The sequence below is a fragment of the Lonchura striata genome, chromosome 1 (genome assembly GCF_046129695.1).
Source record: "Lonchura striata isolate bLonStr1 chromosome 1, bLonStr1.mat, whole genome shotgun sequence".
NCBI lineage: Eukaryota > Metazoa > Chordata > Aves > Passeriformes > Estrildidae > Lonchura > Lonchura striata.
Genome location: NC_134603.1, coordinates 111,655,172 through 111,767,883, shown reverse-complemented (window position 1 = coordinate 111,767,883; position 112,712 = coordinate 111,655,172). Strand labels below are relative to the sequence as shown.

The window sequence follows — 112,712 nt, the reverse complement described above, 5'->3', positions numbered from 1 at the left end:
TAGTAACCCATTACAGCCTAAGACTAAATCAGCAAGCCAGTCTTCTCTTCTAATGAACAGTACAGGTTATTTAGTTCTTTAAGTGCTTAGAACAAAAGCCAGTGATTTAGCAACAAGTTTTCTATTTATTCTTTATATGTGCAGTTTGAGGACTCATTTTCACCTGATTGAATAAAGTTTGGGATTGACAAATTATATACCCAAAAAGTCCAGTAATACATTATATGGATTTTATCAGGTTTTATTTTTTTATGTTGCAGGAAGTTGTAACTGACTTGATGAGACAGATCCAGGAGCTGAGGTCTTCAATTAATCATAAAACTGAGTCCATAGATGGGCTGACAAGAGAGCTCGAGGATATAAATGTATGTTCTGTCATTTTGAAGGACATGGTATCGTTCTTTAGAAATGGGATGCAATGACATGTCTTATCACTGGTCTCAAACAGTATAACTTGCTGCAGTGTTTTAGAAGGAAACTTCTTTGTTTTGACATGTTGAAATCTTCTGAACATTTTATGCCTAAGGCTGTCTCAAAAAGTGAACCCTCTCCACGTGGTGGGTAAAAAGCTGTCTCTCTAAAGGGACCTATTCACATCCTGTAAACTCCACTCAGCTGACAGTCACATTTAGATTTTCTCAGAAATTGGCAATTTAAGATCTCAGCAATTGAAGCTGAATTGTAAATTCATTTTTGATGGAGTGAATTTTTATGTTGCTGGTATTATGATGTTCTACATCTAAAAACAAGTATAAAGAACTAAAACTGTGTATTTGAATAACTATGAATAAATATAATGCCTCTGCTTTATTAAAATAGGTCTGGTTTGAAAACTGATAGAGCAACCAACAGAATGGTTTACATAATATATTATGTGTAAACTATGAATGCAAAAGGTTTTATAGAAAAATGTTGATGAGACAGATTTCTAAATATGGCTATCTCTTTAATAATGGTTTTAGTAGGTAATATGTATTGTGGTGGCTAATTCACTTTAATAATCTTTTTATATCATTCTGAAAACTAATCTCTACACACAGTTTGTATAATTTAGCAAGTAAAATATATCATTCTGGTTTTAGTCATTGACACTAATTTCTAAATGTAGTTGTCATCATAAGATTTGTGATGTACATTTATTTGTCTTCTGTTTGCCAACTTTACCTGATAACATGTTCTACTAAAATATTTAAAATTTGAATGCTTTTTGTAGTACAAGTATAATATTGCTCTGAATGCAAAAGAAGAAAGCAAGGGAATCATAGAAGATCAGGAAAAGAAGATTGAAGAACTGAAAGAAGCCCTGGAAGGAAGAGAAATAGCTGACAACATTGAGGTAAACACATTAATGGTGGTGTATGATTATTTGTTCAACCAGACCAATTGGATGTGGTTTTGCTTTAAATGCTCATGTAAAACTTAACCTCATTTTAGTTCAAACTACAGCTAATTAAGCTGTTCATGAAAGAATTCTTCATGAAATACCTGATAAATTCTGTTAAATTACCATGTTACTTGACATAAATATTTTATAAGCTACTTCATAAAAGCCTATGCTAAGAGTCTGGTTTAATTTTGTTAAGGCCACTAAGGAATCATCAGCTGAATTTAATGGCAGCTTTAGATGATACAGCTGAGAAATTAAAATAGGTAGAAGAATATATTATGTTCCACAGTGTCTCTTCCCCCACTGCACTATATTCAGTAATATCTTTTCTTTACTCATAATTTTAACTAAAAGCTCCACCTGCTGGAAACAGATCTAGGGCACACTTCTGATTCAAATGTGGTTTTGTTTTTTTAATATTGTATCTTTCTTTAACTCTGTCTTTTCTATTACTGCTGTCACCATTATTTTGTTGAATATGTCAAACAGACAAAAATACTAGCACCTCCTTACATGTAATTTTTACAAGATCATCTGTGATTAGACTTGCTAGTCCAATCAGATACCAACAACAAAGCCTTCCAGGGAGGTGTGTGTTTTCTCAAAGGACATTAAACATAGTGGAAATCTGTTTTAAAATAAACAGACTGTGTTCATTAATAATCATATCTAAAAGTGACATTCTGAAGCCCAAAACCGAGTTGTCTAGGAAATGGATCGCTTCAAGGCTTTTGGCTTTTTTTAACTTAGTGCCAGTTCCTGTTTCAATGTTATCCTTGGGTGTATCTGGCTCCGGATAAAATGATAGTGTTTCTCTGTTACTTTATACTTCAGTTACTAATTTCTTCATGCTTCCTTAACTGGACAAGAAGAACTAATCTGAGGTGGCATTTAAAATACTAGATTAAGTTTCTCCTTATGTGTTAATACATCTGGTTTAGGTATGATGCCCCATCAGATAGGGTAGAATAAATACAGATCCTAGAATAAATCCAGACGTATCTGTGGAATATCAGTGCACTAAAAAATTCTGTAATCACTTCAGTGTGATTAAAATCTATGCATTCTTTTCTGGTTTCTTTTAAAGCACATATTATATTTTAAAATAGTGATTAATTCCGAAGATCTTCCACTAGAATCTTAATTGTCACTATACTGGGGAAAAGTTATCATTTTGTTCTGTAAGCAAGACCAAGGATATGAAAATATGCTAAAATAAATTTATAGATGAATGCTTGCTACAATTTATGATGAAAAAGTAGAAGGAAAAGGGAGATGCTTGAAGTTGTTAGTAATCTCTGCATCAATGACAAAACATCTTGAAACAACTGACTTAGAGCAATAATTTTAATGTTTCTTTTTTTACACATCCAACAACTTAAAACAGAGGGACCTTCTGTGTGAAGAATTGCGTCATACTGCTGATCAGCTGATAAGTCTGACAGAGGCCTCTAAGAAACACCATGCATTGCTCCAGTGTGCACAGGAAGATGTAGCAAAGAAAGAAGCTGTAATCCAGGAACTCAGGGAACAGGTAAAACAAAGAAATATTCACAGTTCATCGAGAGGGAGCTGTGGTCAATTGTAGCTTCTGAAAAAGGTTTCACTTGTCATTCTAGAGCATCTGGTGCATTTCACTTGGTGAAGAGAAATGCTCCTTGTAAAAGGAAAGTAGTAGCTCATCAATTTCTGAACAAAGATTAGGTAGCTTCTAATGTTTTGGAACTGTTGTCTAGAGATCACAAAAATGTGTACTCTGATAGCAGAATAAAATTATCAGCACCTGTAAGAGCAGAGCACCCTCAGGTTATCAGCTGTGTAACCTAGGGAATTACTTTTTCCTCTGCTTAACACTTATCCACAAACAGTATCATTATGCAATAGAGATAACTGTTGAGCTCTGTAAATTATGCAGTGGTTTGGAGCTGCTGCACACTAAATAGCTATGTTAAGCCTTTGTTCAAATTTCAGATCTAGTTGTCACAACTATCATAGTGCTAAGTAATATGTTTGTGTTCACAAAGACTTTAATTAGTTATTTTTGGAAGAGGAGTTCTTTTGTCAAGTTACCATATTCTCTTGAGGAAACTGATCAAAATCTGTATCAGTAAAATCTTTGTATCAAATCATGTTTTGACCAGTAATGTTTGCCAACCAAGTTCATAATAGCTTTTCTTCTGTGTTAGCACACCCTTTGGAAGGTAGATTGTGTTAGCAAGGCAAGAAAATCAAATACTTACAAGAACAAAATTCAGATGAACTACAAAGTAATTTGATATATAGATGCTTTCAAAAATGCTTGTTGCATGCAACTATTGAAAGTTTAACAGTGATTGATTAAATACTGAAGAGTTATGAAAGTTAAGTCTTTGTTAATCTAAAATAACTTGTGGTGTACTTAAGCTTCCTCAAAATATAGATCTGAGTGCTATTTTGTTTCTTATTTTATGTTTATTATGAGCTACTTTAATTTTCCCTGTGCTTCTGATAGTTAGACAAAATGACAGAGGAACTAGAGAACAGGAAGCATGAATATGAACTGAAAATGAAGCAAATAGATTGCTTTGTGGACTCATCTGCAGTAACATTTCCTCAGGTATGGCACTTAAGAGAAACATTTTCACATAGTTTGTAATTATTGATGATTTGTCTGCCAGAAATTTATTCATTTATGTCTTCAATGAAGTATTAAAACATGTAATCAATACATAGAGACAACAGTCCTTTACTAGTAATTTGTGTGGTTTGGTTTTTTTCACTCACCAGTGTCCTAAAACTCCTCCTAATTTTGATGTGAATTTGGCTAAGCTTTTGGAAACTCATGAGCAAGAAATAGCTGATCGAAGGGCCTCTGCAATAAATCTGGAGCACCTTGTGAATGAACTGAATGAAGAACGAAGAGCAAAAAATGATGAAATTCTAAGGCTGAAGGTATTATGAGTTAATCTTTGCTGGCAATTTGTATGGTCAAAATGAGACAGACTCTGCAGAGTTCAGGTTTTTTAATGAGCTCTGCTTAGTAGTATGTCCATTAAAGCAGGAAGACAGTTTTTGGTTTTCCCTTTACCTAGGCTGGGAGCAAGTGGTAACAACTTGCTTGCGATGTCTAGAAATCTCATTTCCCAAGGACTGTGCTGTTTTGTGTTCATGAATATCAAATGGTAACATCATTTTTGCTGCTGAAACGGTTCTCAATATTTGCTGCTGAAACTATTCTCAATAAAGTTTCTAATACAACTATAGATGGAAGCGTGATGCAGATATTTGCCAGAGAACTCTGCCTATTTTCTGAGAAATATTTTGTCTTCTATTTTACTCAAAAACACATTCAACTAGAAATGATAACAGGAATTGCAATTTGGTCTTCAAATAAAATGTTTTGAATTTCACTTGCTTAGGAACAATTAAATGAGTTGGAGAACTTGCGTCTGGAAATGCAGATATTGATGGAGAACAACAGGAGTTTACAGAGCCTTGTAGAAGCTCAGAGACCAAGCAAGAACAGGTGAAGTAAAATAAACCACAAAAATCTCTCTTAACTTGAAATAATTAAGATAAGGTTTACAGGTTTTATTTGAAGCGTAGTCGTACATTGTTCACCTATTTAGATATTGACTCAAACTTTTATATGAAGATTATTTACTGGCTTGTAAACTTTATGCCCCTTAAATCACAAGCTCTTGAATGCAACAAAGTTTTATAAAGTGAATGGAAATAATGTAAAATCATTATATGCATAGTAATTCTCGGGTATTATATATTGCCGTGTCACTTGTGTAGTTATGGATCCAGTAGATAAGGAATGTCCAAATAAATGTAACACAAGTTTCAATAGAGACATAAATGAAATTTTAAAGCCTCCAATATACAGTTAGCCTTTGTTCTATTAAAACTCCTATCAGCTAAAAGGAGCAGGGAATTCTTAGCACATATCCAAATTACATCCTGAAGTCCCAAGTCAGGATTCCAAAAACTGAGGAACATAAAAGTAATGTTTTTTTTGTGGAAAAATTTGGTCTAGAAAACTTACATGAACTGTGAAAAACAAAGCCACAGTATCCAGTGTTCCATGGCACTGTAACTGCTGTTGTTTGACTTTGATTTCCATTTCAATTCACAACACAGCTTCAAATGTCTGTTGCAAACTAAGCAGAAAGCCTTAGAAACAGCATCATTGTTCAGTAACCTACCTGATCTGTTCACAAGATTTTAAGTTACTGAAAACAGTGATTTTATTGTAATATAAAATGCAATTATAAAGCTCTTAACCAATTTTTTCCTGTATGACACACTACACGGACGAAGCTGATTTGTGAGTTACTTTAATTGTATGTGTTTTCTTATTTCCATCCAATGTCATGTTGATTAAAAACTACCAAAATAAAAATTAGTGAAGTCTTTTGAATATAAGAAGCTTTTACCTTCTTAACTTGAAGCTTTTAACTTCTTAAGATCACTGAGCAGTGATCTTGTAGGAAGTCCTTCTGCAGTCTCCATACACATGAACACTGTGTACTAATAAAATATGTACCTCAATCCCAAAGCCGCTCTTGTGGTTTAACCCCCCACACAGCCACTCACTCATTCCCCACCAATGAGATCAGGGAGAGAATCAGAAGAGCAAAACCCAGAAAACTTGTGGGTTGAGATAAAAGCAGTTTAATAGGGAAAGCGAAAGTCATGCACACACACAAGCAAAGCAAACCAAGGGATTAATTCACTGTTTCCCATGACCAGGCAGGTGTTCAGCCATCTCCAGGAGAGCAGGGCTCCATCACACACCACAGTGACTTGGGAAGACAAACACCATCACTCCAACTCTCCCTTCTTCCTCCTTTCCCCCTCACCCTTTATTATACACTGAGCATGACGCCACATGGTCTGAGATGTCCCTTTGGCCAGTTTGGGTCTCCTGTCCTGGCTGTGTCTCCTCCCAGCCTCCCACAAAACCCCAGCTTCCCAGCCAGTGTGGCAGTATGGAAGGCAGAAAAAGCCTTGGCTGTGTGCAAGCCCTGCTCAGCAATAAGAAACAGATCTCTACATTATCAACCCTGTGTTCAGCAAAAATCCAAAACACAACCTTATAATGGCTGCTGTGAAGATGATTAATTCTACCCCAGCCAAAACCAGCACAGCTCTCTAACAAATGGTTGCATATTTATTGCATTTGTAATTGTTTCCATTAAAACATTAATTTCTCTATACTCTGAAAGAAATGTGTTTAGAAGTTTAAACCCTTCCAGAGTTTTTTTATGATGTTCAGTATTTTGAGTATGAACATATGTGAAAACAACTGCACATATTTACTGGTTTAATCTGGATAACATGTTTTTACAACTGGTTTCCTCTGTTAGTGAGAAAGATTTTTTTTCTCATTCTTGAATTTCCTAGTGATCAGAAACATCCTGATGTTCAGTACCTTAAAGAGAAAGAGGAAGAGATTGCTGAAGAGCGACTTGCCAAGGTATATTGTCCTTCTCATGTCAGTTGCTGTTGACCTTCTGTGAAGTATTAATGTGATTTTTTTGTTGTTGGTTTGGTTTGCATGGCAGCAAAACAAACACCAATTTCTAGTGAATTCTAACAGGCACAGCCTGAGACTTAGCTCTTAGGATTTCTTTCTTGGCCTAACACCAGTGGCCTGGGTGTCAGATTGCACAATTAGCAAAAACAGATTCAGATTGCTAAATCTGATTCATCCCCAGAATTGGAAAGTGAAGATTGTGTCACTTGCTAATGGCAGGGCTCTGTCAAAGGGAAGTTAATGTCACAGCAAAGGTTTCCATGGATGTCCCAGACAGAAGAACTCCCTGTTAGAGCTCTGTTGTATGTGTGTGGGCAGAGAGACACTGCTGTGAGTCAGCTATGCTGGCATGATATGGGAAATAAGTGCCTACAGCAAAGAGATAAAGTGAATATTAGAGATGTAAACTACTAGGTAGTAGGATGATCTGGAATGAGATATGTAGTATCAATTAAGTGACAGATATTTTTAAACATATATATGCACATACCCACATATATATATATATATATATATGTTAAACATTAATACTGCATCTATTTTTTTTTTTTAACTTTTACAGAATAAAGCAGTGGAAGAAATGCTGAAAATCAAAGCAGAGTAAGTTTAACTATTGTTCCTTGAACTGGAAACTAGTATTAAACTAATTAATGACAGGAAAAAAAGATCCATTTTAAGCAATAAAAGTCCAAGATTGGAAATAACAAAAGGCATAATTTGGAAGTGTTTACCCTTCTGCAAGATACCTTGAATTCTTACTCTTTCTCATCAGTAGGTGGTAGTAGCACCTATTACTACATAGCATTATATCAGGACAATACTTTAATGGTAGAACCATAAAAACGTAAATTGGAAGGGATGTTTTTAATTGTTTAAAATTATTTATATGCAGTGAATTGTAATCTCATTCCTTTTAAAATTAAATTGAATATACTGTTCATTTCTTTATTAATGTTGCAAATATTTTATAATTTTAAATATAATGTAATTATTTTATTTTTATGCTATTTGTTGAAATTTCTGTGGTTCGGCTTGAAAAATGAAAAAAAAAAATTATTAGCAGATTTCTAAATTGTGTTGGCACTATTGGGCAAGCAGTCCTCAAAATTCAAGTGTTTTGTACCTCAGTTGGGTAATAGCGAAGAAAGAAAATACTGAATCAGTAGATAAAAATTATTTTGAAAATGTTTGTCCTGCTGTTCTTTTCCTAATCTGTATTGCTTCAGGATTCATTGTGGCTGAATCTCCTAATATATGAGTTATTTTCATTTGATGGAATGCTTTCTATGTAAGTTACTTCTTTTAAGGAGGAAGATAGTTCTTATGCACATGGTCATTTCAAAAGTAATTTGCATTAAATTTTCCAGAAACCCTAGTCTAGAAATGAGGGATTATTTTGCTATTTGATGCACTGATTTTGCTTTCCTGTCTGGTCTCCAAAAGACATTTCATAGCAGTGCTACAATGTGTCATACAAGCATACAATGAGGGAAAACATTCTTTTCTCATCAAGAAAATGTCTTGACAAATGCAGCAAGTGAATACTGTTCACAGAGCAGGTCTTAAACACCACGCTTCAGTAAAACAAAACTGATGACAAAAATTTCATGCACGCAATATTTGAATTTATTTGCAAAATTACTCAAGTTCGTAGAAAACAGTAGACAGGCTGCTAAGTTTGATGGTACAGTTTAATATCCTGTGACCTTATTTGCTGAAAATGTTATAATTCTATCCAAAGTGGTACTCATTCTGTTACCAGGCCAACCAAGCAGGTTCAGACCATCAGAACTGCTCAGATGTTTCTGAGCAACGAGGCTGTCAGGGGGGAAAAGCCACAGACAAACAAGCATTTTATAGAGGGAACCTGTAGAGCAGCTGAGTTTAGCTGTAAAATTGACATTCCTTAGGTGAATTAATTCAAAGTGTTCTTACAGGTGAAGCTTCTGTTTTCAATCATGAGTGGAGTTGTATATCCTGGATTGCAAACAGCACAGTTCCCAAGGAGAAGAGCAGCTCCAAAATTCTGCCTAGTTGATAGTATCAAAGAACTGTGAAGCAGAATGAATTTTTATCCTTTCTTTAGCTAAATTCTAAGGGAAATACAGTATCTCAAAATAATGCTTTTAAAGGAGCCTCCCTCCATGTCCAAGACAGGCTTAGTACTTCAATTGTATGATATTTATGTTGGTTTTTAATGTTTTATGATTTTTTTATATTGGCAGATTAGAAGAGACCAAAAATATCCTCAGAATCCAAGAGAATGCCTGTCATGAAATTACTCTGGAGATGGAACGAACAAGGACTTTGGAGCTCAGAACATTTAATGAGAAAGAAGAAATTAGATCAAAACTGGAGGAAGCATATGAAGAAAAAGACAGGGTTGAAAAGGTTACATATTTTTTTTTGTCATCTTCACAGTAGAATCTTATTTAGCAGAAGTGCAACTGGTTTGTTTTGTAGTTTAGTTTTATTTGTGATGTTTGTTGCACGAGTGAAAGTCTGGGTACAGAAATCACCTAGTAGTACAAATCAAATGGTGCTCCTTTTTTGCCCTTTAGAGGTATCTAACATAATGTCTAAGGAGACATAAGACAAATATGTATTTCCTGAGTGAAACAACTCTTGCATCATATGTTAAAACAAACTTAAATGTTAGTATGTTAACAGCTTTAAGAAGCTATTGCTTCTGAAAAGAGAAGGAGAGGCTACTGCTAAGAGGTACACAATGTATTTACTATTACAGGAAATAAAATTGCTGAGGAAGCAAGTTGCTTTGCTTGCTGAGGAGAATGGCAAATTACTTGGTCATCAAAACCTAAACCAGAAGATTCAGTATCTTGTGAAACTGAAGAAAGATTTTGCTAAACTTACAGAGGTAAGTTGCAGAGTAGGTTACAGATGGAGTAATAGCCTGACATACCAAAGAGCTAAGCTTTGAGAATGAAAACTATAATTCCTGCTCTTCTGTTGGAGAGGAACAGAGATGGCCTTTGATTTTATGCAGCTGAGTACGTCATGGCTCGTGTGCATCTCCTCAAAGCCCCAATGATCTCCTTATTTTCTCAAGTACATAGTTTATAAAACACTTGAACAGCTCTAGATACTGCTTGTGTAAAAATACCAAAACCAAAAAGTGAGGATAATTTCTTTAATATACCCATGTTTTTTCTCTGTTTTACAGGAGACTGAAAAACTACGAGTCGAAAATGCTTTTTTGAAAGAATCAAAAAAATGTAATATTTGTAGAAATTATGATCAATTGTAATGACCCAAACAAAACTGCAGAGCCATACTTTTAAAGTGTACAGAATAAGCAAAAGTCAGTTGTCAAATTTCACTTTTGCTGTGGTTCTGGAATAATTAAGTATTCTAGTTTGTAGGTTTTTTGCTGGTAATAACTCTAAGTGAAGATTGTTATTCCAGCTATGTGGGCAGCTTTCTGTGAAATTTTAACACCTTTTTGTAATTTTTTTCAATTTAAAAACCTGATTTTGTATAGATGCTGGGTAGATACTTCCTTGAAACTTCTGTAACTTGACAGGAGGAAAAGCTTTCTCCCTGGGAACACACCTGGATTTTTGTCTCCTTTTGTGCTTTTATTCAGGTTCCTACCACTTCTGAAATGCTACATTTTCCATCAGAGCCAAAATTCAAGAAGCACAATGTGTTTGTTTCTTTGGTTAAACATAGAATGATTTTCATATTAAACTTTGTTCAATAAAGCATAAATGTGAATTTAGTAAGTCTTGTAAATAGTATTATAAATACATTTTTGTTTCTGTTCTTTCTTTTTTTTTTAAATAAAATGCCTTTCAAACCTTTTTTTCCTGTTAGTATAGACTTAGAGTTTTATCTTAGCAATGTAGGAAATTCCGAGGGTTTTGCAACCATTTTCTTATCAAAGAAGTGAAAAATGTTAGGAAGGAAGATTTGAAAATATGCAGAATATTTTCTAGGAGTACAGAATAAGTTCACTTAATAGCACTTAAAAGATTTATTGCAAATTACTGAAATGTTTATTATTGAAATACAAAATGTTGATTTCTATAGCAATGTCAAACTGGATTTTTTTTTACTGCCACTTATCCTATCTTTTCTCTGCCTAATTCATACGAGACTAGTTTTGACCACAAGTGCTGGCACAAAAGGGAATAAAGAGGAAGGATGTGTCTAGAAAAGGGTAGAATATACCTAATGCCTTTCTACATTATTTGGCTGAGGGAAAGAAGAATTTCCATCACCTTACCTGTTTTAAGCTGCAGATTTGTTTCCACTGGAGCTGTGAGGTGAAATAGAGAAATAAAAAGCTAACCGTAAAGGGAAGAGGTGTTGGGGTGAGAGTAGAGGTCAGAACTAGCATGGATGAGGAGCACACAGGCCAAGAGGGATTCGTCAAGGGTGCTTTTATTTGTGACTGCCATGTTCTAGGGTTACAATTATTTCTTTCCTGTCGGCAGAGGCTTCTGGCCATTTTCTGTCCGGTATGTGGCCACGCCGGCTCCGTGCTCCGTGTGTGTACAAAGCCCTCGCACACGCGCGAGCACGGCCCACGGGCCCCAGGCTCGCCGCTGCCGGGCGGGCCCGCCCGCCGCGGGGCGGTGCCGGCGCTGCGCGGGGCCGGGCCGGGCCGGGCCGGGCCGGGCCATGCGGGCCGCGGCGGCGGCGGCGGCCGCGGGGGGCCTGGGCGCGGCGGCGGCCGCCGCGGCGAAGCTGGCGCTGGGCCCGGGCGGGGAGGCGGCCGGCGGCCTGGTAAGGAAGGAGCGGGCGGGTCTGGGAGCCCCGAGCGGCCGCCCCGCAGGCGGCACTCGGCGCCGGCGCTTGCGCTGCTCATCGTGGCGGTGCAGGGGAAGGAGCGGGCTGGCTCTTCCTCGGGCGCTGCCCGGGATTTGCAGGGAAAGGGGGGCGGCCTCGGAGGGCGGAGCCGTGACTCACCCCGGGGGAGCCCGGCCTCGCCGGGCTGACTAATGCGCGGTGCCGACGCAAGCGGCGGGGAGCGCTGCGGGGCGGCCGCGTGTGAGGGGAGCGAGCGTGGCGCGGGAATGCCCCGAACCAAGCCCAGCTCTGGGAGCTCATTTCCAGTCCTTCCACGTCAGTGTTACTTTAAAGCAGAACGTTAGTATGACTGAGCATCAAATGCTTGTTCTCAGTCCACTGTTTGCTCATAGCAGTGGCCTTCTCCCTTTTGTTCTACTCTGCTGGGCCCCGAGCAGAGGTGCAGCCCTTGATTTCCTCGGTGCTTCTCTTCGGGTGTTCGTTGGCGATGATCTTTATCTCGGTCGCGTTTCACAAACCCCCACGGGCTTGAGACTGCGTGGGACTGCTGGCCCTTCACCTCAGAGGTGGTGTCCTTACCTCCAGGAGTGACCTCTGCCACCGCAGAGGGGGAGATGGGCACCAGGTTGTGGTGGAGTGGCGACAGGAGGAAGGCAGCATACCTGTAGCACTTCGAGGAGATTCATTTAGGTATAGGTTGTTACTCACACGGCAAATGTACATTTCGATTTGAAATCCAAAAGGGAACCCACAAGGGAAACTACATCTGAAACAAATCCAGCCTTCCACCAGGGGAAAAAAAAAAATAAAAAAGAAATTGACCTGTGTGATTATTACAGAGGGTTAAAAAGACAAAAACTCAGCACCTGCCAATCCTGTTGATCCTTTCTGACACCTCGGAAAGGAGAAATAAAAAAAAAATCTTGATACTCTTCGCTCTGCCCAGAAAACCCCAAACTGTGCTCTGTACTGAGAGAATGGCAGAGCATGGAATTACTGAAAATGCTGACAGATCTTTTCTGAGTATTTTTCTGTATCGAAATTTATAAAAATATTGCCCATTTCTTTGGGGACAGGGTGGGGGAGGGGTTGGGAGGTTGGTGTTTCCTTTTTTTTTTTTTTTTTTTCCCTTTTTTTTTTTTAATGTGCTGTGACAAAGTATCATGTCATTGCTGTGAAGTGTTGCCAGGTCCACAGAGATTATCCCTCCTGTCTACTCAGCCCCAGTGAGGGCACACCTGGATTTTTTGATTCAGTTCTGAGCTCTCCACTGCAAAAAAAGAGATGGAGCTGCTGGAAAGTCCAGCAAAGGCTCATAAAGGTGATGAAGGGATCAGAACATCAATTTGTGAGGAGAGGCTGAAAGAGCTGGGACTGTTTGTCTTGGAGAAGAGAAGGTTCGGGGGATCTTTTCAATGTGTAGAAATACCTGCAGTGAGGGTGCACAAAGGATGGAGCCAGGTTCATTCCAGTGGTGCCCAGTAACAGGACCAGAGGCAAAGGGATGTGCTGAAAGAGGCAGTTTCCTCTGAACATCCAGAAACACCTTTTCACTGTGAGGGTGGCCAGGCACTGGCCCATGTTGCCTGGGGATGTGGCAGATTCTACATCCTTGGAGATACTCATATACGGTCCAGATATGGACCTGGGCAATCTGCTGGAGTGATGAGGTTGGACCGGGTGAACTCCCGAGATCCCTTCTGCAGAGCAGCCATGAGATGACAGAGATTCGAGGGGTTTTGTGTTGGAGGAAGAGCTACAGAAATCCCAAAATAAATTGAATAGCAGCCATCAGTTGTGTAGCATGGAACATGCCAGCAAAAAGTGCATTGATACTTTACACCATGGCACTACAAGGATGGATTTCCTGGCCACAAGGATGTGTTGTGGTGGCCCAGCCTGAGAGCAGCCTGACCAGGATGGGTCATTGCACTTGAACAAAAGCGTTTCTTTGCTTTCTCTGCTCCCCTGCCAATCTTCATCTAAAATTACTTCTGCCACTTCAGGAGTGATTCTAGATTATCTGAAGTGTACACTGAAAGTAATCTTTGCTTAGAAATGCAATCAGAACAGTAATCCTTGACTCATTGGGGTGGCTCAGCTGAGCTCTTAGCAGGGGAGGAATTTATCTCCCTCCTTCCTTGTGGGGAACGTGTGGGGATGTTCCTGTCTCTGTCTGTGGCCATTGCAATGACCACTCTGCTGCCCTGGGTACAGAGAAACTGGACCTTTCTCTGATAAACCTTCCTTCTGGGCATGTGCCATCTGCAGCTGATTTCCCTGGCTCTGCATTAGGAGATCAGAAGAAGCCATGGGTTCTGGTCACTTTTGAAGGTGGCATAGTTGCTGTGATAGTGGGAACCAGCTTTGCTTCACCACTGTTAGTCTCAGACTAGTTCAAGTCTGCAAGATCCCTGGAGGTCTCTAATCCAACCTTTGCTTACACATGATCTTCTCCAGTTAAGTTTTAAATACTTAGAAAGTCAGAGAGCCCATGATCTCTCTTCCAGTGCTTGGTCACCTTTGCTTTTCCTCATAATGGATTTCATTTGTTCCATACTTGCCTGGTTGCCTTTTGTCATATCGTAAAGAACCTTGGAGAGGAACCTAGGCTCCATCTCTCTACACCCTTGGGTTAATGGTTGATGGCAGTAACAAGATTTCTTAAGGCTTTTTTTTTTACTGCAGCAGCATGGTCTCTTTCTGATCCAGAAATACAGTGGAGTTAGGTGAAGCACAAAGAATTGTTTTCCCCTCTCATCCCTACTCCCAAGTCTGCTTACTCACTAGAAGTATGTGGATGTACATAACTCCCTGAGGAAAGTAAAACTGCCAGATCATACAGGCAGAGAGTGAAACTGGGAAGCAAACTCCATCCTATGGTGAGCTATAACACAGCAGAAGTTTTCTTCCTCAGAGGAGCAGTAGTAGCTGGACAGTTGCCCTTCTTACCCATCCACACAGGGTTTGCCAGGGAGTCAGTGGAAAAGCAAAGCGATTCACTGGTGGGAATCATTCTGAATCTTTACTATTGCCCTGATCAATTGCATAAGTTGGAGACCTTTCACATAAGTGGAGCAAAATGAGGCCACACACCTGCACCATCCCTCACTGGAGTGGGATTAGCCTTGGAGAGCTTGTGCCAACCATCAAGCATGGATTTATGTTGCATTGTTTTCCTTTTAAACTTTGTACTTGCTGTATCACTTGCTTCAGAAAACTGTGGGCTCCCCCACTGTTTGCAGTTAGTAATTTCTTCTTCTGAATGGGATCATGACACGGTGGACACCGTTGATTTCGGTGGCTTACAGGAGGACACTGCTGGCAGGAGGACACTGGATACTGCAGCCATTCCCACAGGGCAGGTGCCACCTCTGAGCTGTACTTGCTGACTTCAAACCTGCATTTCTGTCTGCCTCAAGATGGATCCCACCATGGACTGAAAGGTGGCAGGCTGTGAATCTGTGATTGCTATGAGCTTAGACAAAGCCTTGCTTTTACTTGTCACTGTTTGTGAGAGTTGTGATCTGCCTGCCTGTGATATCCTTTGGTGTCTTCACATGAGCTGTATGGTACCCAGGGCTGGGGAGATGGCCTCAGCTGCTGAAATTAGGAAGGGGTGGGAGGCACTGTGATTGGTGCTGGCTTTTTAGGTGCAACTGTGCCCTTTTCTCAGACTGAGGCAGTTATGCATCTGGTCAGGTTGTCTAAGGAGAGAGAGATTTCTTGAGGTCCTTGAATTCAGAATTGGTTTTATTGCTACTAAATGCTAGAGCAGAGACCCTGTCAGTAAACTTCCCTACTCTTCAGTGAATGTGCAAAACAAGGCATGAGGCCACTCAGCTCTTTCTTTCACCCCAGAGATCCTGCTCTACCCTCACTGCAGCAGTAGGACGAGTGCTTTGGGACCACCCAGGTCTTGGCTTACATTCACAACAGTTGGGTTCTGGAGCACACACAATGCCAGCATGTACATGTCTGGTGTTTGTCAGACTGAATTTGACCCTGTTCCATACATCAAGTGTTAAGTGAAGGGCATTTATGGGCATTGCATGTGGCACCACATTGTGAACTGGAGAGCTCTCTGCAGGTTGGCTTCTGGCATGGCAGCTGCTGCACGTTATCCCAGCATTTCTCAGCTTGTAGTGTGAGGCTGGGCTTGCAGCAGGACATGGCAGGCTCACAGTCTGTCCAGGGCTGTTTCTTCATTTTCATTTCCTTCTGTGACTTAATATATTCATCTTCATGTAATATGAGCTGTAATTCAGTTTTAAAAGCCCACACCATTAGGTTGGGCTCCAAAGTGCCCATGAATTATAGAGGTTGAATAGTGGGGGCTGAAAATACACAGTTTTCCATTATGTCCCACAGCTGCCAGTGTTGCTTCGCCTCATCTGTGTTGGGCTGGTGTTTGTGTGCAATGCAGTGATGTGGGCAGTCTTCACAAAAGCCTTACGACTCTCCTCCTCCTCGGCTGCTGCCTCGGTGACAACGACAGCTTCCAACTTCATCTCCTCGGTGAGTAGACCCCTTCCCCAGACACTGAAGCCTGAGGAGCACAGTGACGTGGGAATGCCCATGCTTCTTGTAGTTCATCTCTCAGTGCAACCAGCATCGCTGACCACAAAGGCAGAGTTACAGGCAGATATGAAATTATTGTCAGGCCTCAGCTGCTCTGGTAGTTGTTCACGGCACGGGTGGTGGAACTTTCCTGGGTGGTGCAAGAGGAACACAGTTTACCAAAGTTTTCTAATTGTCAGTGGGAGCTGGAGCTGGGAGCTTTGCTTCATTTTGCTTTTCCTTTGCAGCACCTTAGTTGGGATAAGCCAGTCACCCTAGCTGGGTCTGAAGATGCATCACCTCTAGTGACAGCAATAGAGTCTTTGACCTACAGGTTTTTTTCAATTGCTTTTCCCTCTTGGCAGCAGTCCACCTTGTTTCTGTGCCCCAGCTGGCAGACAGCTCATGATGGTGTCCAATAATTGACAATAATAAATACCCAGTCAGTGGGAAATTTGGCTCCTGAGAAGTGCTGGGAAGGCAGCAAAGCACATATGCATCTGTCATATCCTGCTTTGGAACCACAATATGGCTGTGCTTCCAGGCTGCTGGTGGATTTGGTCATCTCCAGCACCACCTTCAGCAGCCATTCCTGTTGGTCATCCAAGAAGGAGTTTCCTCAGACAGGTTTTTTCTAGAGCTGTCTCTCCCAGAAGTCCTCACAGCTGTGGCAGCACAAGAGGCCTTGGGGCAGCTCAGCCCAGCAAAGCTTTGTGTCTCTCTTTTCCTTCAGGCTATCCTAGGAAAATTGCTCTTCGGGGAGACGTGGACGCCTCTGTGGTGGGTCGGCCTCACCATGACAGTCTGTGGGCTCATGCTGCTGCACACTGCTGCACCCCAGCTGGTGCAGGTCCCAGCGGAGAAGAAGGAGTGATGGTTCCTTCCAGATAGCCTGAAGGGGTCATGGTGCCATGCTTCCCCTCTCCAGCCTGTCTCAGGACAGTATCCCCAGTCCCCACTGGCCTCTGAACACATCAGCTACCGAACTGCTAACCCCTGCTCACTGCTCGTCTGCTGACTTCCAAAATCAAGTTGGTCACATCTTTCCTGGTGGTGGTATGTGGCAGTGGCAGCTTCGGAGGGAGCTGGTCAGCTCTGAGTCAGTATGGTGAAAATCAGGGCCAGAGGCTTATCAGCCACTCCTCCTCTTCACACTCTGTGGCTGTGGAGCTTTCTCAGTTTGGGGAATGCTGAAAGTACACAAATTAAACATAGTGGCTGTGGAAGGGGCTTGTACATCAATATTTTTCCATGAAAGGACCTATACCAAAATAGAAAAGTAATTAGAGTTAGATGCTGAAGGTTATTTCTGCTCTGTTGTTCCTGACTTCCTGTCTTTTGAAATGGTTCTGTGCCCACTGCTACCTGTAAGGCTGTGGAGATTTTCATTAATTCTTTTAGCTTCCTCTATCAGTCACATACACCTTTTAACTTGCCATTTGTATCTGACATCTAGAATTTTCACTTACCCATTCCTGACATGTTAGTCACTGTAAGGTTGTGGCGCTTTCCTTTAAACCTTTACCCAGCATAGAGTTTTGATCACAATTCCTGCTTTGTGTAGGTCAAACTAATTTTGGGACAGTTCAACAGGCAATCTGCTTTCACTTGGAGTGTTCATGTTCAACACATCTTTCATCCCCACTCAAGTTGACAATTGCTTTAATGTTTGGTAAAAGGGAGTTTCTCAAGACACATTTTTTCTACAGCTCTGGATGATGCTTATTCCCATTGATGTGATGTGATCAACCAAACCACTGGTATCTGCTAAATTTTGCATCAGTCATTACTCTGTGTTCAGGTGTCAATTTGGTGAATGTGTCACGAATCATCATTTTTAAGGCATCGGATTCATTCCCCTGCCCACTACTTTTTTTTTCCTCCTTTGAAATTCTTCGGTTGGAATCCTAATTAAGAAATATAATGATGCCTATAAACGTATGCATCATGCTGGTGATATCGCTTGCTCTGGGCTTGCCAGGTTGTCTCCGTCAGACAGAAGGTGAGTCACGGTTGTGGCATGTGCAGAAAACCTAAGGACACATTTCTGTGAGCATCTGTATCAGAATCTGTCAGGTCTGTCATGACTGGCAGATCTGTGCTGTGTCAAGTGTAAAATAGACTTGTGGATGGAAATGCCACTGGCGTTGGGTTTGTGCCTTCTTTGAATCAGAAGAGTTACTGTCTTTCAGAAGAGGCCAAGAGCCATTTGCTCTGTTCCCTGTCATTCTAGCTCACTCCATCTAGCAGCCATGTCCCAAGAGGGCTAAAGCCTTTGCCTCTCCCCTCAATGCGCTCTCAAGTCTTCCTGTAAAAGAGGGGAGCCGTATATGTTGGGGAGAGGGCAGAGTGCTCTGAGTGCCTTCCCTCCCTGCCACCATGAGTTTTGCACCTAGGGAGCTCTCTGGTGGCAGTCGTGGTAGGATGGGACAAATCCAGTTGCCTGGGAAACTGGGACCCAGCATCTGTAATAGGTCTGTAGACATGCCAGCCAGGAACCTTGCATTTCTAAGTACATCAGGTCTCCTTAGATCTTCATAGATGATGGAAAATTAATGAAGTCTGATTTATTTGCCCTGGTTATTAACCCTCAGCCAGCGGTAAGCCATGGCTGCCTTCATGCAAAAACCAGTAGAAGAGCCAGGCTCTCTGGTTAATTTGGCTGTTGTTCTATTTCCTAACAAACTATTTGGAAAGCTTTTTAACCTGGACTATCTCAAAACTGACATTTCTTTATTACAGTCATTATTGGAGGTCAAGGTTTAGGAGGTATTTCTTTGGAAGTGGAACGTGTGCAGGAGGTGTGAGCAGCACTTTACTTTGTGGTGCTCACCTTAAGGTGGATGAATATAAACCAGGGCTGTAAATTCTCTCATAAATACTTGAAGGTGGAAACGGAAGTAAGTTTTTCTCCAATTCCCATGGTAAGATAAGAGTTCATTTTTTGGCAGAATCCCACCCCTCTTGTGTACACAAGAGTTTGGCCATGTCTGCCAGCAGGGCCAGGGCTACAAGAAAAATTGTAATCACTGTGTGGCAAAGCAATGTACTTCTGGTAAACCATTCATATGGGATCATCCAAAATGTGGCTGAAGGTAATTAAAAAAATAAAAAGGAGGGGGATTTCCAAAATAAAACTGTGTCCAAAGCTCAATGGCTGATTTTTTTTTTTTTTAATTTACAGACGTTTTAGACCACACATACACACAATAGACACAATAAAACAATGTGAGACTAATGAATGTTTGACAAGTCAGTGGTTCAGATGTGGTGGACTTTGTAAGGTGGCTGAAGATTATGGCCAACTCCAGACCTTGGTTTACCAGGGCAGACGGTGGCTTACTTTTTTGTGGGAACTACAGCAGTGTGCTTGCGTGAAGCTTTTGCTCAGTTGAGGAGAGGTATTATTAGAGAAGAGTCTTGGGCACATGTTTCTACTCAAATTCCAGGAAAATGCACTTCTATGTGCACATCTCACAGAAACACAGTGCTGTATCTCTACAGCACTGGTGGATAGGGGCAAAGCTGTGGATGTTGTCTACCTGGGCTTGTGCAAAGCATTAGACACTGTCCTGCACGACATTCTTGTCTCTAAATTGGAGACCTGGGTTTGATCCCAGGCACACCTACAAGCTGGGCTGAGACATGATTGACAGCAGACTTGTGGAGAAGGACTTAAGGGTGTTGGCTGACCAGAAACTCAACATGAGCCAGTAGTGTAGGCTGGCAGCCCAGAAAGCCAAACAAATCCTGGGCTGCATTAAAGGAGCATGGCCAGCAGGTGGAGGGAGGTGATTCTGTCCCTGTATTCTGCTCTTGTGAGACCCCTGTGGGTCTGCATCCAACATTCTGTGATCCTGCATCCGACTCTGGTGCCCCTGACGCAGGAAGAACATGCAACTGTTGGGGCAAGTCCAGGAGGCCACAAATTGGTAAGAGGACTGAAGCACCTGCCCTAGGAAGACAGGCTGAGAAAGTTGGGGCTGTTGAGCCTGGAGAAGAGAAGGTTGTGTAGAGACCTCATAGCAACCTTCCAGTATCTGGAGGGGGCCTACAGGGAAACCAGAGAGGGGTTCTTCATCGGGAACTGCAGTGACAGGACAAGGAGTAATGGGGAAAAACTGTAAGAAGGGAAATTTAGGTTAGACGAAAGAAATCTTTACCAGAAGAGGTTGCCCAGAGAAGCTGTGGATGTCCCATCCCTGGCACTATTCAAGGCCAGAAGAGGTTGCCCAGAGAAGCTGTGGATGTCCCATCCCTGGCACTATTCAAGGCCAGAAGAGGTTGCCCAGAGAAGCTGTGGATGTCCCATCCCTGGCACTATTCAAGGCCAGGTTGGATGGAGCTCTGAGCAGCCTGGTCTAGTGGAAGTTGTCCCTGCTCCTGGCAGGGTGTTTGAAACTAGATGATCTTTAAGGTCCATTTCAACACAAACCATTCCATGATTCTCTCACCTCCCAAGTGCTGGTTGTAATGAGTCTTTCCTGCACCAACCTCTCATTCTCAAACAGCACTTTGTTTTTCAGCATCTTGTTCATCATCAGGCATGGCCATACTATGTCATACTTTTAAAGAGTAGGATAAGCAGGTGCATGGTTAACAGGAAGGCTCACAATGACACTTAGGAAGATTCAAATAAGAATATTTGAATTAATGGTGGGAAGCATTACAAAAATCTGTTGTATAAACCAGGTCCTGGAGTATTGTATTCTAAGGTAAACAATGTCTCATATACCTTTACAAGGAACAAAGCCAAATGAAATTACAGTTTCAGTTGAACCATAAACCATAATTTGACTGATTAGATAAGGAAATATACATGAAACTTTTAAATGTCTCTGTTGTTATTGACAAGGAGTCACTGAAAGTTTGTACAGCATCTCAGTCACAGCATATATTGAAATCACTTGAAGGATGGTATGTCTGCCTAGGTGATAATTATTTGAAGTAGATGTGATAAATAAGTCTGGTAGATTGTTCTGCTGAGTTTGGTATATTCAAAATTTTCAGGGAATTTGACTGAGTGCCCTCTGCTGACCCTTCAGAGACCTTAAATGATCACATTGCAAGAGTGTCCCCCACACACACATAATTACACGATCTTGAAAGCAGTGGGCTGTTTTCAAAGAAGGAAGTCTTGTGACACAACATACCAGAAGAGTGTCTCTGACCTTGCCTGGTACAGGAAAAAAAACAAGAAATTAGGAATAAATGGGTACTAATCTCGACATGTTTGGGGTGATCTTCTGCAGAAGAGCAGCAGCAAACCTTCATTTTGGGGAATCTGAGAAGTACAGAGGGAAGTCACACAATATGGACACTTATCACAGCAAATGGTGTGGATAAGTGTCTGCAACTCACTTGATCTTGGAGAAAAATCTGGGGTAAGCTCAGGTCAGTGGTAAAAGCCTTCCCAGGAGAACCAGGGCTTTGCCTCTAAAAATCACATGTGTGGAGTGTTGTACCACGGGACTTTTTAATGGAAAGAAAGGATTGAAGACAACATTCCTGAAATTCCACTTAGGCAGATGGTTGTTGGGCTTGGTGTTTCAGTGCCCTTTCTAAGGCAAGTCTCTTTCCAGGTATTTAACACAAAAAAAAAAAAAAAAAAAAAAATAGGTTAGCAACTTGCTTGTTAAATCTGAAATGGGGTCCTGGGCCATTGAAAGGGAGGAGGGGGAAGCCCTGTGGGCTGGGCAGGGGCAGCCAGTCCCAGTGGTGCTTTCAGAGTCCTAACATAGTCAATGGTTCTACCTGGAGTGTTTTTCTTTCCAGTGCTGGACACCCAAATTCAAGAGGGGTGTAGGAAACTAGTCTGGCTCAAGGATTCCAAGATGGCATGGGCCTGGGAGGATAGGCTGAGGGATGTGGGCTGGTTGAAGACAAGGAAGCTCAGACTGACCCAATTAGCCTTGAAAGAGAGTTCCAGAGGCAGCATAGAAATGGCCAGTACAGACACAGGTTCTCTCTTAGGACTTTCAAGCTGGCCATCAAGGGAAAAAATGTCACTAAGAGGTTAGTTGCCTACACAGGCAGCTGAGTCTCTGCCCAAGGAAGTTTTCAAGACTCAGCTAGACAAAACCTCAAGTGATTCAATTTAGTGTTGGTGACCATCCCGCCTGGGCAGACAGATGGATTTCCTGTGACCTAGGGGCCAATTTCATGATCATCACCATCTATAACTGGAAACTGGTTTGACCTCCTGCCTCCATGTTTAGCAGCTCCCATTAAATCCTGTGCCACAGAAAGGAGGTTCCTCTTTGAGGCACCCTGCAGACCTAAGCTGCCAGAGGCTTGTACTCTAACCACAGAAACCATAATGGATGCTTGCATGTGCATTCATAGCCTGAAAACAAATTTATCAAAGGAGAAGGACTCCACGATAGTGAAGTGCTTTGTGACTTTGAGCCTTTGCTGGTTGAGGGGATAGCCAGGTGGGTGCAATGTTAGTGATGGGTCCCAGGGCTGGGCAGGGCTGACCAGCAGCTACCTAGCATGGGGTGCCCAGAGGGATGACCGGGAAGCCTGACCCATGCTGTGTCAGCACCATGGTGACCCATGGCCAGCAGCAGTACTTGGCATACACGAGACTCTTTGCCCTGGGAGCAGCCAACCAGCAAGCCATGCTATTCACTCTCCAACTAAGTTTTTCAGTTTCTGTCTAATAACATTATTAGTTGTTTCAATTTTCCCTTGAGGTTTAAGGGAGGGTGTCTGTGAGTGGCTGTACTAATTGCCAAGATTTCCTGAGCAGCTCCCTTCACGCCCTTGAAGTCCTGAGGGATTGCTGGTGCTGGGTTAAAGCCTAGCGAAATCCTGGGTGGGGCCTCACACTCCCATTTTGCTAGAGGGAGATGATGTACACTCTGCTTAGCCCCTGCACAGGTTTTGCAGAACACAGAGGCCCCAGTGCACCCTGAGGGGATAAATCCATGATAATGGAAATAAGCAAGAGGGAAGGGCTGCAAGGAGTGGTAGTAGGTGGGGTGCTGCAGATGGTGCTACCACTTTTTGTACATTTTGAACCTGTTGCTCAGTCTCGTTTTGCTCAGAGGTCACTAGGAGCCTGTGAGAGTCGGGGCTGGGGCTCAGCAATTCAGGGTGAGCAATTCAGTGTGAGCAATTCAGGGCCTCCCTTGGCACAAGCAGAGCATCTCTGGTTTTGCAGCAAGAGGTGAGAGTTGGACAGATCTGCTTGGCACTGGGACCTGCAGTGTGCAATGTGTGAACAGCAGCCAGGGCTTCAACCCTAATTGCTTTCAATAAATTAAGGCAACACTTAAGGAGAAATGAACAGTGCTCCAGTGAAGGATGAGGCATTACAAATATATTTTCCAATGCCAGTTGACTGTTTCCTCATCCAGGTAAGTTAAGTGACTTTTTCCCTTCAGTAAACTCCAGTGTTAGGCAATCACAAGCATGATTCTGCTAGAAACCATGTTGCATGAAAATGCTTCCTAGAAAACCCTGGTAGTCTTGGAGTGGAGCATCATGAGCTGCTGTGGAAGAAAATAGCCTGGATGCTGTGATGAAGGGTGGATGGGAATACTCTGGCTTGGTTGCTTTTCAGGGCAAATAGCCACAGATCCCTTGTCTCAGTCAGTCCCACCATACCTGGAGAGTGTCACTTGATGGATGCATTCAGAGATGGGACAAAACCTTTGCACCTGCTGTGGTTTTGGTCTTCTCTGGTGCAGCTCATGAGCCATGTGTGAGACCATGTCCTTGCAAACCTTGGTCTAGGAAGTTTCTCCCTTCCCACCACGTGACAATTTCAGTTGCAATGCTGGCTGGCAGGAATGCGACATGGCTCAGTGTGACCTGTAGTCTGTAGACCATGTACATCTTGATGTGTATAGACACACACCCACACAGACAGGTGGGAGAAGCTGTTACACCTCCCCTGCAGAAAGAAATGTTACTCGAAGACACTGGCATGCAAGTTTCTGTTTTCTCACTTAGACATTTGCAACCAAACACATATCCTGTAGGTGGGAAGGTATTCTTTCAGTATTTTCCTTGTTCGCTGGAACTGTTTTTAATACATGGATAAACTATTTTATCCCTGATTCAATATTTGCGCTGTTGATTTCCTTGCCCTTACCATTTATATTTTGCAGCCCTCTTTAGCTTTATTTTTCCTCGTACCTTTTCATATTGTTTACTGTAGGTGTAGGCTGTGGGTATGTGTTCACACTGCAATCAGTCAGTGTGGTCATACATGCAAGCAAGTTCATGGCTCAGTGGCAGTAGGGTGGATACAGCCCTGGAATAACTACACCCACCCACTTGTTGGACCCTTTCCAAACACACACTGTAGGTTATGGGATGGCATGGCGAGGGGGGTCCTTCTCCCCACTTCAGGTCTCTGGATGGGATGAAGGTGTGAAGAAGGAATTAGAAGGCTAGGGCCATTCAGACTGCAAAAGAGACTGTGGTGCTTTGTAATAGGGGCTGAGAAGACCCTAAGTTGCACAGAGAAAGTAAGCTGGAATAATGAAGAAAGTGAACTGTCAGTTGTCTCCTCTGCCACGAGGACAAGGGCCACAAGTGAAGCCAGCAAGTGTCAAAGCCAAAGGAGCTTCCTCTTCTTGCAGTGTGTCATTTGGATGAGGAACTCCTGCCTACAGGAAGCAGCAGAGGCTAGCTGGCTCATCGGGTTCAAAAAGTGGGCAAATATTTTTAAAACAGCTGCTGTCTGGAAAAGGTGACATGGTGGAGATCTTTTTTACTATTTATTGCACAAAATTCTAAAGTATTTAGAAACAGAAGTACCTCATGTTGAGTTGTTTTAGACTAATACATAATATCTCAGCACTGGGGCATGCGTATTTCAGTGACTCCAGTCCAACAGTTGTACTGGAACTGAGGGTCAAGAAGTCTTAGTACTGAAATTCCAGGTTCAGCCTCCACACGTTGGTATTCCATATATCTAGACTGATATTGCAATTTTGCCTTTTGCACCTTAGCCAGGAAAGGGATCTTAAAAAATATTTTAACATCATAGAATTTTGGCTTGCTCTTAAAGCAGCTCTCTCTTTTGTCAGTGGCCTAAAACCTCAGTTTTTAGGCCCACAGAACATCTCTTTCAGGGCAGGTAGAGTGTTTTGCCTGAGTAGCCGTAATTCTGTGTTTGGTATATGTGGAGGTATGGTCACTGTTTGATCTCTGTCTTTGCCTTCTTCAGGAGCAGAGCCCTTGGGTGGTGCCGGGTTGGGCACAGGGTGACACAGTTTTCAGTCCTTCTGCAGGTAAATGCTGAAAAGCCAGTCACCTAAATCCCTAACTTAGGTCCAAAAATCCTCTTTCAGTGTTCAGCTGGAAGGAAGGAGATGGGCTTCCATGACTCTTGTGGAAGAGTTGTGGGTCCCTGACAACTCAGGATATTCTGTGATTGATTTCATGATTCTGTGAAACAGTGGAATTTCCATAATAATTATATTGCCATCAATCACTTCTCTGGTATTTGCCTGTGAGAAACTCATTATGAGGTACCTGGGGCCAGATGACTTGGAATCAGTTAAGATCTGGGCTTGGCCATCTTGCATCAACCCCTGACGTACGAATGCCTACCACAAGTTGGCTCATGTTGGATTAGAAGTGAATCTGCCTGCTGGATACAGGGGATGCCCTGTGGGCACAGACCACTGTCATGGTCCATGGTCGAAGTATGTGAGTGAGAAGTGATCAAATCAATGCTCCTTTCAGAGTAACAGCAGCACTGGCACGCCAGGATCATTGTGTGGATGTGATGTGTCTCAGTACTAGGACATTCCTAAAGACTGAGGTACATGTTAATGAAATTGTGAGAGCAGGACCGACGTAGCACCTCAAATCCCGCTCAAATGAGATGGACCAGATCCTCAGCTGTTCTTCTGTGCTTTTTTGTCTTTGACACCCCCAAGATTTCTTACTACTTATGATTCCCTAGGCTGTGATTCAGGCAGGACTCAACACCTATCAGGTGGTACACGTGGGAACAGTCCTGCTGTGGTCAGTGGAGGACATCTCACCGTGGTGCCCCTCAGGACCCAGACAGGGGCTGTGTCCATGTCTACCATGCCAGATGCACTGCTCACCCTCTGACACCTCAGAGCAACCCTGTGGGAAGGCTGAGAGGATGAGTTCACCATTCCAGAGTGCCGAAAAGGAAACCTTTTGATCTGTTATTTATTTTGAGTGTTACTCTGACTAGACATAGAAAAAAACCCGACAAAACAAAATCAACTTGAAGCCTCAGGTGTTTATAAAAAATGTAGCTCAGTAAATTGCTGTTGTAAAGGGCAGCTTCTCTTGGGGTTGGACATGAATGAAAATGTTAGGCTAAGGATTTGTCTTTCCTACTTGGCATCAATACCTGTGGTCATGCTCTAGAAGTTTGACTCGTTTTGTCATTATTGATACACAAAATAAACAAAACCTGAGACAAAGGGCAAGCTTGCAAATAGGGGAGCAGCCACTGGGGAATTTTATTTTATTTGTTTGCATTTTATTACCTTCTTGTGCCAGCTAGTAAGGTGACCTTGCAACAGACAGATGTAGATAAGGCTGACCACCTCTGTTGTCTTATTTTGCAAGCTGGGAAGTAAGTTGCTGAAATTAATGGGAATAGGGAGATTGCCTGTGGGGGGAAAAAATCTCCTGCCACTGTTAATTAAAAGACTACAGTTTTATGAGACATATTGAAGTAAAATCAATCACATAAATCAAGTAAAATCAATCATGTAAAAAAGATTGAGGGTAAAAAAATGAAATTAAAATAGGCCGGTATTTTTCATTGCTTCACCAAAAAGAAAAAAGCCATGGAGCTGAACCATAGGCAGCCACTTTTATCAGCAGAGACAGGAGGTTTACCTGTAAAAAGATAGAGATCACCTGCTGACAACGTGAAAAAACTTGAGACCACATCTTTTAAAAACATTCCTATAGTTTAAACTGAAATTCCTCTTCTCAGACCTTGCCAAAAACTCTTGGAGAGTATTAAAGTTCGATGGCCTTTCCTGGCAGGGCAGGCGTGTACGAGCCAGGGGTGGGAGATTGTGTTGAGAGTGTGGTAGCATGTGCCAAGTTCAGTTTTGTTGAATTGAGATACTACCAGTGTGTAGAGAAAGATAATGGGAATTGGCTAGATCAGCAGCTGCACAGAGCAAAAGGAGAACTGAAACCATGCCCCAGTGGCCAAACCCCCTCCCACAAAAAAAGGTCAGCTACCTTCCAAGATGGAGTAGGTTCAAAGGCGGCAGGGCAGAACCCATATCCATGTAATTTTTACAATCTTTCCTTGAACTCTGAGGTTTAAAGTGAGGGTCAGGACAAGCTTATTGTTGAAATCAAAGTTTTGCAAAACTCCACAGGACTGGAAGTATGACTGCCCCTGGTGAATACATGCCCTGCTTCCCTTGCTCACCCTCCAGCACACATCTAAGACATTTTTTTTCAGAAGCAAAGTGTTACCAACATAAATCTGTTCCTGTTTGCAAAAAATCTGTAATTTTGCTGTAGGATTATTGTGTCAACACAATTTAAGATGCCTCCAACCAAGTGTAGAATTATGTATAAAACAGGTTGAGACTGGATTAAGAAGCTACTGTCAGTGACTTCAGCTGATGTGGATTACTCTTGCTGCAGTTAAGTAGAAACTGGTAAGATACATCATAAATGTTCAGATTACATGCATTACTGGTTATGTTGTTGTACTGACATTCCATGTATACTTTACTTCATCCCATACTGCTTCGAAACAAAAATGTCTTTCACCCTCTAGGAGGAAGGACATGCAGAATAAAAGAAATACGGAAAGGTAAATCAGGGCTGCAGTGTTTTTGTCAATAGTGAAATCCGTTGTTGCCAGCACATTGTCTGATGCTCAATGGTGAGTGATGCTCTGTCTGCTAAGAACATTGGTGGTTCAGATGTTCATGCAGATGTCCTGTGGGATTATGGATTTGTGCTGAACCCTCAGTGCCCTGTGGTGCCCTCGTCATGCTCTCAAGCAGTGACATGCTCGGAGGGTGGGATCAGCTAACTCAGCTCCACGTTTGCACCAAAGGAAACAGTCCTCCTAAAGAAATACCTGCTTACCTAAGCCAATGGAGAAAAGTCGGTGCCTTTGAAGGTTTCCACAGGGAGATCCTCTTTAGGAAGAACCTACATTTAGATGTGACAGCCTTGCAAACAGAATTGTACGTTGCTGAACCCTGGGCTGCTGCCATTGAGGGAGGCATCAGGAGGCTGAGGCTGCTCCCACAGCTGAGCCACCTCTACCTTTCTAGGTGCCTGGGGATACTTATCTCTTTCTGGATACTGCGCCCGTGTCACTGGTGGCCTGTATACCATCAGCTCTCCTCTCTATGGTGTAGACTTGTCTCTCCATCGTTGGTCACCCTGAGGACCAGGGTGGCAGTGGGGCATATGGGGTTCGACCTGGCAGAGACCTTTGGCAGAGCTGCTAGCAAAGAGCAGCCAGCAAACAGCTCCTGATCCACCACATTTGTTTCTTCTCCTGGACATAGCCTGATTCTCCTCTTTCCTACTCAGTGCTCCCACTTGACATCCACCTAATCCTGTAAGAAAGGCACCAGTGCTAGGATCCTTCAGCTTTTCAACCCACATACATTAATGTTGGATTTTAGCCCATGGCTCCAAGTATTTCTGTCCCAAGTGTGATTACAGAAACCTCATTAACTTACAAGAATGTTAGTCTGGTTCTAATGGGGAACTCTGTTCTCCTAAAGATTAAATATTTGTGCGCTTCCTTGTAAAGTTAGCCCTGGAGTTGCAGTTCTGGTGACCTGGATATTAGGACATAGGTGAATTCTTGTTACTCACCTATCCTGTGATTTTACTGTTTGTCACTGAAGGGTCTGTCCACTTGTCATCTGATTATGCAAATTCACCTTCCATATGAGTCGGGATTTAAGTTTCGCTGTTTTTCAGGGTCTGACTATGTGCAGAGGGAGTTGTAGTCTTTTCTTTTTTTTTTTTCTACTTCCTTTCTCTAAACACCACCCCTTGGCAGTGGACCTGCTGACACCTCAGAACAAGGCACAGATAAAAAGGGCAGCTTGTCTTCCTTCTCCACATTCAGAAGCAAGTGGCAGAGACTGCTCAGGAGTTTGGAAGCTGCTGGCATTGCAAGCGTCTTGGGTAGAAACTCTGACAAGAACCATGTTCAGCAATACTGGTGAGTTTTTAATGCTTGGCATATGTTAGGTGTGAAGTTTGGCAAGTCTCCTGCAGGGAGCATGGTAGCTCCAGAGGTTCTCAGCCCTCTGACTGCTATGGGTGACACCTTGAGGAAAGAAGTTTTGGTGTCAGCACAGCTCACAGGGGATCAGTTTGCTCTGGCTGTGCAAATTCTGCTTTTGACAGATTGGAAAAGACACAGACCATTTCTCATCACTATTCTTCAACCTGTAGATATCTGGTTCTGCCAGTGATAATGGGAAAGAAATGCAGCTCTTTTAAACTTGTTCCACATCATTGTTAAAATAATTTATTTCTTTCAGGCTACTTTATCATGTAGATTATTGCTCTTTAGTGATGCCTGATAGCATCTTATGGAAGTTTCAAAATAACTGAAAGGAGGATTTTTCTGGGCTTGAGATGTGTCCCATGGCTGTCCTGCCTGCCCTGTTGTCAGAAGATCCTGCACCTACCTAGAAAGGTGCCTAGGTCACTCCTGCAGCAGCTGCTGAACCAGCACCACTGACCAGCTCAGCCCCAGAATGCCCAAAACACCTCGGGTGTGGGATGTAGCTGAGTAGATGCACGTGTGGGCTGGGTGGTGCCTGCAACAGAGTTGGGAGCAGGTCTCCATGGCTTTCAGGAGGGGAGGGGTATTTTAACACTGAGTCCCTCAGTTTCAAACCTCTGTACTCTTGAGTGTGGATGAGCTGAAATCTTCTGGGAAGTCTTGGGCTGCAGCATCTTTGGGATGTGATCTCACATCTCTGGGATGTGCATGAGTGTTTGGCTGGAGGCTGGGCAAAAATCAGGAGTAAGTGCAGGTATCCAAATTATGTTCTCTCTTGAAAAACTACAGTTTTCATCCCAGTTCCCTTCTGTCCTTCTGAGCAGCCCTTGTTCTACTGAAGCCAGACATACTATAAATACCTGCTCCATATTGATAGGTTTTTTAAACTCTATCACCTCCTTATCATAAGGGAAAAAAGGCCCCACATACTTACCAGTGACAAGGTTTCATATGCCCATCTTAGATCACTGTTCTCTTGAAGCTCTGAACATCTCCCCAGGCAGGCAGCAATGCAATGAGCCTTGTGGGTTAGCTTAGAAAGGAGCTCTATAAAGGATAAATCATGGAACTAGGCGACAAAATACTGCCTTGAATTTTTTTACTATTAAAAAAGGAAAAGAAATCTGAGAGGATTTGAGGTTTGGGTTTACTTCTGGGCTGGCCCAGAAATAAGCACAAACAGGACTGCATCTTGCAGCCTGAGCCTCTGTCCTGCGTGTTCTAGGTATACTTAGCTCTTCTATAAATAATGAATTTCCTTGTTGGCAAACCAAGGTGCCTGCAGGCAGGCAGATACAGGGTGTGTGGGGGCCCAGCTCCATGCCCAGGGCAGGAAGAGAAAAGCATCAGGTGAGGGTTGCCCAGGGAAGACAAGCTGCGGCCAAGCCCCCTCAGATGTGGTGATGGGTGTGCCACTCTGAGGCATTCCTTGGCAGAGAACACAGTGCCAGTCAGGCCACAGGGTATCACAGGTGTGTTTGCACAGGAATAAATGCAGCACAATTGATGGGCAGCGCTGAGTGGAGACAGGTCTTTGGCACACTGCTCAGCATGGTGAGGCCATATTCTAGGGCAGCTGTTGTCGGTGAATCTTCCCTGTGCATCCTCAACATCACTGGTGGTGTCCAGAAATGAGATGGATATGCAGTCCCTAAGTTAGGAAATGCTGGATGGAGGGATTTCCTTGGGCCGTTTCCCACATGTATCCTATGTGTTCAGCTCTCATATCCCTTTGTATCCCTCTCCCAGGAGCAAGGTTTTCTGGTATCTTCTCAGCCCAGCACCAGGGTTTTCTATAAAGAACAAGGTTGAGCAGCTTTAGCGTTTGAAGATTTCTTAATGCTCAGGACGTACTTCCTCTTTGTCCTCAAGAGGGTAAAGCAGCTAGCTCCAGCTGAATTTTTTTGACATAAATGCATACACACCCCATTGCGTAAAATATCAGCCCAAGATTGGCAACTGACATGCAGCAAGCAAAAAAAAAAGCACTCAAATATTAAGTTGGTTAACAAAAGATGCTGTTTTATTTTAAGTGTATTTGTTGTGCCAATTATATCTGATATGTAATTTAGATAAATATGGTTTATATATTTACTAAGAAGAAATACACAGATATATGGTAGGGATCCATGGGTGGTTGGTTCTGTTTACTCAGGGCTGCAGTCACTCAGCACAGGTTGCAGTGGTAAGCATGCTGCTGATTTCAACCTGCCCTGGGACTAGCCCTGCATGTGGCATCTCCCACGCCACACCAGCTACCAGCAGATTCCAGCCTCTTCTGTGTTAGGGATGGCTATTGTTGATACTCAAATTAACATGGTTGCCAGGTACCATGCAAATCTGTCAAGACATTTGGTGAATTAATCTCTTCAACCATTATGCTTTTGACTTGCTAATATCAAAGTTACCGTAACCCGTTTTTGCCTCTCCCATGTCTTCATCTGAATCACTCATGAGAAGAGTGCTTATGAGGCATTGTTATTCCCTGCTGTTCACACAGAATTCATCCTTTGAGGATATTTAATGGGCAGGTACAAGACATAAACGCTACCGAAGAAATACAGCTCAGCCACATTCCAGCATGCTCTGGCTTTTGCTGTCACAACTGGGCAGCCTGCCAAAGCCTGATGCAGTGACCCCCAAATCTCCATCATCATTCAAAGCTGAGGGCTTTCTTTTTGCTCAAGTGTATCACTGGGTTGTGCCTCTTGGAGCTCCACTCCTATGCCACAGCCCTGAACCACAAGCCACTGGGCACAGAGATGCTGAGGCTTTTCCTGGTCAGTCCCATTCAGAGTTGCAGGAGAGGAGGCAGTCATTTTAAATGCTGTGTCTTAAAAATCAGTTGCAGTGTTGGGAATGAATAGGAGCAAGGTACTTACATGGGATTCTTGCTGGGGAGTAAATCTCTGCTGAAGCCAAATGGAAAAAGCAGCCCTCTTGAAGGGGGGCAGTGCCCTGTGGCGAGTATTCTACAGCAATCCATCCAGAGTAGGGATAAGCTCCTGCCTTGCCCTCTGACTATCCAGCCCTGAGCTGCTGTGGCATGATTCTGCCTCCTCCTCCCTCCGTGTCTGCCCAGGGGGTCTGAGGTTCGCCGCTGGGTATCTTCTTTAGATTTTAAAAAATTTTAATTATTTTAATTTATATTGTCTTTTGCTAGATCTCTTGTTACTCTAGATTTTGATGACTCACAGGGCTGCATTAAGAAGAAGAAAACTGTCTTTACTGAGAAAATTCCCATCTCTTCTTCTTCCTTTCTCCTTTTCTCCTAATGCTTTTCCAGAGACCAGTCTGAGGGTCACTGAGATTGACTTTCTGAAGAGACAGAACACGCAGCAGCACCACACGGATGGGTACAACATCAAGAACCTGGTGGTGCGGCGAGGGAAGCCCTTCCAGGTGCAGGTCAGCCTCAGCAGGGAGCTGAGGGCTGCCGACAAGCTGTCCCTGCGCTTCAGCATCGGTAAGCAGGAGTCCCTCTGTGGCCACCAGGCAAAGCCAGAGAGCCCCGAGATCATCCAGCTGCCTCTTCCTGGCACTGCACAGGCACTGCAGACCTGTGCAACTCTCACACATGTTGTCTTGCATTTGCTTCATTTGCTTCTAGGTGAAAATCCAATGAAAAACAGGGGGAGCCTGCTGTCACTGAAACCAGAGCGGGAGGATTTAAATGGGTGGAAAGTCTCTGTTGTCAAGAAGAATGGCAATGAGGTAAAGCCTGTGGGCAAGGGGCCCAATGCCCAGTACCAAACCCATCAGAAGCTACAAAGCAAAGCATCCTCGTACCTCCTTCCTGCTTTCCCTTAGTTCTATGATTTTAGATGGGCAGCAACCTTGTCCTGCTCGGTTCATTGCTCCCCCCATGCACAGGCAGGCTTCACCCTATGCCACTGCCTTCCCCTCTTTTCCTGCAGGGATCTCCACGGCCCCTAGCTTTGCCACTCGTGCCAATTCTGTGGCACTGTGTTTATGCCATGCTTGTGGCCATGGTGGGGTGTCCTTCAAGCCTTTCCTGGGATGTCTCTCCTTGTTGTCTCCTCAGTGCCTGCTGTCTGTCACCAGCTCACCCAATGCTCCTGTGGGAAAATACAACCTGCATGTGAAGACTGGCACTAACATTTACACGCCTGAAAATGGTGTCATCTACCTTTTGTTCAATCCTTGGTGTGAAGGTGAGTGCAACTGGGAGCGATAATTACTCCTACCAGGGATTGTCCCAGATGGAATTTTGCCTCATGTTTTCCCTATTCTCTTTCTTAAATACATTGCTTTTTCCCCATAAAACACTGAAAGCATCATCCTCATGGAGACAGTGGGAAGCTGGGCAATAGCAATGAGCCAGCTCCTCATTGGATATTCTCCAGTGTCGGGACATAGAGGGACATCTATCTGTCACATCTGTTTGCACCTCTGTGTCATCCCTCTCTGTTTCCCTGAGCCAAAGATTAACTGAGAGAACTGGGTTGGCTTAAAATCCAGAAAAAAATAATCAGAATAAAAAATGGTGTGGTTGGTGGGCATCAGTTCCCCAGTTCTCTCTGCTGTATACCTAGTAGTCTACAGTGTTCAGAAATAAAATCTTTGCAATAAGAGTGGTCACATAGCAAGGGACCTACAGAAGGAAATGCAAGATTAGTGTTATAGGAAATTCTTTCATTATAGGAGCAAAAAATGGGAATGCTTCATGGTCATCTCTTGGTGTGAATGTTGCAGATCCTTGGTTACCCCACTTTAGCTTTCCATGGAAAATTTCATATAGGGTGTGCAAACCATCTGACATCCGAGGGTTGGGATTTTTTTCTGCAGATGATACTGTCTACATGGCCAATGAGGCAGAGAAGGAGGAATATGTACTCAACGACACCGGCTACATCTATGTTGGGTCTGCGTACAACATCTATGACAGGCCCTGGAATTTCGGGCAGGTAAAGCACAGCTGCCTTGTCAGCCCTGTTACCCTTCTTCATCCCTTCAGCATGAAGCCCATGAGTAGCTCAGAGTGCTGGAATGACCCTGCCAGCTCCACTGGTAGGGCTCATCTGCTCAGAGTAATCTATGTGCCTACGTATGTTCCCCACCCACAGCTGGAGAACAGGGTTTAGTGACACATTCATAGTCAGATAATGTGACCCCCTGGTAAAGGACATGGAAACTGGGGACAGGGTATTTCTGACTGAAAAAATTCCCATAAGGGAAATCCTGCTCTCGTGCAACTGTAGGTGCTGTTAGTCAGCTAATGAGACATGGAGAGGGCTGATGGGGGAAAAATCTGATTTACATATTGCATCATATTAGGGAATAAAAAGGGTAAAATTACTGGCAGAGGTTATCACCTCTCAAGTGGTGCCTTCTCTGACAGCTGTGTGCAAGACACAATCAGACACTCCCTCAGGAAGGGTTCTCCTGCACGCTGCCTCTGAGATAACTCCAGAGGAGCAGAATGTCAAGGGCTAGAGATAAGAGGTGGATGCCAGAGAAGATTTATTTGTATCCTGTAGAAAGCACACAGGCATTCAAGCAGAGTATCCTGTACCCTATCCAGACAGAAATCCCCACCAAAAAATGTTCAGATCTGGAATGTTTTTCTTTTTCTGTTTTTTTTTTTTTGTTTTTGTTTTTGTTTGTTTGTTTGTTTTTTGTTGTTGTTGTTTTTTTGTTTGGTTGGTTGGTTGGTTTGTTTTGTTTTGTTTGATAGGTCGACCATTTTTGCAGGATATCTGCAGAATATGTATTTGCAGGATACACATAGCCCAACAAAGGTGCTCACACTGATGCCTTTACACAAAAGGAGCCAAAGGGCATCAGCTGTAGGGCTGTTCCTATCCTAATATTTATCCTGCTGTTAAGCATTGAGAATTTATATTGATATTCATTAGATCATATGTTTGACATCTTTCTGAACTGGACCTCAGGGAGCTTTATCAGTAATTGCTAATTAGGAATCCTTATTGCAATAATTAGCATTTACGTACCTTTTTTTTTTGCCAAGGTTCATTTTGTACCTATGTCAGTAGACTAAATATTGGTAGAGATCTTAAATTTTCATTACTCTTGTGAGTAATTTGCAGAGTTGCAGGGAGATGACGTTGGTGACTTTTGTGCACAGAAGTAAAGATTGCTGGGTCAGGTTCCAGCTGTGTTTGCAAGACATTCGAGACAGGCTTTTTGTTTTCCAAGGCTGGGTTTCATTTTAGCCCTTGTTTGGAGAGAACAGCTTTGGGAAGGCCCACAGCCTTGGAAATTCAATATCACAAGCATCTTCTGTTTTAGAGCGGCATATAAAAATATCTCTGTTTTCTCCCCAAAACAGTTTGAGGAATACGTCTTGGATGCCTGCATGTATCTGCTGGACAAAAGCAAGCTCAGTCTGACTGAGAGAAGGGATCCTGCACATGTGTCCAGAGCCATGTCTGCTTTGGTAAGCCTCTCTCAGTGAAGTGCTTTGCCCCTTCATGTCTTCCCTCATCCTTACTTGCTCTTCTTTCCCTGGGACCATGAACACCATTTTAGGAGGTATGTCAAAGGGATTCCTTTGGGAACTGCAAGCAAAGAGACAGAGGCATTCTTGGTTGGAGGGAAGATGCAAACAAAAATATAGCATGTTCCCATCTCCAAAACTTGCAGCTGCCCCAATGGTTGTCCTTTCTCATCAGCTGTGTTGGTAGGGCCAACACGAAGGGTTGTGTTTTGGGCAGGTAGCCACTCTCTGTGGTGGGACCCTTTTGGAGCACTCTGATTTAAGACACAAGATGCAGAGTTAATTTTTACTGCCCTCAGCAGAGGTGCCACCTTCCTCTAGAAATCCAGGTGGAGTCTTTCTAACTAGAGGAGCCCCCAGCCAGGACCAGCAGCTTTGATGGCTGGGAAGCCACAGGGCAGGCAGAGACCCTGGGGTTTAAACCTCATTAAGCCTCATCCCTTTATTTTCCTCCTTTGTGTGTGTGTATGTGTGTGGCCACAGGTTAATGCCAACGATGACAGTGGAGTCCTGCTGGGGAACTGGTCAGGGAATTACATCAGTGGAAAATCCCCTATGGATTGGATTGGGAGTGTCACGATTTTGCAGCAGTACTACAAGACCAAGAAGCCGGTCCGTTATGGCCAGTGCTGGGTCTTCGCAGGAGTCCTCAATACAGGTGAATAGTGACTCGCCTCCCTTCTCTGACACTCCAATTACTGTGCTGCCAAGCCAAGTTACTGTACCTCTGAGCAACAGAGGTGGCAGGGTCTGTCTGTAAGCAGAGGCTGAGGGAGCCAGGACTGCTCAGCCAGAAGAGAAGACTCTGGGGGTCTGATCCTTGTGTGTAAATACCTGACAGGAAGGAGTGGGGCACAGACAGGCTCGTCTCATTGATGCCCAACAACAAGAGCAGAGGTGATAGGCACAGCCTGAAACATGGGGGGTTCTGTCTGAACCTGGGAAAACAGCTTTTTTCACTGTAAAGGTGGCCAAGCACTGGCACAGGGTGCCCAGGGAGGTTATGGAATCAACATCCTTGGAGATACTCAAAAGTCATCTGGACACAGTCCTGAGCACCTGCTCTAGAGGAGCCTGGGTGGGCAGAGGGGTCAGACGAGAGGGTGCCCGCCAGTCTGAGGGATTTTGTGACCCTGTGTTTTGTCTGTCTGTGCTGCAGTCATGCGCTGCCTGGGAGTGCCATGCCGCTGTGTGAGTACCTTCGACGCGGCCCACGATACGGAGGAGAACCTGACAGTTGACATTTACCTGAACGAGAAAGGAGAAAAGCTGAACTCCTTGTCCTTCGATTCTGTCTGGTACTGCCAAATGGGGCTAACGCTTCCCACACCCTATGCAGCCTTGCAGTGACCCATTTCCCAGCCCCAGCAATTCCTTTGAGAATTTCACTACTGCTTGGGGTTTGTTGACCAGGAGAGAGGGAAAGCCAGGGGTTTCACAGGGTTACCTGCAACTACCCATTAATTCTGCCCTTACTAAAGGATTAAGGGAGGAGATCCTGATTCTTCAGGCTGTAACAACTCACTCCTTTTCTTTCCAATTCAAATGCATGCAGGAACTTCCATGTGTGGAATGATGCCTGGATGAAGAGAACAGATGTGCCAAATGGGTTTAGTGGCTGGCAGGCAATTGATTCAACCCCTCAGGAACAAAGTCAAGGTAGGATTTGCTTAGAAAGGCTCTTATGCAACACCTGAGGGAGGCAGGGACATTTTGTGTGTCAACAAACCAGGTACTCCCCACACAAAACTTCATGCATGGGCGTAGTGACACTGTAAAACAGCAGGTCTCACTAATGCCACCTCAGCCCAGGATGGGAGGAACAGCATTTCCTGGCAGGCACAAAACCAACCATGTGGGAATGTGAATGTTGTTTCAGAGGTTAGAGGTCATCTAAGTCACTGGGGTCATGAGTCTGTTCGTTGGTAGATGGGAAGAATGACCACCAAAATTGGTGACTACACTCCCTGCACAGGTTCGAGGAATTTGAAGGTGGAAAAAAACCAAAAGGTTAATCCTCAGGGAAGTGTAGAAAGTGGTATATGGCCTAGAAATCAAACACAGGTGTCTGGACACAGCTGACTTCATAACCTGATACTGAAACTGGCTAAGGAAGAAACTTTCTAACACAATTTTGAAGCATTAGAAAGCAGGTATTCATTATTGCAGCACACATGGAGGGTATTTCCTCTGATTGGGTGTATCATGAAAATTTACAACAAGATATTTATTTCATCATGGTCATAGGTATTCATTAGAGTGTATTTTCTGGCTAATACATAAACATCACTTCTTCTTTTATAACTAATTTGCTTGCATCTGCCTCTTACTGGAAGGCCTTTTATGGTCCTGGGGAGTCATCTGAAAGGATCCCTGGTGGTCGTACTCACTAAGTACCCCCAGCGTTACAGATGGCCTTACCTTGAACTTCTCTTAGGGCAGGTGCTGTTCTTGCTTGGCACATAACTTTGCCACAAAAGCCACTGTATTCCTCATTATATGTTTATCCACTGGTTCCAGCTATGTTTAGCATCCTGTGTGCCTACTTTTACATTCTTTTATCTACTTCTTTAAAAGACATTGCCTGTGTGTGGACAAGGCATCGTTATGTTCCATTCCTTTTATCAAACCAAGCTGTGGCTTTCTAACCTTAAAATTATCTAAGTGAGGGAAAACTTGCAAAAGTTCCTACCAGACCCTGGTCATCTGTAAAAAACTCCCAAGCAGCTGTGGGATAAATTAGAGGTTTTGGAGTTCATTACTGAGTTGGAGAGCTGTTTACTGCAAAGTGTCAATTTGCCATGGCCACAGATTCCTGCTCGAGTGTTGTCTGAGTGTGGTGCAAAAACCGGAGTCACTGCGGGTGTTTGGAAAATCAGCTGGTATTGATTGCCCTTTCTAGGTCGTTTCCAGTGTGGCCCGTGCCCGGTGAAGGCTGTCCGGGAGGGAGATGTGTACTTGCCCTACGACACCAAGTTCGTGTACGCAGAAGTGAACGCTGACAGAGTCTACTGGGTGGTCAAGAAGGTGAACGGCAGGGACAAATACTTCAAGGTCGGCACGGAGACCCAAGCCATTGGCAAGAACATCAGCACAAAGGCCGTGGGGCAGAACAGGCGGGAAGACATCACCCGAGAGTACAAGTACCCCGAAGGTAACTGCCTCCATCCCCTAACGTAGTGCCAAAGAGGAGACCTCGGCCATGCAGGTCATCCCACAGCCCGTGTTGTTTCCAGGAGAAAACTGCAGGAGTAGCTGCAGTGGCAAACTCGGCCTAAGTCCTGGAGACCCTCGGGAGGCAGCACTGCTCCCGGGCATCTTCATGTCCGCAGTGACACCTATAGGCTGCTCTTGAGGGACACGAGCAAGCTTCCAGACAGTGAAAGAAATGAGCTGAGTGATGGACGTAGTCATCACACTGACCTTTGCTTTATTTCTTCATTTCTTCATTTTGTCTTTCCATTCCACAAACGATTTTGGGAAAAAAAAAATCCCATATTTCCTCCCCACAGTTCTCAAGATCCAGCTGTGTTGTCCTAGACTGTTAAACCCTTCTCAGTGAGGGGGGAAAAAATATCAGGCTGAAATATTTAAGAGTATCTATCCTCTAAATTGTTTCTTCCAGGAAATTCTTGCAGTCCAGAATGCTACAGTGATAGTATAAACCATAAAGTTGTCCTGAGCAGAGGATGGAGGTGCTGTGACATCCTCTCTGCTTATCAGCAAAAGCATAAATAAAGGGAAGATAGCTCTGGGTGAGGAGACTCAGATACAGCTGTCACCCATATTTCTCTTCATCCAGGCTCCAAAGAGGAAAGGATGTCTATGGAGAGAGCTTATAGCTTCATACGCCCTTTGGGATTGATGCCTCGTTCAGGTTTTGCTTCGACTGTGCAGACACTAAGCGGCAGCACCGAGCCTTTGGTCCTGAAGGAGACAGTCACCGAGACTGGGCTCCACCTCGAGATAACCAATACAGAACCCTTGCATCCTGGCAATCCCCTTGAATTGGCCATCACAGTGAAGATCTCTGCTCCTGGGAACTGGACCGTGAACCTTACTGGCTCCTGCCAGATGCAGTACTATACTGGAAAAGTTCAGGCCAATCTGGGAACTATCAAGGAGACCATCAATCTTGAAGGCCCATCTGGTAAGCACAAAAAGCTTGCTGTGTTCTGTAGACTAATTTACTGTGGCAGTCTGGTGTTTGTACTGGCTCCACTATAGACCAGTGTATGGCTCTGTAATTTGTGAACATCAGAAATTGCCTGCCTAGAACCTACCTCCCTCTTCACTGCATTTGGAAGTCTCAGTTACAGACTGGTATCCCTCTGTAGCAGGGATCAAAACATGAAGGCCCTACTGCAGCTTCAAGGAGGTGCTTAGGCATACATCAGTGTGGGCAGACAGAGGTGTGCTGAAGCATCTTCCTCCTGTCCTCACTGTCTGAACATCAAAGATGTCACCACAGGCTGTGTGTGCATCCGTGTGGATCAGATCCCTCACAGGATTTAGATGGCTGAAAATTTCAGCTTTTTTTTTTTCTTCTGTTTGCCAGTCTAATTTGGGTGGTAGGGATGCTGGTGAATGTTATTTTCTGAATTCTTTGCCCAAGCAAATTTCCACTTCATGACTGCCTGCCTGGCTGATCCCAGGAGCTATTTGCTGCTGTGCTCTGCACACCATTGAGTAACCTGGGTTGTATTTTTGATCCCAAGCAATGTAAATGAAATTTGCTAAACAGGAGATTAACGAATGATAAATAATTAACAACCCTTGCTGATTCCTAGCATGAATCACTCACAAAAAGAAAAAAAAATCTTTGCTGTTGATGAGCACTGTCTTTTCACTCATATACTGTTACTGTCAAAATGCAGCAGGGCAGGATACAAAGGTAGCCCCATGCATGCATACATACATACATACATACATACATACATACATACATACACTTAGGGAAAAGGACAAGAATTTTTTGTTTTATTCCCAGAAGCCAGGAAGCTTTGCAAGTAGAAAAATTGCTGACTTTGTGGCTTTTCTGAGCCACTGGAAGGTTGTCCAGGCAATTAAATATCAAATCTGAACTGAAAGGAAAGCCAGCAATTTTACAGCAGGCAGAGAAACCCTCATGCGTGCAGGCTTAGATGTGCTCAACTTCCTGCTCCTCTGTCTCTTCCTGAGTGCTGGGGCAGCCCAGGGATGAGGGCTGCTGAGGTGATGGATGCAAGCGTAAGCCAGTGTTTGTCTGAGCAAGGTGATGGTGGGGCTCAGCCAGCCTTCCCATGAGTTGCATGTGCCAGGTACCACCCACTCAGGCAGGGCTTCCCCCGACAGGGACTGAAGGGAAAGCAGGATGGACTCAGCAAATCTGGCTCATGCCACACCCTGGGACACCAGCCACCAGAGCTGACTTTGCCATCCAATTCCTGGGCATATTGTGAAGCATCAAGTTGTGTTTTCTTTCCTGCAGAGATGCAGATCCCCCTGAAAATAGCACCTGATGCATACATGAAGACACTGTCCTCCGTGGAAGATGAAGTGCTCATCCTTGTCACTGCCATTGCCGAGGTCAAGGAAACAAATGACAAACTCACCAAGGAGACCTCAATGAGATTCGAGTATCCCCCCATCACTGTCCAGGTGAGGCAGCTGCCAGCTGGGCTCTGGCAGGACAAGAGTTAAAGCTCTTCTCACTCCAGCACCACCGTGATGATAGCATTCCCAGGGGGATCTCCCAAACAGACACCTCTTAGGATGCTCAGTATTGGCATCTTATTTGGCTATTCAACATTCATTGGAAGGTTGAAAGCAGCCATGAAATGAAAGTTTTATTACTGCACCATCTAAAAGGGGAAGGCAGGGGATGCTGGAAGGAAGGGGATGGGAGAGGGCAGTTTGTACAGGGCCCATCTCCAAGCCCACGGCTCTTCCTCCTGTGTTGAGAAACCAGATGGGAAAACACAGTGCTTCAGTGTCCATGCTGGTGGTGAGCAAACCTTCAGCAGCTCTGGCATCTTTATTACCCCCCTAATCCCAGTCTTTGGGTATGTTTCTTTCTTTCCTCCTCCACCAGATGCCAGAAACAGCCAAACTGTACAATGACTTCAAGTGTGCATTCATCTTCAAGAACAAGCTGAATGTGACCTTGGAAAACTGCAAGCTGCTGGTGGAGGGCTTGGGCATATTTAAGATGACAACATTTGACCTGGGGTAAGGAGATGAGCCAATGAAATGACCATAGCAGGACTCTGCTCTGGTTTTTTTGGTCTTTTTTTAATACCCTTGATGAAGTAGTATGGGGAGCTGCAGTAAGAGGGACCTTTGACAGCTGTTGTAAATGTAGGCAAAACCAATGGGAAGAAATGACAATGTCTGACTCTATGAAAAATCCTGAGAGAGGGAGAAATGTTCTGCCACATTTGTCCAGAAAGACCCACACAGCAGTTGCCAGGCTCAAGGAAAGACAGGCATGGCAGGGACTCCCCCCATGCTCCTGCTGTGCTGCCCAACAAGTGTGAGGACAGCTGCTTCCTTAAAAGCTGGTGTTTCAGCAGTACGGGGAACTCCAGGGAAGGTCCCTAGGATCACTGGGAGCACCAGGCAGTACCATCATGCCAGGCTGCATTTGCTCCAAATTGGTCATGGGGGAAGGGGAATACCCACCCTAAACGCATGCAGTGATTATTCCTCTAAGAGAAATTATTCAAAATAACCCTAATTCATGCCTGAGACTATTTTGGTTTTTCCTTTGTCCTTAGGGATATAATGCCTGGCAGGATCGTGAAGTCTGAAATAATATGCACTCCGACAAGACTGGGAGACAAGAAAATTGTAGCCAAGCTGATCTCAAACCAGATCAAAGGGATCTCTACAGAGAAGGGCATCTTCATCACCGAGTAGGATCGGTGCCTTGTCAGCATGCAAATGTTGGCCTTGCTAAATGTATCGCATCACAGGGCACTTCTTGCCTTCTTGATTGCTGCACAGTACTTTTAAAGTAAAGAGGAAAAATGCCATAAAGCTAAGGGAATTAAACTGGTTTAAGGGCACAGTTGCATTGATTGCGGTTAATTGTGATTCAATAAAGATTGTGAAAATTGACCGTGTGATTTGGTTTGATGATATTGTTGCACTGGGATGGCTCTGGACCCACAAGGGGATGTTCCCATCTCAGACCAGGGATTTGAGCTCGTGTTGGTAACAGCTTCAGCCAGAGATGGTTGTGAGCCTGGGAGGGGCAGCAGTGCTGTGGTCCTACCAAGGGTTGCTCTGCAGCTCAAGGAACTTTTCAAGCAAATCCCTTCTGGGCAATTCCCTCTCCTCCCAGCTTACCATCTGGGAAATGTACCAGCACGTGCCTTTCCTTGTCTTTAGAGCTCAGAAAGAGCAAACTCAGCACAGTCTCCCCAAACACCATTCTTCATGTATCTTCCTATGCCACTTCTTTTGGGGGTTTTCAGGCATTTTTGGAAGAGGTGCCATTTCCAGCAGTATTCATTACTAGTGCTTCCCTAGAAATGCACAGCTTCTATTCTTCCCCTTCCACTCTGAACGCTGCTGGACTACAGGAAGAACCTTGATGGCAGTGTTCACCAGGAGCTCTTCCACACTGGAGAAGACAACAGCTGTGCACAGCTGGAGCCCACCGCTGCACCGCATACCCCAGCAACTCCTGAGCCCACCTTTAGCAAGGGATTTCTCTGTCCCACACCGTAGCCAGCAGCTGAGTGGCACTGGGTTTGCCAGTGTTTCCACAAATAAAGAGGAAATCAGGTCACACCGTAGTATAGGGGGTAATTTATCTGTTTATTTAAAAGGCAAATGCTCAGGCATCAAGGCAGTGGAGCAGAAGAAAGAAATGGTGACTACATCTGGTTATGTGCCAGCCCATAAAAAGGGAAGAGGGGAAAAAAAAGGACTTAAAAAGGCAAAAAGGTTTTAACCACTCTTCTGTGTTTCAGAGATTTGGGGAACTCCCAGACGAGCACGCAGGTGGCTGCCAGGCCATAGAAGGGGGTCAAGGTTGCCCTGACCCCTGCTGTCCCTCCACCCACAGTGTTGTGTTGCTCCACAGCAGCACAGAGTCCCTGAAAAGCCACCTCCTGTGGCGGTGCAGCAGGGAGTGGGAATTCCTCTCCACAGGCCAGAGCGGGTGCAGGGTCCTTGTGCATCATGTCTGCAGAGTAGAGAAGAGCAAGTGGTGCTTGGCAGATGAAATATTAGCTCTTTAGAAAGCACAACAGTGACCAAAGGCACAAAAGAAGTTACAAACAGCAAAAGATGTATTTTTAAAATAAGATGTAAATTCCCTATTTGCATAGAAACCTGCTGTAGAAGAACGGTGAGAAGTACAAGAACACTTTCCACATATGCCACAACCCTGTCCATCACTTATTAACACCTCATGTCAGAGCAGTGACAGGCTCTTCAGCAGACCATGTCCCACTGAGCAGTGCAGGGGGAGCATCCTCCCTAGCCCCATAAATTTAGGGCACTACAAGCAGGTTCTCCAGGATGTCTTTGCTGGGACCTGGTGAGTCAGCCAAGACCATGGTCTGAACATGAAGGTATGCTCTGACAAAGGGCAAGAAGTGTGTAGAGGGAAGGTAAACAGTGAGCTTCATTTCAGTTCCAAGAAAATCATGTTTGGTCTCAAGCTAACAGTCAATCATCAAAGAAGGAGGTTTATACAAAAGCTGTGCATAAAACAGATTTTTCCAATTTGTGAAGACTTGTGATTTCTGACAGTTGTCATACTACATTGAGACAGTAAGGAGATACACCAAGGAGTACTGGGAATTTGGAAGGGGACAAGGGAGACTGACAGCCAAGGAACATCAGAATAATTTGCTGGACATAGGAAGTCACCCTGCCATGTCTTGGAGGCACCACAGCTGGAGCTGGCTGTCCATGCCCTGTGTAAGGCCCAGGGACACATCCCTGTCTCATTCAGACTGTAACTGGAGGAGAGGAGATGACTGCTCTGGCTCTTACCCTCCTCTTCACACTACTTTTCTGTTTCCCCTATTAAAAAAAAAAAAAAAAACACAAAAAAACCACAAACCCCCCCCCCCCCAAAAAAAAAAGAAAAAAACCAGAAATTCCAGCACCTGAGGAACAACAGGAGAGGTGGGAAACAGAGCAAATGAAAACTGTTCTCATGATGAAGTGAACCAGGTCTGAGAGTGGAGGAGAAATTAGGCTGTCTCCATCCATGCCTATCCAAGCCTATCCAGAGTAGGGTCCCTGTCCTGAGAAGCATCCCTGGAATGCAGCACACGGGCTCTCTCCCAGGCTGACATCCCTATACACCTGCCTCAAGATGATTTTCAGCCACGGACTAGTTCCTCCCTGTAGCACCATTCCCACTGCAGACACAGCACCAGAGGCAGGGATGTTAAATGGATGAAGAGGTGGAGCAGCAGGACAAAATTAGAAAACATGAGCTAAAAAGGGCAGTCTTCCTCTTTCAACATCCCCATTGCTCCCTACAGGAAATCCTTTACACACCTGTGTATGTCCCTGATGTCCCTTTCCTGTGGGATGCTGACAGAGATGAGCATAGGCTAGTGAAGAAGGAGGAGAGCTTCCTCCTTCAACACCCTGCTGCACAGGGCAAAGACATTGAAGACCTCATGTCTAAATGAGGATATCTCCTTTCACCTCAAATGTGGGGGGTTTCCCTTTATCCCAGAGGTTATAAATATGCAATTCCTAATGATGTTCTCTTGATCTACTTTTCACTGACAAAGAGGCATCCAGAGGGAACAGGGAATGGGACAACTATTAAGAAATACCCCCAGGATTTTGGTGAAGCTGTGCTCCTAACAGCCAAAGCACTTCATTTGTTCCTATCACCTTTGCCAGAAAAAAGGACTGCTGTGGTAGAGGACGAGTACAGGAGAGAATCTTATCCCCTGAATGCCACAAAATCAATGCACACAAAGATGCTTTCTGAGGGGTTAAAAATAAACAGAAAAAAAAAAAAATCTTGCACCAATTCCACTTGCTATTACTCCTATAAATAATAAAAACTTCATATAGGTCTTTCACAATACCATACTTTCATCCCAAAACCTCCTTTCTCTTCCTTTTGAGAGGAAGCAGTTATCTTTGGTTCAGGTTACAGGGAAGAGGGAGATAAAAGCAAGCATGTTCTGTAGGGGGAAAACAGTATTTCTATTCTAGTATATTTCTAGTCTTCTGCAAATTTAATGACAATTAATGTAAGGCATATTACAGAAGAAATAAAAAACACAAATGAAGAACAGTCTAAATTAAAAGTAGCATCTGGAGGATGCCAAGTGTTTGCAGTGCATCTGAATGCAGCAGCTGGCAACACCTCTGCAGGATTTTGCTGCAACTACTGCCTCCTGCAGTGATGCCCTCCTGGAGTGACAGGTGTTCCTTCTACAGGTTCACCAGCATCCCCCAGGGATTGGCTTCAAATTAGCGTAAGGAAACCTGGAGTAATGGCATGTATTAGCAGGACAATGTTAAACCCAGTTAGATTAGGAGGCACTATTCATTCTCTACCAACTCTAGGTACCAGAAAAAGAGAAATATCTAAATTAGACAAGTCAAACAGAGAGAGGTAGTACCTTCATCACAGGATGCTCACATCGCCCTCTCTTTCACTGTAAAAATAGCCCTGGTACCTGGCCTAGACTCTTCCCTGCTCCCTGGGCTGCAGAGCTCAGCCAGGCAGCTCCCACTCCACACATCTTACATGCCAATGAACCACAGCCCCGGGGAAAAGCTTCCCCCACCAGCACCAGCAGCTCGGCATCTCAGCCAACATTTGTCGCTTCCTGGCTGCACTGGCCATGGCTCAATGCTCCTGCCAGCCTGGCACCATCACAAGCCCACCACCACCTCTGACAAGCATCACCAATCTCACAAGCACAGAGGGTAAAAAATAACCCCTGGAGATATTTCAGAGCCCAAAGGAATCACACCCAGGGTGAGCTCATCCATGTGCTGCACCCATAGCCCTGCATCCCACCTCTGCTAAGACCAGTGCACTAGCAACATTTATAACCCAGAAGCAGCACCCATGGGATGGGATGGGCTAAAGAGGATGCATTTTTCCAGAAAACCTTCAGAGCTGGCTAATCTTGCCATCACACATTTAGTCTTCCAAAGGGCTGTAAGAACAAAAGATTAGCCAGACTCCCTAGGATGGCACATTTCTGGGAACTGGAGCCAATCTATCTGACAATTATAAAATGTCCTTAAACGCCATGAAAGAAAAAACCAATAAAGCAGTTCACACAAGTCTGAAAAAGAGCTTATGAACCCCATCACTTATGAAGCTCTCTCTGGAGATTTGCGTTGCTTCTGCTAGTGCTTTAGTGTCTGTTCCAGACCAATACTCCTGAATTTTTTAATGCACCAGAAAGTATGTTAAAAAACAACCCTTAAATCTCCAGCACAATTAATTATTAAAAAAAAACACCTGAAAGCTTCTCTTGGACACTTTGCTTATTCACGCAATATTTGGATGGCAACCTCTCGAGCCAGAAACTGCTCGATTTCTTCTTGGGTCATTATTTCAGACGCAGGAGCTGCTGCCACCCCTTCAGCTGGTGCTGGGCTCTCGCAGTTCAGGTTTGAGAAAGGGTTGAACCAGCCCAGGGAGAAGGCACCTCCAAATGCCAGCTTCATTCCATCCCAGCCACTGATCTTCTCCCAGGTTGGTTTCTGGTTTTTAAGTCGCTCAATGCCCTGCAAGAAGAGAAGAGTTTATGGTAGTCTCATGCTTATAGCAGGTGTTTGGGCACCAAGCATTGTAGCACATGCAGAACTGCCTACCTATAGCCAGGCTGATGCTATTACAGTTTGAGTTAACAATGAAGACAGACACTCTGCATTACTGGGAGTTCAATCTCCAAATCTAACAGCAAAACCCTCACAACAAGATCAAGTTCATGGACAGTCTGAATATTGCTGATGTATTGTCATCAGTTGCCATTGATATTTAAGGTTGAACAGGGATGGTTCCTGAAAAGCCAGCCTTTTGGGAAACATGGACCTTTTCTCACATAGATTTTTGAATCCTTCCAAAGAGTAACAAAATACAGTTATAACTTAAAATTTCACCTTCTTTGGACATTTTCTGCAATAGTTCAGACACAGCCAAAATACTGCACCTTTTCCCAGCAATCAGGGATTTACCACTGCCACACCTAGGCTAGTCACTAGAAGTTCACTCTGTGCCAGTTAAGAGCAAATATTTAAGAACACAACTTCCATTTACCAAATTGTCAGACAAATCACAATGCAAGCCAGATAATCTGCTGGGAGGTGAGAAAATCTGTACAGGTTAAAGTGGAGGCTTCAAAATGGGACTGGAGCCTTGGTCAGTCAATATTCTGATTCATTCTCCTTCCAAAAATGTCACTTTTAGTAAAGCAAACATTTTGATTGTACTAAAAGAACAGATCCAACAAATTTGGGCATTGACCATTTTTTCCTGGTAGTCTTCTCCAAGGTAGAAATAGGGAACTAAAACTAATTTTCTTAATGATTTTTTTAAGACTACCACTGTGTGAAATACGGTAAAATTTTTTATGCCTATCTTCTGTATATGTAAGAAAGGAGTCAGATCTGCAGCTGTGTATGATCCACTTGTGATGATATACAAGTGATACACAGAAAGTCTGTTCTTAGAGAAGCAACAATACTGAATCCAAGTTTTGATGAACTCAAAGAAAAGAAAAAAAATGTGCAAACTGGGTTAAAACTGTAAGAAAGAACAGTACACTTCTCACGTTCTAATTCTACAGACTTTTCTCGACAACACACAAAACATTCAAAGCTTTGCAGCGAGGGGAAAGGAATACACACAGCAGCTCAGCAGCACCACAGCTGCACTCCCTGTCAGCCTCACAAATAAGACAACAGCAGCTCAGCAGCTCAGTTTGCAGCAACACTGAGTCAGCACGAGCAGACCCAGGAGAAAGCACATCATAAACCAAAACACTGCATGCAAAGCTTCTATGAACTTCATTCCTTCATTCATGCCCCGTTTCTCGTTTCTCCTGCTGACTTAAGAGAAACCCAGCAGTAAATGTGCAGAAAGGAATGACGCAATACCGGGTTGGAATTCCTCAGGATTGTAATTTGGGACAAATTCAAGCCTTGAAGGATTTTGAATGCTAAGCACAGGCCTGTAGCACCTCATGCTGCTCCCAAGCTTGCAAATGTACCTGCTCCAGGGAGAATCCCCTGCAGCCTCTGGCCCCTTGGGATGCCACACTTTGTGTGTCACAGCCAGGACCCGAGCTTACCTCCCTGCTGGGCAAGCTGGAGAGGAGCAGAATTTATGCACAGCAGACCCTTGGCCAAGTGTTCTAGCACTACCATGAGCTTTTCCTCCAGGATACTGCATTTTCAGCACCCAGTGGCTGTGCAACCAGGGGGCAGAAGCTTTGGCAGCTTAAAGCAGGAGACCACCTTTGGCTGTGTGCTGTTCCTTAGCGAACTGCAGAGGTTTCCGGGGTGTTAGTAACAAACTGGAACACGGCTGGAGCACTTACTGTGTGAGCATCTAGAGAGAAGGAAAACAAGTAGCACAGAGCAGGAGGAGAGACAGACAGACATCAGGCATTTAAACCTTCCCTGAGAGCACAAGCTTCAACCCTGCCCTCAGAAATTTGTGTAATCCGTTTCAATCCCTGCTGCCATCTGGGAATACAAATTTGGAACATTTCTGGGCAGCAACCCTTCATTCCCTCCCCCCAAAAAACACTGCTCACCTGCTCCTATCAGCATCTGCTAACCAAGGCAATAAGCAAGGTCAGGCTGAGGTTATGCTAATGCCAATTAGGAAGTAGTTCATCAGAACAGCCAGAGGCGTACTTTCTCTCTCCCAACCTGACCTCACTAATCCCTTCACAGTATGTATTCAAAATAAACAGAAGTTTTATAATTGTATCTTGATCTAATTTTGGCTGCTGGCTACATGGTCAGTAGGGCATGAGGTTATGCCTTAAAAAGAATCTAAGGGAGATGGAAGGAATGCACAGCTGTTGAAGACATTACAGTTTAATGAAACTTTTTTAAAATAAATATACTTACATAAATCTCTCAACATTATTTTAGAAAGTGAGAATTTTGTGTATTGAATTAAACCAATGCCTGTTTTTCTTTCCCATCATGCAGCTATTCCACTTAATAAAAAAAAAAAAAAGTGCTTAGAAAGCATCATCTTTCCCTATTTCAAATTACATAATTTTGAACCAATACTGAAAAGACATACAGAGAGAAATATAAGATACTGGACATTCCTCTTTAAGTAAGAGGCACAACATTCCAAACATGGGGACAGTTAGACAAGGTTGACCTGTGACCACTGTGATGCTGCAGGATAATACCCTGTTTCTTCAACTACTGCCCTGGGTATCTGCTCCTGCCCAGTGCCAGAGGAGGATGGTGGGCTGCATGGTCTGACCCAGAAGTAATCTGCAGGACAGCTCTTGAATGTTAGAAGAAATGCATTAATTTCTTTCAATGCACTTTTAAGATATGAAAGGAAAGAACAAACCAAAAAGACAAGCATTGAGACAAACTGATTGTTAAGGAGAAGACACAGGAAGCATTGCCACTGGAAAATCATGATTAAGGCAGAACTTCTCTTACAGCAGTTCCTTCACACATTTCTCCATGGGAACACCACCTATTTTTTAACAACAGACGTGCTCTGATTAGTTTGTCCTTCAATTTCTCTTGGCCACACTAAAACAGGACCAGCACCTGAAATCAGGTAGTCCTGACCAAGAAAATGCTTTCCATCAGCAAAGTCTGCCTTTCTGCCAGTAAGCCTGCCTTTCTCATACTAATACTGACTCACTTTAATACCATTCAAATTGCAACAAAGTTGTACAGCACAAGGAAATCTGAAGGCCCTGGTTATCACCACACACACACACAACAGGTACCAGTGGCATTTCTATGATGATGCCTCATTTAAAAGACAAAACACTCAGTCTGACTGAAAGTCTCAGTACTATATAATGCTGTTTAACAATTTGCATTTGGTTTGAAACAAGAAAAACTCAGTAGTTACATATTTTTTCCTCAATGGTCAAAAGGCCAAAACAATGTAATTAATCTTCCTCCAGAACAAATAGCTAATAAGGGTAATTAAAATAAACCCAAACTGGAATGTAGAATTTGTAATCAAAACAATTTCTGAAGCAGTGAACTACAGAGAAATGCATTCATTAGTTAATTGCCTAGGTGACTAAAGCCTCTCCCCTCAATATATCTAATTTTGCATCAAGACAGCTTTAGGGCCAAATTCTCTGCCAGTTCAAATTACCACCTGCACATGTCTCACTATCTGGACTGACCATGGTCCAATATCCAGCTTAACAATTAAGCTGGGAGCGTTGTCTGAAAAAAACCATCACATACTTAAACCAGAGCTTCAGCCTCTCCCAGCTGGTGAAATAAACCACTGATTAACAGATCAGTACACTCAGTTAACTCACTTTTCATCATATATACCAGTAAACTCACTTTTCAACTTAGAAGTTGAACACTCAAGTTAATTAACTTTTATATGCTTCTGCCTGCTTGCATACACAAGTGAGAGTTCAGAAAACTATTACAGATTTTTCCCAAGATTTGGAACAAAGAAAGAAAGAAAGAACAGCAAGCAAGTTTTTGGAAAAGTTTTATTGCATTTGTTTTCCATATGGAAGCATTAACAGATTGAAAAGATGCAGCATTCACATTACTTCCAATATGAGACATCCATTAAATTTCTCCTTCCCTGATTTCCCTCCCTTCCCCCGTGGCTTTGAAGCAGTCTAAGCAGGTCAGTTTCCAAAAAAATATTTTAAACCAAGGAAAGAAAAGATTCCTTGGAAGTCACAGATGCAGCTGATTTGTGTATTTCCTCTGTTTACAATTCATTTGATGAGCCCATGGGAGTTGTGAATCAAAAATATAATAAAATTCCTGCCTGAACACAACATCTTGTAATTAACATTAACAGCTGGAATTATGAATGGTTTAGCTCTACCCGTTTTTGGAATGCCTTCTGTCCCTCCCACTTTTCATCACCACACAGTTCATAACAGCATGCATGCTCCTTACCATAATTATTTCCCAATTTCAAACCCTTACACATATATGTGCGTGTGCTTACACACATACACATGTATGCATAAACAGGAGAAAAGATTTACAAAGCTCTAAACCAGGGCAAAGCTAACAATATAGAATCAATCACCCTGGAACACTTACACATCCCATCAATATTAGTCTTTATAGTAATCTGGGCATTCATGTCAGTTTTTCACGTTAACACTGTTTAGCAGGCATTGCTCTAACAAGTCATTTACCAAGACAAACACACATCAAAAAACATGATTCTGCTATTCTAAACACTTGAAAATTAGCTTTCTTTCTTTCCTGGAAGTGTAAGGCATGTAATAATCCAAAAAGTCTTCTAAATCTGCCACAGTTATCCTAAAGGGGCAACAATTTCCTGCACACAAGGGAGGGAACAGATAAAATAATGCCAGAAAGATGGAATCAGTTCTGTGGCTGGAAGGAAAAAGGAGGGTGGAGTGAGAATTGGTGTTGGCAACGTTTAAGTACTTTACTGTTTGTGATCACCAGATCAACTGGCTCACTTGCTGTGCTGCCTTCTGGTCTTGCACCTTTTGGAACGTGAAGTATCTGCTTCCCTGTTCAAGTTCACTTATGAAAGAGCAATGTGCTCCTTCAGGAAGTCCAAAGGTGTCTGTGTAGGGCTGTTGGCACTCACATGTCATCCACAGAGCTCATCACACTCAGGAGACAGCATGAGAATTTACTCAGAAGAGATGGGTCATAACAGAGAAGAGAGGAAGAGAGGATTCCCTTCACATTAGTTATGCCATACAGAAAGCAAAGAGAAACAAATGCCAGTAAAGTTAATGTGGTAAAAAAGAAAGGGAAAAAAAAAAGAAAGGGGAAAAAAAAAAAAAAGGCAGCATCAGTTTCAGCCAGAGATATAGAATTATCTAAAATGGTGGAACGCAGGGCTTTTTTTCCCCTCTGCAATTATCAGCCATTTAATAGACATAAAAAAGTTCATTTTGCTTTTTGTTTTGAACATTCATGGAAAATTTGTAACAGGAGTGCTGTAATATGTTTCTATTTTAGTGGAAATGCTGGTCAGGAATTCCTCAGACCACATATTGGTAGGGGTCTGCTTTTCCTTGGTCTGGTGTTGCGAATGGGCTAAGCCATGCTATAGAGAACGGATGGCCAAATACTGCTTTCATGTTCATCCATTTTGTTTTTTTAGCCCATCTTCTCTCTTCCTTTTTCAACTGTTCTATTCCCTGAAAACAGAAATATCACATTTTCAGTCAAATACTCAGGTTTTGTAGTTCTGGATTCGGGGAAAGGTCTACTCTCAGTTACCCCTTATCCAAAGGACAGAGTAAGAAAATACAAATGCATCTGTACTGCCTTTCCTTTTCTTCTCACTGTTTTATATTAAAAAATACTAAAGCTAGAAACTGTTCCTTGGAAATAAAATTGCTTTCATTTGCTTCAGACCTATATACTTCAGAAACATTTTAAGACCTGCCAACCAAATTGCCTCTGATGTCAATAAAAAAACCCCCACCACTTAAAACCAAACAAAAAGTATGAGCTTTAATGGCTGAATGCATTATATGCTAACCAGATGGAAAAGTTTTAGAAGAAACCATTACAAGCTTGCAGACAAAAAACCAAAAAAAAACAAAACAAACAAACAAACAAAAAAAAACCCCAAAAAAACAAAAGCCCCACAAACCCAAAGATAATCTCTGTAATGCTCCCAGATTCACCAAGCAAGTTCAGGAAGTGCCCATGGCTCAGTGTAGCTGAGTCTACCTCGCTCCTCTTCATGTATCATTAGAATCACTGCTAAAACATGCATGGGCTGACAGCAGAGAGAGAGGGTTAAGTAAGATACTGATTTCAAGAAATCATTGGCATTGTTTAGTAAAGGTTAGAGGCAGAACAAAAATAAGCCATCAAGCAATCAGCTGAAACATTCACTAGTTAAAACATTAAAAAGAAAATAATGTCTGAAGCTCAGGAAGTGAATTTGGTCTTTCAGGAAAGCCTGGCTGCTACAAAAGCACAATGAGTAAGAGCAGTCACTGGAGAGCATCACTCTCCCACGGGCAGCAGCAGCTGGCAGACTACCCAATTCCTTGACTCTGCATCTTTTGCAAGGTAAGGTTCCTCCTGACCTACATGTGTCTCCCATGTTACACAGTAATGCACTGCAATACATCTGTGTGCCTCAAATTACTGATGCTGGGAGCTCTGATGAGCACATGGATCAGCTGCAGGAGCTGTGCTGATCCCTGGTAATGGCACCTCCAGAGACAACAGCAGAACACCAGGGTTCTGGGTCCCTTCAGGCAGAAAAGAACCATCTTGGCAGGACAGCATACTCAAGATGAGGAATGAAGTCTCCCAGTGACTGGAATAGAAGGTGGAAAAAGGGCAACACACGGCCCTGTCTCTAAAATGCAAATTAGAACATTGCAAGAGAGCACGCCAAGAAGCCTTCACCTGGAAATATTCCTCTGCTCAAAACAGATTGCTTGCACACAGCTAGCTCAATGCTAGCAAACCAACAATGAGACATTCCAGAGAGCAGAGTCCTTACTGGAACATATTAAAAAAACACCCAAAAATAAAACTCCATAACCCAACAGGGGGAGACCATATTTCATTCCTTTATTTTAGAATGTGGCATTGTTCCTTTAACATCTACGAGTTCCCAGAACTACACTGGAAGGGAAAATCTGGGAACTTATTTGGGTGCCCAGCAGTAGGAAGCAGTTTCTAAAAATTCTTGACAGGTTCCAAAGACAGAGAAATTCAGATGATGATTTCACAGGCAGCATTGCTAATTTACATGCTTACTGCTGAACACAAGCTCAGCAGGATCTGTACCACACTGCACTTCTTTCTGGAGCTCTCCCCATTAGAAAGCACAGTGAAGTCTTTCTCTGAGCACAGACAGGTGGAACATCAGCCTCTTGCAGAAGCCAAGCACTAAGGAAAGCACTGCAAACAAAGGCTCAGAACAACGGGCTGGTAGGGCATATAATGCCAGTCACAGCCCTCTGACAGCAGCAAAAACACCTCCTCTAGCTTCAACTGGCCATGGGCAAACAAGGGGAAAGAAACCTAAAGGAGGCAGGGGAGGAAAGAAGAGTTGTCCCTCTTTTAAGACTATCACTTCTCTCCAGCCACTCCGGTTAATTCAATTACCTGAGCGTGCTTGGTGAAGAGTGCAATTATTCACAAGTGAGGGAACACTCCCAGGAGTCACCAGCTTCATCTTTGCAGAAGTGGGCAAAAAAGATTTAGGACTGTAATATTACTATAAAATCTCTACTATGCTATCTTCCAATAAGAGATGGCTTGGTGGATTTGCAGCAGACTGTATCCAGCAGTTTCCATGAGCCTACTCCACTCCGTTTTCTTTTTCCTTCTGGAAGGAGTCTTTGAACTGTTGAACAGGTAGCTAAGGCTGGAAAATCTTCTAGCCTAAAAGAAGCGTGTGTGTCTCTGTGTGTGTGTGTGTCTCTGTGTGTGTGTGTGCACACACGTGTTCCTCCCCCAACTTCTCATCTTGGATTTCCAGCCTTTCCATCACATAAACCTGTGAATAGTGACAACCAGGACACACAGCTGAATTTCAGATAATACCAATGTAAAAGCTCTTCATTAAAGGAGAAAGGTTCTCCAATCCACAGGGACAAATACTCTCTACAGAGTAACCCCAGCTACCTATGCCTACCTTATGGGAGGTACTGTCAACACAGCACCCAGCCAATATACAGGGTACCCTGTGTCCCACAGGAACCCTCAGAGAGCACCATCCAGCACTGTGCTAGCTCAGCTTTATTACACTGGATCTCTCCTCAAAGGGTACATGCGACATGAGGCAAAATCCTGTAGCCTGTCTCTGCTTCTACAAATGGTGAGAGACAGGGTAAAGGAGAGAGTGTGAGACACCCACCGTTTCATCAGTGCAGATGGAGTGTACTTGGGTCCCAAACATAACTGAGGTGAAGATGAGAAATAGGAGAGCCTCAAAACACAAGAGGATGAGTAGAATCACTGTAGTTGGTGGAGAGAAGGAACTACATTCTGTGAAGACAAAAGAATGGAGTTGTAAGGGTAGACATCAAGTAATGCACCTGCTGCAAAACACCCACTAAGCCATGAGTTTCCCATACCCAAACTATCAAATAAATTATATGAACAACATTCCCAGAAATACGCACAGGGAAGCTCCGACATTCAACCATAAAATGATCCCACCCTCAAATTAAAAAAAAAAAAAATAAAAAGCCCTCCAAAACCCCTGCAACACTTCAAGACTGCAACTTTCTTTTCCACTTCGGTGTTTCCCCAGGACAACAACTAGGACACCATTCTCCTCCATTTCAATGCAGGTTCTCCCTTAAAGCTTAGACTTAACAGATTTTCCACAGTGATAAGTCCATTAAAAATCTCAAGTTGACAGTCAGGACACAAGCATATGTAGCACCAACATAAGACCAATGTGCTTCCTTTCGTAACTGTTTTAAGCCATAACTTAAAGAAGGTCAAATTAAACCAAGTTCCTATTTTTCCTCATACTCAATAGTGCAAACTCAAGCAAGAGCTGAAAAAAGAAACCCAAGAAGGTAATTAGAAAGGAGGAGCAGAAGAAAGTAATATTATACAGCCAAAGTCATAGTTGAATGCTGCAAAGTTACAGTTCAGTGCTGTAATTGCCAGAATGTCTCCAGATTTTTCCAAAATCTAAGACTCTGACCAAAAGCCTGTATTTTTCTAATCAGATACGAGACTTAAACAGATACACCATATTCAGGAGCTAACACTATCTGCACAAACACAAGGCAGCTGGAACAATATATCCATCTCTCCTAACAGCTCTGTTCTGCCACCAAAACCTGGGGCAGGTAGGAAAGTGTTTTCCCCACAGGAACAGGCTCTGAGAAAGGACATAAGGGAAACTACCCTTTGATGTCTCCTTCCCTTACAGCCCTGGTCCCTGCAGTCAAATGCAGATGTTCTCAGTGACAGCTGGCAGCTGTTTTACAAAGTTTTGAAGTGCAGAGGAACCTTTTCAAATTCAATTCATGTGTATCCTCTGCAGTACTATGAACTAAAACCAGTCATTATATTGAATAACACTACCAAAATTCCAAGGGAAAAAACCCTCCTCCTTTAAAAAAAATACTCACAAGCAGTACATACATGTGCACACACATTCTTTGACACCTTGCTGTTCAACTCAGCATTACATTGAGGATTTCCTATATCCATTTGTGGCTATAGGAACATACATAGACTGACTTTGTGAAAATGTACTCATTGAATTCAGAGTATGTACTCACAGCATTCAGAATGAATGCTGAGATTTTTGGTTTCGCTTTTTTGAGCTGCTTGGACTCTGTTTTGGTTTGTTGGGTTTATTTTTTTTCTGAGGAAAGGAATTGTTTGTTCTTTTAAGGGTGGATTTTTGGATCTGAGCAGCATGTTTTCCTGGCAGTCTTGCAAGAATGATTCACAGTACTCTTTTTAAAAAAGCATACACATTTTTCTTATCTTTTGCTGCCATTCAGGAAATTAGCACTGTGTTCATGTCAACAGTAGGTTATTGCACACATACTCCTTAGGTGTCTTTACATATCAGCTTTTTCCTAGGCGCTATCAGACATAAATTAAAAGAGGACTTTTCAGGACAGAGATTCCAGCAGGTCAAAAAGAATTATAAGGGCCCAGGAATTATCATTAAACAGATTTAAAAAAAAATAGAGATGGCATAGCAGAACCTTGATAGCATTCTTCTGAAACAAGCCAACTGCATTTATCCTTACTCAAAGGATAATCTGTTATTTTAATAAGGTATTTTGTTTATACTCACTTGTCCAGTCTTCTTCAAAGCAGTACAAGAAGTGAAATCCCACCATGATTAGGGCATGCAGGGAAATCAGTGCTATATACATCTGAAAAATGAAAGATGTAATACAGGTACCAAGTGAGTTCATAGGCCAAAATGCTAAATCTTCCCAACACTTTATTTAAAAGCATAGTGATAGGATTTCAAAATAAACTCAAACCACAACACAACTCCAAAAATCATCAAGCTCTCCCATCTCCCCTGAAAAAGCACTGTGAAGCTGGCAAATGCCATGACTACACAGACTCATTCTCTCTTGCAAACAGCTCTGAGAGAACACAAGGCAGATTGCTGAATCCAACACCAGCTGGATCCAAAACCCAGCCTCCTGTGTCCCACAGTGGCCTTCCACACAGCTTACTGTCCTTACCTCAGCAGAGTACTGCATGACTTTCAGAGAGCAGTAACACTGATCAAGGTATCCTGTTGTCAAAGCTCTTGACAGCACTACAGTTTCCCAGAGAAACAAGTTATCTTGTTTTAACTAGAAAATGCACTTTATCTGTTTTCCAGTTTGAGGTTCAGAAAAATTATGTATTTTTTTAAGAAGTACTTTCTCCTGAGGCAGACACTGGCATGGAAAGTTTCTCTCAGGTTTTAATACTTTGTACTTAATAATTTTTGGTTTAAACCAGGTTTTAGCTTTGTAATAAAAACTGTATGTAACAAAAAGTTAGAGCAGAAGCTATGTGCAATATTACACATAGATTACAATTTACTAAGACAGTGCTAAAAAAGTTACTCTTCTGAACCTACAAACTCTGACAAAGATAGACAGGTAGCAGAAGTGAGAGAAACTTTGTAATAAGAAACACCTCTGGAAGCAGCAAAAGGCAATAGGGGAGCATTCTCGTTTTCCTTGCAAGTTGAGCCTGCTGCTGTTGTTTCACTTCCTCATGTGTCAAAAAGAAAATCCAAGAACAAAACCAGCAACTCTTATTTTGTTCTTCTCAACTAAATTAAGTCTTAAATACAGTCTGCTTGAAAGTGGATATCAGGTTTTAATAGTAACTGAAATCCTTTTGAGAACACCTAGCTCACTTCTCAAGGTTAAAAAACCTGCTTGCTCATAGGAAAGAAACGGGATTAATTTTGTTCTGTAATCCACATCCTTGCAGACCACTTCATAGAACACTAAGCCTGTCATTCAACTGAAAATCTCCTTTCTGCTTGGTAATATGATAATATACTTCCTCAAACCTACAGATATCTCAGAAGATTTATTAATAAAACAGAGCATCACTGAGACTCAGCCTTGTAATGTTCACACTACTCCCACAGGATATTTGCAGTTCACTTTGATGAAACACATTTCAAACCTTCCAAAAATATCCACTGTTCAAGTTTATATTCCTGTTGTCTTACTCATTATGCTACAGATATAGTACAAAAAGTCAAGCACCTCCTTGGTTTTCGAGTACAAAAATAAACCACTTGCAATTAAAAGGTGAATAATTCCTATCCAAGGAGATGCAGGCTTCCCACTCCTTCTTTTAGATGTGGCAACAGCTCTTATTATGTGATCCCACACAGACACTCATACAACTGTAATGTTTAGAAACCCTACATATGGCCTGGGACCCTACCAGCCACTGTTTGATGTAAAAGGATGGCCCCTCACTCAAAGAGCTCATCACCACAATACACTACTCGCATTACAAAATAGGTGCTGAACAACCATCAATACAAACCTCAAAACGCCCTGACAAAAGCTTCCTGTGGTGCCTTTTCCCATTGCTGTGGATGGATGGAGGTGGGGGCCGGTTGTTCCCTAATTAGTGAAACAGAAGGCTGCAGCAGGTCCCCATAAAGTTCTTCCAAAATATGAAGGAAGAGAACACCAGCCCTGGAAGTGCTTCACAGACTATGCACTGCATTTCAGCACTTCCCACTGGACAACCTCAAACATCACCTGCAAAATACTTACTGTAAACAGTACAAAGTACTTCTGGTTATTCTCTCCTACACAGTTATTGACCCACGGGCAGTGATGGTCCATTTTCCGAATGCACCTCTTGCAAACACTGAAAGAACATAGGTCTTCATTAACGGCACTTTTCACTCCAAGAACACAAAATTTTACAGGGGTTTGGGGGACAAAGAAATTCAGCTAAAGAATCAGGGGTGAAATCTGAACATAAAAGAATTTACTTGCCATCATATTTATATTTGTGGTTTGCTTACTTGACTAAGCCTATTCAAAATGAACAACATACAATACCAAACCACCGTTGCAAAAATTAATGCCACACACCAGTGGTTCTTTCCAAAATATGGTTTGAACAATACATTTGGACAGACGGAAAAAATCTGTGTTTAGTTTTAATCTATTTGGCCTGCAAAAATGTCTATAGATTAAAACTAAACATAAATCACAAAGACACAAAAGGTAGTAATGAATAAAGATACTTCTCAGAGTTGCTGACAACAGATTCAGATTTATTTGCCAACATTTGCTAGTAGCAGGAACTTGCAATCAAATAAGGCATTAGAAAAATTCTTGACATCAAGGTAAGCCACATACTAGCAGAAAATAGCTGTGGCAGTCAGTCAGGAACATGGTACTACAATACACATTCAAGGTGAAATTAGGTCTTAAAGTACTTCACAAAACCAGACTAATGAAATCAAAATTCAAATTCTTGCCAGCGTGCAAACTGTGGCTGGAAGGAAAAGAATTAAAACATTATTATGTTATATATTACTCTGAACATCATTCTCTTGCTTAGTCAGTAACTGCTTCAGCACACATAATAAAGGAAGTCTTTTTCTCTGCTGCTTTCTCATGGGATAGGAGACGAAAGGCAGTCAGTCTCCTGATGCCACATTGTACAAACAAGCACAGAAATCAAATATGAAAAAACACAAAACCCCAAAGCAAACAAACAATAGACCTAGAAAGGAAACAGCCATTCCAGAACAATTCTGGCAGCAATGAAACAGAAAGGGCTAAGCGCTCTGCTAATTTTATTTTTATTCTTATAACAAAAAACATCTTGACCTTAATAAAAATAATAAACTTCAACACCCAAACACTAAGGGAAACTCAAATGAAAACATAAATATGTTCTTATCAGCATGTATGAATAAATAATAGAAAATCTCTCTGTCAGAACAGCCTTTCACTCACTTTAATTGGTGGGAGAGCATAATCCCCAAGGATACATGCTATGCCTGAAAAACAAATTAGTTGCTATAGGCCTGATCCTAAATGGAAGTCTAGGCAGGCAGATCAGGAGCTCCTTCTCCTTAGGCAGACATGGGTACCCTATCACCTGTCAGTCCCATGTGTAGTGGGAAAGAAGAAAAGCCTTGTTTTGCTAGAACAAGAAGCTTAAAATTATTTGGAGCCACATGGGGTTTAAAATCAGCAGGCACAGTAAAAGAAATTTATCTTCCAGGTAATGTACTTTGTAGGACAAGTATTTCTCATTGTGATTAAAAAAAAAGGAAGGGGTAAGGTGAGGAAGATGGTGAAAGAGGAGGATGCCTCTCTGTGTGCAGGATTGCACACACTTCCCTTGGGCTTTAGGAGAGGTGAGCACCCAAGCAACACTCTAACTGCTCCTGCTTCTCCAGACAGACAACCTGGAGCAGCCAAGCCACAGATGTGAAAGAGACAGGAGAGGAGGGTGGGAGGGGAGTTTTATTCCATGCACACATACCAAAATCAGTTGGATGAAAGGCAGAACAGGAAGCTAGCCGATGGAAAAGGAAACACAGAAACCACAACTAAACACTACAGGGAGCAGGGATTGCCCATACTCAACACTTCCCCCATTCAACCACCCAACTTCCAAATGCTGGCAGGACTAGCTTACTGGATACAGGGGACTCACTAAATAGCACTTTCATCAAAAAAACACCCTTGTACCTCTGGCATACAGCTAGCAGTATCTCTTGCTGATGCATATGCTCAACCTTGGTGTCTTAAAAGTCTAATAAATCTCCTAGGCCACAAAAAAAAAAACTGTCTGACTGAAAATTCTCAATAGCATCACTGGTCAGTGGATCACCTTCCCAAATCTTAATGTCTAAGAACTTATCTTAAAGGACAGAATAAAGTACCATGGTGACAAGGCTTTGTGTTTAGCCAGAGGCCTTTTCATTTACCTATACTGTGAGTCATCATCCAAACAGCATTTTAGATGTGAAGTTTCATTCATAATTGAAAAGCTGTCACAGGGGATTTTACAGCAGCATTAATAAGTGATAGGCATGACCACATTGCTCCTGCTGAATAACTGACTCCCAGTTTTCATTAAAATTAAAAAAAACCCAAAAACAAAAAAAAAGAAAAACATTTGCAAACAGAAGCTATGAAAACAAATATGAAAAAAGCAAACAGCAGGACAAGTTTGCTCAGCTCATTACCATGTACTTCCCTCCCCACAAGACCACTGCATGAATCAGCACTAGCCCAGGTAAGAGTTCTCTCTGTATGTATTAGTTTTTGAGTAGGCAACGAAGTGACACCAGTGCAAACTTATTAACTACTTACTGGAAAGCAGGTTCACTTGCTTTAAAAGCAGAAGAGAATTTTAGGAAGTAGTTATTTTTTTGCTCACTGCCTTTAGTACTAAAAAGCTCACTACCAGTTACTCTCTTCCAGGAAGTTTATCCTACCAGAAAAAGAAAGGACATGACAGATCAGTAGGCATACTGATCTATCATACAGCACAAAACAAAGTCACAGTACTCAATGAAAATGTGGAAGTCTGAACTCTTAAAAAAATATACAGCTACCTGCACTTCAGTTTTAACTTAAATATCACTTCTAAATAGAATACAGTTAGACAAATGGGTTTGTGAATTAAAAACAAAGGAAAAGACACTGACCCTTTGGGAGACGTTTTATGGATTTCTATGCATTTTGTGATAGAATGTCTCTTTTCAAGTCATGTTTACTTGAAAATTTATAGAATGTCAGTTAGAAGTCTGGAACCAAGGCAGCATTCAAAAATTTTAAGTGTTTCTTACTTTGCACAAAGTAGCCCCAGCCTCCTATATATGAAAATTTGTCAGAAAAGGTATGAGATTTGTTCTGAGAAGCTTAAATGTGTCTGGTACTACTGGCAACAGAATTTGTATGTCAATCCCTCCACTGACCCACTCCAGCCTCAGACTGCAATAACAAGGTACACTGGTGAATAATTCTTCAGGTCTTGGTGAAACAGCCATCCTCAGAACAGACTTTACCTGCAGTGATGTGCTCTGTCAGGTTTGATGCTACAACACTTTGGGCACTTGTAAACCACCTGTCCTGGTTTTAGCTGTAAACTCTCGATGAACTCTTTTGTGGCATTACCTTTGGGTACAGCACCCTGCAGGAAAAAAAAAAACAAACCAGGAGATTAACTTCTGGACATTATGGCTGCTAAGAACAACAAGGTGACTTAAAACTATGGGAGGGGCAGAAAGAAGAAGAAATAAAAGCTTCCCTAAGATCAATAGAGTTTCAAGAAGAACAAGAAGATTCAGAAAAGAAATTTAAATGTGGTCTTAAAATATGGAACCACATACTTACACTTAATTTTGGTGGGGCTTTTGTTGTTTTTTTTAAACATCAATAAACCTCCACTTAAGAAATTAGTCTTTTGTAGTCCCATAGTAACCTTTAAATATTTAAGAATCCTCATCCCTCTTTTCACATCAACAAATTTATCATGTCAGTGTTTCATATCACACACTGAAAACTGCAGATGTTTTATGCCAGTAGAAGCAGCTTCTTTAGCAGTATTGTGTACACTAGGAGTTGCTGGTAAATAACTTATGTAGTTATAGTTATGCTTCCATTGTGTATTTGCTATTTAAACTGGGGTTTAACGTTCAAACAGTGAACACTAAGAATTGTCACATCCGAATAAGACCAGGTAAAACATTCTTAGCTGTGCAACTTCCACTTTAAAGTATATCTTTAAATAGGTAGCATATTGCTGCCATAGGAGCCCAAGTTCTTGAGTTTCCAGTCTTTATAGGGACAAAAAAAAAAAAAACCAAAAAACCAAAAACCAACAAACAAACCAAAGAAACTCCCTCTGCTTCAAGAAAAAAAGAAAAAAGTGCCATGAAACATGGTGTATGAAATCATTGCTGGTACATTGGCACAATTTACTTCTGTGAATTTAAGGCTTTTTTAATTGAAATAAAACCAGAGATGCAATATTTCAATAGATTTCTGATGGAAGAGTCTCTTTTCAATATCTACAACATCCTAACAGCAATAAACAGGAGTGATACACGAGTGAGAGAGCTACACATTAAACCAGTAGTATTGGGCTTTTTTAAGCAATCTTTGGGGAGTTTTCCCAATAGGCCTAATTTAAAAATTACCAAAACCAATTTCCACAAAATTGCTACAACTCATGTTCTCTCTCTTAAGTATGCAGCAAAGCTCAAAACTTTAGGAATGTTCTTAGCAAGGACCCATTGGAAGCAGTTCCTGAAATGCAGGACACACACTATCAATTGTGAAGAACTGAGTTGTTCATTTATTTATAATAAGAATTCTGCTTGTTTGCCTCAGCAGTGCTTTTTGTTTCATTCTCATCTTACATATGCCCCTGGCTCCCCATGTCCTGGAAGCTTCCTTAATCCCAGACTCACTGCCTGCCAGATGTTAGTGCATCCCTTCTCTGTAGCTTCCTTCATGCATTTTTATTTAACTGAATTCCTCATTACAAAAATGAAACAAAATCCCACTGGCTCTCCATCCACATACATAAATCCCACCTCACACAAGGAATTAATATATATTTTCCCAATTACTCTCAACAGAAATTGTATCTGCATATACAACCCTGCTCCAACTAGCGCATTTCAAAATACAGATTTTGTTTCACAAGAGCTGCTGCTAACTCTGCAAAATAATTCCAGCCACCTGAAGGTCCCTAAGCACAAAAACCACACAACATACAATAATTAACAACCACCCTTAGGATACAAACTATCTAACAAACCGCTGCAACCCTCTATTTCCGAGTCCAGTGATCAGAAGTTTCAGAGGCTAATGTACTGCTTATATTTCTGCCCAGCAGCAGTAGCATGCAATTCAATAGTCTTCACCACAAACTGTGAGAATACCCCAAATCAAGCCATTTCTGCAGTGCTGAGGCTTCTGGAAGAGCTGGAATCTAAGAAACACAGATTACACCGAAGTCTTAACTGCACCTAAAAAGGTTTCAAGGGGAAAATAACATTTGGAAGGGGCAGAGTTACCAGAGGCACACCACCACTCCAAACAGCAGCAACATTTGTGAGGAAGGAGACAGGAGAAGTCTAAGCTTGTCTTTCCTTCCACTGACTACTGGAGATAGGGTTTTGAACTGAGCATACTGTCCAGAGGTTATTAAGTAAAATAAACCATCACAGCCATTCAGAATTAGCATCAGGGTGCTAAACTTTATCTTGTCACAAACTGAAAGATGAGAAAGCAGCAGATATGATCTCTCAAAGCAATGTCCTAAGGATATATACAAGGGGATCTCACAAGTCTGATGCTTCCCAACTTGCCTAAGAACTGCCATCTCTTAGCATGCTCAGACCGTATTTATTTCAGCTTGTCCAATACACTCAACAAAATCAGTAGAATGAAAGATGGTAACACAGCTTTTCAAAACAACACATATTCTGCTCTGTTCTGCTGAAGCAATACTTGCCAAGGCAGACAACCAAAACCAGCTTTTCCAGCTTTCCTGTTTGTCAAGACACAACAAGCCACAAACACAAGATCTGCCACTGGGGAGAAAACAGCATCAGAGAGAAACACTCTCCTTCCCAGTGCAGGAAGATGAGCTGCTCACACACCAGGAATCTAATGCTGGGTCCTTAATTTTGCATCCGACTTGAGTGGGACAAAAAATTAGCATACCACATCAGCAGCCTCACTCAGCAGGCTGACACACAAAAGTTATTTAAATCTGCCACTCACTCAGCAACTGATTTACCCAACACCTAGCAGACAAGAAAAGCACCGCCTGTTTCTTTCCGAGACACACAGAGAGAGGTGTATACTTACTGGATCTGTCAGCATAGCACGAAAATGTGACGCCAAAGCGAGGAAAGCCAAGGTGTTGAACAGTGTGCCATTGATGACACTATAAACATAATCTCTCGATGGAACTAGCATGACAAGAAGGACTACAAAGTCGGCATAGAACACCAGCATCCAGGTAACGACAGCACATGCAATACCACAGCCATCTCGAATAAACCACATTGTTCCCAGGGAAGCGCGGCTAGGAGGTGGAACACACTTTTCCGGCTGGAGGTATTCAGGTGTCCTTTCAATATCTCTGAAGCGGTGGACTGGAGAAATCATCATAGGCTATTATGTCCATACTTGCATCTGAAAGAGAGTCAGAAAGAGTGCTCACTGCTCTACCAGACACCCAGACCTCTGTTCACATAACTGCATGGTCATCGCATGGGAAAAGTGCAGAAAGTGAAATGAAAAAGCAAAAAAGGTAAATAAATCAAACACAAAATAATGGATTGAGAAACCACACTCTTGCACTTATCGGAACACTCCTTACTCAGAAGACTCTAAGTGCTTTTAAGAAGTGCTTAATTACACACTAGGTCTACCTGTGTGCCACCTCCACCTCCCTAAGTGGAAAGGCAACAAGTATTTTAATGAAGAAAAAGTCATCAGGTAGGAGCCAACAGGTGCGGCCACAACAGGAACTGAAGCAAGAACTTGGCACCACCACTGTCACTTTGAGGGGAAGAAAAGAGTGTCCTGTCACACCTGGCAGGGTCCCTTTTTGCTGCTTTGTATTTGGGGACGGGAAGGGTCTTTCCTACACATACTGGGAAACTAAGCAAGCGGAAGAGGATTCCTTTCTCCTTACCCACTGACTCCCAGTTTTGGGGTAAAAGTGCAAAAACAAACAGCTGTGCAGTCAGATTTGCAGGAACTGATTAAGACACAACCCAGAAAAGATCTTGACAGGAATTTCTAGTCTTGGCTGGAGGACGTAATTTCCCAACAACAGCTGTCCCCCACTCTCACCTCCTCCTCTGGCCTTACATCCCCTGGAAGTTTTCTGCTTTGCCATGCCTCTCCCGCCACCTTTGCTCCATCCCTCAATGGCATTTGTTTTGCTTCCCATTTTCCAGTCAACTCCACTCTACTGTAGCAAGAGGACCAACACTGACCCTGTCCTCTCCTCCCCAGCTCTGCAGACACCATGTCTATCCAGAGAGGAAGAGCCATCTTGTAACCAGGAACAGTAAGGCTCCACATATGCACCATGCTTGTGTTTCTATGTAACTCTGACCAAATGCAGGCATTAGAGAAAACAGAGAAGGTGCTCCTAAGTCTTTGGCAAGGCATCAATCCATCTGCACTCAATCCATCCACCACTCAATGCTGGAGCACACCTGGAATGCTACGCTTTGAAAGTAGCTCTTTACACACCCAGCAAACTCTTCCAAACAACTTCTACTCAGAGTATTTGCTCAGTGCTCTAAAAGCTTCATAACACTACACACCCTCTAAAAACCCACCTTCTACAAAAATGGTTACAATAATTCCACTACCAAATGCACTGAATCACAGATCCCTGAATGGAAGGTATCAGCCTCCTGCTATTTCCAAATGTAAGGCTTATTCTCATGGCTTTGCAAAACAAATGTTCATTATGCCATTTAAATTCAGAGAAAATGTTCACCACCAATTATGCCTTCAGCCAAGAAAGTTCACCCTAAAGCTATTTTTGTCATTAATTGTTTAAAAATTGACATATTTTACATAAAACATAGTGAGAGAATTGCAGAAATCCCAAGGACTTAAAACTTTTCTCCAGGTTCTGTGGCTAAGTTCTACCAAGTACAAGAAGAAAGCTCTACTCCTCCTAACACCAATCTAAATGGAGATGCCGCTGCCCCTATCTCAACAGGGAAGGAAATGATAGTTTACTTTTCAGCTGTTATTATAAGAAGACCAAATTCATAAAAAGACAATTATTCTTTCATGGCTAAAGAATAAGGTTATTAATGAGCAGGATGATTAACTACATCCAAGCACAGAAATGATGAGCTTTGTGCGCTTGAGTGCGAGTGACACGAACAGAGGTACTGGAACTGCTGAGAAGCAAAAGCCAGAAGCACAAACTTCCTAAGTGCAGAGATGCTGATGAACCAGACAATTTACAGTATTTGTTTTCCAACACAGCTTGTACAAATAAACTAGGAGAATTAAGTATTTTCTTATCTTTCCACTTTGAACATTTAGTATGCTGCCAAACAAGCTTAAGATGGTTTATGAATCTGAAGAGAGTCACGTGGATTAATGTTAAAGCATATCAGTCTTGTATTTATACACACATCACACAAACCAGAAATATCAAGATGAAAATGTCCTTGTGAGGATGTCATTTACTTTGAGAAGAAAAAAGCCCACAACAAAAAACCCACTCCTCATTCACAAAATTCACATAACACATTGTAATTACTCTGTATTTTAACCACAGCTATAATTTAGCCTCATGATTCCTGATATTTAGAAAGACAAGCTATGTAATTTTTGTAAACAGTGATTACCCAAACAATGTGGCAGTCTAAGTTCAAATAAGTCTATACATACTAGTAGATGCATACCTTTTCTCCTGTTTTTCACAACTGCTATAAGGACAACTATGTATTCAAACATTCACACAGACTTCATAAGTATTTCTAAGACTTAGCTCTTCCACTCCCTCAAGGAAACAGGTTAACCTTCATGGCATTGTTTAATAAGCTTATTACAATTGCTATGCTTGTTTGCCAGCTCAAAATAAAACTGACATAATTAAAGACTCACACCTGACAACAGCGTTTAATTGACAAGAACATCACATTACATTAAAAAGTAAGAAAGAAAACTGTAATTTAGGTGTTCAACTTGCAATTGAAAGTTTACACTTGACACATCAGGTGCAGTAACAAGCTGGGACAGTCCTGAAAACAGACTCTCAGGACTTTTTGCCTAGACTCTGTGCCTTTTTTTCTCCCCTATGGTTTTGTATCCCAAAGCAAAGGAATCAAACAGTCACGGGAAAAGCAAACTCCTATTTAACAAAGGAATCAGTCTGACAAGTCACCTTAAGGTCAGTATTAGCAAAGACTGACTGAAAGCTGAACAAATACACAGTGATTAAGCTGTGGGTTTAGTCCTGAACAGCACACTTCAGCAGTGAAATAAAACTTAATCTCTCTCGGAAGTGCAGGAAGTTGTTTCACTCCAATAAAAGTTCTACAGCTCTCTCTGAGAAATATTATTGAGCTAAACTGGGAAAAAAAAAAGAAAAATCTATTGCTGTAACTGTCCAAAGAGAAACTGGAAGGAGCCCTGATGTCATCTCAGTTTAAAGTCTGGAGACTCATTTGTGTAATGAGTTAAGAGGACAGAGCACAGGCCCCTAAATATGGCTAGAGGACAATTTTGTAATTTAATGTATTCTGCCATTTAATGCTTACTTTAGAGGCCTCATTAGGCAACAAAATAAATCAGTACATAAACACCATACATTGTTCAAGAAATACATATGTGTTTTACTGTTCATTATCTTAAGAGTCAAGCTATAGGAGCTTAAAATCTCAGCTTCTCTCCTACATGACCCAGTTAGTGAGGTTTTTTAATTCCTTGTTCTTATATACACAAACATCTGTTTTGGTTTATGTTGTCCAGTTTGGTATCTTCAGATAAGCAATACAACAACAAAGAAAAGGTTGTAGCAGGGTGGAAGCAGTAACTTGCCCCTTACTGGTTTGCCTTTCAATCATGCTGCATATGAACTTAATTTATAATACAGATGGAATATGTCAGCTCCTCCTGCTCTGGAGCAAACAATACATAAACAATGTAGGCAAAGGGCTTAAGGACTTAATCTCAGTGTCGGGCCACAAGAAAGGCCACTAGATAAGTGTGAGATACAATGAAAACACACGCATCAATTCAGCTTAATGACATGACAGAGCAAAGACTTTTTTTTTTTATCTGGGGGCAATTGGCAATATAGGAACAATCAAAAAACATGTACTAAATGAATTAGAAATTTAAACAAAAATGAAAATCCACTTCCTGCTACAATGAACACTTAAAATATGCTCTTACACTCTATATCAACTGTCTTTTTACCTGCCATAAGCCACGTCAAAAATATCTGGTTTTTAATGGCCTGTGACAGCCAAAGAATTTGCTAAGAATGTATAAACAAATTATGTGGGCCTTCACCCAGTAAGTGCCTGAAAGCTACATGAGGTTCTTATGTAAAACTTACAGCAAGCTTAAAACCACCATCATTGTGAACCTGCTGATTTTCATGTAATTATTCATGTCAGTGAAGTCAAGCACATGGGTATGACTTGCAGAACTATAGTATTACTACGTACATTGCAACCATTTCCTCTATTACAAGTCCATTAACACTGAACTTTTTGAAGAGGTCACATTTTCATTCTGTCATATGAACTAGGCGAATTTCAAGTTCTGCCAACTACATGAAAACAATAGTGGGAGAAGAAATGAATAAAAAGAAGAGAGATCAGGGCAGATCATGGACCTTTTTTAGGTTTTCAGTTTGTTATTTACTTTGAAGAAATACTTCCAAACAGCTTTTATGACACACAGAGTACCTTGAGAGCTGACAAACAACACTAAAGTTAATTTTTTTTATCATCAAAATGAAGCAGACATACATAACTAACCATACTATATTCACATCAGCTAAGGCAGGCAATCTAGATCCACAGGACAGATGTCCTTTTAAACAAAATCAGTCAGCTCCAGACAGACAGAAACTGCAGAATTCATTTTTAAGTTTATTTCATTTTTTTCTGCACATAAAACTGCATAGATTAAAACACTGCTTATTTAATCCTCCTTTGCAAGAGACATAAGAGAAGGTGAGCTTCCTGACTAAAAGGGTTTTTATCTATGCTTCCCCTGCCACACTTCCATGCAGCCAAAACCTAACAAGCTTGTGAAAACTTGAAAAAGCAGAGATAATAAAAAAAATCAGTATTTATATGTACTTTCCCAATGGCTCCTGCAAGGCCTAAAAACTTTATCTGATCTCAGGAGTGCAACAAAACAGACCAGCTATGCTGAGAATTTCTGGCAGTCTCCTGCAGATTCATCCAGATATCCATTGGCATGGCAGTTTTCAGCCTCTGGTTTACAAAACCCTGGAGGGTCAGTGGGACACTTCTAACAGGTCTGAAAAAGGCAGCTAAAAAAAGCAAACCTATTATTAGCAGGCTCAAATTTGCTACAGAGAGCCGTACTTCCATTGGAATACTTGGAGGACTCCACACATGGTTAAAAATACCAAACAAACAACAAACAAAACAAACCCAACCCAAATTTGGGCTAAAATCCCCAACAGGTAAAAACCTTCTCTTGGGTTGCAATGGCAAAGGCAACAGGGAAGAAGCGGGCACAGAAGTTGACACTGTGCTTGCAGGACACCCCATGACTCAGATTGAATTATCACAGGGCAAAGTCAGTGCTGCCAGCCCTCCTCCAGGAGCAGGGAACAGGATTGTGCCTACCACAGATACTTTTTCACTTTTCTTCTGGAAATTCAGGCTACCTTAAGGAATATAGCTACAGCCTAAATACTACATTACCAGCTATGCATCTGCTTTTAGCAAAAGGCCCACAAATATCTCAAGAGTCTCCTGAATCCTTTGGCTCCTGATGTCGGACAGTTTGAATACTTTCAGTTCCCATACTAAAGAAAAATGGGGCAAAGAAGTCTTTAAGAAATTACAAGGCTTAAAATAAATTTGTGTTTCCTGAGGGTAAAAGCACAGGCTTGGATTATCTCCCTTGAAAAGGGGAATAGAGAGCACATAAAACCAGATGGTAACCAATTTATAACATTATTTTATACATGAAGGGAGTAAATGGCTGCACTACAATGCTTTATAGTAATTGTTTACAAAACTGTTTATAACAACAGCTATTTTAATGTTATTTTCTATATTTAATTTATTTCTTACTTCAAAGAGGTCACACATGAACAAGACCTTAGTAAAAATGGCTCACACTAAAATAATATTTTCATTATTTTTATTAGAAGCATCTTCTTAGAGGGGAAGATTTAATTGAAGTCATGCCTTCCTGAAGAACACATTTGAATAGGAGTGCAAATATACAGCAGGAACTTCCCCCTAAGGAAAGAAAGGGGAGGAGGAAATTATCTCAAATATGTCTGTCATATCTAGAAACTCCATCCTGAGGGCTTGGATCAGGCTGAGCCTCAAAAGAGATGCAGCCACATAAGGCACAAACCCCTCAGTCCTCCTCTAATATACATCAGTGTAGACAAGAAACAACTTCAACAGTGCCGGAGGAATTCCTTTAGTAGAACTGAAAGAAAAATAAGGCCATGTTTTCTGAATTACAAATACAGAGGTTTCCCTATCCTGATGCTTGTGGTATGCAGTCTCTCAGGGTGGATGGAAACAGATTCCTGGTTAATGTCTGTATCATTTCTGCTTAACTAATGCACATGTATTGTATAAATAAATTATACTGCAATAAAGGTTGACCTAAGAGTCTGAGTTATCTGGTGATTGCATCCCCACCAAAAGGCCTGTCAGCTGCTAGCCTGAGCAAAGGAGAGCAAAGACAATGTAGTTACTGTCCAAGGTACAAAAACACTGGACCACTATGGATGAGTGACAAAATTGGGGCAACATGTAGAAACAGGGCACAAATCACAAGGGCACCAAGACTGAGGTCAGACTTGGATCTGACTTGGTCTGATCACAAAGGCAGTGATCTTAGTAAGTCTTTCATCAGTGATAGAAGGTACTTTATAAAACTGTCATTAAGTAATGAACCATTACAAAATAACTGATAAGTTTTTCACTATCAGAGCTGCAAGGCCATCAGAGAAATTCTTTCACCTCAATCTCACAGTTTCCCAATAGAGCAAATACACACAAGCTACTTAACCCATGTCAAAAGAGTGATATTAATCCTGCACATACCATCCTTTTTTGCATTGCCACCTATCTAAAGTTAAGCACTGGCAGGAAAGAACAATTGTGCAGGAGAGATTGCAGCAGGAAACAGAAAACAACAGATGGGGATGTCATGCTCTCCCACAGTATTGCAGTTATCCTCAATGCACAGCCTCATGAGAGACAAAACAGAAGAACCTGTCCTGGTCTTCCAGACAGCTTTGCAATATACATGCTGACTCAGGACTTAAAACAGCAAGCCACTGGATTAGGGGAATGTAAATTCTCAATTTGTCCTTTATCAACTTTTTATTTTTAAGAAAGACAAAAAATAAAGGGGAAGGTTTATCTATAGAACTGGTATTATATTTAGTTTCAATTTTAAAAACCACACAACTTTCATGGCATAAGGAATATGTTTTGCAGAGGAGGAAAGAGCTGCAGCTTTAAAGTTTTAATCATAATAAGAAGCTGGCAGAACCCCTCTAGTCTAAAAAAAAAAAAAAATTCTAACTACTATCTTTCAAGGCAGAAAGAGTACTTTAACTACCAGACATACATTTTCACTCAAGATGGTCTATTGCAGGATTTGGCTCTCACCTGCTTTTGCTACAGCCCCCACTTCACAAGCGTGAACAAGTCACTCTCTGATTTTGTTCCCCTGCCTATAGTTTATTATTCTGCCTTGCCACTTATGGTTAGGTAAAGATGTAGGTAGAAAGGCTGTAAGGCATTTAGGCTTCAAATCTATATACTACACCTAAGCAGATCCCTAAGCCAACCACAGAAAGTATACAAGGGCATACATTAAAATAGCACATTAAAAACACAGGGACCAAAAAAATATCACCTCTATCCTGCAAAGTTAAAATCACAATTAGAAGAAACATATGCTGCTACTTAGAGAACTGGAAAAACCTGCAGCTACAAAGTTGCTGTAGGTTAAAGCTTTTGAAACAACAAAGAACATGTGAGTTGGCAAACTAAGCATTTCTTGTTTTGCTCACTTTAGCGCTGGCAAGCAAAAGGGATCCTTGCTGCCATAAAAATAATTTCTGTGCATAAACTTCAATTTTTATTTCGAAATACAAAGAGTTCAAGACAAGACCAGCTACCATATATAACAGCTTCTTTATCTATTCCATGCTGTATTGGACATATGTAATTCAAGTGGCCACTGCAAAGAACAAAGATGTATATCACATTACCTACCTTTATCATCTGCTACAGTCCTCTCTGTAATCTATGGTATGGAACTACTGCCTTCCAACTAAGCCTGTATATGTCTTTTTTTACCTTTTTTTTTTCAAGAGCATAGTATTTTACACTACCTTTACTCACTCACACTGTTTCAGCTTCAGCCCACTCGTTTTAACTTCTGTATGCTGCACTACATTTAAGATTGGTCATCCCTGTCAGTTCTGCATTATTGCAAAACTCGCAGCTGAACATGACAAATACATCATCCACCACCAGCCCAGGAGCAGGAACATCAACAAAGGCCTTGCATTTCCTCTCATTCAACATTCCTCTGTTGTCAAAGGATCTTAACAGTGAGTCTTCTGTCTCCTTTTTTTACTTGCTGTTTTACTTGCTCCTGGAATAATGTTTCCCAGCGTTTTTCTAGCTGAGCTCTGCTGCTGTACCCTTCCCTTTCATTTCTTTACCTTCCCATGCCTATCCTCTCTCTCTTTTTTCCCCTCCTCTTGCACTCCTGCCTCTTCTTCCATAACAGCACGAGTTCTGCATGGCCACCTTGTAACTTGGTGGTGCAAAGAGATATAAGGCTATAAGATTAGACAGATCTCTCACTCCAGTCTCCAGAAGCACTCCCAAGCAGCCCCCAGGCTGGGGGCACAGCCAGGAGCAGGCAACAGGAGTTAACATGCCAGCACTCTGAGCCAGCCCCTAGCTGCACCTTGCCTCTAACACCTTGCACCTCACTAGCAGGGAACTGCTGCCACATGGGGAGGTCTTTGGCACCCACACCCTACAGACAAGCTGGCTCATGTTTTTGGACTCCCTCTCAAAAGGACAATGTGTGAAGTGTTACTGGCAGACTTGCTGCACTGCAGTTCCAGGCAAGGGCTATCTTCTTTCCTTATTGCCTGTACAACCCAGGAAACACACAGCTTCAATTAGGAAAGCTTTAACTTCTCATTTTCTTGAACAAAACCCAAAGCTTCAGATCAGTTACATGCACAGGTTAAATATGATATTCCAGGTATAATCGGTCACATTTAGTTTGCTTCAACCAGCTAAGCACAGGACAGGGGAAATAAAAACTGACAAGAAGCTATTCTGTTGTGTCATATTTTGCATTATCTGCTGTCTTCTGTCAGGAAGGCAGAAGAACTATATTCCCAAATACCGCCCTAAGAAAAAGGTCATGTCTACACTGCAGAGCAAAGCATAAGCTCAGCCAACTAACATCTGCAGAGAGTGGCTGAGCTACAGCCAGTCCATTTTCAGACTGACACCACTGTGGGTGCCCATCTAGTCTCCTCTACAGAAGAGATGCCCTTTGCACAGTAAAACCAGCTCCCTGAGCAAGTCTCCCTGAAATAATGCAACACACAAGTTTAAACTGCATGGACTATGCAACACTGCTAGCTCCTGTTCTGCTAGAGGTGCACAAGAATCCACCCATTGAGAAAAGTAAATTCATTTTAGGTAAGAAAAAGAGTCTCACCAAAGCTGAGCTACTGCTGCCCAGGATACACACATACTGATGAAAATTGTCAGCTGTTCCCCTTTGCTGATGCAAAGGAAAACTGCCCACAAAAAACACATAACTACTTCGGCACAGCAAACCTTCATCTGCTGAGGAATTAAGCATTCATCTTCTTGCACCCTGCTCCCATTATTTGGATTAAATTATATTTGTGTACTTTTGTCCACAACCAAACAAGCAATTTCACACTGAAATAGACACCCTTGTCTGTAACTACATCACTTCAAATTAAAATTAAAAGGAAGCAGAAACATACATGAGAATACCCAATAGATGTTACTGCTAAAGGTCCTAGATGTCACAACAAGTATTTTGGGTTTTAGGCAGACCTGATATTTGTCCTTTCATAAACCTATAAACACACAAGAGTTTCTGGGCCACACCTTCTAAATCTCAATGAACATTCAGTCTTAGATTCAACTTACTACCAGCAGCAGGTCCCTCTGGTGTGACAAACACTATTGCATCAGTGAGGCAGCACCAAGAGCTATGCTGACAGTCATAGACTTTGAAGGAGTGGATCTTTATTGCACATGGGGCTGCATTTTTAAAAGACGTAAGAATGGCGTGGCTCCCCTTATGATGACACTTACCACTGAAATGCCTGTAATACTACACTTAAGACTTATTTGTTGCTTTCATTAAGCAAAGGAAAACATGGTCCTCACTAATGCCTTGCTATGTACACCACAAGACACCCAATGCAGTCACTCACTATAAGTCACCGGTCCCTCCCCGCTCTGTGATTCCACCGTATCAGAACAACCATCCAAATTTGAGCTCCTTTCCTACAGATCTGACATTCCACATACACCTTTGCTGTGCCAGGAGTCTGGCATACTGTCACTCTCTCTCATGCTGAAAAACACAGTTTATCTTTTCTGAAACGAGATCAAGGAAAGAGATCTGAACGACCTTTGCTGTCCATCTCACATCCCTCAATAATACACACCAAGTGGAGAGCCCATCAGGCAACAGACTGCTGCCTCCTCCTTCTCAAGGCCTGTTTTCTTGATTGTTTTCTTGAAGACTATTTCCTAATGAGCCATTGTGAACTCTTGCTTCTTCTTAAAAATTTACCTTACAGAACTACTCCAGTAACACTGAGAAGCTGCCGTTCTAAACCAGTCCGGATCACTTGCTACTTGCCACATAAAACTCGCCATCCATTTCAACTAAACCCACCACAGCACAGAGCCATGATTTCCCACGGATTATTCCCGACGCCGATGGTGCCAGATCCTGCCACACGCCCGGTGACCAGGGCCACCTCGGAAGCGACAGGGTCAGCTCCGCTCGCTGTCCAGCTGTTCGCTGGCGGGCGCGTCCCATCGCTGCAACGCATCAGCAAATTACAGGACCACTGCAATCCACTGACAGATCACAGGACCACGACGAAATCGCTGGAGGCTCCGACTTTAAATGTCCTGCCGAGGGGACTCGACGCTGCTCCGAAAGGCCGCGGAGCAGACCTAAACCACGTATTTAGCACGCAATCATTTAACGTGTTCAGCTTCCCAGTATTTAAAGCCCAGCGCTGGAAGGCGGCGAGGTGAGAGCGGGAGCCCTCCTCCCGTTTCCGGACCGATGCCCACAGGTCCTGGGGATGCCGCTGCGGGACACGACCCGCCGCCCGGCCCGGCCCGGGGCCCCGCCGAGGGATGTGGAGCCCCGCGCCGCCCTCGGGCGGCCGCGCCACCGCCGGGCTCCCGCACCGCCGAGGGGCCGCGCGGGCCGGGGACGGCGGGGACAGCGGCGGGGCCGGGGGGCTGGCGGAGCGGCGCAGGCGGCGGCGGGATGGCATCCACCGGCGGCCCGCTCCCGGTTCCAGCTCTCTGCTCCCAGTTCCCGCTCCGCCAGCGTACACACCTGCCCGCCCCCCAGCACCCCCCGCCCCGCGCTGTCAGTCGCACCCACCTACCCCAGTGGCCGCCGCCGCCGCCGCGGGTCCGGCGCGCCCCGCCGCCCCCGCGCCGGCAGCGGCGCGGCACGGCACGGCACGGCACGGCACCGCACCCCCCCTTCCGCCGCCCGCCCGCCCCTAGCGCGGAGGTGGAGCGGCCGCCGGGAGGAACCAGGAAGTGAACGGCGGCGGCGGGAGCAGCGCGTCCCCGGCCCTGCCCCTCCCCGCCCCGCCGAGCGCGCCCCGGCCAGGACGGGCACCGGCGGCTGCGGACCCTGTGCCGGCTGCGCGTTATCGGCCCAGGCGGGCGGGTGCCGGGGGAAATGCGGGCTTTGTGAGGAAAACACCACACTTTTTTGTTTTGGGTTCTGCCTCAGCGGGCACCTCTGAGCCCCAGGCGGGTTCAGGGTAGTTTTGGTTTGCAGGTATCCAAAATCTGTTAGCACTCGAGAAGTGCAGAGCAGTGAGGACGTCTGGGGAACTGCAGTATCATTCTTAGGAGGAAAGGCTGAGGGAGTTGGGCCTGTTCAGTCTCGAGATGAGACTACTGAGAGGGGACATCATTATTGTGTATAAATGTCTAAAAGGAGGGGCGTGTGGGTGTGCCAAAGAGATGGAGCTGGGCTCCTCTCAGCAGTGCCAAGCAGTAGGATGCGGGGCAGTGGGCAGAAACTGATGCACAGGAAGTTCCACCTTCACAGGAGGAAGAACTTCTTTGCTGTGTGGGTGACCACATGCTTGAAGAAGTTGTCCAGAGAGGTTGTAGAGAATGCCTCACTGGAGATACTCAAGAACTGTCGGGACACAATCCTGTGCCATGTGCACTAGGACAGCCCTGCTTGAGCAGGGAGGTTGGACTCGATGACCCACCATGGTCCATTCCAACCGTACCTGTTCTGTGACCGTGATTCTGTGACACAGCGCTCCACTGCAGCTGTCATGTTCAGAGCCAGGGCAAGGGCTGAGTTTGCTTGACACTCTCCATGTCAAGCCACCGCTTCCAGCCTTTGTGGCCTTGCCCAGGTATTAATCATGCAGTGCAAATCTTCACAATTCAGGGGGTTGCCTCAGGCTGGCTGTGTTGATTTGGCATAGCCTGTTTTTTTGGTAGTGGGAGACAGCCAGAAGTGGCTTCTATGAGAAGCTGCTTGAAGCTTCCACCACATCTGACAAAGCCAATCTCTCTGGTGGCTCTGAAGATGAACATGCTGCAGGCCCAATTAGACAGGTTGGTAATACCTCTATTTAAGAAGAAAATCAAAACAGCACACAGGCAGCTTTTTCCAGGGGTGGCAAGGTGCTGCCATTGGGGCCATCCCAGCACAGTGCCATTGCCATCTGGGCACTGCGGCCATCGCCATCTGGATGCAGCCTACAGCAAGCCTTGTCTGCTTGGCCACCCCAAGCCAACTGTGCTGCAAGCAGAAGGGCAGTGGGGGCACCTTCTCCTTCCTGGTGCCCCGCATGAGGAGAGGCACTCAATAACACCAGTGCTGCGGCAGCCACCACTGCCCATTGGTGGCTATGGGGCCACCTGGCCGGTGGTGAAAACACGGCAAGCAACTCCCCAGTGCAGAACCTAGACAAGATCAACCACTGAGCGCTGTAGGGTCCTGCAAGGATTTTTGAATTGGTGGAGCTTGTTTGCAATGGTACCTACAAGCAGCAGTTTTTCTCCTGGTCAGAGAAGAGGAGGAAGTGAGGACATGTGAGCATCCCGGTCAGTGGAAAAAGAAGGGGAGGAGGTGCTCCAAGAGCCAGAGCTGAGATTCCTCTGCAGGCCATGGTGAGGCCTATGGTAAAGTAGGCTGTCCCCCTGCAGCCATTGAGGTCCATGGGGGATGCGGAGATCTACTCACAGACCATGAGAGAAGTACACTGGAGCGGGTGGATGCTGGGGAAAACTCTGATCCAGTGGGAGACCCAAATGGAGAGAGAGGGCCCCTGCTTCCAAACTATAGCAGCCTATCCTCAGAGGACTGCACCCTGTGGACGAGTGACTCACACCACAGCAGTTTCAAAAAGACTGTTTGCCCATGGGAGGGACCCCAGGGCATAGCAGATGAAAGACTCCTTTCCCTGAAAAAACAGAAAAAAAATCTCAAGTGACAATCTGACCAAAACCCCCACACCCTGTCTCTCTGCATTGTTGGTGGGAAAGAGGGAGGGGCTGGAGAGAAAAAATGTTGGTTTAAAGGCTTATTTTACTTCTCATTATCCTCCTCTACTCTGTTAATAATAAATTTGCTTTATACCTTTAAATTTTAACCTGTTTGCTCTTAGTCCTCATCTCAACTCTTGAGCCCTTCATTAATTTTTTTTTTCCTCTCCTCTGCCCAGTTGAGAGCAAGAGAAGATCAGCAAAAGGCTTTTGTGGGTCAAACCATGGCCAGTGTCAAACCATGACATGGGCCAACACACATAATTCATTTACAATGAAATTAAAGATACTGCTTTGCCTTTAAAAAAAATCCCAACATACAAACCCCAACAAACCTAAGAAACAAGTGGCATCCTTTTTTGTATGATAAGTTTCATTACTGCCTCGTGCTGGAATTTTAATGTCCTCAGAAGTGCTCTTTAGGACAAAAGGTTGCCTTCTGCCCTCCTTGAGGAAAAACGAGCCAAATCTGTGCTCCTTCCACCTTTAAAAAACTGCTTTTTGCATGTGAACAAAATTTGTTAGCTGAGCCTCTGGACTATCCAAGAATTTGACTAACATTACGTAGACTACAAGCTGGGGTGGCAGAAGTGGGAAAAAAATTAACACATCACTCCTGCCTGGCAACTCTAACTGTTAGCTGCTGTGGGCTAAGCCATGAGAGTCAGGAACTAAGATAAGAGCCAGAATGTCATCTCCCTGTGGTCTCTCAGTGGAAATCACAGACTGCATCTGCATTAACACTATTTCAGATCAATAATTCACTCACATTTTCAGGGAATTTTTGATTTATTCCTACTTCTTGTTTGGTTCAGACTGCAATGTGAGGACACAGGTATCATACTACAAGTCAAACGAAGGGTCAGTCTGTGCTGGACAGCAGCACTGGTAGATGCTATTTTAGAGAGAACATACAAACCAGGGCCCTTTCATGTATGGCACTCCCGTGGGCCAGCAAGGAGACCTGACCCTGCTCACCTCCCCAGGCTGAGTGGAGAAGACAAGCTACCCAAGCTCCCAGCTCTGCCAGGCTCCACTGCTGGCTCTCCCCACCAAAAACAGTAAACAATCCCCATACAACCCTAGGTAAAACTTCCAAAAGCATCCATCCCTCCTGAAGTTTGCTCCCACTGCATCATGCCACCTGCTCCAGTAGGTACAGCCAGGAATGCTTTGCACATTTGATTTAACAAGGAGTTGTGGAAAGCTGGATAAACTCTGGCAGTGTGCTGAGTAATCCTTGGGAGCCATGGATCATTTTTAGCCAAGCAAGCATCAGCGTGAAGTCAAGATAGCATATTTTAAAATACTCTGAAAATTTTTACACAGGAGCTAGGCAAAAAGGCATGCAAACTTACACTAATGATTGTTATGAAACTTTCAATTAAAGCTGTCAAAAAAACCCAACCCTTAATTATTGTTTTAATATATAGCGCGAGTTTTTAATCACATTTCCCACTTTCCCAGTGATATCTGGCACAGGACCAACAGAATCTCCTAAGCATTTGGTTTCTTCCCTGCTCCCGCACCAGCCTTCCCCGCGCACCGCGCTTCGCTTGGACCTTTCTGAAGTTAAAAACTCCGCAAGGAAAAGGAGGAAACGCAGAAGACTGTGACTACGCGATCCATTTCTGCGCACCAGGGTATTTCCACAGCCTCCTGGAGGAGCTTTTGGCAGAAAGCGGGAGCTGTGGCTTTACCGCGAGGGCCAGCTTCTCGGAGAGGACGTTTCCCGGGATGCCCGGGGGGTACCGCGCTCAGAGCGCTGCACCAACTCCGCGCGAAAGCCTTCTGTGGCTTCCCGGCTGCACCCCCGCTTTGCCAGCAGGCAAGGGGAGCCGCCGCTGTGAGTGCCGGTGCCGGCTGGGCGGGCGGGACAGCCGCCCTGGCTAGCCGGCAGACGGACGGACGGACGGACGGAAGGCGGGCGGGAGGCGGGGAGGAAGCGCGGCAGTGCGCAGGTGCGGCGGAGGCGGCGGGCATGGCGTCCGTGGTGCTGAGCGAGGCGGAGAAGCTGTACATCGTGCACGGCGTGCAGGTACCGCGGGCGGGAGGCAGGGGAGGAGGGAGGGAGGGAAGGAGCCCTCCACCGCTCTGTCTGGTGGCGAGCCTCTGGAGCAGTACTCAGCACACCGAGCATCAGAACGGGAAGCAGGCTGAGAGCGGGACGTGGATTTGTTTTCACAGAATCACACAATATGCTGGCTCGGAAGGAACCCACGAGGATCACCCACTTCTGGCCCTGCACAGAGCACCCAAAGAGTCACACCGTGTGCTTGAGGGCATTGTCAAAAGGCTTCTTGAGCTCTGTCAAGCTTGGTGTTGTGACCACTTCCCATGGGAGCCTTTTCCAGTGTCCAGCCACCATCTGGTTCAAAAACCTTTTCCCGATGTCCAACCTAAGTCTCCCCTGACACAACTTCAGGCCATTCCCTCAGGTCCTGTCACTGGTCACCACCGAGAAGAGATCAGTGCCTGCCCCTCCTCTCCTGAGGAAGTTGTAGAGTGCAGTGAGGTCTCCCCTCAGTCTCTTCCAGGCTGAACAGCCCAAGTGACCGCGGCATCCCTTCAAACGACTTCCCTGCAGGGCCCTTCACCATCTTCATTGCCCTCCTTCGGATGCTTTCTAAGAGCTTAATATCCTTCTGCCCCCATCTGCTCCTCTTTCCTTGGTCTTTCCTGGCTCTTCCTCAAGTTACTGCCATTGGATAGAGTTTTAGCCTGTAACTTGGCGAAGGAACACGAGTGGACAATGGAGGAAGAGTGAAGGGTGTTTAAGGAGAAGCCCCAAAGATAAAAGAACTGTATTCTTACTGAAATTTACTGAAAACCTGTTTTTATGGGAATGAGCTGTAGAGTATCAGAGGATGTGTAATACTCATTTGTGGAATACAAATGGAGGAAAGCATTTGGGAGGCTGGTGTATTACTTTTGTCTGCTGGGGTCCTAATTACTGATGTAAAAGTACAGAACTTGCCTATCCAAGGAAAGAGCTGGGTTGCGTTAGGTAAAGTACCATTTAAAGCCAAGACCTTTACAGTTTTGAAATCCAAAGCTTTCTTTTGGGAATTAGAGGGACTTGGTGCAATTCATTGGTGCCTGCAGATTGCTTGTTACAAGCTCTACATAAATGAGATATAAATTAAAAAGTATAGTTTGTTCTTTTGTATTCCATGGTGAAACTACAAGTTTTTGCTTTTATATCCTTTTTAGTGCTGCATTTGGTATAGGAGAAGGAAAGTTTAAAGTCACAGAGTTTTTTGTTTGTGGTGGGGGTTTTTTGTTTGTTTTGTTTTGTTTTTACTTTTCACTACTGATTCCCTCAACAATAAATTGGTTGTCATACTTAGGAAGACCTTCGTGTAGATGGTCGAGGCTGTGAAGACTACAGATGTGCAGAAGTAGAAACAGATGTTGTATCAAACACAAGTGGATCTGCAAGAGTAAAGCTGGTAGGTAAATTTCTTAGGGATTGGGTACCTTGCTAATGAAATTGCTTCATGTGACTAGTTAATCTGATGCTATTTATAGATAGGTTTGTGTATAACCTGTATAACATGTATGTGTATAGCAGTAACTGAAACCATGGGATATGGAAATAATGGTAGGATATATAATTACTTCAGGCTGGCTCGAGCTGGATTTACTGTAAAGTGCCTGAACAGCCTTAAGTCTGCAATAATTTAACATTTAATCTTGAAAACTGAAGTTGCTTGTTGTGCCTAGTTTCTGGGAGGTGCAAAAATTTCTATTCCTTTAAAACGATGCAAAACTACTTCTGACATGTTGACTGTGAAGAAGATAAATGTACTGTGCACCATTATGAAGGTTCTGCAGAAAGAGCTGTTTGCAGAACCAAAATGACAGAAGTAGTCTTGGATATTAAGAATCTTTTTAACCTAAAGACAGGTAATATGTATGGTAATTGTTTGAAGAATCTTCTTACACTTAATATTGTCCTTCTAAAGCCTTTTGTTTTTTAAAAAAAATGTTAATTTTAAGTTCATTCTGATAGAATGATCAGATAACTGAAAGGTAGAAATGTCAGTTTACCGTAGACATTTAAATTAAACACACAGTTCTGTTGAGTGATGTGTTCTTGTTTTAATAGGGAGAAACTGATATCTTGGTAGGCATAAAAGCTGAAATGGGGACACCGAAGCTGGAGAAACCAGATGAAGGTTACCTGGAATTCTTTGTTGACTGGTTAGTATACTAGAAAATAATGAAATAGATCTAATACTTGGAATAAATTACTGATCAGGTCTTGCCATTCTTCAGAGGTTTATGCCTTCATTCCACTAACCTCCTCTAGGGGTTTGAGTGAGAGAAACAAGTTATTCTACCGTTTCAGTAACAGTGAATGTTGAGGAATTTTCTGCTGATCCTGCAAACCCAAAAGAAGCAAATCAGCAGGAGTTGAACAATCAAAACTAGTTAAATAAAACAATCCCAAATTGCATAGCATCACTGCAGCTGGAAAAGGGTAATGGTTCAAGTACACACGCTTGGAATGAGCCTTCATGATTAAAATGTCTAGCTGTTGTTTTTGCCATGATAAAATAGAGAAAATTTATTTAAAAAAAAAAAAGTTGGAAGAAAATAATTGACCAATGCACACTGTACTTTAACTATACGTAAAGTTTGGCTTACTTTGTCTGTGAAAGCAGTGGAAAAAGTTTGACATGTGTTTAGTACAATTTTTTTTTTTTTAAAAAATGAAAAACCTCAAATGTAAATTTCAGATGCAAAGACTAATTAGAAATTTTAGTTATATATTTATATGTGAATCCATCTTTCATTAACTAAAAGGGTGTTTATTTTTAATCAGATTTTTTGCATTTTGTTACAAGTGGACTGTTATTTATCCTTACACTCTTCATAGTGTTTGAATTATGCAAGAAGCTGGAAGAAAACAGAACTCTTGTTTAGAGGTTGCTCTGAGATATCACAGTGATATCTCAATGTTAGTCTAAATTGTCTGCAGCCAAGACTACAGTATCCATGTCTTGCAGACTTACCCAAAACTCTTCTTTATGATTTAAATTGCTTTGGGGACCTCTCATAAAAGCCTTGGCATTGTCAAGATGGATGCTTTACATGTGGCATCTCTTTTCATTTTTATTAGAAACAAAAAATGTTGCTACTCTGACATTAAACCAATATACCACTGTTAAAGCTAAGGTTTGAGAGCTTTGCATCACTATGTTCTAGTTAACTGTGGAAACTTAATGCCTTAAAGGAAAGCACTCACCTGTGAATTGATAGTTTGTTTACAATTGCTGTTCAAAAAATACCAGATGGGAAGATGATCTTGAATGTGGTCCTGCTGTTAGAACTCCTGTATGAAGTGTCTTAAATGGTACATGTTTATTGTTTTGGGTTTTTCTTCCCTATATGAAGAAAGTCCATTGACAGCAGGGACATTTTCTTTCTAAAAAAAGTGGTCTGTGGACATGTGGCAATTCCATGGCACTTCTTGTACATGGAAATAGATACTAGAAAATCTTCAACTCATTATATTAATGCTCAATTGTATTTTCTGTTATCTCCGCTTCATGGGATGGGAGGGAGATGTGCATCAATCTTGTGGGAGTTGGATTTAGTCAGTTCAGGAAATAAGTAATCTTTAATTTCTGTGACAACAGGACCCAAGGGCCTGAACTTTAGAGGATTGTAGTCAATTGTCACATTCTTGTGGGATAGGGAAGGGTATTCTTTAGCTTCCAGAAAGATGCAAAAGACAGAAAGTGGAGGCAGCTTCCCTCTGTCAAGGGGAATGAGCTGCTGTCAGTACCCTGATGCTTTGCCAGACTGCCACTGGTTGGTAGTAACTGAGCACAATTCAATACCCTGAAGCTTCTGGTGAAGTTCCTGTGTGTTCTAACTGGCTTTTGTATTGATGAAGCTAATAATAAAAACTCAGACTGCAGTGATTACTATCTTAAAATGCTTATTTCTCAAAACTTCCATAGTTTCTTTTACTGATGAAGATAATAATTTGCTGGATCATGTGTATAATTCTCTGACCCAGACTTCTATTTCTCTTTATTCTGCTCTGAGTCCTTTACCTGAAATCTGAGAAGCACACTTAGTCCCATTTTGAGACAGATTTTAATGTGAATCTCTGGAGGGGATGATTTTTGGGCACTGATTTGTGATCCTAGAAATTAATTATCATAAAACAAGTCTATGTCCTAATATGTGTGGTATTCTTACTGCCTCTCATCACTGGAGAAGACATTCATCCTGGCCCTTGATGCTGAAAGACTGCTATGTCTGCTTGTCTCACATTTGAGTTTTGTGGCTGATCTGATTTATCACTTTCAAACTGTAAGGTATAGAAACAACAAGAAAAACAGACATCTGAATTCCTTGAATGCCTCAGATTTTGTTTGTGGGGTTAGGGAAGCAAGGAATATATTTGTCCAGATCTGACCAACTGTAGATTACAGTATATTAATGGCCTGAGCAATAAGTGAGAAATGTTTAACTGTTGCAATAGAAAGATTTTATCTGACAACAGGAGGAGTTTTGCAATTCAGTAGAGATATGTGGTAGAAGTATCATTGTGCTTTAAGAGGAATCTCAGACTGTTAGGCAATGTGACATTGAAATGACTTTGATAGTCTTGAAAGTTACATGCTACTTGGACGTAGAAATTCTGTACCACTACTAAGCATTTTCTAGTCTGTTAAGACATCCCCTTTCCAAATTTTGCCCAGTATAAGTTACTGCAATAATCAGTAGGCATTAGATGGCAGTATTTACCAAATAGTTATAATAATATCCTGGTAGCCTTGCTTCTTTATTTCATTTTGATTGCAAGGAAATGAAGTGTTAAAATGGAATTAAGATGCAGTGAAATGTACAGTGTTCCAATTGAGTCTTAGGTTCTTTCTACTCACTGTCAAAGCATCCACTCGTAATCAAAAAATACAACATTTGATAAAACTTTGTGTTTAGAAATAATAATGAGGCATAGATTGAAGTTTGCATAATTCTTGCAACTTGCCATAGGGATCATAATGCTTGCATAACTATGGCTTAAACAAAATGATCTTGTTAATGTGCATAAAAACTGCTTCCATGGATAAGTGCTAGTTTAGTACAACCTGAAGACCTGACTCAGCACTGAGTTATACTTAGATAAGATCTTGTCTCATAAAATTAGTAACCCTGATAACCCTGAATAATATTGTGTGTTACACTTGCAATGCTTATTCATGTGGCAAATATAGTTTGGAAGCATAGATCACTGCTTAATTAGCAGTAATGTTTCTTTGTATTTTTAAGCATGTATAGTACTGTCTGCTTCTAGTAGCAGCAAATAACTTCTAAAACGTCCAATAGTTCTTCCTGGCATTCTGAGTTTTCATCAACTCTGCAAAAGAACAAGTTGGGAGAGTTACTGTGAAGTAAGGATAATAGTAGATAATTGTAAATAAGCTTATAAATTCTGCAGTATTATTGGCACAGCTCACTTGATGGCTTAAGTCACACCTTGATAATGTGTATCTTTAGTTGTTTGCATTTGTTTTTTTTTTTTAAAGTGAAGGGATTATACTCCAGCACATAGTTTCCCGCTGTATTTTTGTACTCCTGGTGTGCTAAGGTTTTGTATCATCATGTGCACACAGAACATACATGAGAAATTTGCCCTGTGATATGCCCCACTAGGAGAATACAGGGCGTGGCCATTGCAGATTTTGAACAGATCTAAAATACTCTTGTGTAACCACTTCCTTTGATATGTTCTCTAATGAGAAATTAATTTGGTGGAAGTCTGACTGATTTATTTTAAAATAAGATTTGCAACCCTGCTACAGGTCCACTGCTTGAGAATATTTTTGCCCTCTCTATAAACCAGAGGCTGGGTTTGGAATCGTTGCTCATTATTTTACTGTATATGCATCTCTGGACATTTCTTGTTCTTTGGAGGCAGGGCATTTTTTGTTAGGTTTGGGGTGGATTTTGTTTGGTTAGATTCGTTTGGCTTTTGTTTGTTTGCGGGGAGGGGCTGGCGGGGAGGTTGTGTGTTATTTTTTTTTGTTTTGTTTTTGGGGTTTCTTGTTTGGTTTGGGGGCGGGTTTTTTTTGTTAGGTGTTTGGTTTTTTTTTGTTTGGTTGGTTTGGTTTTTTGTTAGTTGGTTGGGTTTTTTGTATGTCTCTTTTTTGGCTTGTTTTCTTTCATTGTTAGAAGTTTCTTAGCTGTGTACCAGGCCCCAGCACCCAAGGACTTTCTTGCATGGCTGCTCATAAATAGTTTGTTACATTGGAATCAGGGAAGTGAAGACCACACACTTTGTTAGATCCCGTCTGGAAGAGATGTTTCGTTGCTGTTCTCCATAAGCTGCAGAAAGCATGACATGCTTTCTTTAAGGGGCTTGTTAGCAGACAATACACTCAGTAAAGAAATTACCAATTAAGGTCAAGCAGTCATGTTACTTACAAGAAATTAGTATTCTACTTGTCATAGCATCATATCTTTCTCTTCTTAGCTAGTCTCTTAATAATTTAACATTCAGCTCTCACTAGGCTGTCTTGGTAGCTGTGCTGAACTTAATACAGATGTCCTACTTTTTTTTTTTTTTTTTTAAGTGTAGAGGTGATAGAAGGTGACAGTGCTTAAGAAATAATCTCTGAGAGAATTCGCTGAATTTTACTTTAATTGTAACTGGGGAACTGAAGATAGTAGTGGGATTTAGTTAGTATTTGTAACAAAATGTCAGTATATTATCTGCATCAAAACCTTCTCTCATGCAAAATTGAAATAATTCCTTTTCAGATAGGATACTTATTCTTGTACAAATAAATCCTTAGATACTTTCAATGTTTAAGAAATATTCTTTGGGTATTTGCTGTTTCACAAGTGAAAGTATTCTTTTCTTTCTTTATCTAGTTCTTCAAATTCTCCTGAGTTGGAAGGCCGGGGAGGAGAAGAACTTGGCACAGATATAGCAAATACACTATACAGAGTATTCAGCTGCGAGAACAGTGTAGACTTGAAATCCCTTTGTATTAATCCCAAAGAGCACTGCTGGGTTCTCTATGTGGATGTATTGGTAAGTACAGAAGTGAAAACTTAGATTCAGCAAAATGTTTCTAAGGCAGAGACTGACTTAGCATAACTTTCTGTATTTTCTTGTTTTAAAAAAAGCATCTCATTATGTGATATAATGTATCACAGCATGGATGCAAGTTTTCTTGTGAATCTACTTATAGTACTTAATCACTAATTTCAACTTGCTCTTTTTCTACTCTTCTTGATGCTGCTGTTCGACTGCAGAACTAATAACACATTGAATACTCCAAATCTCTTTCAAATAAAAATCAGCGATCTTATTATCTTACAAGAAATTGCCACTAAAGAAGGGTAAATTTCTTTTACAAGGTAGATGTAACAACAGATATCTTGTTCAAGTGAATATCAATTATTATGGGTGCATGTTAGCCCTAACAGAACTGTCCATCTGCCTGGTTCTTTGTAGTCTTATCACTACTAATTCACTAAAGTAAAATAGAACCTTTTTTGGCAAAAGCTAGGCTTAGCCTAGGTGCTTTTTGATGAAACTTGTGTACATGTATTAAATGTAGAAGATAAACTGAATATTTGTTCCCATGATAGTAATGGACACTGAGTTTTATGCATACAAATCTGATGCATGCAGCAGCTCAATTTCCAAATATACTGCATTTAAAGCACTCTGTCATGGGAATGTCAATAGAAGCTTGCCAGTTACACTCTCCTAAATGTTATTTCCAATTCTTATTGATCCAAAGTTGAGTTTCTGTTTATCAAATTTGGAAGCGTAAATATGTTAAGGGATCTTAGAGCAATCCATTGTCTCGGGGTCTGGGTGTCGAGGTGACCCCAAGACTGTAAAAGTCCTTTTTTCCCAGCCTGCACAGCCAAAGAAGAAGTCTGAATGCGTAGGGTCAGCTTCCCAAGGTTGTTTATTTTTCCTTATCTATAACATTCTTTCTCTGACCTGCTGAGCTCTGTCTAGCAGGTTGGCCATGGCATTCTGTCTGCCCTGTCGGGCAATGTTTACATTTTCTACCAAACACTACGTGTACTATGTTTACAATAATGTGCCAATATCTATCATTTATGTTAGACAGTGAGTCTCTACCTTAAACCAATAGAGAAGTCACCATCACACCAAGACATGGAGGGCAAGAAGAAGGAGAAGAAGGTCAGGACATGCCCAAATCCCTCTATCTTGTCCCCTTGAACCCCATTCTAAAAAGCCCCAAAATTTTACTTTTTCACCCTGTGTTAATTCACCTACCACACTACTCAAACCCTTGTGGCTTGTAATTCCTCATACAAAGTTGTCAGTTTTTTCCATGGGCTAAAATGAAAGCCACAGGTGTTTTTGATATCATGCCAAGGTCTCTGAGTCCCCTTCCAGGGTCTTGAGACAGCCAGGGCAGCCAGATGGATGTCCTGGACTCCCACACATTAGGATCTGTGAAATAATGTGCAGAATGTTAAGCTGTATGGCCAAGAAATTAAATACAGGGTTTTGTTGAACAATACAGGAACATTTAGACTAAGACCTAAATAAATGTGAAAATTAGTTCACTAGTTATTTTAAAAGCAGTAGCATTAGCCTAATTATAGTAGATACGGTACAACAGTCCAGCTACAAAATGATGGAATATGTACCTCTACTGAGTGCTTTAACAGCCCAAGTCTCTGGCTTATTGCAGCTTGGCGAGGTTTAATGGAGAATGAAGTGTTAGTTCTGAGAAATCACACTGGGCCCTTTAGTTAGGTAGGTAATTACAAGCAGAGGTACAGAATATTAAATGCTGTGCTTATTTAAGCAACATGCTGCTTAACATTGCATAGGCACTGCATAAACAAAGACTTTCATAAAGCAGTCTGCTTCTCTGTGTGTGTATATATATGTTGTATTATATATGTATGTATGTATATATTGTTGATTGTCCAGTTACAGAGAAAAACAGCCTCTGTGTTTTCATGCTACTAATTGTATCAGAATTATGAACGTCAGGGCATCAAGGCATCACTATGTTATGTGAGGAATTTTACATTTATCTCTTTTTACAATGCCAATTAAAAATCTGTTGCAGGTTCATAATTACGACTCTCAACCTGATGGGTCTTTTTAATGTTATATTCTGCAGGGATTTTGTGTGTGAGCCATTGAAGAGTGGTTGGTACAGTTAGAACAAAATACTGTAAACATTTCTTTCTTATTCTGTTCTATCTCCGCCTTTTTTTTTCCATCTCAGTCCTCTGTATTTTCACTTTTTTGACATACTTGTAATATTTCCTTTTGCAAACAGTATACATGTATATTACATGTGATAGTGTAGGTGCTTGACACCTACAGATTTTTCTGAAGCTGCCGTTGCTGAATCATTCCTATAGAATTCTACTTTTTATAGTGTGTGGTGTAAGGATGACACTTGGGCTAATATAAGGAACAACTCATATTATTCGTCATTTGAGGGAGACAGATTCTGAGTATAAAAACAACACTCAAAGAGAGTCCTTTGGGTGATATTTTCCTTCAGAATGCCTGGAAATTCTTTACATTGGTCTTTGTGTTGCATAGTCAAATTGGAGAGAAAATAAACTTTTAATCCATCGTAAGGCTGAAAATATTGGTACCCTGCAGTCAGGTGTGAAGGTACTTGTCTGAAAGTGTCTCATTCCAAAAGACAGAGATCCAGAGAGAATATTATGAGCCTGGAAAATACTCTATTGCTGTGCAACTTTGCCACATACAGTTTTATTAAGACACCTGTATTCAGCTCCTGTGTGTAAACAAAATTTGACACATGCAGTCTTAAAAGAGCAAATAGTGTGTTTTGCAGTCATGCAAAAGCTTTATCAATTAAAAACATCTCTCAAATATTTTCTAGTGATCAGTGTACTTGGGACATGATATAATCAGACTGGAAAAAAAATAACTTCAGCCATGCACACCACAAATATGCAGACATATGGACAAATTGAGATACATGTGTCAAAGGTGGAGAATATGTACCTTGACCTTTCAGAGTGTATTCATTCTTTTTTAATAATGGAAGGCATTCCACTTCCAAACAGTAGCTTATCAATGTGGAGTACCACAAAGGCCTGTTCTCACCCTCTCTGTTTCCCTCAATTTCTTCCTTTTCTAAGCAAACTATTGATGTCAGAAATAAGAAGCTTTTAGGCATTTTTGAGTGGGTTTTGATATATACATATAGTCTTCTCCCCATAATTTGCCCCAGCAGCCTGCTGGGCTAAACAAGGAGAATCAAAGTGCAATCTCTTACCACTCCATATCCAGTCACAGTACGTTGTGTCAGGAGGACTGGGTGCATTAGTTTCTCTTGAAATTTTTGCAGTTCACTAATGAGCACCTTCCAGGATTTCCTCATGTTTTCTATTTCCTCCTCCCCTGCCCCCTGCCTGATAAAAAAGAAGTTAGGAATCTCTACTTTTGGAGGAAAAGCTTTTCTGAATAAGGTGAAGTCTACAGACAGTCATATGTTATCTTTTCTTTCCCATAACTTTTTCACTTGCATATGAGTAAATTAAAAGCAGAAAAGACCCCTCTGCTTCCCACAACTCACAGTGATGCAGACTTTCTTAGTCTTAAAAATAGCTAAATAAATGGGAGGGATGTCAGTACAAGGTTCTTGAGCTGAGAAAAGGGTTCATTTCTTTGTGGAGGAACTGTTGCACCATGCTCTGTGCAAGCAGTGTTCCTTGCCTCTAGGAGCCACTGTAGCACAGATAAGGCTTTAGAACAGCAGCCTGAACACAAGCCTAGCAACAGTGCAGGCACATCCCATTATTGTGTTTTAATAACAAAGATATTGTGGGGCTTATTGTGTTATTGAGTAAAATCCAATAGTGACTGAAAGGGGCAAGTTAACCTCTCTGTATCCAGCAGCTGCTTGCAAAAAAATAATCTGATCATCTTTGTATTTAGCTTTCTATCCCAACTGTTTGTCATTCTTTTTACACTATCCAGTCTGTCTTCATAAAAAGTAACTGTCTTTATAGAATATCTCGTTTATGATTTACTCCCTGTGCAGGAGTTTATCTCATTTTTAAATACATTTTGAAGAACAGTCAATGTAATCAGGATTGCAAAATGTGTTTTGCTCTCATCATACAGCATAGATTGATGTCACAGAGAAGCATCCATATTTTCTTGCTGAAGTAGTTTCAAATGCCTGTGTGTGTGCCCTCAGGAAACAGTACTGGCAGCTGAGAGCTGAGCTGGTCAGAGAAGTGACAGTAGGCTATGCACAGACACATCTCTGACTTGCCTGGCAGCCTGCAGAAGGTAGTCATGGTTTGGGGAGCCCTTCCTTTTTACCTTGTATGCAGTGCTGCTTTTCCCTTTGACTGTTGTTCTCCCCATCTTCATGGGAAGAAACTGAGCTAGGCTGCCTCCACACACTTCACTTGTTCACTTTCAGGTACAAGACAAACATGACAATGACTCTTTCCTATAAACAGAATAAATCATGATGTGCCTTCATAACTACACCTTATATAACTTGCTTTCCATACCATGTTCTCAGTGACAGTGTGTGTTTCTTCTGTGACAGCAGTTCTCCCAGTTCGTTTTGTCCATCTGATATTTTAAAAAGACTCCTCTTTGAAATGAAATTAGAAAATTGATTGGCTTAATTTAGCACTAAAGAATTAATGTGATGAGTTTATAAAGGGTATTCTGGCCATAGACTAGTTCAGAACCTTAGCACAAGAAGATTAAGAATAGTGGTGGTTTCATTTCAGCTTCTATTATTAAATTTTATCATTAATTTTATTATGAAGTGCATTAACTCTTCTATTTTGCATGCATAATACAGTTAGCTGAAATCTTAATTTCCTATCTGTTTCTTTTCTTGTATAGGCTTTAAAGACAACTTTGTTTTTTAAAAACCTGTTCTGGTAATTAATTTTCTTCCTTTTCAAGTAGGTTTAAATAAAATAAAGGCTTCATTTAAAGACACTAGCCTAATTTTATTTTAAAGAGATTCTTCTTTTCCTCTCCAGTTATTGGAATGTGGTGGGAACATCTTTGATGCAATTTCTATCGCAGTGAAGGCAGCTCTCTTTAACACAAGGTAAAGCACAGATCTTATTTCATGTGGGTAGACGTGGCATGGGAAGTGGAAGAGAAACATTCTCTGTGAGCAAAACATTTTTAATGCTTAATTGTTTAAATAAATTCCCAAGACAACTTGCATTCAGATACAAGGCACTCATTTGCATGCAAGTACCATGAACTAATGTTATTTTAATTCAGTTTCTAATGATCAAGTGCCATATTGCATGTTGTGCACAATCATGTTCACAATATAACTTTTGTTGTAGCCAGATCCACAAAAGTAGTGTTGACCATATGGTTTTGTTGCAAGTGTTTGGAGGCCTTGGTGTTGATGCCTTGTGGATTTCAAATAAGAAGTATTTACTTATATGTGATGCTCCTGAATAAGAAGCCCTCTATTAGTGTGACTACTGATTTGTAATTAGCTCTGGTTTTCCACTTTTGATTTTGTTCTCATTAACTGTCAGCCTAGAGTTCTTTTTAAAATCAAGAGGAAAAAAGTGGTAGTGAGAGATTGTGGGGAGGGGAAAATTATGTGTCGTCAAAAGAACTTTGCTCCATGCATTTTAATTCAAAGAATGGAAAAACAAAATCTAGTAGAATGAATGATGCAAGTCTTCTCTGTGTGTTTTCAATAAGACTTACTACTATTTTTTCTATTGTTTCTATTTTATCTGTAGGTGAAAGGGAATATAGAGTTTTGTAGCACCTTTGAGAAAAACAACCTAGTGAATAGCTTTGCTAAAAAACTTACATGGCAAAAATAGCTGGTAGAGGTGTGAAACCTAGACTCCTACTAGCATAAATGTTTTAAAAGTGGATCTCAAATTGTTCTTCAGCATTAATTAGTGATCTGCTATAGTCACTAGTGTAGTTCTGTCTTATTTATTAGGGAATCAGGGCACAGTACTAGATCTGGAAAAGTATGTGCAAAAAGAAGAGGAAAATAAGCTTTTTATCAGATTATAAATGCTATAAAAGGGATAAGGGGAGACTTATCCATCTGAGACTAGAAATTGAATGTGTTGCTGAGAAATTTCTCATGTTAATCAAGTTCTCAGCAGTAACTTTTAACAGCAGATTGTTTTTATAACATTACAAAATACTTTTAGAAATGTAATGGCTCACAGAGGAGTTAGCAGTACAGTAAAAAAGAAGAAATGCCTGTATTTCTGTGTGTGAGTTGCCAGGATGCAAAAGTCATGTAGTGAAAACAGTTACTACCATGTGAGTTGTTTTGCAGATCCACAGCTCATACTTTATTTATGTAGCTAGGTCGTTTTTCTTACTTTAACCAGAATAAAGAGAGACAATTGTATAGAAAGTAGTGAATTAAATAAATGAGTAAAAGAACATGGACAACATGATGGAAGGTGTAATTATTTTAATGTTTCTTACTTATTTTTATTCCTCTGACAACTGTGTCCTTTATATAATCTTTAAGCTGCAGGCAAACTGCAATTCTTGTTGAAGTTGAGTATCATTTCAATATGTGATACAGTATGACACTGCCTGTTGATTTTTTTAACTTTGAAAACCCTATCTTGTTGATTTGAGCAGGGAACGCTAGTACAGCTCATCTCATACAAGCTCAGAAAGTCAAGAGGTGAAATTCAAAGTGAAAACCTGTTGTACTCGTTCACTTTTTTCTCTCCCTTTCCCTTTGTAGCTACTGGGTTTTCTTTGGATTGACACAAGGTTGTTTAAGAGTAGCTGCCTGTTCTCCATAAATTATTATTCTCCAAACAAGAAAAGATGTCAGTTTGAAGATTGCTTCAGATTAAGTGTTCTGAACTGTGTTTGACATGTGTCCCCTCTTTGACTCTTACTTGCTTTTCCTACTTTGTTTACAACCAGGTTTTTGTTCTGTTTTCAGATCTTTGCCAGCCTTGACTAGAGCATTGGAACAAAGAGCAGGGAGCTCAAGCTGCTGTTTTTTCTTTGAAGCTACAAAATTTTAGATATTCAGATAGGCATTTGAAAACTTCAATTTAAAATCTTGCTCTAAGCATTTTTGTAACATTTGTGGACATATCTTGCTTTAGAGCTAAGTAAATCCAACATCAGAACTTCAGGAATTTTGCTCAAGACTTACGGGATTTAAATCCTTTGAATGCCTGACCTGACTTGTTCTCTCCCCTTCAGGCTTGGAACAATGACAATAGAACTGGTTTAGGGGAAATATTTACTTCTTGCAGTTCTGTATTGTTCACTGAGTTCTAAAAACTACCATCAAGATCATGTGCACAAGATAGCAGAGACCAGGCTTTCTTCTTACCCATGCCTCCCAGATGTTTAAGGATGGATTTATTAATGATGGAAGTAGATATTGCAAAATGTGCAGTTAGCTACTGTGACAGGACATTAAACTCAGTTCTGTGGAATGTGCCTACTTACAACCGAGGCTGCAGAAAATAGTTACAAGTTAGGCAAGTTACAAAAACAACAAAGTTTCTAACACAACAGCTTTGCAGATACCAAGGTTTTTGCTGCACAGCGTGGTAGAGGCAGAACTGATGCCTGCTTGGAAGGGTGGGACTGCTTTTGCATTTGTGAAATCTGGATCTGCACACAAAGAAAAGAGCACTGTTTGTTACATGACTGAGTCTTGCTGTACAGATCTCTGCCCTGATTAGTTGCAGGAATCAAAATAGAAAAATGAAAGTTGCAAAGTAAACATGTACAGCTACTTAGGATAAATCTTCACAAGCTGGAAGAGGAAATTTACATTGTTCTGGAGAAGCCTTGTGCTACATTCACTTTGCATGGTTTTTGTGTCCATATACCCCCCTTTTATGCAGCTGTGATGCTTGTGTCTGATGTTTTTGCCTTTGCAGTATTTCTAATTTACACCTCTCTCATCTGTTCTTGGCCAAAAAAGCTCCTTGCAGGCATTTTTCAGGTATTAATTCTGGCAACTTTTTCTTGCAGACAAACACTGCTCTGGTTTCAAAGCTATTTTAGGTTGGAGTTAAAAGTTGCTTAATCTCACAGATTTTCTTAAAATCTTGCTTTAGTTTTTAAACATTACTCTGGCATGTACACCTCTGCCTTGTCTAGGCTGTTGTCCAGCGTTGTCCATTGTCCTGTGTAGCTTGAGGGTTAGTCTAGATAGTGACTTTATTCCATCAACTCTAATGGAATATTTTAAACTTGAAAATAGGCTTCGATGCATTTCTAATGAGTTGAAAACATTTGGAGTTTCATTTCTGGAAGAAGTGCACATCACAATTGTTCTGCTTACTCAAAGTCTTAGTTTTGGGTTGGCTCAGGCCAGTGTGCTTGTAAGGAATTTGTTGTCACTGGAGCAGGGTTTTCTGTTTTGAAGTACTTGCCATTACAACTTTTAGCCCCAAATAACTAAAATACTCTTCCAAGGATCAATCAAAATCACTTTGTGTTGGTGGGGGAGAAATGTTCATTAAATGAGTCCATATCTCCTCTTTTAAAAGAAGAGATTTGTTACAGAGTGCATAAAAGAATGTAACCTTCAGAATCTAGTTATAAAACACAATGCTACTGTAAAAGCACTAACGTAAAACCAGATTGTGGTTACAGAAGTTAGCTGTCTTGGGACATTTTGAAATACTTTGTTTTCAAGTGCAAATGTGTGAAAGATTGAGTAGTGAGCTCTGTGTGTGTTTTACTGGCCAGTAATGCCAAGTCTCTCAGTCAGTACTTCATCCTAGCAGGCACCTGGATAAATGAGGGTGTATAAGATGCTGACATTCTTGGCAGCTTGAGATACCATCTTCTCCTAAATTATTTTAAATTACTTTACTCACTATGCTAAGGAAACTGCCTTAAATAATCCCGTAAAACCTCTATTAGATGGCTATCACAAATACAATGTATGTGCGACTGATAAGGAGCCTGTCTAGCTCATTTGTGAGAAAGCTCATCATTCACAACTGAGAAGAAAGCATTTCTTGGATTTCTGCCTGGGTTTTCATCACTGCTTCCTCCTGATGTCTGTGTATCTGTCCTTAGAACAGTAGAGTATCTTGCCAATCTTCTCATCTTGCTAGAGAAAGGATTTTACTAATGTCACCTTTTCTCTTCCCCCCAAATCTCTTTAGTTGGTGCTATTCTTTCCTGAACAGCTTCACTACTTGTATTTGCTACTGGTGTCACACCTTTGCCAAGCAATGCCACTGATGTAATGCTGACAACTTTGCTGTTGTCTGCAAGGTTGGGAACCACAGAACAAAAGGATTCAGTTTTGTTAATTGGTCTCCTGTACATCTATGACATTCTGGTAGATACAAAGAATTGTTCAGAACTGATTTTTGTAAGTTCCGAACTAATTTCTCCCCATGTATAGTGTAAAGAACAGCTCAAACTTGAACTGTTTGAATGATGTAAATATGATGATCTTATCTTAAATATCTTCCCACTTACTGTGTTTTCTTTGTAGTCTCAGGGAGTTGTTAATACTTTGATCACATTTTGTACTGTTCTACTAAACATTTTGCCTCATTTAGAAGAACAGCAATTTCCTGGAGTTGTGACTGTATAACAGCTGTGTTTGTTATGTGTTCTGACAATGACTCTGCACCTTTTGTTTCCACAGAATACCCAAAGTGCGCGTTCTGGAGGATGAAGAAGGCACCAAAGAGATTGAGCTGTCTGATGACCCTTATGATTGTATTCGACTCAACATAGATGAGGTGCCCTGTGTTGTCACACTAAGCAAAGTAAGCCTGACAAATTTCTGATTTCTGCTAGAGACTCCAGTTGCTGTTAATTTCACCTGCCATTTATTTTTTTTCCCCTAGATATAAAATTAGATTTACAGAAATGGTCCATGTCCTCTATGTATATATATTTGTCTTTGGCCTCCTAATTAAGGATTTTACTGAATAACAAGAGTTCTTTGCACCTCTGATTTGTAGGTTTCTACTTGATGCATTCTTAAAATGCATCTTTGTGCATGCAGAGGAGTTTTTATTATTTTTCATCTGCTCCTTGCTTAAGATCCAGAGGAGCAGATATGTTAGTATATTAAAACGAGAGGTCACTGTGTTCAGGAGTGCAGGCTGTGTGATCTGCCTGGAGTTACATGCTGAGTATTTGTTGCTGAGGACAGCATTCCATTTTCATGGGTGCAGTACCATCCCTTTCCATTCAAACAGATTTTTGTCTTCCATATATAGCACACAGCTAACATAGTTGATTTTATGAGTACTGCATTTTCCATTCCAATTGTTAGTGATTGGCTTAGCTACATGAAAATTTGGCTGGCATTTCTTCTAAGCAAATTGCATAAATAGTAGAGGGGCCATTGCTGAGATGAGGACTCATCTGAGTCTTGGGATGTGTAATTTTCAGGTAAAGGGGAGCAAAGTCTATGCTTAGAGTTGCAGGGAAAGGTGGATATTGAGTTTCATACAGATGAAAGGATGGTGGAAAGGAAAACAGTATAAAATAGTGACATGCTTATCTCACCTCTGTTGTTTATGTACCCATAATTTGGGGTCAGAGGCTGTTTAAATTGTGTGCTTTTAAGTCAGTCTCTGACTATTTCCTAAGGCCACATGGTTTTAGGATGGGAGGCTGTAGATAAGTAACAAAGCCAGCATTCACAGTTTGATTTCTCAATGGGGGAGCTTTGAGGACTGCAAAGTAATGCATTGTTTTGTCACTAACTTGCAGATTGGATATAGGCACGTGGTGGATGCTACTCTTCAGGAAGAAGCCTGTTCTTTGGCAAGCCTGCTTATTTCAGTGACCAGTAAAGGTGCCATCACTTCTATGAAGAAGGTGGGGAAAGGTAGCCTGGATCCCGAGAGTATTTTTGAAATGATGGAGGTAAGGAGTGTTGAGCAGTTGACTCTTGGATGATACTGGATGAGTTGGAGCTTGGGTGTACAGAAAGCTTCAGTAAAGGCTTTTAGAGCAGAGACAGTGGTGCTTTGATGTGGTGCACGAGGGACTTTGTGAAGGACACAGGCATTTGCTTTGAAACAGATTCTATTGTGAGTGGGCACTGTCTAAAACTTGTAGATGCCTGAAATGTGTGGCACTCACATTTGTTTCAGGCAAGTACTTCACAGCTGTAAGACAGTAAAACTTAAGCTGAGAAACTTTGAGAGTATTTTTAAGGAACATGTTCCCTCTTTTACTGTGTCTTTTAAAAACTGAAAGACCAAAACTTCTAACGTGGTAAAGTTCCTATAAGAGTAGAGATGGTGTTTGGAATTTGTGGTGCATGGTGTTCTAGCACAACTCATTTGCTTAATGATAAATGTACTGTTCTCATTTTGCTGTTGTTTTTCTTTGCTTCCTTACTGAGTTTACAATCTGTCCCTACTTCATAAAAATACTAGTATCTGGATATTGTCCACATTCATATAAGATCCATTTTAAACCCTTCAGGCTCTTCTTAAATCTGTTCTCCAGTGTAAATTCTCATGCCTGAGTTTGGCCTTGAGCATGAGACAGAACTTGAAAGTCAGAATGAAAATTAGATCCTTCAAGCCGGCTCCGTTTCCTAGAGACACAGGGCTAATTTTTGCATGGCTCTAGTGAGGAATGCTGAAGTTGGAGCCAAGTTTGACAACAGATTGTCTCAAGAGGGAATTACTGAGTATATGGCACTTGACTGCATCATGATATCAATCCAGTGGTACCAGTGGGCTTTTTATTTGCATTCACACATGCCTTTCATCCCCCTTACCTGGGTAGAGATGTGTTATATCTAAGTCCTCTGCAGGAGTGAGAGATAAGGCTGATCACAAAAAAAAAACCCAAGATGTTTTCTGTGAGGTCAGAAATTATCTGTTTGGTCCTGCCTTACACTCAACATCCTGATCAGGATATCAGGAAAAACAAAAGGGCCTGAGAATGCCCAGTAGAGGAGCTGAGTAACCTATGTCTGACACCTCTATTCCCAGATGATTTCACTGCAGGTCAGAGGATGTTTGGTTTTTCCTCACTGGTAGAGAACAGACATTCTAGGACATATCTCTTAGGAAGGGAGTTTCATGGGAAAGTTTTGGGAAGCTGCCAAAGCATTAGGCTTTTGGTTTTTTTACTGTGTTTATGATCTGATCCATTAGAGAGGCAAGCAGGAATATGATGGCAACCGTGTTAGGTCAATACCAAAGCTCTGCACAGTTCCAGCTCACTTTGACCTGGGGTGAGCAATGTTGTCCTACATTTGAGAAGAAAGTGTATCAGCCCTCTTGACTCTGGACTGCTGCAGTGATCTTTGTCCCAGTGCAGAACAGTTCTTGTTCTTGTGCCCCCCCCCATTTATGTAGCTTTATGGTGTTTAGTATTGACCTCTACCATGCTGCATCATAGCTCTTCCCAAATTTCCTTTGGTACCATTGGCCATATTCTGGCATCTGGCCCTTCAATTAAAAATGTAGCTTATTTTCAGATTTGTGCATGGTTTCAGTAACTGTCACCAGGAAGTGAAACAGAGTTTTGTGTCAGCTGTGTGTCAGGCCTAGGCTTCGCTGCATAGATCAGGAACCAATCAACTAATTTTAATATAATCTGCCTTTGGCTCTTTAGGAATGAGTGGGCTTTTTATTTCTGTTTGCAGTCACTATTTCAGGTCATTTAGAGAGACCCTGGGAAAGTTCCAATGAGTATCACTGCCTTAAGATCTTTATTTCACCACTGCCCAATGTTTCCCTGCCCTCTACCTTGCACAGTACGCTTGGGCAGGTGGGATGAATAGAGGTCACTGCTGGAGCTAATGCTGTTGTGTTTTCACTACTGGAGTTTATTTCTGTAAAGAAAACGTTCTGTTAACTCCTTTACGATCCTTGGACAGGACAGAATCATATGAAGGCCCTGCCCACAGAGTGATTTGATGGGGCAGCCAGTTTGTATTTTGGGCATCTCTGGCCACAGGACAGGGTGTTCAGCTGGCCTAAATTCACTCTGCTGATTCTGAGCACATTCAGATGAGTCTACTGAACTTTCTGTTAGTAGCCTGCTTTGCTGGTCAAATGTCTCTTGTTCTCTGGCAGGTAGAACTTCTCTGCTTCATGCTCTGTGTGCTGGCTAATTTGAATGTATGCTTGTGGCTGATGTGAATCTAATTTGTATTCCTGGGTGATCCAGCAATGTGCAGACCTGGTATTAATGATTGTGAAATGCTTCTCTGATGAATGAGAGCACTGGCTTTGTGTGTATGTTCTTCCAAAACTTAATCAAGTCAAAATGAAACTTTCACCATAATTATTTTTCTAAATTAAAAGCATATTTTATGATACCAGCTGGTGTATATGAATCATCAAAGGGAAAATATTTGTCAAAAGGAAGTTTTCCATAAGAGTTGTCTTCCTGTAAATAAATATATGTCTCAGGTTTCTTTTACTTTCTTTGCTTTGCAGACAGGACAAAGAGTAGGCAAGTCACTTCACATAGCCCTTCAGAAGATTTTGGATGAAGAAGAGAATCTGGGGACTTCACGACCAAAAGTTGGATTTCTAGGATGAGTTTTTATTAAATGTTCAAAACTGTTTTTAATTGATTTTACAATCTTGTCCGTTTGTATCTAAAGAAAGGTTATTTTTTTTTGTTCCGGTAGAGTAATCCTCCTGGCTAAGAGGCTTTCAAAATGTTACTAAGCATAAAGAAAGCTACAGTTAAATGCAAATAAGCAAATTTGAGGTGCTTTCCATACAGGTAACTGCTGGCATCCAGGAAGTGCAGCAGCAGTTGATGCTGTTGCCTGGGAAGTGCTTGAGTCTGTTTTCCAGAGTGACTGCTGTGCTTTCCACTCAATTCTGTTTGCACATGTTGTACTTCTGTAAACCAGCTGCTGTGTTCTAGAATGCATATGGGGTTGTCTTCAGCACAGCACAAATGAGAGCAGCACTAGGTGGAAATCTTCCTTCAAATTACCTTACTATTTTTTTAATAAAACGTGGTTAGGTTTTACAATAAATACAACATGGTCTCAAGTTCCCAATTCATATTTTAAACCAAGATTTGTCTACAACTCCCTCACAAGGAGAAGCAGGGAGCAGGCACTGAATTATTCTCTTAGGTGACCAGTTACAGGACTTGAGGGAAGAGCCTGAAGCTGTCTTAGGGAGCGTTTGGGTTGGATATCAGGAAAAGGTTCCTCACCCAGAGGGTGCCTGGGCACTGGAACAGGCTCTCCCAGGAAGCAGTCATAGCACCAAGTCTGACAGAGTTCAAGAGGTATTGGGACAAAGCTCTCAGACACATGGTGTGACTCCTGGTGTCCTGTACAGGAGTTGAGTTTTGATGATCCCAGTGAGTTACTTCCAACTCAGGATATGCTTTGACTGCCCTGCTCCTTAGAGCTCCAGCTATCCCTTTTGCCCACAGGTGCAATAGTAACACAGCCAAAACTTCTCACTGTGGCTAAGGAGAAGGGACATGACCAAGGGAAATGGAAAACCTAAGTTGATTTTTAAGAGTTTGATAATTCAGCTGGAAAACCATAGTGGCTGTCAATAATGATCCTTCACAGGGAAAAGCAGAGGATTAGAGATAAGTCATGGATACAAGTTGTATCACCAGGTGTTGAAAGCAGTGGAGTGGATTCCCTCCCTACATCAACTGGATGGCCAGCAAAGAATAAGAGGTGTTTATTTGGCTTGATAGGAAGAGACAACAGATGGAAAAAGTCAAAGGAAGAAGTTGATTTTTAAGAAGCCAGTATTTCATCTGCAAATGTTAAGGATTGTTTTGAACAAACTTTATGGCAGAAATTACTACAATAATCCAGGATTTATTTAGCTCTTACACAAGCAACATTTTCTGAATTTTCTGTTTCAATTTTTTAACATCAGATTAAGAACATTCTCTTGACTGTAACATGTTTGGTGGGGAAAAGGGAAGGAAGGGTTTTGCTGAAGGAAAGCTGTAGATATAGGACAGAACCTATTACAGCTCAAACTAATAATCATGATCACATTAAAATACACAGAGTGCTTAAGGTTCCCAAACCTCTTCAGTCCTTTTGTTAGAGCTCATACACATAGTTATTCAAAGTGACTCCAACAGTACTGTGTATTTCAGGTATGTGCAGTCACTGCTATAACAAGCAGTGTAACAAGCAGACAGGTTTTTAAAAAAAAGGTTCCCCAAAATTTGCCCAAGGTTCGTATTTTGAAGGGTTGGGATTTTTTCAGTCCCTTAAGTAATGGTTTAGGTAGGTTGTAGCATTGCTACACAGTAGTAAAGTCAAGAAGTGACAATGAGTGCACATATTGTCTTTTATCACTTCAGCAGAGTTATTCTGTGTGAGGCAAACGCTAACCTGACATCAGCTTTACAGTAGCTGTGATCCACTCATTGCCATGCAAAGCTGCTTGTAAAAACATAGAAAGAAAACTGAAGGGAGAAAAAAAACCTTTAAAGTACCATACACTTAGCACAGGCAGTTTTTTGAACATTTACTATTTAATGTTTCAGAAAATGGTTAACATAAATGAGACTGTAAGTCTTGAACCTCAGCCATTCTCTGAATGTTTTATTGCAGATTTATGATTGGAGACCAAAAAGCTGCCCTGAGTTACACTCGGGGTGAATTTTGTAATATGAATAGTGTATTTCTACACAGCTTTCCAGCTGAAGGATGTCCAAGCATTTTGCAAGTTACATCACTTAAGATGCTTCTTGTCCCCTCTCCAGATCCTTTTAATTTTAAATGTATTTTTATGAGAACTGGAGGTGGTGGTGGGAAAAGAAACATCACTGTGTTTCAAGTGTGTGAACTGACGCCTCTGTAGAGGGGAGTACATGTGCACCCCCTCCCCATTTCTTAATAAGGATAGCAAATATTTAGCCCTCTGAGATCCAGGCTGTGTGTTCAAGAGAGAGAGACTTGGTGCCAAGCACTTCCTCAGAGCAACACTAAATTAACGTGGTGCCAGCATCTGCAGTGCCTCCTCTACATGTGCGTGTCCTCCCCCTGGTCTTCTGTAGCTGGCTATGCAGGCACAGAGCAAATTTGGGGTCCCAAGTCATCCAGTTCCTTCTGTGTCACTGCTCCCCATCTGTTGGCATGGAAAAACAGTGGTGTGGAGAGTGACCCCAGTTCAGATGGGGTCTGCTTCAGCTGCTGAGATACAAATAATGAACACAGCCAAAAGTATTACTGAGCTGCTAGCTGGTCTCAGCTGCCCCTGGAGGTTTGTTGCTACCAGCTCGTGTCCCAGATGGGTAAACAAAGCTCTGACAGGGGTAAAAGGTCCTACAGCTCTCCCAGCTGATACAGTATCTGCCAAGAAATCTGTGAGACTGTGGTTCTCAGGCATGCTAAGGGCTAATTTCTATTTTCTTAGCTCCCTTTAACCCCTCCCTTCTCTTCCAAGCAAAAATAGCAAAATTTTAATAGAGATTGAAACTCAGAATGCTCCTGTTCCCATCTGGGCTGGTGGAAAGTTCCATGTGTTACTGTGCAGATACTGCCACGTTTTCATTGACTTGAGTCCAGTAGAACTAAGAGGAAACATCTGTGGAGTGGGATAGCTCTCTGTTTGCCCCAGCAATTAATTGCTTCTGCTGGGAGTGTCAAGAGGCTGAAAGCTGTGTACTAGAGATGAGAAGTCTAGAAACTCCTGCTGGGCTTCTACTCATATTGCCTAGAAAGCTATTTACCTATTTCACAGGGACAGCATTCCCCTTGAAGCAGAAGAGGGCTAGGCTGTAGGTCAGTGGACCTGGCAGATTTACCGAGCCCAGGAATCCTGTCAGCCCATATTTTACAACTACAGTTCAACACTGTAATTGTGTAGTTTGAGGAGGAGAGCTCATTGTGCCCTGTGGAGGCAGTGGGGAGGAGCATAGCTGTGCCACCTGCAGTCAGGCTTTAAATGAAGCCTTCCTTAGCACAGCCTGGTGTAAAGACAAATTGGTGTGAGCCAGGGCTTGCTCGAGGCTTCTGTGAGACTGGAGTGTGCAAGTCTGTCTTCAAGGGATTTTGCACCTTGATTTGACATAGACAATAGGGTGTTTCTGCATTGCTTTGTAAACAGCAGTTACCTGAGGCGTACACACCTCTGCTAGGATTGCTGCAGCTTTTCTTTTGGACTGCAGCAGATGCCGCTGTCCTCCTCAGCAGCAGGGTGTTCTTCAGTCCTGTTGTGGCACTGGTTTACTTTGCTTGTGGTCAGTGGCCACTGGCACCCAGAGAGTGGAAGAAGCAAAGCTGTGACTGGTTAGCTAAGAGCTCCAGTCCTGACCCCAGAGCCTTGTTCTCCCTGTTCCTTTAACACGTGGGAGAAAGGTGCTAAGCAGATCTGCAACTGTACTGTATCTCTTCAGCCATCAGCCTCTCTGTGATTTCTCACTGCTTCCCAACCTCTTGTCTCCTAGTGCACTCCTGTCCCATTACACTCCCTGCCCATGCAAGGCAGCTTTTCCTTCTAAGGCAAAATGTGGCTGCTCTTGTTAGCTGTGCTCACAGAGGCTTCTTTTCCTTTGTCGAAGTCACAGACTTGCAGTGATAGTGCTTAACCACAGCACGGCACTTTGGTATGGGTCTCCCCACAGAGAAACTGCAGTGCCTTGGGTTTTCCTTGGGTCTGCATTTCTAGCTATTTTCTTGGAGCTGCATTTCTAGCTATCTAGGAACAAAGATGTTTTTCCTGTTGCTGCAAAACATCATTAGGATCTCAAACATGCTGCTAATAACTCCCTGGTGATAGTTTAAACCTCCATTTCATTGACTGGAACATTTTTTAATAAAGCTGTGGTTATCTCTTGGGTTCTGTGAACATCTCTGTTGCTATCCTGATATCAAGATTTAGGTAAGATGAGCAGCACAGGTGTGGCTGAGTTTTCATGTCACATCATTTTTTGATGAGATTTGTTTTCCTTTATTTAGAGAGAGATCATCATAGTTTCTGCAGCCCCTCAGCTTGTACCTTCAGAGAGCTAAGAAGAATTTTCAGGCCCTGTTTGATTTCCTCCACCCAGATGACTGTGGCAGGGACCACAGCCAAGCCAGTGTGCTCAGGCATTGGAGGTACTAGGAACCTCCAGCCTGCAGACCCTCCTTTCCAGAGGAGCTCTCTCACTGCCCCTTCTCTCTGTGTTTTGGCAGGTGGTAAATTTGGCTATTTCCACAGCTGGGAACCTATGGATTGAAAAGTCGTGATTTAAGTCCCACCTCTCTTTCTTCCCTTCAGCAAAAGACCAACTTTAACATAATGAGGCTTTTCAAAACCATGGATTGCTTTCTTTCTGCTATCTGATCATGCAAACTTTTCTCTAAATTCAAAAAATTAAAGAATTCATGAAGTTGAAGTTGAAATTCTCTCATAATCCAGAATTCAGCATCTACAGCAAAATGAAAGCAAACTAATGCTCAAAAGTGCAAACAACATGAAATAAGAGCCTAAGCTGACAGACCTGCTGTCTACTTGCCAGTCCAAAAATACTGACCATCAAGTTCAGTGGTGACCTCTCTTGAACTGATGCTGTGACAGGAAGTGGACCTAGACAGTTTAGGAATTCCTCCAGAGTTTTGTTGTTAAATTTAGACACTTCACTACTTCACTAGTTTTCCTTTGGCTGTTTGGACTTTGTGATCTGGCTGATGGGCAGACATAGAGCAGTGAAGACAGACAGATTACCTCTAGCCTACAGGAGGTACAGTCTCCCAACAAAAGGGAGTGTGAGTCCTTTGATGTAGCTCCTTTGTAATCAGAAGGATTTTAAACAGCTGATACTCCTTGAGCTCAAGTGCTCCACATTTGCATCTGGTATAAAGCCCAAGGATCTACTATAGAATGGATCCTTCTGTCCTGTAGCCCTTGGTGTACGTGGGGTAGGGATGTGAGCCGTGCTTGACATGGGATATGATGGGAAGGTTCCCTCCTTAGGCTCAGAGCCAGTTTCCTAAAGTTGATGCTGGGGATAACATTTTGGCAAAATCCTTGGTTTTCCCCATCATTGGCCTTATGAAAACCACCCTTTCCTGAACTGTTATTGCATTTCTTCTCAATTGGTCTCCAAAACAATGACCCATAGATTTGGGTCTCTCCATTTTAACCTGTTCCAATGTTTATGCTGGTGGAAATCAGGAACTATGCCAGCACAAGTTCAGGCAGCGGCTAATGAATATCAGAGATTTTCTTGTTCTAGCCCCACTTCCTCACAGAGTGCTTGTTACTTTCCACTGCTGTTTCTGACACATAGACATCTGACACATAGATCCTACCCTTGCAGAGTGGATGTCACCAAATCGCAGAATATTCAAGCTGGAAAGGACCCGCAAGACCGGCTCTTAAGTGAATGGCCTGTACAGGGACTGAGCTCTCAACCCTGGCAATTTTAGCACCAGGCTCTAACGAAGATAATCTCAAGGGAGCAGAGGTGTGGATCCCAGTGTGCTGCCCCAGCCATGGATCCAGCCCCCGAGCTGCAGGGACCCGCAAGTAAAGATGCTTTTGGGTCTCCCCTTTGCTTTCCTGCTGTCAGTGCTGGCGGGGGAGGCAGGAGCCTTCCCAGAGGAGGAGAAGCTTCAGGCAAAGAGCTGACATCATTCAGCACTGGGGTGGCCTAACTTTGAACTGGTGACTTAGCCCTGAAAGACCAGGTCTGGTAATTGCTGATCTCGATAATAACCGTGTGAATGCTGTTATCCAGTCCCTTGCACTTTCCAGCCATTGTGCAGCAGCACTGCCTCATTTCTTGGCTTGGCCATACCTGCTCTTTTCCTAGGAGCCAAAGCAAAATAGCCTCTGATCTTGCTGCCCATTCCCTTGCCTAGCTGGGCACGAAATCATAGGTCTGCATTGCTGCCAGGAGCATCCAGCTTCCTTTCATGGGCTTATTCCAGCTACTGTTTCGCTAACTGAAAGCCTTCCAAATTCAGCATCCCAGCCTACTTACCAGGTTTCCCAAAGCCACGTAAACTTTTCTGTCTGCATCTCTGCGGCCCTGGAATGGTTTTCATAAGCAGAGGTTCTTCTGCTTTTTTTCATCTCAAACCAGTTCCCTTGCAATTAACAGGAGCTGCTCTCTCTCTCTAACCAGGAGACTGGGCTTGAAACCAGGGACTGAAGTGCTTTCCCTGGGAAGTAAAATCCATAATTGCACAGCTGTTAAAAATCATGGGCAAAACCTTGGTTTCTTGGCATAATTTTAGTATTTTGCTGATGACTTCCAGTTTTATTAGTTCATCCAATAAAAAGGATTACCTCTACTCACTTCCCATACCTCTCTTACATAAGAAGTGTGAATCATCAGGATCTCAAAAGCAAAGGATGACCATTGAGAGCCCCATTATTTAACTGGAACCTCTGGCTTCAGCAGGAGCTGGATAGGGGATGGCTGTTCCCTGAAGCATCCTCATGCTGGATCCAATGCAGCAACACTTCCACTTGCTCCCATTAGCTGGATGTGACAGGGTTAACGAGCTTTTGTAATGTCAAGGATTTTTATTTTCAGTCTACACTGGACAGAACTGGGGCAAAGCCCCCTGTGGATATTGTTACAGCTGGAGACAAGTGTTTTGAGTCTACTGGTTTTTATTTTTCTCATTTTTCAAGAAAAATGATGGTGGCATCCAGCACAGGACCTGCTGGATGGTGCAGGGAGGGGTCTCTTTGGTGCAGACCTGTTCTTCAGGGACTAATGGAGAGCCACCCTGCTCTTCTTGTTTCATCTGGGCAACACTCTGGTTGGTCCCAGATTGGAAATCTGAGGTTAGGAATTGCTGTCAGACTCCACACCACAGCAATCTGTTTCATGGGCAGCAGTAAAGGGAACATTTTGGTTTTTTCTCCAGCTTGGCAGCACATGAATCAAAGCAAAGGCAGGCAAGCATATCAGTAGCCAAGCAAAACTGGGAGGTACTGAGTTACCTACCAAAAGTACTTTGGAATTTCAAGTCAAGGAAATATGTATGTATATGTAGATGTCTGGCATCTCTTGGGCTCCATCCATCCCATTTGGGGATAGTCCAGGCAGGAGAACAGTAAATCCCCAAAATATGTATTTTCCAGTTTAAATTTGAGTGAGGGTTGGGGGACATGATAAAGAGCAGCAAAAATCAAACTGTTCCTCCTATGCTTCAAAGCTTGGACTGCAAGAGAGCTCTCTGTTCAGGTGGTAAGGACATCAGGGCAGGATTTTCCTTATTCAGCAGAAGTGTAAGGCAGGGTAACACCGTGGTTGCCAAACTAGCTCAATGGCAACTCTTTTTCCAGTCACATCCCAGGTTATCTTGGACCTTTTATGCTCCTACAACTACAGAGGTTCACATTGTGCTGGGTGGCATCTTGTCTTAAATTATCAGAAAAGTTTTAAGGTTAATGGCTGATGTCTGGAGCACTTTGTTCTCCAAAATGCCCATCCCTCCTCTCCTCCCTCTACATGAATTTCCTCTACTTGTTCAAACTGTTGCTGTTCCTGCTCTGGGAAGGACTTACCTGCTTGTGCTGCAGCTGCTGAACAACCACAGCATCCAAAAAAAACAGGCAGTAGTATTGGTTTAGGCTGCAGAGCTGCTCAGCACAGCCCAGCTGGTCTGAGAAGTCAGGCTGGGAACCTGCAAAGGGGCCTCGGGGAGAATGGCTTTGTGGAACATCTGATCCCAAGTCCCACTGGAGATCCAATGGAGAAGCAATGGTAGCAGGACGGCTCTACCAAAGCCACAGCGGGACTGCTTTTTAGAGGGGTGAGAGCCACCCTACACTCTGAGGGTGTAGGGGTGCTCAGTCCCCCCAGCCGCTCCCTCCGCCTCTGCTGGTGCCGGCACATCCCTTACGGGCATCCCTTACGGGCATCCCTTACGGGCATCCCTTACGGGCATCCCTTACGGGCATCCCTGCTGCGGGGACCGGCGGCCGCTCTCTGCTCCCTCGCCCAAGCGCTGTTTCGCACCTCGCGGTGCTGTTGCCATCGCTGACACGCGAGATCAAACTCGTGGCGTTGTGCTAAAAGGCAGAGGAAATCGTTCCAGCTAGACTGCCTGCCTTTCCTTATGTTTAGCTTAGCAGACTGACGGTACATTCATTCCCTTTTTTTTTTTTTTTTGGATAGGGTTTTTTTTTTTTTTTTTGCTTCTTTTTAAGAAAAACAAGCGGTGTGCTGAGCTGCAACCCCTGTGGGAGGTGTTCAGCCTTGGCCGGAGCCGCCCGAGCGCCCCCGGGGCCGGGAGGCTGCGCTGGCCCGGGCTCAGGCTCAGGCTTTCTGGGACAGCCATTCCTGACTCCAGCCGGTGTCCGGGCGGCTGTGGAGGGCAGAGCCGCGGCAGCTCCGCTCGGACCCTTCGGCAGCGGCATGGCGCTCCGCGGAGCCTGCCTCCTCCTCTGCCTCCTCTCCCTCGCCCAGGTCGCCGACCAGCAGAACGGCAAAGCCCGGCAAAAACCGGCCGCTTCCAAGAAAGGTAAGGGGCAGCGGCAGCTTCCTTGCAAGGGAAGACTTGCAGGGCTTGGGGGGGTTGCTATCAGCCCACTCGTCTGGGTATTTAACAGTGCCTTAGTGAAACTTCACTAAAAAACATCGAAAAACCTAATAAAGCGTCTTCCTCTTCCCCTCCTCCGTGGGAATGATTGTGCATCTCTTCTGTAAAATTGTGAGGGTATAGAAACGGTTTTGGTGGGTTCCTACCTTGAATAAATTTGTTGGGACAGCTTAGTCTGAATTTCAGAGGAAATGCCTTTTCCGTGTTCCCTCTAAGGTTCATCCCAACCTTTTCCTCTAATAAACTCTCCCTTTCTAAAAATCCCCTCATCCTTTCTCATTCATTTTTCAGAAGCAAGTAAGTGGCAGATGACAGACAATTTTGGAGATAAGAGCAGGCAGAAAATACCCAAGCCATTAAGCATCAACAGGGTTCTTCATTTAAAAACCGCTGGCCTCGGGTGTATATCACACCGGACACAAGCTCTGACTATTCAGGCTTGCCAGACAGCCGTGCACACACGAAGCTGCCTGGGTTTTCTATTCCCTAGTGGGTTTGTTTCTCCTTTGCTTCTCCTGTTTTTCTCCTGTCCCATCCTTAACTCAGTGCACATTAAGTACAGAAGAAGGCAGGTGAGGTGAAGAAGCAGCAAGTGAACTTGCCTGCCTGCCTGATGTGTCCGACCGCAGCCGCGCGGGCTTGGACCACTCCTGGCAGGCGCTTTCCTGCTTGGAATGAAGTGGGGAGCAAGGAAGAAGCATCCCTGGAATTCACTTTGGCCAGTCTGCTGTCTACACTCACCCAGTAGCTATTTTTGTCAGATTCCATCCTTGAGAAATTTCTGCCTTTTCTCCCATTAGATCTTTCTATGAACTCACAAACTTAGCTGCTTATTCCACATCTTATTCTGCAAGACACGGAATAACAGAAAAAACAGTCTGACTGTTTTCCAAAGCAAAAAATACCCCCTTAGGCTCATATAGGGAGGTATTAGGAGAGAGACATTTCTTAAAGAAATCCTATTTTTCTCTAGGTGTCATTGCAACTGCTTTTGTAATCAATTAGTGACAAGAAGGTGGGAGAAAAATCACCTCTTTGACAGGAAAATTTGGCTCTGATTTAAAAACTTTTGAGGGGGGTGTCCTGAAAATCAAGCCATTTAGGCCAGCTGGTGGCAGGTTTTAGTCATTATTTCTTTTCAAATGAGAGGTCATATTTTTTGTGGAGAAAAGGTAAAAACCCAGCAACTTGGCATTTTTTGATCAGTCCCATCTAGCCCCATAGGGGATCAGCTGCCCTGCCTTTATTGGAAACTTTCAGTATTTATTGGCTAATATTTTTCAGATTTTTACCAATGCCAGAGGGTAGGAAAAGAGGGAGAAAAATGCTAAAAATCCTCTGTGAAGTTCCTCTTTGCACATCCCAGCCACCACAGGGGCCAGGGCTCAGACACATCTGCTCTGAACAATGGCAGGATGGCCTCATCTCATCCTCATCCAGGCATCTATCCTTGAACTTT

At 42.5% G+C, this 112,712-nt stretch overlaps 5 protein-coding genes across 8 annotated transcripts in view; 4 read left to right on the top strand and 1 right to left on the bottom strand.

Moving 5' to 3' along the window:
• The first annotated feature begins 11,558 nt into the window (after window positions 1–11,558).
• Window positions 11,559–19,401, top strand: TMEM42 (transmembrane protein 42). Its single transcript, XM_031503723.2, has 3 exons — window positions 11,559–11,663; window positions 16,059–16,205; window positions 16,981–19,401. Exons 1-3 carry the CDS (start codon window positions 11,559–11,561, stop codon window positions 17,119–17,121), a joined length of 393 nt encoding a protein of 130 aa, XP_031359583.2. The 3' UTR covers window positions 17,122–19,401.
• On the top strand, window positions 17,159–43,078 carry TGM4 (transglutaminase 4). The gene is made up of 14 exons (XM_031503904.2): window positions 17,159–17,303; window positions 32,789–32,968; window positions 33,113–33,216; window positions 33,548–33,677; window positions 34,312–34,430; window positions 35,816–35,923; window positions 36,467–36,641; window positions 37,143–37,281; window positions 37,539–37,642; window positions 38,886–39,137; window positions 39,786–40,133; window positions 41,454–41,623; window positions 42,057–42,193; window positions 42,742–43,078. Exons 1-14 carry the CDS (start codon window positions 17,159–17,161, stop codon window positions 42,881–42,883), a joined length of 2,253 nt encoding a protein of 750 aa, XP_031359764.2. The 3' UTR covers window positions 42,884–43,078.
• A 692-nt stretch (window positions 43,079–43,770) lies between these two features.
• ZDHHC3 (zDHHC palmitoyltransferase 3) lies at window positions 43,771–81,470 on the bottom strand. Of its 4 annotated transcripts, XM_021540467.3 has the most exons (8): window positions 77,594–77,657; window positions 65,998–66,327; window positions 63,180–63,304; window positions 59,908–60,004; window positions 57,945–58,026; window positions 56,025–56,155; window positions 47,442–47,710; window positions 43,771–44,159 (listed from the first exon to the last, which is right to left on the bottom strand). In XM_021540467.3, exons 2-7 carry the CDS (start codon window positions 66,301–66,303, stop codon window positions 47,468–47,470), a joined length of 984 nt encoding a protein of 327 aa, XP_021396142.1. In that variant the 5' UTR covers window positions 66,304–66,327; window positions 77,594–77,657; the 3' UTR covers window positions 43,771–44,159; window positions 47,442–47,467. The 4 variants fall into 4 exon arrangements, with proteins under 4 accessions (XP_021396142.1, XP_077642833.1, XP_021396143.1 ...); XM_077786707.1 differs by lacking the exons at window positions 43,771–44,159; window positions 77,594–77,657 and adding an exon at window positions 81,376–81,470 and having other exon boundaries at window positions 45,066–47,710; XM_021540468.3 differs by lacking the exon at window positions 43,771–44,159 and having other exon boundaries at window positions 45,066–47,710; window positions 77,590–77,655.
• A 227-nt stretch (window positions 81,471–81,697) lies between these two features.
• On the top strand, window positions 81,698–102,750 carry EXOSC7 (exosome component 7). Its single transcript, XM_021540471.2, has 8 exons — window positions 81,698–81,774; window positions 83,087–83,188; window positions 83,848–83,942; window positions 88,638–88,800; window positions 93,780–93,850; window positions 98,408–98,531; window positions 99,490–99,645; window positions 102,189–102,750. The coding sequence occupies exons 1-8, from the start codon at window positions 81,718–81,720 to the stop codon at window positions 102,291–102,293; spliced, it is 873 nt and encodes a 290-aa protein (XP_021396146.1). The 5' UTR covers window positions 81,698–81,717; the 3' UTR covers window positions 102,294–102,750.
• Window positions 102,751–110,820: 8,070 nt separating this feature from the next.
• CLEC3B (C-type lectin domain family 3 member B) overlaps window positions 110,821–112,712 on the top strand; it is an 8,311-nt gene continuing 6,419 nt past the window's right edge. The window contains exon 1 of the mRNA XM_021540459.3: window positions 110,821–111,175. Within this exon, the coding sequence (XP_021396134.1) occupies window positions 111,070–111,175 (106 nt within the window). The 5' untranslated portion in view covers window positions 110,821–111,069. The remainder of the gene's footprint in view (window positions 111,176–112,712) is intronic.

Bases quoted from the DNA above. Each gene is read 5' to 3' on its own strand.
- TMEM42 (XM_031503723.2), top strand. From the start codon at position 11,559: ATGCGGGCCGCGGCGGCGGCGGCGGCCGCGGGGGGCCTGGGCGCGGCG. The intron at 11,664-16,058 runs GTAAGGAAGGAG...TATGTCCCACAG, and splicing joins GGGAGGCGGCCGGCGGCCTG to CTGCCAGTGTTGCTTCGCCT. The intron at 16,206-16,980 runs GTGAGTAGACCC...CTTTTCCTTCAG, and splicing joins CTTCCAACTTCATCTCCTCG to GCTATCCTAGGAAAATTGCT.
- TGM4 (XM_031503904.2), top strand. From the start codon at position 17,159: ATGCTTCCCCTCTCCAGCCTGTCTCAGGACAGTATCCCCAGTCCCCAC. The intron at 17,304-32,788 runs GTATGTGGCAGT...ATGCTTTTCCAG, and splicing joins TCACATCTTTCCTGGTGGTG to AGACCAGTCTGAGGGTCACT. The intron at 32,969-33,112 runs GTAAGCAGGAGT...ATTTGCTTCTAG, and splicing joins GTCCCTGCGCTTCAGCATCG to GTGAAAATCCAATGAAAAAC.
- ZDHHC3 (XM_077786707.1), bottom strand. From the start codon at position 66,303: ATGATGATTTCTCCAGTCCACCGCTTCAGAGATATTGAAAGGACACCT. The intron at 56,156-57,944 runs GTGAGTATAAAC...TTGTCTTCACAG, and splicing joins CTTTGAAGAAGACTGGACAA to AATGTAGTTCCTTCTCTCCA. The intron at 47,711-56,024 runs GTGGGTGTCTCA...CTCTTCTTGCAG, and splicing joins CCATCTGCACTGATGAAACG to GGCATTGAGCGACTTAAAAA.
- EXOSC7 (XM_021540471.2), top strand. From the start codon at position 81,718: ATGGCGTCCGTGGTGCTGAGCGAGGCGGAGAAGCTGTACATCGTGCAC. The intron at 88,801-93,779 runs GTAAGTACAGAA...TTTCCTCTCCAG, and splicing joins TTCTCTATGTGGATGTATTG to TTATTGGAATGTGGTGGGAA. The intron at 93,851-98,407 runs GTAAAGCACAGA...TTGTTTCCACAG, and splicing joins GCAGCTCTCTTTAACACAAG to AATACCCAAAGTGCGCGTTC.